Source organism: Passer domesticus, chromosome 7 (genome assembly GCF_036417665.1).
Source record: "Passer domesticus isolate bPasDom1 chromosome 7, bPasDom1.hap1, whole genome shotgun sequence".
NCBI classification, from domain to species: domain Eukaryota; kingdom Metazoa; phylum Chordata; class Aves; order Passeriformes; family Passeridae; genus Passer; species Passer domesticus.
The window spans coordinates 18,993,336-19,113,121 of NC_087480.1; the positions used below are offsets into that span (position 1 = coordinate 18,993,336).

Sequence of the window (119,786 nt, forward strand, 5' to 3'; positions counted from 1 at the left end):
TGTGCGCTCCCCGCGGCGTGGGGCTCGGCAGCCCGGTCCTTGCGGGCAGCCGTGAGAGAAAACCAAAAAGAGCAACGAGGGGCAGCGCAGGTCGTGCCCCGCCGGGGGCTGCACCGGCAGGTCTGGCGGGAGCCGCCGGGGGCCGGGCCGGGCAGGGCCGAGCCGAGCCGAGCCGGGCCGGAGCCGAGCCGGGCTGAGCCGAGCCGAGCCGGGCCGGGCCGGGCCGGGCCGGGCCGGGCCGGGCCGGGCTGAGCCGAGCCGAGCCGAGCCGAGCCGAGCCGAGCCGGGCCGGGCCGAGCCGGGCTGAGCCGAGCCGAGCCGAGCCGAGCCGAGCCGGGCCGGGCCGGGCCGGAGCCGTCCCCAGCCCAACCGGAGCGCTCCCGGCCCCGCCCTCCCTTGTCCGCACCCGGGCGGGGCCAACCACGCGGAGTGACAGCACGTTCTGCCAATGGGCCGGCGAGAAACAGCGGAGAGGGCGGAGTCGCCGCGAAGTGACAGCAGTGGTGGCCAATGGAGTGGCGCGAAGCGGCGCGATGGGAGGAGCTGCCGCGGACTGACAGTGCGCGAACCCAATGGGAAGGCGTAGCGCGGCGGGGCGGGGCGGATGGCGCGGCGGGACCAATGGGCGCGGCGGCCCCGCCCCGTGCGGGCGCGGGGCGTGGCGGCCTCTCCCGGCGCGGTGGGAGCGACCGGCGCGGCCCGAGCGGCACCGGCACCGGGTGAGCGGTGGCGCGGGGCCCCTCCCGTCCCCTTCCCTCCCTTCCCGTCCGCTCCCGTCCCCTCTCCAGCCCTTCCCTTCTGCTGTCTCCCCGTCGGCTCCCGGCAAGCCCGCAGAGCCGGGGCTGCCCTGCCCCGGTGGCCCGGCCCTGCCGCGTCCCCTCCCGGTGCGGAGCCGCCCGGCCGAGGGTGTTCCTGCCCGCGCCCCGCGCCCCCTCCCTGGTGGATTCCCACGGCAACGCCCCTCCCGGGCGCAGGGTTTCCATGGCGACGGCGGCCGCCGCCCCCCGTGCCGGTGCCGCCGCCGCCCTGGCGCTGACAGAGCGCTCTCCCCGTTCCCTCTCCCGCAGCCGCCGGCCCAGCCCAGCCCAGCCCGGCCCCGCGGGGCCCCGATGATGCTGGGCGCGCGGGCGGCGGAGGAGCAGCAGCAGCGCCCGAACGCGCGGCGGCCGCTGCCGCCCCAGTGACGGCCCCGCCATGTCGGTGATGGTGGCGAGGAAGAAGGTGGTTCGGAAATGGGAGAAGCTGCCGGGCAGGAACACCTTCTGCTGCGACGGCCGTATCATGATGGCCCGGCAGAAGGGCATCTTCTACCTGACTCTCTTCCTCATCCTCGGCACCTGCGCCCTCTTCTTCGCCTTCGAGTGAGTTCCCCCGGGACCCCACGGGGGTGGCGTGGGGATGGGCATGGGCCCGTGTGCCCGGGGCCTCCGGGAGAGGGAGGGGAGCCTGGCACGGCGCAGCCTGGCCGAGTGTGGCTCTCCCTGTCCAGATCTGCTGCCTCGCCCTCAGCAGACTGACCCTGGAGGTTTTGAGGGGAATGGGCCCTGCCGGAGCCCTGCCGGGGGGTGACACTGCCCCGGTTCCCCGTGGGTCACCTTCTGTCTGCGACTTGGCAGTCTCTTGTCCCGAGTGTTCCTGGCTCCAGGACAGCCGGAGTGCCAGGGTACTGCTGCTGCAGCCCTGGGGCACAGCCTGTGTCCCTACCCACAGGGGACGTGCAGCCCCCACATCAGCCCCACCAGGAGGATTAATAAGGAGTGAGCTCGGGGGTCCTGCCAGTCTGACCTGCCCCCAGCCCCAGGCTGCGCTGCAGCCAAATACCAGCCATGCTGGTATTTGGGAAGGATCTGACCACCCTTTACATCACCTCAGCAGCCTAAAGACCTTCAGCCAAAACCTTTGATCCTGATGACAAAGAGGGGTCTGTCCTCTCCCCTCAGCTCTCCCTGGGAGCTGGGCTGAGGAGTGGGGTGGCCCTAGACTAATTTTAAAATCAAAAAAGTCAAGCAAAAAGGGAAAAGCTTATGTTTGTCTGGGCTGATGCTGTGGGAGGGGGCAGGACACCCCGGTTGGCTGGCTAGAGGATGAACTTGGATCAGCTATACAACTGAAAAACTTCCCTTCCTCGGTCTCCATGGGCATGTTTGTGTTCTGGGGCAGCAGACAGGCTGAAACAGGGTCGGATAATACAAAAGGTTGCAGAGCCAAGAAGAATGAGTGGAAGGACCTGCTCGCTGGCTAAGCCCTAGCTATTCCTGCAGTTCCAAAAAGCCCTCGGCCCAGATGCTGTCCTTTTCAGCATCATTCCTAAGCCAGGGAACTTGTTTCTGCATTCCCTAGCCCAGCATGTCTCTCCCTAGTTCCCTGCCCAAATTATCCCTGGCTCAGTCTGAATTCTGAGGTACCAAGTGACAACACTCTTGGTTTGATGTTTGGGTTTTTTTCCATCTGAAAAACGGGGCTGAGCCTTCCTGCCTTACAGGAAGAACTAATAAGTGTTGCTGCTCCAGAAACACTCATTGCTGCACCAGAAACACTGATTTGAGGTTTAATTGCTCTGGTTCCCTGTGGATCCTGTCCGTAGCAGGAGAGTGAACCACATCCCGCTCTGCCGTGGTTGCGCTAAGGCAGAGTGAGCCAGGGCTGTTTTCCAGACCTAGGCTGTGGTTAGTCAGGAATGTGACTGGAAATTCCTTGAGAAGCCCCTTTCCATGCTCTGGCAGGCAGAGGCCTGTGGAGGAGTCGCTTGCACCAAGACATTGAGGCCATGCCTAGACCTGGAGGGTGGACTCTGCAGGGAGAATGCTGCTGGGGACAGGATCACCTCTGAATTTTAGTTAAATCATCTGAGGGAGATAAGGAAAAGTTTGGGAAAATCCAAATACACATTTGATTCTTTCAGTGCAGAACACCTCAGTATTTTTTTGTTTGGAAGAGAGTGGGGTTTTTTAAACTTTTGGGGAGATTTTTGAATTTGGGATAGGGATGAAATGTTGCCTGTTGGGGAGCTGGAAACATTCCCCAAGGTCTCTATTTCACTGATCAGGCTGAGATAAGCAGCTTGGCTGCTCAGGAGCCCTGCCTGCCCTGCACGTGTAGGGAGCTCTGGGTGAGGATCTCAGCCTCGATCTTTCACTGTGTTGTCCGTTTGTCTCAGTGTTTGGCAGATTCTTTAGTGTTTGCATGGAAATTCGTGGTTTCCCCCTTAAAGTTGGTGTCTGGATCTGGAGTGCGGTGGGCGGAGGAGCCCTTCCCTCGCTGCCCGCTCACTGCAGGCTGTGCCGTGCTGCCTGCTCCATTCAGCTGAATCACTTGCGCAGTCACACCTTGTCTGAGCACGGCTCGGGGTGCCTGGAGCCAGGATCTGTCTGGCTGCTCGCCCTGCGCCGGGCTGGGCTCGGTCCCGGCGCTCCGGGCTGCGCTGGCTCCGCTCGCAGCTGCGGCCGGTGGGGACCGGCACCCAGGGCAGCAGAAAAGCCACAGCCCTTCCTTCCCAGCCCTGGGCGAGGGCCGCGCTCGCGGGGCTGCTGCTGGTGCTGCTTTTTCCTCAAGTTTCTCCAGTGCTGCCGGCTGCTCCACGGTGTCCACAGGCGAGCGGGCTGAGGCGCCTCAGCCCTGTGGGTGGGAATTTCTGTGTGTTCACCCCCAAACCGCAGCGCTGTGTTCTGGGACTGGAGAAATCTCTCCAGCCTGGAGCAAACAGGAGCCAGAGGCTAACAGAACTCAGTGCTGTACCTGGGATCCGACTCCTCCCTCTTAGATAAGGCAGAGGGACGGAGCTGTGCTGGCTCCGGGAAGGGCTCTGCAGCGAGCACTGGAGTCCTCTGCCCAAGGGCACCTCTCTCACCCGCTGCTTGGGGCTGCTCCCTGCAGAGTCGAACACCTGTGTTTAACTGGGTCTGCTCCATAACATGTCCCATAAAATACAGTTTCACATCCTCTTGGCATTATTTCAGACTTCTAATGGTATGTCAGCCCTGTGGTTGGGCACTTAGCTGCTGTCTGCTTGAGGTGTTCCAGCATGAGGAGACCAGATAAAGCACTTGTAAAAAATCCCTTTAGGAACTGGGATGATGGGATGCAGTGCCTGCTCTCAGGCTGGGAGTTCCCTTTGCAGTTCCTGTCTCTCCTGAAGTGACTTCCACGCTCAGCTGAAGGGAATGGGATTTCTTTTGTCTCTGGCTTTTCAGCACAAAACATGACATCTGTAGATGTTAGAGGCACGATACCACCAGCAACACCAGCTCCTCATGGGAAGGAGCTGCTCTTGGATTTTCCAATGCCCAGGCATGATTGTCACTTTGTTTTTCCTACTTTTTTAGCTTTGTAGAGATGAAAATGTCTTTGTTTTCTGATGAGTTGAAAACACCTACACTGCCCTTTTTTAGTTTTGATTTCCAAAGCCCAGAGACCCAAGACTCACAGAGGGGCCTCTGAGCTGGTATTACCTCTGGTTAGATCTGTGTCAAGCATGGTCAAAACTTACACGTGAGTTAATTCATGCTTTTTAATGATTGAAATATCTCTCAATAGAAGTGAACTTTTTGGTGTCTGAAGTTCAGCTTGTTTTGTTCATGTTTCTGGGGGAGGTGGCCACTCCTGGGGTTTGGATTGATTGTTTTTTCATATGTGGGCTCCTTTTCAGGAGATGACTTTGCCCTCTCTGCAGCCTCCACATCCTCTGTGGCACCCCCATTCCTGGGTGGATCTTGGGGTGATTCGTCTGTGCAGAGATTTGAGATTTTAGCTGGGAAAGGAGCAATGACGTCAGCATAACACACCTGTCTTCTGCTTCATTTGTGTCAGAAACACATGGTGTGTGCTGACAGTTGATGTGTCACTGCGGGCAGGTGGGAAAAGGCCCCAGGGAGAGCTCCAGCCCTGCCTGGTGCTGCTGGGAAGGGCCTGGCCACAGAGTTGTGGTGTGGCCGGGCTTCAGAGCAGCTGCTCCACGCTTACTGCAAAGACAGTGGCTGCTGGACACCATCCTTTCCCTGGTGTGAGCACCCAGCACAGCCAGGCTGAAGTGCCTGCTGAGGGTCAGGCACTGGGGAAAGATACAGCTCTGCTGGCACCCAGACCAGGCACATGATGTGGCTGTGCTGTAGCTGAGGAAGGTGAAACAGGTGATTTGCAGGTGAGATGTGGGTGAGTGATACTACGGAGCTTGTGTTGAGCCCTGGTGGGCCTGCCTGGGAGATGTGCTGTCCTGTGGCTGTGGCTGCAGTCCCTGTGGCTTTCCCCTTCCTCCAGAGCTTTGCTCAATGTGCTGATTACAACAGGCCTTCCCAAGCTGGTGCAGAATAACCAGCCAAGCATCGTAACTCATGGCACCTCCCAGCTGCTTCTCCCCCTGCTCCCCATTCCAATGATCCCTTTGTTCAGCCTTCCTGCCCCAGCCCACCCCGCTGTGACCATGAGTTGTGATAGTGCTGTTATTGTCTGCTTTTTGGTGGCAAAATGCTCCAGAGCACAGAAATGGTGCTGGGAATGGGGGAGCAGCATCCTCACATGCCAACAGAGCATCTCTGTTGGCTTTGAGCTCTCCCAAACAAAAGATCTTTAAATGTCTGTTCCTGAGCAGTGAAATTCTCTTAGAGACAAGGCGTAGACTGAAGATACCCCAGTGCTAGTGAGTACCTGAGTACCAAGTCAGGACCTTGTGTGGCTGCTTTCCCTGCTGTGGACGTGTTCCCTGGAAGTCACCTGAAGAGCGAGGGCCCATCAGCACAGGGAGGGTGGGAGGCACATGGTGGGCTCCACACTGGGCTCCACGCTGGGCCTGGCGATGCAGTTTCACCATGGTGGGAGCTCCTCTGGCTCTTACCTCTGCCCTCACCTGCAAGGGGCCACAGATGCCAGCCCAGCTAAGGGAAGCTAAGCTAAGCCTGTGTGGAAGCAGGAGGGCTGTGGTGCAGCTTTAACACAGCTCGTGGATCCATATTTAAACCCACAATACGTTCATGTTGTCACAGCAGTTCCAAAAGCTGTTGTATCAGCTGGACAAGGGTCAGGCTGCAGCCCTTTGGGGCAGGCAGTGTCCAGCTTTTAAAGGAATAATCACAGAATCGTTTAGGATGGAAAAGACCCCCAAGCCCGTCAAGTCCTGTGACTGGTGACCACCTTGTCAACCAGACCAGAGCACTGAGTGCACTGGAACAACATCCAGTTGTTCCTTGGACACTTCCAGGGATGGGTAGTCCACAACCTCCCTGGGCAGCCCCTTCTGAGGCCTGACAGCCCTTTCCATGGAGAACCTTCTCCTGATGTCCAACCTCAGCCTCCCCTGGCACAGCTTGAGGCTGTGTCCTCTTGTCCTGTCACTGATTGCCTGGGAGAAGAGGCTGACCTGCACCCAAATCCATGTTCCATCTCCCTAACCCCATATTTCTACCCCAGGTGGGCTCCAAGGTTTTTGTTTACTTGCTGACTGACTCGCAGCTGTCCCTGGACTTTGCCCTTGCAAAGGGAATGCAAAGTTATCTTGGGCTTCCTGAAGACGATAAGCTTGGCCCTCTGTGGGCAGGGCTGAGCACAGGGATGTTGTTTTGGGGAACGGCAGAGTGTGCAGTGTCTGAAATTAAGGATGTTGGTTTAAGGCCCAGACCCTTTGTGTTGCTGTGGGCTTCTGGTGTTGCAGCTGTGACTGAAGTGTGCTGTAGCTTCAGTGTGCAGGCCTTCTGTCCCTGTCACACGTGGGGAACAGCGCTGGAGTCAGGCAATGGCCCAGGAAATGTTCCTGCAGTGGGCCTGCGGAGCCTGGTGCTGCCAGCTGGAGCTGGAAACTGCTTTGTGTTTGGGGAATCTGTGGTGGGAATGCCATCCAGAATTAAATAGGGCTGTGAAGGCAATGGAAGTTGCCTTGCTTGGGATGGCAGCCCCCCAGGGAGGACAATCCCTGGCCCCTCACTGCAGTAGCCTGATGCTCCCATGGAGAGTAACAGTGGAACAGCAGGAGTCTGGGTTGGATCCATCCCTCACCAGCTGGGATAAAGGGTGGATCCTAGAAAGCTGAGTGCCTGAAAGCCTGGGTGCCCAGCTGCATCAGGAGGCTGGGAGGGATGTGTGCAAGGAGTGGTGAGACATGACACAAGTGGTGGGATTTAGTGGGGTTTCCCTTAAATGATAGCAAAGCTCCATAGGAACTTCACCCCAACATCAGTAGGGTTCTCTGAAAGAATCAGGGTAGAATACGGGTTTTTTCAGGCCAGAATGTCTCTAAAACATGACTTCTGCCCAGGCCTCCCACACGGCTAGGGCTGCAGCACCTCTGGGAACATGGCTGTGGGTGTCCAGGAGCAACACGGCCATGGTGACATGAGTCCCATGCTCCCTTTGCATCTCGTCTATCAGGGGTATCAGCACCATAAACTCCTCGTTGGGCCTTGCTGTATCTATAGAGCAAACAAACCTTGTTCCCTTTTGAGCTGGGGGAGTCTTGAAGCAGGGCCCTTTCTGATTTATTTGGAGTGTTCTGGTCTGTTGTCTCAGCAAAGCCAAAGGAAGCCAAATGTCTTGTTGCATGGGGATGTTGCACTTCACAGGAATCCATTCCTAAGAAGCACAGGATGTGCTTAATCCCAATAATTTCTGTGGTGCAGGAAGCTCCTGCTCTTTAGGAGTTAGCCAGACATTCCCAGCATCCCCACAGGCTTCCATACCTTCCAGCACTCCAGGTGTGGGGTCCCTGACCAGGTCTTGGGTACTTCTCCCAGTGGTCTGGCCCATCCCTTGACAACAGGAATGTAATGGACAAGGTCTCTCCAGCTGCCTGGTTGTGTTTCTGGCATTGCTTAAAATGGGAGCTGAAAACAGAACAAATGCTGGGAAATATCTGTGTCTAGCTGGTGGAAAACGTGGAGATGCTGTGATGGTGCCTGGTTGTGGGAGCTGCCCTGTAGTGGCGGGGTGTATTGAACAGCTTCTCTGCTCCAGATCTAAGCAGCGCTGTGGAGTGCCTGGGCTCTGGTGCTGTGCCAGGCAATGAGACTCTGGCCCATCGTCTCCTGCCCCGTGTCCACAGGTGCCGGTACCTGGCGGTCCAGCTATCCCCGGCCATCCCCGTGTTTGCAGCAGTTCTCTTCCTCTTTGCCATGGCCACGCTGCTGAGGACGAGCTTCAGCGACCCCGGCGTGATCCCGAGGGCCCTGCCCGACGAGGCGGCCTTCATTGAGATGGAGATTGGTGAGTGTGAAGTGGCCAAGCTGGTGAGGGCTGGAAAAGCCTCCCTATTTATGGCATATTTCTAGGTTACAGTCCCTGCAGAGCTTATCTTCCTGGCTGGACCTCCAAAAGTGAGGATTGTCCCAGTCTGCTGGCTCACTGTACTTGGCCGAGTTTCAAGAAGGCAGCACAATGTACCTGCATCCCTCTCTGGGAGCTGTTTCACCTGCTGCTTTATCTCCCATACCTGTGTACATACAAACTCAGTTTGTGCAGAAAGCTTGGAGTGGTCCTCTTGATCCTTCAGGAAGAGAGGAGGTTTGGTGGATGCAGGTGATAACACCCAGCCCACTCTCAACATGCCCATAAAGCTCTGGCATCCCTTTTCCTGCCTCCAAGCTGCCAGGTTGGCTCTGGCCTGTGTGAGCAGAGCTGCAGCCTCCAGCTCCGGAGCCAGCGGGCTCCAATCCCACTGGTAGGAAACACAGGGAAGTGAGTTGTCGTTTGAGGCCTGTCATGTTGTAGCAGCAGCTCCGATCTGTGCCTGGTTCTCTCTGGCAGAGGCCACCAACGGGACTGTGCCGCAGGGTCAGCGCCCGCCCCCGCGCATCAAGAACTTCCAGATCAACAACCAGATTGTGAAGCTCAAGTACTGCTACACGTGCAAGATCTTCCGGCCGCCCCGCGCCTCGCACTGCAGCATCTGCGACAACTGCGTGGGTGAGTGGTGCTGGGGCCTGGCCTGGCCTGCTCCTCACAGAGAGCCTCGGGACAGGGACAGACCTGTGCCCAGGCTTGTGCTGGGCAGCTCTAGGCTGCTGGAATGTCCAGGCTGCCTCGTCTTGTGCTTGAGGTTTGCTCAGAGCCTGGAGCCAGGTGCTTTCTCTTTGTAAGGACTTTGTCGATAACTGAGTCCAGCTGCTCTGTGTACATGTGCAGCCCATTTTTGAGTCCCACTGGACTCTGGCCTTGTAGGACTGGAGGGTTCCAGTGGAGAGTTGTGTCTCAGGTGACAGCAACTCCTTCACCAGCACAGAGATTGTGTCATTCCCTGGGGTGCCCTGGTTGTTGTCTTCCTTCTGTGTATGTAACTGGCTCATGTTCAGCATCACTGCTCCAGGCAGAAATCCTGTCCTTTTGGACCCCTTTCCTCCTCTTCAGACTCACAGCCTTTGAGTGTTTATGTAGTTTCCTGAACCTTCTCCTGATTATTCCAGGGTAAGAACATGGGGACTCCCAGGCCTTCATCTAACCCATGTGCTGTGGCTGTTGTACCCCAGGGAGAGAAGACACATGAGGGGTCAAGCCCAAATTCTATCTTAATGTGCAAAATGACTAATCACAAAACAATTTTAGACTTTCTGACCTCCTGAAAGGAGGCCAGGATATGGGGTTCTGACTGAGCAGAGGGTTGAACTTGGCAGTTTATGTCAGCCTGGGGGATTTTTGGAGTGGGAGCACAGGGGCAAGGATCTAGAGGTGGGCAGGGCCATGCCAGGGCAGTGCTAATTTTCATCTTGGCTTCCCCAGAGCGCTTTGACCATCACTGTCCCTGGGTGGGCAACTGCGTGGGAAAGAGGAACTACCGCTACTTCTACCTCTTCATCCTCTCGCTCTCCCTCCTCACCATCTACATCTTCACCTTCAACATCGTCTACGTAGCACTGAGTGAGTCTGCCTGGAAAACTGAGAGCTGGGAGGGAGGGAGGGAGGGAGGGAGTGGGGCTACAGATGGTGGTGTGAAACCAGACTTAGGGAGTGGCAAAGGGAGCTGGACTCAGTGGGATGTTCCAGGTGAAAAAAAATCTCGCTTTTTGTATTGCAGAATCTCTGAAGATTGGGTTTCTGAACACATTGAAGGAAACGCCAGGGACATATCCTTCCATGGTCACAAGGGCTTAACTTCTCCACAAATGGGGGTTAGTGGGAGCTGCATTGTGGAGTGGCTGCTTAGGCCACTCTGAGTCTTTCCAAGCATTTTCCCTGGCTGACAATGTGGGGAGCAGTTTCTTGGCTTTTGGGAGGAGAATAAAACAGAAAACAGTGGCTAGGAGAGGAAGATAAGTTGGTGTTTGTGGGGGCCGTAACACGTGGGCTGGGCCTGCTCTTGGGCCGTTCCCAGTCCTTAACTGTTCTCACTGTACTGGAGGTGCTCATCTGTTTCTTCACGCTGTGGTCGGTGGTGGGGTTAACTGGGTTCCACACCTTCCTGGTGGCACTGAATCAGACAACCAACGAAGACGTAAGTAGAGCCTTCCTCTGAGCTGTCGCCGTTTCTCAGTGTGTCAAGGCTGTGCACAACACAGGGGTCTGGGGGCTGGGGCAGGGTGACCTTGGAGTAAACCTGAGCTTATGCCCAACTATTTCAGATTAAGGGGTCCTGGACTGGGAAGAACCGTGTGCAGAATCCCTACAGCCACGGCAACATAGTGAAGAACTGCTGCGAGGTGCTCTGCGGGCCCCTGCCCCCCAGGTGAGCTCTTGAGGGGCAGCCTTGACCTTTGTTTTCTACCAGCACTTCTGCTGGGAAGAGAGGTGGGATCTGGGGAGACTTGGGTCTCTGATGGCATGGCTGTGTTCTTGCAGTGTCCTGGACAGACGGGGCATCCTGCAGCAGGAGGAGAGCACAGCTCAGGAGGGGTTGTGCCCGCGGGGACCCGGCACGCAGGAGCCCCTGGCCACGCAGGGCCCTGGGCAGGCCCAGGAGGGTGGCATGAAGCAGCAGGACGGCAGCATTCCTCCCCCCAGTGCTGTGAGTGATCCCCCTGGGAGCTGGGTGGGCTCTGGGACAGTGGAAGAAAGCTGAGAGTATGACTTAGGAAGGACAAAACTACATGGGGTCCATGTGAGAGGCTGCTGCTGAAAAGCTTGTTTGCTCTGACCCTGGAAACCAGCACCTTGGTTTCCTTGGATTTCCTCAAAGGAGGTCACAGCTGGCTGTGGTTTTGGAGATCAGTCCTGCCATGAGAGCACTCAGGAGCTGTTGCCCATGGAGCTCGGCAGGGCTGGAGAAGGCTGAGAGGTTGCAGACATCTTGTTCTGGTGCTGAGTGTGCGCTGCAGGGCTGTCCCTGGGATCTCCATCTGTGGAGAAAGCTGTTGTGGCCCTGAGCAGCCTGCTGTGTGTTTGAAATTAGTCCTGCATTAAGGACATAGTTTGACAGAAGACCTCCAGAGTGCCCTTCCCACCTAAATTATTCCATTAACGTGGTGGGAAATGGCTTGGCTTGCTCCTGCTTGGGCATGAGCTGCCCTTCTCTGGTGGACACAGTCCAAGACACCTTCTGCTGGAGCAGTCCAGTGCTCCAGCCCTTCCTGAAGCTGCTGTTCTGCCTGTTGGGAGGCCCCTGGTTTTGGTTTCTCCTTTTCCCAAGCCCAGCTGAGACCGCTGCCAGTAGAGCTGGAGGTGATAGCAGAGCGGCGGGCACTGTGTGCTCGGGCTCTGCGCTGGGGGTGTCACTGCAGGTCACTCTGTCCCCTCTCTCCAGGTCCCTGCGCCGTCTGTGAGCGACCCCGAGATGCCAGAGGAGAAGCAGCGAACGCCTGGGGAGCTCCCGGTGCCCTCCCTGGACGCTGGGCGAGCGGAGCACTAGCATCTGCTTGGAAGGGAGAACTTTGTTGTTTTGTCTAATCAAAGCTGGAAGTGGTGGAGGAGAGGAGAAGGGCTGGATGGCAGGCACCTGATTCCCCATGGCCATTTTGCTTTAGTCATTACTCGCCGCGGTGCAGGCAGCGCTGGCCTCGTGCGGTGGTACAGGACAGCGAGCGAGGGTGGCACGCCCTGGTCACCGTGGGGCACTGCCAGCAGACCTGGGCCAGCCTGCGCCCTACTGCTGAGGAATCCCCAAGGAAGGGGAAAGCAATGGTGGCAGCAATGTCCTCTCTCCCCTCCTCCCTCCTTCCTCTAATCTGTTGCGTTGTTTTGTGGTTGGCGTGGCAAGGCTTGTCAGGAAACGTTTTGGTGCCCCAAGGACCCAAACAAGTGGGAAGGAGTTCTGCTGGCAGCAGTTTTTAGGTAGCTGTCTTCCTGTGCTCCTTTCTTGTGTGATGTAACAAGGCAGCAGCTATGAGGGGACCCTCCTTCCCATCCTGCCCTGGTGCTCACACGCTCTGGGCTTCGAGGGAGGGAGAGGGCAGCCAAGGTGGACAGCTGCAGGGAAGGGTCTGCCACTGGCTCCTGGCTGGTGCTGGGGCTGCATTTGTTGCTGGGTGTTTGCACTGAGCCCTCCCCAGCTGTGGCACAGAAGCTCTGCAGAACCTCAGCCCCGATCTGTGTTGTGTCATTGCATTCCCATGTCCCCCCCTTGCCTTGCTCTGCTCTTCTCAGCCATCCTGGACTGGTTTTGGGACCCTTGGATCTTCGCAGGATTGTGCCAGCTGCCCAGGGCTGGGCTTGTGTGTCCTCAACAGAGGAGAGGCTGGGGGGATGGTGGGGGAGCTCTGTGCTGTGGCAGGGCTCCCCCCACTCCACAGTCCCCGTCCTGCACTGGCAGGACCCTCACACCTCTGGGATCCCCGCAGAGGTCGCTGGTGGAGGAGAGGCCATTGGGTGTGTCCCTTGTCACAGTGCTGGGCACTCGCGTTCCTCCCGCAGGTGTGTGATGGCTGCTGGGGGGTGTCCTGCTGGGCCAGTCCCATGCCTGTGCCCGTGATGCTCCTGGCTGGCAGCAAGGGTGTGGTGTGAACGTGGCACCAGCACTGCCCCCTCTCCCGCGGTGAGGGGCCTCTTCTCCCGGGTGAGAGGGCAGAGCTGCCACAGCTGCTCCCAGCTGGAATGTGGCTGGGAAGGAGCCCCGGCTGCCCTGCCATGGCCCTCAGCCAGCCCAGCCGCATCCCGTTCCATCCTCCGGGGGCAGGGCTCCTGTGCCCCACCCCGTGGGAGTTGCCCCAACACGCTACTGACCCAATCTCCAATTCGGTGTGAAAAAGTGTGTATTTTGGCTTTGCTGCTCCCTGTTCCACAGTGTGTGGAGTGCTGCCTGCCAGGACCTGCCTGCACGGGTCAGGGTCTCCAGAAGGAAGGAAGGGGGTTGGGTGAGGATTGGGTGTTCTTTATTTTTTTCTTCTTATTATTTTTTTTTAATTTTAAAACAATGAAGGAAAATTAATTGGTTTGAAAATGGCTGAGCTGTAGCCCCGGCGTTTCTGTGCTGCCCCAAGCCAGCTGCCTCTTTCCCCTTCCCTATGTGTTTCCAGGACTCTCCATCTCACACTTCCAGGGTGTCTTAGCTGTGTTATTTGCATCTTGCTGTCCCCTATAGCAGGTGAGGGGGGGGTCTCTGTGTGTCCATGCAGAGAAGTGACAGTGTCCTGGGCAGGCTTCAGTTGCCTGCAGACAGGGCTTCTGTCCCCAGCTCCCTTCCTGAGCCTGCTGGCAAACCTGAGAAGGGCAGCCAATGCCTGTGGTGTCTTGGCGGGGAGCACAGTGCCCCAGCATGCCCAGAGTCCCTGCCTCGGGGCAGTGGTGCCAGGCAGTGCCATGCAAAATGTCCTGGGGCACCTTGTGCCCACCCTGGCTCTGGGGCAGGGGCTGAGCTGGACTCCAAGGTGCCACCACTGGGGCTCTCCTGTCCCCCACCAGCAGCCATCCCCTCCAATCCAGCCCCCCTATTAGGGCCAGAGTGGAAAGTAGCAGTGCTGGCAGGCTCAGGGAGATTCTGCCATGGAAGGACCCCCCAGCTCAGCCTCCTCCCGGCTGCCATCCAGGGTTTCTGATCCCTCGAAGCAGCCAGAGTCCCGGGGAATGTCCCCTTTGGGCTCTGAGGGCGATGGCAGGGCCTCATTGGTGTCACCATCCTCTGGCTCACTGGCTGCTGGGAGAGGGGCCGTGGCGTTAGTGGTGCTGCTGGGGTACCCAGTCGGGGGTCTCCCGCCCCCTCCCTAGACTCTTACTGTCATAGTCCAGGAGGAGCTCGGCAGCTGTCAGCAGCTTGGCGCGGTGCTGGGGGTCCGTGATGTGCAGTTCGTTCAGGTGGGTCTCCCGGAGCTCTTTGAAATCCTCCAGGGTCTGGTACCCATTCAGCAGGAGGGTGGGGGTGTGTTCCTGGGTGGGGGGCGTGGGTAGGGTGAGCAGGGCTTGGGTGGCTCCCATGGCTCCCCCTGACCCCCAGTGCTGGCCTGTAGCTCCCCCTCAGTGGGTGCATGGGTGGACCCTCTGCATTAGTCAGAAATGCCCCACGTGTCCTCTCTGTGCCCCTGGGTGCTTGGTGGAAGGGCCCATGAGGTGGGGGATAGTGAAGGGGAGAGGGGATGGTTGCACTGCTGGTCCCGTGCTGGGTGCTGCTGTTCCCCCACAGCCCCTGTCCCTCACCTGCAGGTTGATGCGCTCCAGCAGCTCGTGGAGGGTCTTGGGCTTGAGGCGCTTGTTCCGGCTGGAGCTGCGGCTCCTGCGGGCAGGGACCGTCTCCTCAGGGATCACATCCACGTAGATGAACTTGAAGGAGCCCACCCTGTTGTTGAGCAGCCCGGTCCAGGTGCCCACAGGTGGCTTCTCTATGATGGCGATGATATCCCCTTTCTAGGCCAAGGGACATGGGATGGTAGTGGGGACAGCCAGGGAACACCCCCAGCTCAGGGGCTCCCCAGCCACCCTCCCTCCCTCCCCAGGGCCGCAGTGGCCGTGGCTCACCCGCAGCTTCAGGGAGTCCTTGTCATAGGGGCTGGGGGTGAAGTCAGTGTGGACGCGGGCCCGGCCGCAGAAGGGGCCAGTGTAGGCTGGGACAGTCTCCTCCAGCCGCTGGCTGTCCCTGGGATCACCAGGGCTGGGAATGTCGCTGCCTGCAAAGAGGAGGGGGTCAGGATGTGCCCGGCTGGGGACGTGGGGCCAGTGTCCAGCCGGGGCTGGCCTCACCACTGGACATCTGACGTCCGAGGGCTGGGTGCCCGTCCTCCTCCTCCTCCAGCTCCAGGTACGACAAGGGCACCTTGTCATGGCTCTGCTCGTCCACGCTGCTGGCTGGGGACAGGGGGCATGGGGGCCCTTCTGCCTGCACCTCTCCCTGCTGGAGGTACTGGGGTCAGGCCGAGGGAGGGAGAGCTGTCCCCCACTCACCTGTCCATGTCCCCACACCCCCTGCTCACCTTCCCCTCGGCCAGTGCTCTCACAGCCATCCTGCCCATCTTGCGGTTCATGGTGCGGGAGATGACCGCCCGCCACTTCCTGCCCAGCTTCGTCCCGCTGCTCCGTGCAGCCTCCTCAGGACTGGCACTGCTGGGATCATCCTCAGGGATCTGACAGAGGGGTGAAGAGTGAAGGCAGAGCCCTCCATCCTGGGCAGGCCTCAGCAGGGTCACACACTGCTGTGAGATCCCAAATCCCACCAGTGCTGGCACCCTGGGGCTGCTCCATGACACGTGGGCTACTGGTAAGACCAGGATTTTCGGGAAACCAGCCCTGAAAGGGGCTGTTCCCAGGAAAGCAGGATGTGTCAAGGGGTGTTGCTGTCCCGGAGGGGGCTGGGAACTCACATTCTCCTCCAGGTTGAACTCCTCGCTTGACACGGGGGAGCTGACCTTGGACTTGCTGAAGTCCTTGAAGCTGCTGGAACGCTGTAGGGAAAGCTGGGAGCAGGGGCAGAGGTGTGAGGGGGGGAGATGGAAAGGTGGGAGATGAGCTTCTTCCTGCTTTCCCTACCACAGCTCCTCTCTGCCCTTTGGGTTGCTCTGCCCATCCCAAGATGATGCCAGTGCTGGGAAGAGTTTTTTACTCTCTTCCAAGAGCTGCCATGTGTCATCAACCCCCTGGAACTGGGATGTGGAGCTCTTGGTGCCTATGCAGCTGCTTGGCACAGCATTCCCAGAGCAGGGATGCTCTGGTGTGGAGCCTGACACTGCCATGCTGGGAGCAGCCCAGGGCTGTGCCATGATGCCACCCTGGCACATGGGCCAGGACGTGAGGGCACACAGGGCTCTGCATCTCCTCTCAGCACAGGTGGGCAGGCAGTGAATGCATGCTTAGAACCATGTCCCTGCTGCTACCCACAGGGTCAGCTCCAGGACTGAAATCCTGGAGGATTCATCACAAATCCATGTTTTCCACCTGTGAGTGTCACCCCATAGCCCAGAGAGCACACCCCCAGCATCACCAGCTGGCTTGGTGTCACCTCCATGCCTAAGCCATCAAAGCTGGTATTGGATCTAGTCTTGGTACACCTCTCCGTCCCTTACCCCTTTTAGTCTTTCCTGTGCCCCCTGCCTGCCTTCCTCTCCATGGCCTCAGGTGCCTCTCTCACATGGAAGGGTTTCTCCATGCCAGGAACACCCTTGGTGCCAGCACAGCCACCTGGTCCCAGGTGTCCCTCATCCCTGGATGCCAGCACCAGCGTGCTCACACACAGGGGCACAGTGAGCTCGGCTGCCATTGCCAGCATTCGAGCCCCTCAGAGCACACACCACCGTGCTTGCTCTGACACCACCACAACCAGGGATTTCTGTTCTCAAGCAGCTCTGCCAGCTCCTGTTATGGTGGAGGCCTTTCCCAGCCCTGCACAGCCTGGCCCTGTGCTATTCCCTCTTTCTTCTCCTTCTCATCAGCTCCACCAAGCACCCCTGAGCACTTGGTTTGGCCATTGCAGAGGGCTGGCTCACGGTGCCACACCCAGCTGCACACTGACTGTGGCTTCATGCCAGCTCCAGGTGCATCTGTGCAGAGGGAATGCTGCCATTTGCCCTGCTCCCACCCCGGTGCCCGGAATCCACGAGATCCAGGTCCACCGAACCTCCCACGGCTTCACTGCAGAGATAAACCAGCTCTGAGGCAGAAGTGCCCTGGGGCTGGAGGAGCCATGGAGAGCCCGGCAGTGGGATGTGAGTCAGGGGGGCCGGGCTCTCCTGCTGCAGAGCAGGAGGGGGAAGTGAGAGTGGCTGTCGCTGGGCAAGGGCAGGGGATGCCCACTGGGACTGGCCGGGCTCGATGGACCACCCCAGTGCAGGCAGGGGGACTTCACCCAGATTTCCTGTGGGAGCTTGGCAGAACTGCCATGGCAGAATTTGTGCCTGTCATGGGCAGGACCCTGCCACCAGGCACTGCCTCTGCTCCCCGTGGTGACTTGCTGATGTTGATGCCAGCCCAGCAAAGCTTGGCAAGAGCTGAAGTGCCAGCTGGTACGAGACCTGGCAGGGGATGAGGAGCCAGTTTTGGCCTCCACTGGTGACTTCAGCCTCCAGACTTCAGCCACACGGTGGCTGACCATGCCCATGCCACGCAGGGGGCTCTCGAGAGGCCGTGACACTGGCAGCCGGTGCTCCTGCGGCTCGCACCTCGCAGCGGGGCTGCCGGAGGAAGCGGCTGACGCACATGACAGCCCGACCGCAGCACCTTGCTGCGCAAGAGCTGCACGGCCGCCACCGCAGCCATGGCCCCCAGGAAGCGACAGCGGCCGCCCACGCCGGGGAGGCCATGGGGGGTAGGGCACAGCCTCCCCCAGCAGAGCTCCGCGGGTCCCACCGGCACCTGAGCTGGCACCCGTGCCGATCCCGGGGGATGTGCATCCCAGCCACACGTTCCAACAGGATGGAAAGCAGAGTGGGAGGTGGACAAGGCTAGGACCACGCACTGGCGAGGCCACAGTGGCTGGTGGCAGCAGAGACAAGCTGATGGCAGGGCAGCTGCCGCGCTGTCCCAACCCCCGGCACCAGCCCTCCTGCTCAGCATCCCACGGCAGCCCAGGCTCGGACAGCTCGGGATGTGCCGGGACGTGTGAGACGCTGAGGGCACCTGGATGCCGCTAGCACTCACCTTCCTGTGTCCCGGCTCCTTGTCGCCGGCGTTGGAAGGCTTGCGGCGCAGCATGGCGCTGGGGCCGGTGGCGAGGGCTCAGCGTCCGGCGGCGGCGAGCGCGGCCCGTCCGTCCTGTCCCGTCCCGTCCGTTCTGTCCCGTCCCGTCCCGTCCCGTCCCGTCCCGTCCCGTCCCGTCCCGTCCGTCCCGCGGCACCGGCACCGAGCCGGGAGCGCACAGGAAGCCGGCGGTCACATGAGAGGCGCTTGCAGCCGTGCTCGGGGCGGCTGGCGAAGCGCGGGCTGGGGCAGGAGGAAGGAAACCCTCCAGCGAGCTGCCGCCCTGCCCGGGGCCCCTGGGTGGGGACGGTGTCTGCGCCCTGACACTTCTCACAGGGCCGTGCCGCCCCTCGGTGATGCTGCCCGTGCCCTGCCTCCCCTTGGCAGTGCTGCTGCCCCTTGGCCCTCTGCAGATGGGCATCGTGTGTTCCCCCTGGAGAAGGTGACAGTCCCCAACCCCTGTGTCGTGCCCACCCCCGTGCCTGCTCATCCTGCTGGGACATGATAGCCAGGCGCTCTGCGTGACACTTGGTCTGGGGTGTCCCCTGTACCCGCAGGTCCTCCCGGCTCGGCTTCACACCCGCTGGGACGTGCTCATGGTCAACCCGCTGCTAGCACCGGCGGGGACATCCGTGGTTGGGCTGGCTGCCCTGCATCCTCTCACTCCAAATCCTCCATCTTTTGCCCCACAGTTATAATCTGCCCAAATCCATCTCCTCAGTGTCGGCGTTGGCTTGGTCGCCTCAGGGCAGGACAAGGTGGCACAGGCAGGGTCACGGGGGTGGGGCTGGGGGCCGGACTCCAGCCCGAAGTCGCCGGCGAGGCAACGCGCAGCGCATCGGGCACAGCAGGGCGCAGCGGGGCCCGCCTTGCTCGTGTTTAATCACAGACGAGCAAATAGAATACACCAAAAAAATAGGAAGTGAGGGCGGGGGAAGACCCGGCCGTGGTGGGGCCACGGGTGCGGGATCAGGCCCCCAGCCGGCTGAGCAGCACCGAGAGCAGTGGGACGAGGGCCAGCGTGCCCGCGGCGGCGGGGCCGGCGCTGCTCACCGGGAAGGGCTCGGTGCTCTCCTGCAGCCAGGCGTACGCCTCCTCCAGCCGCTGCCGCCGCAGCTCCGGCCCCACGTGTGCCCGGATCCTCTCGTAGTAGGAGTTCAGGTACCGGATCTGCAGCCAGACACCACGGGGAGCTGCCGGGGGGTGACCTGGGTGCCGCCCCTGCCTTTGGCCTTCCCCGTCCAGCTGCCCCACATGCCGACCACTGGCCCCACCTGCAGAGCTCATTTCCCCTCTTCATCCATGCGCCCATCCTTGCTCTGTCCTTATTTACCCACTTCAGCCTCATGCCATGGTCCTGTTTTTTTCCTGCATCCACCCCCCAAGCCCCTGTGCTGACCTCGCATCCCTGCTCTGCTCCCCACCCCAAGCACACGCCCGTACCTGCTCTGGGGACAGGAGGCTGAGGTCGATGAGATTGCGGTCGTAGGGCACCAGGGACACCACCTCAAAGGTCAGAAAAGGCTTCTCCCCACTCTGGTGCTGCCACAGAGAGGTGTCATTGGGTGTCCCCTACCCCCTTGGAGTTGCCCCCACCCCTGACTCGATGCAGGCCCCCATGGTGTGCCACCCCTGTCACCCTGTCCCCATTGCCCTACCTCAGTCTGTGCCTCCACCACGAGGGCGATGTCCTCAATGCGGATCCCGAACTTTCCATCCCGGTAATACCCGGGCTCTGAGGGCCAGGGACAAGGCTGGTGAGCCCCAAGCCCCAGCGGCTCCCCTAGCCCATCCCAGTGGGGCTGGATCTGGCCCCTGAGTGGGGCTGAGAACTGACACCCTGTCCCTGCTTGGGCTCTGTGCCCAGGGTTGTCGCGGAGAGCCGGGATGCCAGCTGGGGTGCTGGGACATACCGATGGAGGTGAACATGCCGGCCTCCAGTGGCACGTTGTTGGACTGGAAACCCACGGGCCCTGCAGGGACATGAGGTAGGTCAGAGCTCTGTGGATGGCATGTGCTGCAGGGACACCCCAGCAAGGACCACAGAGCCACCAGGGCAAGGACTATGGGGCCACCACGGCAAGGACCACTGCAAGGACAAGGATCATCCCAGTAAGGACCTTGAGACCACCTCAGCAAGGATCATGGGGCCACACTGGCAAAGACTGCAAGTAGGGATTTCTCTGCCCCTTATAGAGGCTCTGCTGGGAAGCCCCCAGTGAGCTCCCGTCCTCATCCCTGTCCCTGTCGCTCGGCACACATGCCCAGCACCACTGCTGGTGGCACCTACACTCATGGACTGAGAGGAAGTTGCCAATGCCGTGGCCGGTCCCATGGCCATAGTTGAGTCCAACATCCCAGAGTGCCCGGCGGGCGAAGGACTCCACCGTTCTCCCTGGGGAATGAAGAGGTGAGATGGGGGCCAAGGAGCCCATGGGGCTCCCCCATGCCCTCCCGCTCCCTGTGCCAGGGGTTCTGTGCAGGGCCAATGCTGGGTTTGGCACCCACCTGCTGTGTTGGATGGGAAGACGAGGCGGGAGAGGTCAATGTTGCCCATCAGCACACGGGTGTAGGCTTCCTGTATGGCATGGCAGGGCGTGAGTGTGGTGGTACCAGACACTCACCCCTGCACATCCAGCCCTGGTCAGGACCTGATGCAGGGTGCCATAGGGAGTGCTGGGTGGTGCAGGGGGGTGCTGGGCATCTCAGGGTTGCCCTGGACAGTGCAGGGGAATGTTGGCTGACATGGGAGGGGCTGGTACCTTCTGGAGTGGGGTGGGCTCACCCCAGTGCACTGTGCGAGTGATGTCTGTTGTCCCATCCCTGCAAAGGGGGGTCGTGAATGGGGCTGATGCAGCCACAGCACTGGCTTTGGGGGCCCCTGGATGTGGGGCTGTGGTGGGGGGGGTCTCTGTTCAAAGCTACGCACAGATATTGCCCTCCAGTGTCAAAGAGATACATCTCTCTTGCAGACAGTGTCCTGCTGCTCCCGTTGGAGGGGCTGCGAGGGGAGGTGTGTCAGAGTCCTCTCCCAGCTGGACATTGCCCACCGCCCCCTGCCCACTGCCCACCACTGCCCCAGCCATACCTGTAGTGAGCCAGTGCTGCGTTGAGCCCGCTGGCCGAGATGGACTGGAAGCTGGGCCCACGGCTGTGCTCCTGGGCCCTGGAAGGCAGCAGGGAGAAAGGGAGGTGCTGAGGGTCCCCGGCTGCCCTTCCCTGGGCAGGGCAGGCCAGGGGCAGCACTGACCAGCGAAATGCATCGATGTGCCGAGCCCCTGAAAACTCATCCACCTGCCCCTGCGGGACTGTCTTCTCCAGCCACAGCAGGTACTGGATGACGGCCACCGCATCCCGGACCTGGGGGTACCGGTGACAGCGAGGGGGCATCAGCACCCTGCTTCCCCTGCTCTCCCCCATGTTCTGCAGGGGACTGTGGGGAGGGGGACAGCCCTTACGTGGGCAGCTCGCAGCATCTCCTGCTCATGGGTGTTTTTCACAGCCTTGGCCATCATCACAGGCGAGTAGCTCTCCTCTAGCAGCTTCTCCTGTGAGGACAGGCAGAAAGTGACACAGCTACCTGTCCCCTCAATGCGCCCACAATGCGGTGACATGGGGCCGTCCCCGAGCCTGCAGGACCCGCATGCCCCATGGGCATGTTCGGTGCCCACCTGGGGGATGAGGGAGTAGAGGCCGTAGGTGGTGTACTCGGTGCCCAGCCACACGGTGACGTTGCCCCGGGCGTAGTGGAGCAGGTGGGCGCTCACCTGCCCGTACTCCTGCAGCTCCACGCACAGCGGCCCCGGGCAGCCCGAGCGCAGGGACTCCCGCGCCGCCACCGAGAGCCGGGACTCCTGCACGAACAGGCTGGGGAGGGAGCGGGATGGGGCGGGCACAGACCTGGTGGTCACCTGCTGCCTTTGGTCCCCCCAAGTCCGGCCACAGCAGCAGAAAGGAGGGACCTGGGGGGCTGTGAGGGGATGCTGGGCTGGGAATGGGAGAAACTTGAGCTGTGAGGAAAGGGAGTGTGCCATGCCCTGGAGTGGGCTGGGAGCGGGGGGATGGATTGGGAAAGATGTGTAGCTCAGAAGGGCAGTCAGTGGGGCTGGGCATGGCAGGATGGAGTGGCTTTGGAGATAAGGGGCAACGGGGCTGAGAGGATGGTCCCATGGGGGCTGGCTCAGGAAAGGAAGGCTGGAAAGGGGGTGGGTGGGGGCCCCTCCAAGCCCTGTGCCCACAGGGATGTGCTGCCCACCTTATGGTCGTGTTGGTCAGGAGGGTGTAGGAGTAGAAGACAGGGTTGTAGGGGATGTCATCTCCGCGGAGGTTGAAGAGCCCTGCCAGGAACGAGGCCTCTGCACCCGTGACCGACACTGCCCTCCCACCCCCAGGGTTCAAGCCCACGGCCCCTGCCATGACCCAGCACGGCACCATGGCTGCTTACAGGCTGTCTCCTCCAGCCCCGACAGCAGCACGGCTGTGGGGCGCTGCACATGCTGCTCCATCCGCTGCCGGATCCCAGCCACCTTGTCCTGCCAGCGGCTCCCTGTGAGTCGGGCAAGTGGTCGGCTCAGTGCAGGGACCAGCGCGGCCCCAGGCTGGGGGTGCTGTGGGTGAGCTGCGGGAGGCTGGGGTCAGACCTGTGAACTCTGCTGGGAGGCTGTAGATCTCACTGGAGGAGGGAAGGGGTCTCTGGTCACCCCATGCCTGATCCACAAGGTTGGTCTCGAGGGGGAGCAGGGTCCGGCCGGAGCCGTGCAGAGCCTGGCTGTAGCTGTTCCAGGTGTCTGGGGGGTGAGCAGCCCGCAGGTTTGGGCTCCTGGTAAATTCACACCCAGGGGCTGCCCTCCCGTGGGCAGGGTGACCCACAGTGTCAGCCAGCCCTACCGATGGAGAAGAGGAAGGGGTCCAAACTGACGTTCCCCTCCTCAGGAACCTCCTTCAAGATCCACATCCCAATGGACTCGATCGAGGCTGCAGGAGAGAGCTGGGTGGCACCGCGAGTTTGCGCTGAGCCCAGAGGAGGTTGTGGCAGGGGCTGGGGGGGTCCCTGGGAGCGGGGAGACTCAGAAGCCCCCATCCTGCCCCCACTGACTTGTCCTCTGCAGCTCCCAGTTGCAGTCCAGCTCCCGCTCTGCCTGGGTCCAGTAGCGGCTGTCAGTCCACAGGGCAGCCTTGTCCTGCGTCACCACAGCGGTGCCTGGGGCAGGGGACGGGGCTCAGGGGTCACCTCTTTCTCTCTCCCTGCAGCCGGCAGGGACCCCCAGCGGCTCTCAGGGAGTGGGACCGTGCCGTGCACACGGATCCCCAGGAATGAGGACCAGCAGGCAAGTGCCAGCCCCCAGCAGCGACCCCAGGATTTGGGGGGTGCCCTCACCTGCGGAGCCGGTGAAACCAGTGAGCCAGCCCAGCCGGGCGTCCCGCTCGGAGATGTACTCGCTCTGGAGCCGGGATGGAGCAGTGAGAGGTGGCTGTGGGCACGGAGCGGGTCTCTGGGGTGCGGGGGACTCCCACCTTACCATGTGGGCATCCGTGGAGGGCACGATGTAGGCGTGGGCGCCGTGGGTCTGCATGATGCCCCGCAGCACGGCAAGACGCGCCGTCGTGTTGGTGGCCGTCGGTGGCAGGTACTGGTGGCACAGGGGAACGTGCTGGGACTGGGGGGGACCCTGTGCCGGGGGCCTCAGGAACAGGGAGGGGGAGCAAGGCGGGGCTCACCGGCGGGTCCGCGGAGCAATCCCGGATGTCATTCCTGGTGGAAGGAGCCTGCGGCGCCCACCCTGAAGCACAGCCTGTGGACACGGCAGCGCTCGGGAGCCTCAGGCTGCAGCCTGGGGGGCTTGCTGGACCTCTGCTCCAGCCCGGAACCGCACCAGGCAGCTGTGACCCTGGTCCCCAGCCCCAAACACCAGCCAGCCAAGCTTGGGGCTTTTTGCAAAACCCAGTGTTTTTAGCCCCAGGAATAGTGGATGAAAAACCATGTCATCCCCCGGTTTGAGAGGAGATAAATCTCCCGGTGCCTGTGCTACAGTGGAATCGTCACGGGGAGCAGCTGGTGTCCAGCGCAGAGCATGGAGGAGCTGGCAGGAGCCTGCCTGGAGCATCCCAGCACTGGGGCTGCTGAAGGAACTGGCTGACAGTGGGGCCATGTCCAGCTGGACCTGACCTCTCCCCAGGGCTGCTTGGCACGGGGTCCCACCACCACTCCCTGGGCTCTCCATCACCAGCTGGCACCTGGCCTCTCACTTTGGGCCAAGGGCACACAGCTTGGGATCGGTGGGGTCATCCTCAGCATGAGGGGGCTTGGGTAGCAGGTATCTGCACCCTGGGGGTCTGCTTCTTACCTGTCACCTGCCCCGGGCCCACCCCTGAGGCAGCCGGGCAGGGTGAGCCCCGCGACACAGTCTGGCTCCTACCCTGGTGTGCCCCACCTTTGCTTCACCCAGAGCTGCGGCTGGGGCATCCCTCGTTCTCCACATCTGGCTCCCGGGAGACCCCAGCTGTGCTCCCACCCCAGCGCCCCGCCCTTCTGCCGTACCGCGGAGCAGGAGCGCCCAGGCTGCGATCCAGAGCGGGGGGGACATGGCTGCTGCCTGGCACCAAGTGTGTGACAGGTCCCTCCTCCTGTGCCTTTGCCCCAGGGGCAGAGGGATTCGGAATGGGAGGGAGAGGCCTCAGCAGATACAGGGGGTGGGGAGCAGGGTTTGTTGTCCCGTTGAAAAGTGAATTCCACTGCTAAATAAAAGCAAACAGCAAAATCAGCACAAAGTCCAAAGATCCTGCAGGAGCAGAAGTGGGAGCATGCCAACTGAGCCTGGCACCCCCTAATGGCCAGGGAGAGGTCAGGGAAAGGCTTTGCTCCCTGAAGAACCCCTGTGTTTTGGATCTATGGAGAGCTGACACAGGATCTCTGGGGTGAGGGCCAGATGTTCCCCAAGCCAATCAGCCCCCGAAGCCATCCCTCCTCCTCCACAGGACACGGAGCCATGCAGGTGGGCACCAGCCCCTGTTAAGTGCCCGGGACCAGCAGCCTCTGCTGAGGCTGCACAGAGACCTGTGTTCCACAGGAGGATCCTGCTGGGATGTGCCCTTTGTCCCTCCAGGCCCATCAGCTCCGCACCTCCTTGCATCTGCCTTGCCAAAACCTCATTATCACCATCATAAGGAGCCTTGGCCCCGAGGCCTGTCACTTTGATTGCACGGTAATTCCTCCAGCAGCTTTAATGACTCTGGTTGTGGAGGAAAGGCTGGGAGAAGGGCAGACCTGCTGCCACAGGCATTGGAGGTGTCCATCCCTGGCACGGACACAGATCTCCAGGGATGAATGCACGTCCCCACCCAGGACAGGTCACGGGGTCACAGATTGGTTGAGTCTGGAAAGGACATCAGAGACCCTCTCGTTTTGACCCCCTGCCATGGGCAGAGACAGCTGCCACTATTCCAGGTGCCTCCAAGCCCCTTCCAGCTTGGCCTTGGGCACTTCCAGGGATGGGGCAGTCACAGCTGCTCTGGGCAACCTGTGCTGGGGCCTCCCCACCTTCATAGGGAAGATTTTCCTCCCTCTATCTAATCCACACCAACTCTATTTAATTTAAAAGAGAGTTGTAATCTGTTGTAATGGGCCCTGAAAAAACATTTGTCCCCACAGATTCACATCCCCACCCTCCCAGAGCACTTCCTACAGGATCACTGCTTATCACAGCCCATGAAGATCTTTGGGATGTGATCCCCTGTTCCTGGGCCTGGGATCCCTGCAGCCCGGCTCTCACAGGCTCAGCTCCAGGCCGGACAAAGCTGGATTTGTGTGGGGGCTATGAACCCTCCTGCTGCCTCTTCCCGGTGGCACTTCATGCCCTATTGGGCACACAGGTGTTTAGGCCTCTACCCTTGCAATGACAGTCTGGCTGTGTCAGCACACTGACTGTCCAGCTGTGTCACTGAACTGTCTGGCTGTGTCACTGTTCTGACTGTCCAGCTGTGTCCCCTCAGGGACAGTTCTGCTGTGTCCCCACACTGTCTGGTGTGTCCACGCCTGCCTGTCCAGCAGTGTCACCATTCCACCCACCGTGACACCGCTCCGACTGTCCAGCTGTGGCACTGGGACCCTGCTCACCACGAGGTGGCACCAGGACTGCGCCGTGGAGCCGCAGACCCCTGTCCCGTGTCCCACTGTCCTGTGTCCTGTCCCTGACCAACCTGCAGCTCCGGCAGCAGCAGAGCCGGGGGGAGCCCTGGCCATCCGCTCTGTCCAGCTGAGCCCTGGAACGCTCATGTCATGAATGTCTCGGGCTGCCTGTGCCTGGCATCCCCCGCTGGTCCCCCCTCTGTGAGAGGAGCCCAGGAAGGGGCAGGGCGGGGTCCCCATCAGGGGCAAGACAGAGACAGGCGGGAGAGGGACACCGAAGCTGCTGCGATTGTTATGCAGTTTCCCCGGGACGCGGTGCGGAGCCGTGGGGACACTCAGAGAGCACTTTGCTGCCATCCTGTTCATCAGTGAGACGCCTTAATGGGGCTTCGTCCTCCCAGCCTGGTTCCTGCCGGGCCCGGGGGCTGCACTCCTCACCCCAGGGCTGCACCCAGGGGGTCCCCACGGCGAGGGGGTTCTCACCCCCTTTACTCCTGCCCTTTGAGCTCCACCCGCGGTGCCATCACCCGCAATGGCAGGTCCTGCTGGCCCAGCGCGGGGGTGGCACGGGCCGGGCCCGGGGACCCCAGGGCCGCGTGTCGCCCGAGCCAGCGTCAACAGGACGAAGCTCCTCGGCCGCCGCGCGTCCGGTGGGGCCTGTCCCTCCCGCGGGAGGTTTCCTCGAAGACGAGCCGGAGGAAGGCTTTGGGGGGACATCCTCCCTTTGTGGGCTATTGTTGGCCTTCCGTCACCTGCAGAGGCCGCGGGGTGACTCAGGCCGGGGAGACGCGCCCGGCAAACAGGACGCGGGGAGGGCGTGCGGCCGCAGGAATGCGGAAGCCGGCGGTGGCACCGGGATGCTGCCAGGATCCTGAGGGCGCCCTGGCAGGCGGGGTGTGCCCTGTGATGCCTGCCCAGGGATGGGCTGGGGCCTCCTCCCTGCGCCACAGAGCTGGGCAGCCGGGCTGCGGGGATGAGGCTACAGCTCCTGCTCCCCCTGAAGAGGCACTTTGGGGGTGCACAGCACTGGCAGGGGGTGCTGACCCCACAGTGGGCCAGAGTGGGGCCTGCAGGAGAACCTGGCTGGGGCGAGAGGCCACAGCCAACAGGGCTGGGACAGGTTCAGGGGATGTGCCCCTCTGTGGTACCACAGACATGTGTGGGGCTGTGACATGACACCCACACAACGGGTACAGCCTCTCCTCACATCCCCCCACTCCTCCTGTAGCCCTTCTAGAGTCCCCCCTCACAAACCAATGCAGTCACCAGCCCCTCCTAGAGCTGCCCCATACACCCACCCCCCATACAACTCCTCCTGCAGTCCCCCCAATATGCCCCTCTGTCCCCACACCCTGTCTGGGCCACCCCCTGCCCCCTCACCCTGCTGGTAGGGGCTCTCTCAGGGTGCAGTTTAGTTGTGATCCATCTTTTTGAGGGTTGATGACCTTTGTGGAGGCTCACCCTGGCCAGGTGCCCCCAAAGCTGCTGCATCACTGCCTCCTCAACTGAGCAGGGAGGGAAAATACGAGGAAAAGATTGAGATAAGGACCAGTACATCACCAGATGCAGGCATGGGTGAAACAGACTCAGTTTGGGGAAATTAATGGAATTTCATAAAATCATGGAATAATGGAAGGGTTTGGGTTGGAAGGGGCCTTAAAATCCATCTTGTTCCAAACCCCTGTCATGGGCAGGGACGCCTTCCACTATCCCAGGCTGCTCCAAGCTCTGTCCAGCCTGGCCTTGGACATTTCCAGGGATCCAGGGACAGCCACAGCTGCGCTGGGCAACCTGTGGCAGGGGCTCAACCCCCTCACAGCCATGAATTTCTTCCTAATATCTGATCTAAATCTCCCCTTTTATATATTTATCACCAATCAAATCAGAGCAGGGTAGTGAGAAAAACCTCCAAACCTTAACCCCTTTTCCCACCTCTCCATTCCTCCTGGGCCCAAAGTAATTCCCGATTTCTCTCCCTTCTCCCCTCTGCAATGCGGGCTGAGGGCAATTCACCACACACTGACCCCTGTGCAGACACTGCCTGGCTGGGGGGCTGGAGGGGACAGTGGGCGGGCAGGACCAGCCCCTGCCCCCTGGGTGCCAGGGGAAGGGGGGCACTGGGAGGGGTTGCGTGTGCCAGGTGAAGTGGAGGGTGCCAGAATCTGAGGATCAGGCTGGGATGGGGGTCCCAGGACGAGGGTGGAAGGGGACATGATGGATCCAGGCTGTGCGGGGGTCCCATGCCAAGCTGGATGCAGTGTTAGGGTCTGGGTGTGGGGGTCCCAGCACCACGCGGGGTAGGGAGTCCTGGACCAGGCTGGGCACAGAGGCTGGGCTAGGCTGGGAGCAGGTCCCAGATTCGGGCTGGATGGGAGCCCCTGGACAAGCTGGGGTGGTCTCAGGGCGCTGGAGACGCGATGAGGGGACTGTGGGCGGGGAATCCCCCGGAGGATGTGCCGGGAGGAGATCAGGCAGCAAACCGGGATCGGGGGGAACCCGCTGGGGTGTCCCAGCGGCGGGGCGGGGCAGGGCGGGAGGGGAAACCTCCCCCCATCCCGGGGGCCAGATGACGGGAGGCGGCGGGGCCGGGCCGGGCTCTCACCGCCTACAAATGCGGCTCCCCCGGCGGCCGCCCCCGCCGCCCCCCGCCGCCCCCCGCCATGGCCGCGCCGCGCCGGCTCCTGGCCCCGCTGCTGCTGCTGCTGCTGCTGCTCGGGCTCGTCCTGGCCGCCCCCGGTGAGAGCCGAACGCCCGCGGGGAGCTCCCGCCGGCAGCGGGGGATGAAGGGAGGGAGTGAGGAAAGAGGGGACGGCGGGGACCGCGCCGGGGTGGCCGCGGGTTGGGGGGCGCCGGGATCCGCTGCCGCTGGACTGGGGACAGACAAAGCGCGTTCTTTGGAGCCAAAAAACGCCCGGTCCCCGTGCAGAGCGGGAGCGTCCGGAGCAGCGGTGACAGCCCCGGGCATCGCCGGGTCCCGCAACCGGACCCACGCGGGGCACGGCTCCGGGCCCGGCCCCGGCTGCCGACCGACCCCGCGGGGCGCCGGGACAGGAGCTGGGGCCGAAGCATCCCCGCCAGGCTCCAGGGGAGCAGAGCATCCCGGCTCCAGGGTCCCGGGAGAACGGAACCTCTGCTCGCAGTACCGGCACCAGGCACGACGGGGATGCGAGAACCGGCTCGGGGTGAAGGGCTGAGCGTCTCGGTGGCTCAGAGAAGGGGTGGCTGTGCGGAGGGCTGGGGCTGAAGAAGAAGCTGAGCAGCCGCATGCCCCGCGCTGCGGCCGGCGGCCGTGGCCGCACGCGATGGCCACGGATGGCACAGGTGGCCGGCAGAGGAAGCGCTTGGCAGTGAGGGCTCTTGTTGGGGACAATCCAGGAAACCGGCCGGCCCAGGGCCAGGCAGCCCCACTGCTGTCCCTGTCCTGCGTGGGGGGACGCGTGGCTAACGCTGTTCCTGATCTCCTCAGGGCCGCTGCGGAGGGCGCCGGACGGGAAGGATGCCCAGGGCGGCCTCACCCGAAGGCTGGTGCGGCCGCGGGGGGCACGGCGTGGGACCGGCCCGCGGCCCGGGGGCTGGCGGAGGTCCCGGCGGCCCCGGCCCCGGCTCTCCCACAAGGGGCCCATGCCATTCTGAGCCAGGTGAGATGCAGTGGGGCACGGGAGATGCAGGGAAACTTGTGACGGTGCCGTGAGGGAACTCATATGTACTTGGGCTTGCTCTCGTTGCAGGGGTGCCACCAGCCTTCCACGGACACGGCTTCCATTGCTTGCGCCCCATTCTCGCCCCATCTGCTCATCCTCCGGCCCTGAGCCTGGGGTCCCCCCTGTAAGGCTTCGGCCGGCCCCACCTTCTCCCGGCAGTCGTCCCCGGTGCCATGTCTGGCACTGTGGCCTCTCCTCACTGCCTCGCAGGGCCGGCTGGATGGGGGCTGCCCGCAGAGGGGCCAGGGTTGCCACGATGCCCTGGTGGGCATGAAATAACTGGCTCGGGCATCGGCCCGCTGGGACCACGGGCTTTGTGCAAAGCACTTTGTCAGGCAGAGCAGCTTCTCCTAGGGGTCTGTGAGCTCCCTCGGGGTCCTGCCCCAGCCCTGTCTGTCACCCTCACGCCAGAGGGAGCACACAGCTTGCCCTGGGTCTATTTATTCCCATGGTGCTCACCCCACACCCTGAGTGAGTTGCCTTCCCTTTCCTGCTGGCAGACCCACCTCGTGGTGGAGTGGGGTGCCCACCCCGGACACACTGTGGTGCCCTGGGCCCCTCTGCTTCATGCCATGGGACAGCAGGAATGGGGGGCACTGGGGTCTCTGTCAAGCTCTGCCATGCACCAAAGGAGGGGCCCTGGCTCTGAGCTGGGCCCTGCTGATTGTCTTCTGTGTCTGTAAAGATTTATTCCATGTAAATACATCTTTATAATAAAGAGTTATGATTATTAACGCAGGAAATGCTGATTTCTGGAAGGGCAGGTAGGGGCTGCTCTCCTGCTGGTGCGGAGGGATCTCAGGTCCCTCTGCTCCCTCCTGGGGCTGTCTGTAGGCACTGGGGGTCATGGCTGTGGCCATGGCAGCCCCTTTCCCAGCCCATTGCTGGCAGAGAAGGTGCTCAGCAAAGAGTGAAGCCATGTGCTGAGCCTGTGGAGCTGGCAAGGAGGGTGGGAAAACACAGGTCGGAGGGGATGCTGGAAGGGCACAGGGATGCTGGTCCTCCTGGGCATCCCTGTCCCTTGTGTTCAGTCACTGCTATCCCTGTTTCTGGTGTCCCTGTCCCTGGTATCCCTGGCATTCCTTTCCTACGTGTCCCCACCCCATGGGGCTGGGTGTGAGCAGGACCCATATGGGGGCAGGAGGGTCAAGGCTCAGGGGACTGAGGATCCTTGTAGGATCCTGCAGGTGGGGAGGAGGGGCTGAGCCCTGCAAAGGGATGGGACTCCACGGCACAGGACACCCCCTGCCATAGCTGGGACGCTGGGAGAGGGAGTGCCCATGCGGGGCCTCCAAGCCCCTCACTGTTTGCAGGGGGCTGCCCACGTTCCGGGCGCGGGCTGCGGGCAGGGGTCGGCAGCGCCGGCGGGGAGGGGGTTAAGGAGCTGTGGAGGAGCGGAAGGGCTGCAGCTGCGGGCTGGGGAAGCGCCGGGACCCAGCTGGCCTCCATTAGCTCATCCGCCGGGACCGGGAGGGATGCGCTGCCCGGCCCCGCGCCAGCGCTCCGGCCGCGTCGCCACCGCGCCCGCCGCACGATCCGCGAACCCGCGGGGCCCTGCGAGCCACTGCTGCCCGCTGCCCTGAGACCCTGCCACCCCACCCGGCTTCACGGCCACCCCAGGAGTCACTGTCAGTGTCCCCATGATGGTCTGGGTGGGGGGGCAAGGGTTGCCCACCCACTGCTCAGTCCTGCCCTGGCCCCCGTGCCGTTTTCCAGACCCAGCAGCCTCGTAGAGCTCGAGTGGGGCAGGACGTGGTGCCCCAGCCACAGCCCCCTCCAGCTACCCCCAGCTCCAGCTCTGGGATGTTGGGGGGGGGTTTACTGTTCCTCCACTGCCGCCCAGTGCTGCTGCTACTGGTTTGAACTGGGAGAGCTCTCCCCTTGTGCTTCAAACCGCCTCTCAATGCCCATGGTCTGCCTCCCCAGCTACAGCAGCAGGCCCCTTGCCCAAGGGATCTGGTGAGGTACCTGCTGCAGGACTAGCAGTGGGGGCCCGGCAGACCCCCAGAACAACTGCTGTGGCTGTGGCAGCAAGGCAGTGATGCCCCACGTGCTCCAGGCATCGCCCAGCCCCAAGTGCTTGGGCCGCAGCCAGGGGCTGCACAGCTGAGCCCTGACCCCAGCCCTCCTGCACCAGCCTGAAAGGAGGAGGCCAGGGAGGACCTCCTGGCTGGGCTGTGGCCAGCCTGGAAGGAGGAAAAGGCTTCTGGGCCGGGAGACCTAAGGAATCTCTGGCTCTTCCTGGCCTGGCTGGCTGCCCACTGGCAGGTGGGAGCTGCTGAGCTCGGCCATGCTCCCTGTACCTCGTGTGCCACAGCAGTGCCAGAGCTCTTGTACTGCAACATGAAGTGGGGCAGAGTGAGCAGCAGGGACAGGGCAGTGCTGGGGACATGGACAGAGAGGCACGGGGCAGTCCTGTCCCACTTGCTGTGCAAGCAGGATCTGTCCTGGCAGGGCAAGGATGGGGTCTGCCAGGTCCCAGCTCACTGAGCACAGAAAGAGGGATGCCAGCGGCACAGGGAGAGGGCTGAGCAGATGTGGAGCTCTGCAGTCTTTGGAGACCTTTGGCTGTGGGGTGACAGGGAGAGCTCACTGCCCACCTAGGACTGGCAAGGGATGTTCAGTGTGACTGTGGGACACCGTCAGCTAGCTCCCCCAGCACCACCACCTGGGTACCACCAGCATCCCTCAGTGCCCATTTTCAAGGGGGGCTGATGCATGAATGAGACGCCCAGAGCTGCACCCCAACAGCCTCCAGGGTCCCCCGCAAGGAGCCCTGCGCCCTTCCAAGGAGGAGGATGGGCAGGCCCAGGCTTTGTCCCATCCCCAGGGAGCATCAGAGCTCCCCTCTTGCTCCGGCATTTCCGCCGGCAGTGGCAGGAATGTGGTGGCCGCGGGAACAATGCCGGCACCTAGCAGCGGTCACCTCCGTGACAGCACGGGAGCAGCTGCCCAGGCACAGCTCTGCTCCCAAGGAGCCGGCAGGAAGCAGATGGAGATGACACCAGCCGCCATTTCCTGCGGCAGGACGTGCAGGCTTTCTCCTCCACTGCTCCCCTTGCTGGCCCAGCAGGGCCTTGGGCACCACAGGCATCACTGCTCTGGGCTGCCGCAGGCGTGTGCTGCACGCAGGCACCAGTGCCCTGCTGCACCTGGCCAGAGCCAGTGCCATCTCCATCCCGGTGTGGCACATGCCACCACCCACTGTGGGATGGGCACTGGGCTGCAGTGCCAGCACATCAAGGGTGCACCCAGGAGCTCAACCAGCAGGAACCAGTGGCATGGGACCCTCTGCCACTGTCCCCAGCTGTGCCCAGCATGCTCCTGGAGTGGCCTGGGGGAGAGCCCAGCCCTCAGCTGCCCCAGGAGCGAGCCTGGAGCTCCACGACCGTGCAGAACTGCATGAGGGAGGGCAGGTGTGCCCTGCACAGCCCCCAGGCCTTGCACAACAGAAGTTTATTTGGAACGAATAGTTTCCCAATAAATTATGTAATTTAAAAATTTCAAGGGTAAGAAAAAGGCAGAAGGGAGGGGAGCCTGCAGCAGCTCAGCCAGTGCATGGGGACCACAGGGCCACACGACACTCTGGGCTAAGCCCAGGCACTGGTGGGGGCTCTGTCACCACAACCCCTTCCCCTTGGATTTGGCCTCCCTCACCTGAGGCCATGTGGCCCCACAGGCCTTAGTGTTTCAGTGGGACAGGCCACTCTTGCACCCTCAGCCACCAGCCCCAGGGCTGTCCCCTCAGCCAGCTGTGTGTCTCTCACACTGCAGCTCCCTCACACAGCCCCCGCAGCTGCTCCTCTGTTCTCGGAGGAGCATTTGTGGCTCCTTTCACTCCCCCAAAACCTGTACCCTCTGCTAGCACCCCAGGAAGGAGACAATTGACTCCATCTAGTGGCACCTGGTGACCCAGCCTGTCCTACCCCCACACTGTAGGCTGGGCTAGAGGGACAGTGGTCCCATCCTGCTCAAAACACACACCACAGCCCAGGAGGAGCAGAGGGCAGCTCATGGCTCTGCCTGACCCTGGTCACTGCAAGCCACCCACCATCCTGTGTCCTCGGGGGAAGCTGGGGCAGGGAAGGGACAGGAAAATGAGGGCAGAGTGGGGGGTGCAGGGACAGACTTGTCTGCCGAGACCCCGTGTCTTGGGAGGGAGGGGAGAGGGGAAAGGCCATGCTGAAGGGGAGAGGCCGAATGTCCAAACAACCTTCCTGGGTCAGCACAGTCCATAGCACAGTGATGGCATGGTTGTGTGGCAGAGGGTGGCACATGTCCCACAGCAGTCTGGGGTGGTGTACACACCAGCACATGTACCTGGCACTGGAGGGACGCAGTGTGCCACGGCCTCCAAGAGCACCAGCCATCCCCACCCTTCTCTACAGCAGCTCTTAGGAGATAGGGGTGACACAGAGAGAAGCGTGACCTGGGAACTGGTGATACTGCCATGGGACGATGGGTGCTGGCACAGTGCTCGGGTATTGACAGATCCACCTGGCTCCCACAGGGAAGCCGGAGGCTCCAGAGGTGGATGGCAGTGCAATGAGCGTGCAGGTCCTCTGCAGCGTGGGGGTACGGCGTGGCAAGGAGGGGAACCGTCCCTTCCCACTGTAAACACGGCACTTGGAGAGCTTCGAGCCTTTACCCCTCGGAGCTGTCAGAGGCCCAGCTGGAGCGCGGGCCCGGCTCTGGCACATGGCAGGAGTCATTCTTCATCCCCGGTGAGCAGGAAGCTGTAGAGGAAGTTGATGGCACGCTGGCGGTCCTGCTGGGTCTGCCTGGCCATCAGGTTGGGCGGCGGGCGCAGGAGGAGGCTGGAGAACAGGGCAGCTGTGGAGGCAGGTAAAATCAGTCACTGGTAGGGAGCAAAGACCTTGGGAGGTACAGGAAGAGGCTGGGATGGAGCGAGGGCTGCAGAGGAACAACACTCACTGATCATGGTGGCACTGACGTTGTTGTCCTCCGAGTACCTGAGCAGCTCCCGCAGGAAGGACATTAGGTACCGGAACACGTTGCGGTGGCAGCTCGGCAGCTGAAAGATCACCTGCAAGGAAATGGTGTCAGGAAGCTCTCCCACCTCCCACTGCTGCAGCCTCGGCATGGGTGGCACTCTGGGTTCCACAGCAACTTACCCACAGCTGCAGCCCAGTACTGATGGCACTTGTGGGCTGTGGCTCCTGGTGACACTGCTTCAAGGAAAGCTGTGTCACCAGGAGAAAGTCCCCAGTGCCCTGTGGCAGCTTCCTGCTTGTTTCCAGCCAGATCCCAGCTCCCACTGCCCCAAAACTTCCCCCTCTCCTCAGGGACATGCTTGATCTGGCCTGATGCCCCACCAGCTGTTAAGAGCCACCACGCACAGCTCTCCACAAAGGACAGGAATTGTAGCTCTGAGCAGGTGCTCAAGCTCTCTCTAGGACCAGGGGTAGTTTGGCCCCTCCCTGTTCTCCATGTGCTCAGGGTGAGACATGCCTCACTTGGGGTCTTTCTGGAAGAGCTGCCCACTCTCCCAGAGCCACTGCCAGCCCCCAGGCAGGGAGCAGGGCCAGGCAGGCCCAGAGGCATGGCACAGCCCACAGCAGCAGGAGCTGCCCTGAGCCGGCAGCAGCCCCTCACCTGTCGGCACAGCCGGCTGCTGTGGGACCCCTCCAGACACCGCTGGTACAGCTCATAGCAGATCACAGGCTCTGGAAGAGCCTCCAGGAAGATGAGGAGAGCTTCAGCCACAGAGTGATTACTGCCCGCTGGAGTGCTGGGAATCAAGGGTCATGCTGAGCAGAGAGATCCCCTCCCTCCCCAGATGCTCATCTTGCAGGAGGTCACACAAGATCCCTGCCGGTCTAACTTCTCCTCCTCCTCTTTCTCCTCCACTGTCCCCCATTCATGAAAAACCCTGCACTGCATTTCCCACCCTCTGGCTGCACAGAAGCCCCCTGCTCCACTAGCCTCTTCTCCAGACCATGCTCTTCAGTATCCCAGCTCCTGCACTTGGCACAGCCCTGCAGAAGCTTCCAGAGCCCCTGGCTGCTTTGGCCAGCACAGACTGAACTTTGAGAGAGGTTGTGGGGGGACCAAGGGAAGCCCATCCCTGCCAGGAACCCTGCCAGGTAAAGGTGACAGACAAGCTCTCCCAAGAGTGAACTCTCCTAGCAGAGCTGAGATCCATCACGGAAGGATACGGATTGTCTCGGGAATGCTGGTGTCCAGGCAGTCAATGATCTGCTCCAGCTCTTCCTGCATGCCTGGAGTCTGGAACAGGTCCTCCTGTCAAAAACAGCACAGGGATGGAATAAGTCACCTTCCCCACAAAGGCTGAGGCACATGGTGACTCATGGTGACTCCCAGTGAATGGTGAACCCTGGGAGACCCAGCCAGTGCCTTGAGCACAGGCAAAAGCCTTGCCCTGTAAACACCAAACTGGAGCTGATTTCCAGGTGCGTGTGAGGACCCAGGTCACCAGGAGAGCTCCAGCATGGCAGAGGCCCCCTCCCACACCCTCCCTCTCACCTGGTGGAGGGCATGCTTGAATAGGTGGTCCACCAAGAGCCAGATCTCCTTTGGCACCTGCAGCGGCGCCTCTCTTGCTTCCTCACTGTCCAGGGAGCCCATCTGCAGGATGGATTTCTCCTGGGGAGAAAGCACACAAGGGCTCAGGGAAACCTCAGTTCCTTCTGCCTCAGGCCCTTAGTCCCTGGTAGGGAAAGCTGGGGCAGGGGAAGCAGGACCCCGAGGTGCTCTAGCCCTGACTCACTTCCACAGCACCAGCCATTGCCCCACAGGTGCTGGCTCCTCTCCCTTCTGCTGCCCCATGGAACAACCTGCCTGCTCTCTCCAACAGCCCCAGCTCCCTCAGACCCCCAGGAGGTGGCTCTGGCTGCACACGGTGCCCTGGCCCCATCCCAGCTCCCACCCTGCAGCCAACAGAGGCTGGGACCCAGCAAGTCCTTGTGCTGCGGGAGCTGCCCCACTGGGGAGCCCAGCCCCGTCCCCACTGACCCCACACCTTCCCTGACTCGGGGCTGCTCCCAGGGCTCTGCAACTGTCCTGATTCCTGAAGTTTCTTCCTTGATTTTCCCAAGGAGAGCTCTCACTGAGTACAGGCCACCACTGTCACAATTCCTGCTTACTCCTGTGGAGCAGCTGACAAACTCCATGGCTCAGATGTCTCAATCACACCAAGCTTTAACCGGATCCATGGTCTTGACTTGATTTTACTCTCACTTCACGATCACTCACATTCCTGTGACCTCCAAGGAGGAAGCCATGCCCAGCATCCCCAAAGCACCCAGGAACCAGCACAAGCAGGAACACAACCCCGCCACCAGCAGAGGAGTCCACAAGCCACACAGAAAGCACCTCACTCCAGCTGAGGCAACAACTGCCATGGCTGTCCCTGCAGCACACACAGCCCTTGACAGCAGCCAGGGGCAGCTTCCCTGCTATGCCCAAGACACCAAGCTGACACGAGCCCTGGTGGCATGGGCAGTAGCCCCACTTGCCACACAGCACAGCTCTGCCCTGCACAGCACCCCGCCAGTAGATGAGAAGTCATGGCTGCATGGCTGCCTCGCTCAGCCACATGCAAGGTCAGGAAGCAGCCTGTCAGGCAAGAGCATTACAGAATTCCTCTAAGAGGGAAAGAGGGAGAGCTGCAGACCCTCTCCCAGGGCTGTGGACACTCTTCACGGGCTGAGGCTCTTCTACAGAAACCCCCCGTGCCAGGGCATCACTGGAGCCAAGCATTGGAGGAGCCCTTAGCATGACTGGGGGAGCTGTGGAGATCCCCATCCAGGAGATCCCAGGTATTCAGAGAAGAGGAGAAGGGCCGAGGTGCCTCGAGGCAGACGAGAAGGAGGAGCAGGAGCAGGGGGCGGAGGCGGGTGCGCATCGGCCAGGCCCCGAGCGCCCTCTCCTGCTGCGTGTGAGGAAGGGAGCTATGCCACGTCCTTCCCACGGGAAGATGCTCCCAAACATCAAAATTCCTCCCTTCTCCTCTGCCAGGAGGGAGTCTGTGAGATTCATGTGGTTAGACACCCAAGCTCGATCCCCTCTTGGAGAAGGAACATTCCTTCCCTCTCCTGCTGTACTCTGCCACTGTGCTGACAGCCCAGAGAGGAACAATTCCCTCAGACTGGGAAGCTGGTGCAGAACCAGCTTGAACAAGTTACAAATGTCAGAGCCAGCGCAAGGACAGTATGAACACCCACAGCATCTCCCACCTGCTCTCCCAAGGAAGTTTTCCTTGCTTGGCTCCAGCACTGAGCACGGGTGCCAAGGGAAGCAGCGATCCCGCTCGGGCATCGCGGCCATCAGAGCCAGCAGCCCCAGCTCCACTGCTTGAGGAGGCACAGAAACATCCACCTCCCTCGGCCTCCACAGGGACACAACCAGATGGAAGGAGCAAAAGACCTAAGTTTCCTACTCCAGCCCTCTTCTCACGGGAGGAGAGGATGCTGTGGTGAACCCGTCCTTATGGTCAGAGGTATGTCAAAGGCTGCCAATCTTTTTTGGGAATATCCAGCACTGCTGTCAGGATCAGGAGAGTAATTTTTTTCCCCCCAAAGCAAATTTGGTGAGCTTTAACATTGAAGGTGGACTTGGCTCTGGGTGCTTCTCCATGCTCTCATCCAGCCCACAGCTGTGCTAAGAAGCTTTGCTGACAGCTGTCTCAACTCTGTGCTCCCCTCCCCTTCCCTCTGCCACAGAAAACAAGGGAAAAGCTCTCATTCTTTACAAACACACCACTGAGAAGCAGACTGCCACGCAGCAATTGCTTGTGTTACCTTTTCTAAGAAGCTGTCTTCTTCCTGAGAGCAGCAGGAAAGAGAGGAGAGGAAAAGGTATGGTTAAGAGGGAGAAAGCACTCTTGGATTAACTCTTGTGATTAAGCAGAAGCCTAATTTGCATTACAAGAACCCACTGAACACCAGGTCCTTCACACATTTTGCTGACAGAGTCAAAGTTAAACCTGTGGTGAGAGATTTGCCTGCCAATTAACAGCAATCCTGCTCATATGATGCACAGTCTAGTCAGGATTTCTGGAAAGCCCTCCAAGGGGCTTAGACAGCACTGTTCACTGGCCAACAGCCAGGCCATGGGCAGGTGAGAAGTGTCCACCAGGAAGAAGTTCCCTGGTCAGAATCACTGTCCCTATGTTATTCAGCCATCTTCCCTTGTGACCAGGCCAGAGATAAAATCTTCCCTGGGCTAAATCTGTGTTTCTGAGTGTGTGGCAGCTGTGGAGCTCACAGAGCTCCTAAGCAGCTTTCGGTATGATCAGGGAAACGATGGTTTGTGCTCAAACCCGGCTGCTGCTGCTGCAGCCTAAGAGCATTAGCATAGCATGGAGAGGAGTGTGCCAAGCCCTCCGGCAGCACAGCCAAGCCCTCAGCATCCCCAAACAGCCATCCCTGTACAGCCAGGGCCGGCTGGACACTGCTCATGGGTCTGCAGGAGGAAACCGAAGCAACTCGTCCATGCTGAGTCTTGCAGATCGACCTTTCAGGGTAGGAAGAGCCTCAGCACATTCCCACACTGAGCTGGGAGCAGCTGCAGCTCCCATGGCACAGGGACACCAGGAGGAACGAGCATCTCAGGGTCTTCTGTGGCCTCTGCAGTGCCTGCTTCCTCTGGAGCCTCCCTGAGTTCTAACAGAGCCACAACAGACTGTCCTCTTCCCGAGAACAGCTTGCTTCTAACAGGAGCTGGCACGGGTTTCTCTCCTGAGGCACAGGGGGAGGGACACAGTCACAGGTTTGGGAGGGCAAACAGCCACCTGCACATTTTGTAATGGGTGAGTCATCTCCACCTCACCCCACAACCTGAGCCTGGCTGCTCACCTCTCCACAGAATCACGGAGTGGCTTGGGTTGGGAGGGACCTCAAAGCTCATCTCATTCCACTCTCCTGTCATGGGCAGGGACATCTTCCACTATCCCAGGTTGTTCCAAGCCCCTTCCAACCTGGCCTTGGACACTTCCAGGGATTGGGCAGCTCTGGGCAAACAGTGCCAGGGCTTTCCCACCCTCACAGGGAACAATTTCTCCCTAATGTTGAGCCTTCAGCATGATTTGCTCCACAAGACTCACCTGCTCCTGACAGGGGTTCTTCAAGAGGTTTTTTTAAAACCCAAAGTAGTATCCCAAGAAAAAACAGGATGAGACACTAATACTGAAACCCCAAAAGAGAAGTGCTCAAGTGACAGCAGCCAAGTCACTGTCTGCCTCCTGGGAGAACCAGGAGAGCCATTCCCAGACAAAATCCCACTTACCTCAGCCCCTCAGTGACTGGATCTCCAGACCTCCCTCCACTGAAAATGACAGACAAAGTCTAGCCAGGCTGAGGAATAGTTGGATGCAGTGAAGGATGAAGCCATGCAAGTGCAGAAGGTTCTTAATGCACAGACACTGCCAGCCTCACACAGCCTAAGTAGCACCAAAACTCAGGGAACTGCACCCCAGTGCTCCAGCTTGCAGGGCAGGCAGCACCAGCACCACTGACTCAGGCAGTTAAGTGCTCAGCTTGGTCTGATTCCAAGGATTTCTCAGCTCACAGGTAAAATCAGAACCAAAAAACTTAAAATATCCCCCATGTCCATACGGAGAACTGTGTCCCTGTTGCAGACACTGGAGGAGGTGCTCCTGGCTGACTGTTTTGACTGCTTTATTTCTGGATGTTTCACTGAGTAACAGGAGAAGGAAATCTATAGACGGAAGGAGAAGCCGCCTCAATGGACTCAATGGAATCTAACAGTGCATGTCTGTGAGGGTAGAGCCAAGAGTCTGGGCCCTAATTCCACTCTATCAACCAAGAAGCTGGTGCTGAGCTGAAAAGTGCAGATGGAAAAGCAACCAAGGCCAGTGAAATGTTCCTGACTCCTAGAACAAGACTGACTATAACCAAATCCTCAGAAATCTGAGGAGCCTGAAGCCTGGTTCAGTTGCTTGACCTGAGGAGGCAAACAATGTATCTTGCTACCTGCATCCTGCCTAGCCTGATTAGTGTGTTAAAAAGTCAAAATTCTCATATAAAATGGACTTCTCTGTATATTGGACTTGTGTAGGTAGACACCTACAATAAAAGATGGGAACTGGAAGAGGCAAGGAAAGGCACTGGACAACTCCTGAAGGGATGAGAAAATGTGGAAACAATGGGAGTGGAGGCTGGCAAATCTACAAAGGTGGAAAAGCAGCAGCCTACTGGACAAAAAACCCCTCATGTAAGGCTGAGACTGTGAGATAGGAGAGGAAAGGTATCACATGGCAGAGAGACTCAAAGAATGGGGCTGAGCTTTCAGGTGGACAGAAAGAAAGGACTCTCCTGGCTGAACAAGAACGGGGACACAGGAGCTGCTGCACCTCACTGGAACATGGTGAGGAAAGGCAGAAAGGAGAGATGAATGAAACCAGCCTGGAAATCAGAATTACAGCCCCAAAATGGGACAGCCCCAGAAACAGCTGAGAGTACTCAAAAAACAAGAGTTGACTAGGGCACCACTGCACCCTCTCTAACGCATACAGTGAGCTGTGGGAGGAGGAAAATTGATGCTGGGGGCTGGCATAGGCTGGGGAGAGGAACAGTTTGCTGCACCAGAGAGACCTCTCCCTGATGAGCTATCTCTCACCCAAGGCATTATCTCTCACTGTGGTTGGTGTGGGAGGAAATGGCCAGAGAGGCTGCAACATTGCTCATGTGCTGAGCTGTGTCCTTCAGCACCCCATACCACACACTTTCCTTTGCTCCTCCTGCTTCTGCTTGCTCCTTCTTCTGATCAGTGGGAATGTATACAGAAGGAAAAGGCCCCTGAGGCACTCATCATACCAGAAGAAGCCCATATACCTTGGATGAGAGGACCCTAATCACATCTCTTATGACACCGCAGTGCCACCCAGCTGAGCCTGCCAGCACCAGTAACACCAACATGAGGTGCTGGGATCACTTTTTCATCCCATCAAACAATATTTAGAGCCCACTCAGAAAAAAGGCATAAAGCACAGGCTGTCAAAGCCATCGGCTCTGGTAGACAGGAAGAAGAAAAGAGTGACTCTGTGAAGTCACTCATCTCAGAGCCAGCACAGACAACCCGACCTGCAGGTACTGCTCCTGCTTTTGGGGGCAATCAGAAGGGAATCAGGCTTCTCCGGGTTAGAAGAGCTGCATCAGAACTCACCAGGTCTATGAGCTTGGTGACTGGAACTTCTCGGATGGGTCGCTTCATCCGGCACAAAGCCTCAAGTGAGGTGCCAAAGCAGCTGGGCAGGTAGGTCCCACTGATGGTCAGGAAATAGTCCTTCCCTCGGTCCAGGTGCAGGACAAGAATATCCTCAATTTTATCCTCACCAGAGTTCAGGAGGGTGACTGAGTCCTTGCTGACGTACACGTCCAGGGAGATCTCCGTGCCCTCATCTGCAACACACTGGAGTGCTCAAGAACACACAGACACTCTCCAAAAAGGGTGATGGGGACAAACATACAGTGGCAGGGACAAAGGCCACGACAGAAAAGACAAACAGAGAAGACTGATGGCAAGGAAGCTGGGACACAGGAAAGACAGGAAGGACTGAATGGAGATGGGTTGGCAGGGTCTACAGCACTACACTCACCTGGCTCCAGGTAACCTTCACAAGGCTCAGCCCGAAGCCATGGCTTGCAGTAGTGTCTGTCATTGAGCTTTGGGATGAAGGAGAAGTGACAGGTGACCTGCCCATTATTGGTAATCTGGAACTTCTGTTTCTGCAGCTGACGGAATTTCACGTTCTCAAACTCAAACTGCAGAGCAAAAAGAAATCAAGTGATATTAATAGCCAGGATATGGCCCATAGCCAGCCCCCCACAGACTCTGCAGTGGCCTCCTGAGGCTGAGAGGAGCCCACCTAATGCAGAATTCCTCACAGAAGTCCTGCCAAGGAGCCAAGACAACATGTCCTTGCTAACCCAATTCCTGATCATAAGATACAGTTCAATTTTCTATAATCCAGTTCATGGAAACAAAGTCTTTGAAGGAAGTTCTGGCACTTTGAAGGCTGCTGTGTTTGGGCAGTGACAGTGATCCCAGTTTCATCCTCACCTCTCTCCTGCTCAGCTCCAGTGAAGGAAGAAAGTCATTCTCCATCCTGTCCATTATACGAACAATGTCTTCAAACAGCTTCCGATATTTCTGCTCATCCACAACCTTCACCTGTGGGAGACAAAAAACACTCAATGAAACTTCTGACTGCCTTTCACAGAAACTCTCTTGATCATGAGTGAACTGCAGAAGTGAATTATTCCTCTAAGCACTTGCTTCTGTAGCTGCAAGGCTGAGAGAGTTCACACATGTGTGCAGTCCCAAGCTGTGTCTGCAACTTCATGCAGATTTCACCCCTGCAGGTGTTACCAGGGTCTGTCTGGCCACACAACTGGGAGATCACTGGAGGCAACCTCTGTGAGACAGCACTGGCATGCTGCAGCACTTCTCATGATTCTCCAGAGGGAAAGGAGAAAGACTTCTTTAAATAGTCTCAGCCTATTCCATTCCATGCAGGTGAGGCACATATGAAGTGGCGTGTCTGGTTCTGGGCTCCCCAGTACAGGAGAGACATGGAGCCTCTGGAGTGGGGCCAGCAAAAACTACACAGATGCTGAAGCACCTGGAGCATCTCCCTTACAGGGAAAGGCTGAGGGAGCCTGCGGCTGTTCACCCTCAAGAGGAGGCACAGCTGAGAGGGCTCTGTCTTTTCCTGCCTGCAGGGAGGGCTCAGAGCACGGTCCAGGCTCTGCTCTGTGGAGCACAGCAATGGCACAAGAGGCATGGGCAGGAACTGACCCCAAGAGTTTCACCTGAACATGAGGAAGAACTTCTTCACTGTGTGGGTGACAGAGCACTGAAATGGATTTACCAGAGAGACTGTGAAATCTCCCTCAGTGGAAAGAGTCCAAAACTGCCTGGACACAATCCTCTGCCATGTGCTCTGGGATGGCCCTGCTGGAGCAGGGAGATGGGACCCAACAACCCACTGCAGTCCCTTCCAACCTGACCTATTCTGTGACCTGAGCCACCCAGGGAGCAGGAGGTAGCAAAAATGGACACAGAGTGTCCCCATTTGCTGCACCAAAAAAACTGAATTTGCTGTCACTCTCCACTGAAGACATCCAGGTGTGAACCAGATGACACATCTGACGCAGCACAGGTACAGCCAGGTCCAGGCTGCTGCTGTCTCTGTGTGGAGGAGGGAACAGCAGGACTCACCTATTCCAGTGCTGCCAGATGCAGCACCCCCACAGCAGGCACACCTCAGTTGGGTTCATGTGTCCTCTTGCAACAGCCTTAGCAGAGATGCCCTGACTCTGTCACCGCCTCCCACAGGAATGCCTGGAATGCCTGGCAGTGCTGGGATCCTGCCCCAACAAACACAGAAACCTACCCCGATGCAGAACAGGGCGCTGACAGGCTTGTGGTCACTGGTCTTGAGGTCCATGTGACTGCAGTACCGGAGCTGACTGACGTTCCCTCCTCTCCAAAGGATCCTATCACACCACGCTGGCACACGACACTTCCCACTACAAAGAAAAACAGGTTACCAGGGGAATCCAACAATCCTATCAAGCCATCCAAGCTGTTCCTCTTCGCAACAAGGCAGTTCCCTCCACCCACATCATCACAGCAGTGATGGGATGATCTCCTATCACGTACCCCAACCTGAATTCTGGGTTTTTTGCTGCTCTCTCCCCCTTTCCCAATACAGCAGATAAAACTCCCATCCTTTCCAGCACCAGGAAACAACCCTCAGTCAAGCCCATTTCCACAGCCTGAACCCATGTGTGCTGTGACCCAAGCTGCATGACTTTCTTGTGCTGCCAGACCCTTCTGCCCACAATCCAACCCATCGCTTATTGTTTCCATTATGGAAAGTCTACTCAGTGGTTACTATTGTGTTGTGAAGCCTGAATCCTGGGTTATCCTTTTTCAGATGAACTAACGTGATGATTCATAAACATGGCAAGTCAAGTTCAATCACTACATGGTTTGAAAGTTCTTCTTGGGAGTTTCTCCCTTTGGAGCAGCCCCTGCAAAAGATGCAGCCATGTCTGTGGGAGGCACCAAGCAGGAACCACAGCTGCTATCACAGTGCAGCCACCCTGTGGGTGTGCAAGTCAGGGGACAGGGTGACTCAGACAGCCTGTTTTCTTAGCTCTTCAATTCCTTTTTTATACTGTTTGCCTGTCCCTGGTAATAGAAAAAGCCCCTAGTGCAGGGTCACCTGAGCTCACACTTCACCTGCCTTCATCCAGTGGGATCAGCAGCTACAGAGGTTTAAGGGATGTGCCTGGTCAACGTACACAGGGGCTGCTTATTGCAGAAAGCAGGAAAGAAAGGAAGGCCAAACATAACACTGACAGCTATGCACACTTCTAAGAAGTAGGAAATCAAATTTTGTGAGAAAATGTGTTTCATGTCATAGGTAAATACACCCAGTTGCAGCAATGTACCTGGAGTCCCAGCGATCTGTTTTAGAATCATATTTATACGTGGGGATGAATTTAATATCTCCTTCCATGAAATCTGCGAATGCTTTCTTCTGAGTGCGCTGAATATTCAGCTAAAGCAGAAAAAGAAAGTTTTAAAAAGGAAAAAAAAAACCAACAAACCAAACCCAAGAAACCCTCCCTTGCCACAACAGTGTTAGAGAGCAGATCTACAGGCAGAGCAACCGTGGCCTGTGGCCATACTGTGGGATTCACAGACACCCCCAAACTGCCTCTCAGACCTCACACCTTTAACACACAAGTGGAAAGTTTTCCAAACAGACCAAGTACAAATGGGAATGGTACTGCTCACCAGACCATGCAGGCAGCATCAAGCACAAGTTAAGGAAAATATTAATGGCTTAAGATTGTCATCATTAATTGTTCCCCACCAATCATTTTAGCAAGAGCCTCCAAGATTGCACTTGCCTGACAACCTGACACCACCCTCCTTTGCTCCTTTCCTCTTCTGAAAAACCCCCTGGATGTTTTCCTCACTAAGACCTAAGCTACAGCTGTTTCCTGAACAAAGCTCTGTAGTACAGCAAAAATGAGCTACAGAGGACAACCAACCAAATTTACTGTTAAACTGCCAGAGGTGATATTGCACCACTGCTGTTCATGTTTCCTGGTACAACCCTTCCCTGAAAGGCACCTGCCAACCACCTTCCGTGTGCTGCAGGGAAGTGCCGAGCAGGGAAGGCCACAGCACAGAATTCAGGTCAAACTGGCTGAGCAGATTTGGACTCCAAATCAATACCTCTATCACAACACAGATCACAGCAGCTTTTGTTGCTGTTACGAATGCCTGTGTTCAGCTTGTAGTTTGTATTTAAGAGAGAATTCCTGCACTGAGACACAGACACACTTACACAGTGACTGCCTGAGTTACCCCAGTATGGACAATCTGGTTTTGTTTAGGGGGATGTTGCAACCAGCACACTCAGAGCTCTGTCAGGGTCCAGTGTCTATGAATGTGTCCAGACCCTTATTGCAGCGTGCCATGGAATTATGTAGGTTGGAAAAGCCCTCCAAAACCATTGACTTCAACTGTTCCTCCAGCACTCTCAAGGCCCCAGCTAATCTATGTCCCCACGTGCGACCTCTACATGTCTGTTAAGTCCCTCCAGGAATGGGGACATCACTGCCCTGGGCAGTCTGTGCCATGGCTGGACAGCATTTTCCATTAAAAATTTTTCCCTAATATCCAACCCAAACCTCTCCTGGCACAACTTGAAGCCATTTCCTCTTGTCCTGCCAGTTGTTACCTGTGAGAAGAGACCAGCCCTGACCTGGCTGCACTGTCCTCTCAGGGAATTGTAGAGATCAAGAAGGTCCCCCTGAGCCTTCTTTTCTCCAGGCTGAGCTTCCCTAGCTGCTCCTCATCAGATTTGTGCTCCAGCCCCTTCCCCAGTTTCATATCTGCCAGCTCCTCCCTAGCAGAGGCACGTCCCAAACCAAGATGACCTCCCAGGGATGGGGCGAATGTGAGTGAGTTCACTGACCTGGTCATAAGTCAGCAGTTTCTGAAGTTCGTTCTTGCTGATGAGATTCTTCACTTCACTGGCATCCAGCAGACACAGCCTGTAGTTCAGGTCTCCCAGCCAGATAACAACACTGCAAACAAAGGTACACATACAATCATGGAATGGTCTGGTTTGGAAATGATCTTAAACCTCATCTTGCTCCAGTCCCCTGCCATGGGCAGGGACACCTTCCACTATCCCAGGTTGCTCCAAGCCCTGTCCAACCTGGCCTGTAAGAACTCCAGGAATGGGGCAGGCACAGCTTCTCCGGGCATCCTGTGCCTGGGCCTCACCACCCTCACAGAAAGAATTTTGGGAGCAGATCAGCAGTTAACAGCTCCCCTTTTAAAACCACATTAAAGCTGACACACGTGGAAGACAAAATGGATACATTAAAGACTGAGTCCAACAGCAGAAATTTCTAGTGACAGCAGATCCTACAGCACTAAGTCAATTTCCTTTGGAATTCCCCAAAGATTGAAAACTTGGTTTAGTAGAACATAATGTGTTTGTCTCAGCCTGAAAAATAAGCCAGGGAACAGCACTGACTATCTAAAGAAGCAAGACCAGTGTTCACAAAAAATCCAGCTGGTATTGAGGCTCTTCTCATGTTAAGAAGAGGGCCATGGTGGAGCTCATTAAGCAGAGCCAGCCTGTTAGCCAGCAGGACATGTGAGGCATTTGTATCTGCAGGGTTATCCCTCATGTACACCCTGCTTTTACCTGTTGGTTTTTCACTGCCTTTCCTTCAACCAGAGCAGGCCACTGCTGCACCACCCAGTGAGCCAAGACCCCTCTGCCACACAATTAGCAGGAGCAAATTTAGGTTCCTGGAGGTTACAACCTTTTGGACATTGTTTCCCATCCCTGCCATCAGCCACACCTCACCAGCACACGCTCACACCCTGCTCCTCTCCAGGCTTCCAAGCAGGCTGACAGTCTTCTTGCTATCAGCAGCTAAAGAAGCACTCATGGGACTCACTCTTTACTCTATAAAGGTTTCATTTAAAGATTAAAATTTAAACCCCTTGCTAGTACCAAAGCTCTTCCTGTTTATAGCCAAACATTTCCATTAGTGGATTATCAAGGATAATCAAATATTTGAAGGTTTTTTTCTGTACTAATCCACTCTACATTTTTAGTTTTTAAATGGTTTAAGTATTAATTACAGAAGTACCAACCATTTGTATTCTGTTTAGGCCTGCTGAAAAGCAAGTTATACAGCAATGCAAGGAGAGGGACACTGGGCACAGGTGCATAAGGCAATGCAACAAGGAGGTGACCAGTTTGTCTGCAGGAACTGCAGCACACCACAGCACTTGGGATTTCAAATTACTTTATTAAGCCAGAAAACTTATCTGCATGAAACCTCCTGTTGCTGCAGTTTTGACTTGTACCCACTGCCAAAGGGTACAACTCACTCGTGCTTCATGATGTTGAGCTCGGACAGGCAGTCTGAGCTGGGGATCAGGAAGCTCATCCGGGCACAGATGTCCTTGTAGTCCTGGTTTCGACGCTCAAAGTCCTCCACGTGGGCAGCCAGGTGGGAGTTGACGATACAGAACGTGGTGTTGTGGAACATGAACCTGATGGCCACACCACCCTTGTTGCCCTAGGGACAGGAGGGACCAGTGGGGTTGGGGTGGGTGGCAGGTGAGGGGACTGGGATGGCACAGGTGAACCAAAACAGACTGTGCCACTTCTTGCATGGATACAGGGAAGCAACAAGCTGGCCTTGGTGACTCACCATCTTTCCCATGACTCCTGTGCCCACAGACTCTGTCACAATCTCTCTGATATTGCTCAGATGATCTTTCTTAGCAAATATGAGCAACATCATCCCAACCAGGCGGACCATTTGCACCTGCAAAAATAAACAGGATCCTGAATTCCCAGAGAGGCAGTGGGAATGCAGTTCTGATCTGCTCTGCCTGATGCTCTGCTGCTCTGGCTCTCCCTGTTCCTCATGTTCTCAACTCAATCCGTAATTGCAACAACAGAACCCAAAGGGTCTCTTGTCCTGAACAGCATGGTTCTTAGGGTCCATCTGTCACCCCCAAGGAGCTGTCAGCAGTGCTGAGCCCACTGCATTCCCTACTCTGGTCCCTCCCTACAACAGGGTGGGCAAAGAGAAACAGAATAAATGCCCAGCGAGTTTGTCACTCAGGTCTCAGCCCTTGCTGTGCTCTAACCAGCAGAAGCAGAGAAGCCCCTGAGTGCTCCAGCCAGGCCCAGAGCTGGGGCTGTCCTGAGGCTGCAGATGCAGTGGGAGTCAGAGCCCACCCTGGCTTCCTGCAGACTCCAGCGCAGAGGGGAATGGACAGCGATGCTCCTATTTCCCTAAGGCAGATGTGCCTGATGCACGGGGTAGCAAAAGGCATCTCTGAGCTACACAGACTGACTCATTATCCAGAAATACTTGTTCCCTAAAGCCAAGGGCCTCTCTGGATCTGAGCAGTTATCTGCTCCCACAGAGCTCAGCCCACAGAGGCTAACACCGTGCTCATGTGCCCTGTACCAGTGGGGATCTCTGCTGATCTTTCAGGTGTGCTAAGCCAACACCGCCCAGTTTGTGACCTTCCTGCACCTCCAAAAGAGTGGTATCACCCCTCTGAAACAGTGACATCACCATTCTGAAACAGTGACAAGGCCTCACCTGTGTGAGCACAGTCTGCATGCTCGCCTCTGTTTCGCACAGAAACATTCACGTGTGTTGGGATTAAGTCTATGGAGTGAGGAAAGAAGCTGAGAGCAGAGAATTTGGCTGCAAGGGCCCAGCACCCGGTCTGCTTTGCAGGAGCAGAATTTGCAAGCGAGCACAAGCCTTACCTACAGCTTCAGCTACTTCCACCTCCTGCACTGCCCCAGCCATATCCTGCACTCTCCCGTTCACTAAGGTGGGAGAAATTCTCCCAAAACTAAAGCACAGCAAAGGGAGAGGGAGTAAGAGCTTCTCTGCAGTTCAGGCCCTGACTCCTACCTCCCTTGATAGGTCTCACTTCAGCAAAAGACTCCATTCCCTGTTTCATTTCCTGTAACACCTGCTCGGAAACAGCAGTATGGGGTGTGACAGCAAACACACAGGTTAAGGAAGAAAGGGAAACCCATTCATGTATTCAGGACTGGTCCCTGCAGCAGAATGGTTTGTCACAGCAGAGATAAAACCAATGTCTTGCTTTAAACCAGCCAGAACGAAGTCCTGCTGCCACAGCTGAAACAATTCTGACTCAAGGCAGCAGCATCTGGAAGATTTCACTTCATAAATCATCCCATACCTTCAGAGAAAAGCTATTTGTTTAATTTACCAGCTCAGGACACACCTGGCTTCTATAGTACAGGATGAGAAGGGAATATAGGTAGAGAATTTGAACCTGCTGCTTCTCTTACACCTACCTCCTATATGATAAAGGTACTGTGGTCCCCACCTTTATGCATTTCTACTTCAAAGCACAATATTTCCTACAACTGTGGTGCAGAAGCAGACTCTCCAGATTTAACTTGACACATGCCCAGGCATGCACATGCCCAGTATCACCCTTGGTTTCTCCAAGCCTTGCTCCTTGGACAGGAAGGAAAATGGAAGCCCTTTTCCTTTTTCCTTCCCATCATGCCAGCTCCATGACAAGCCCCCATGCCACTGAGCAGAACTCACTTTCTTGTATTTGGCCTTAGGGTGCAGGGACCTCTCCACAGCAGACAGCCACTCCTGTTCCTTTGTAGAATCAAGGTAGAAAAAAGCCTCCGTGCTGAGGTCCAGCTCCTGGAACCTGGAAACCCAAGAGCTTAGCACCTCCAGCCTTCCTGCACATCCCCCTCTTGCTACGGGAATGTGAAACCTCCAGCAACAGCCCTTGGAGGAACAGCTCCTTTTAGCCACATGCTAAGTAAAGCAGTAGAATTTCCACATAGAGAGAAAGCATAGAATTCCCCCATGCCTTTGAGATCCTACCCCAAGCCCCCAGCAATCCTTTCCCTGAGAAACACCACTTTAGGCAGAGGACAACAAGCAGATACCTCCAGGAAAATCTATTATGTCATGCTAGCTTTGTTCAACCTGGTCCTCTGCCTCGTCTGACGGCCTTCTGCCCTCAAACGGCCCCTGTGTGACACAGCTCAGCTCTGTGCAGCCTCTGAGAGCATGACAGGAACCCAAACCCAACCCAGCCCTCCTGGATCCCCTCCAGCTGCTCACCCAATGCAGTAGAAGTCCGGAGGCTCCATGTCATATACCAGCCACGGGGTCAAGAAGCTGTCAGGAGACTGTCCATTCACATTCCAAGTTCCCACAAAGAACCTACAACACAAAAGCAGCCGAGCTGTTAGGAAACACAATAAAAACCACAGCAGCACAGCAGTGTTCTGGCTGGAAGCATGCACTGTGAGCTGACCCTGCATGGGGCAATGACTGCCGTGGGGGAACTGGAAGTCACAGAATCACTGAAGTTGGAAAAGACCTCCAGGATCATCGAGTCCACACTGTGCCCAATCCCCACCTTGTCACCCAGCCCAGAACACTCAGTGCTGTGTCCAGGCACTCCTTGCACATCTCCAGGGATGGGGACTCCACCACCTCCCTGAGCAGCCCTTTCCAATGCCTGACCACCTTTTCCATGAAGAAATTCCTCCTGGTGTCCAACCTGAACCTTCCTGCTGCAGTTTAAGGCCATCTCCTCTCATATTCTCCTTTGCTCCCTGGGAGCAGAGCCCGACCCCCCTGGCTGCCCCCTCCTGTCAGGGAGGTGGGAGAAGGTCCCCCTGAGCCTCCTCTTCTCAAGGCTGAGGCTTCCCTGCTCCCTCAACCATTCCTCAAAAATTCTCCCAGGCTTGGCTCACTCCCAGTGACACTCCTTTTGGAGTAAGGCATTCCACCAGCAAACATCTGGCTCTTTTAACATCATGTCACGAGGGGCAACACCATAACACTATGGTGGGACATCTGTCTTCACTCTTTCCGCCCACCTGCTCCAGCTCACGAGATGTGACATACACAGAGAGAAGACAAAAGGAGCAGCTGCCCCATGGGCAAGAGACTTTTGGGTGTACCATCCTCACTGGCCACCTGAGCTGCAACCCATCACCAGCTGCCAGGGTCCAATCCTGGGTGACATCCAAGCCCAAAGGAGAGATCCCACAGCTCTGTCCTTCTCTCCCAGGTCTCACCTGAAGTTGTGGAGGTTGATGTAGGCTTTCTCCCTCTTGGCCAGCACATGCTTGATGAGCCCCTCTCTCTGCCCCGACTGTGTGCTGGGCAAAAACATCTTGCGCATTGTGTTGGTCACCTTGGGCTGGTCTCTGGATGTGCCTTCTCTCTCTCGGTGAAATCTAGGAAGGAAGCAAGAGCAGCACTAGAACTAGTTCTGCTGTCTAGGAAGAAAAGTAAAAAAGGGAACAGATCCCTTACGTTACTTACTGCTTATTCTGAGGGACAGGAGGAGGTGGGGGCTCCCGTCGAGATCCTGTCTGATGGTTCTGCATGTTCCTTTTCTCTTCTAGGCTCAGGGTGTTGAAGTCATCCTCAAATCCCAGAGCTCCTGTAGTGAACAATCCAAGAAAAACACCCTGAGAAACAATCTGAAACAGCTCAGATCAAGAAGGAAAAAAATGTAACTCCACAGAAAGCAAAAAACCAAAAGACAGTAGGAATACATCAACTGTGTGACTCTGGAAATGGGAGAAAGGGGCACTAACCACAAGGCAAGGCAGGAAGGAGCTTAACATGCACAAACCAAGGGTGAAAATAGCACTCAGGAAGGAATTAACAGACAACGAAGCACAGCCAGACCCAGCTCCTACCCCGGGCAGCCCAGCACTGCACAGGCCCCAGAGCAATGCCAACTGTACCTGGAGATAGACCTGTGAGGCTCTTCTCCACCTGATGCCAAATGGCTGAGTCCTTAGGTTCAGGAAGAGATGATTTCAGGTGCGCTGGAAAATAACCCATCCCTGTCAGAAACTGCTGGCAGAGGATTTCACACGCACAGGAGCAATTCTGCTCACCTTCCTGTATGCTCTGCACTTCTGACAGGAATCCCAAGCAGCGCTCCTCGTCAGGGATCTCGAAGAGCCGCTCCGGTGCCTCGTCACCCTGAATCCTGACCTTGCAGCCTGCTTCAAACACACTCACTGAGTCAGCCCAGGCTGGCTCAGTCCCCAGGCTTCCCACCCAGCTTCTGGGTGTTGTTTGTGATGGAAACCTGCACCTAAGTTACCCTCCCTGCGCTTCTGAGGTCCCCCCACCCTGCTTGGGGTATCCCCAGCACATTCTCCTGGCTTTAGGAATCCTCCCCACTGCAGTTTTGCAGAGAAAAGCTCTAAAAGCAGGAAGAAAAATTGCAGACATTTTGACCATTTGCATTTCAAACCTCATCTATCATGACAACTGAGTGTCTGACAGAGCCAGATGACAATGTCAGAGGGAAAACCATCCCTGTTTGAGCAGAGGACAAACACAGAGCCTGGGGGGAAGACTGGAAGGCGAAACAAGCAGCAGTGGCTGTTCCCTGACAGGATCTTTAGCTACACCACTGCCCTTATGAAACTTACTGTTTGTAGCTATATCAATCAGCAGAGTTTCTTCTGCCTCTAGAAAAGAGAAAGCCAGGATCAGTAGAGCTGATGCTGGATGCTGCAGTAATTGAGGACTTCTATAATTACACTGCCTGCTACAGCCATGAGAGTCCTGACAGAAACAAAGAGCTCTAATTTACATCTGTACATTCCTAACGGTTCTGGCAGAAAGAGCCTGGACAGTCACCTCCCAACAGGTGTCCCAGGGAGATTCCCACCACACAGTTCTCACACACTTGCACGGTTTTTCCCCATCAGTGCAGCTAGTTTGGGAAAGACGAACTTGACAAGGAACTTCAGGGCTTCTCTACAGAGCAAGACCAGGGGCAGAACATCCCTGAACTTCACACAAGGGAAGGAGCAAATTCAGAAAAAAAGGACTTTTACTCCTCACAAGGACTCGCCCCAGGACCAATTGTTGCTATTTAAGTTCTTCCAAGACAAGGCCTAAAGCCCTTCCTCATCCAACAGGTGGGATGCTGAGAGCTTGCTAGACCTTAGGAAGTTTAGATGCAAACACGCAGGAAAAGGCAACAGCTCCCAACTCTTGGCATGGCAGAGAAGTCTGAGAGACAGACACCAAATGCCAGACTCTGCAACCAGGTTCTGTACGTGTTGGCTCTGTGTGATGCCAAGCCCACCGCACACTGGAGCCAGCCAAGCTCCTCACAAGTGCATGTTGACATGGAATGACAACCTGTTTGGATGAGGAACAAGGGGATGCCATCAAATGGGACTTGCCGTTTCACAGGGAAAAGATTAAATCTGCTGTGGCTCAGGAGACAGGTCAGGAAACACCATTAAATTTAAGGTTTGTGGATGAACAGCAGGAGATTCTCAGCCTTCCCCCCAGCAGTCAGTACCTTGCACACATTTAAAACGGCTATTGATGGGAATATAATCCGGATCAGAGTTTTCTTTCTCCTGGGAGCGAATAACGACCCTGCAGACAGAGGGAAGGCTTGTAAAAACCCAGCCGCAACGCACACAAACGGGAGCTGTGTGTACAGAGACAGTGTTTGATTTTTATCACTAAGCTTCTGGGGCAGGAGGAAAAAGGCAACGAAGGTGAGACCGTGGATACCCCGGCGGAGAAGTAAGAGCTACTGAACCCTCCCTGCCACGGGGCAGGTCCAGCACCGGAGTGGCAGCGGCTCTGGTTGCCGGAGGAGCATCGGGGAGCCGAGAAGGCACCTCCGGAGCGCCGGTCCCGCGGGTCCCGGCCCGCAGGGTGAGGGGAGCCCGCCGTGATCCCGACAGTCACGACGGCTGTGGCAGCTCGGCGAAGAACCGAGCGGTGCCCGGGCACGGCGCGTCCTGCCCCAGTCCCGCCGCGGCGGCACCAACCGAGGCGAGCCGGGCCCCGCCGCGCTCGCACTCACCCGTAGCGGCCGGCCCGCCGCTCCAGGCCGAGCACGCACGGCTCCCGCCGCCCGGCCCGCACCTCCGCGCCGGCAACGCTCTGCGCCGCAGTTAAGAAAACCTCCGGTCACCGGCCTGCCCCGCCCCACCGCCGCCCCCCGCCCGCCCGGCCCCCGCGCGCGGTGGATACGAGCAGGCCGCAGCCCGCGGCGCGCGCCTCCATGGCAGCGCTCGGTCTCCCGGCGACTCCGCGCTGGGCACGGGCACGGGCGCGGAGCAGAGCGGCGCCCGCCGCCGCCGCCGCGCCCTCTGCTGGCGGGAGGCCCCCACCGCCCGTGCCCGTGACGTGCACCGATTGCGCGGCAGGAACTGGGAGCGCACCGGGGGCGGGGGGACTTGTGGATCTGCCGGGTTCCCCCTGGATGTCCCGCACCTCGTTTCCCACCGCGCGGCAGGAAAAGCACCGGCCGGGACCGGCGCTGACCCGGTATTGCTCCAAACCGGGAGGAGGCGTGCCGGGAGGAGGTGCGGGCAGCGCTCCGCTCCACCCATCCCTTTGCTCCCGCCCCCGGCGTTGATTGGCTGTGGGCGCTGCTGATTTACATGTGGCGCAGTGCAGGCCGGGAAGGGCCGGGTTTGAAGCGCAGGGCGGCAGCGCTGGCGCCATGGCCGCCCCTGGGCCGGGAGAGGCGGCGGCGGCGGAGGAACAGGAGCGGTACCGGGGGTAAGCGGGGATGGGGCTGAGCGGCTGGGAGGCTGCGGGGGGCCGCGGGCGGGCCGGGTCGGCGGTGACGGTAGCGGTAGCGGGCCGGCGCTCCTGGGTGTAGCCCGGGCCTGGCCACCCGGTGCTCACGGTGACTCCCACAGGCTCGTGACCAGCGCGAAGGCGGCGGCGGCCGACGGGGACCTGGAAGAGGCGCTGCGGCTGTTCCGGCTGGCGGCTGCCATCCGCCCCAGCGAGAAGCTGAAGGGCCGCATGCAGCGGGTGCAGGAGGCACTGGCGGCGGCCGAGCAGGAGCAGCAGCAGGAGGAGGAGGAGGATGAGGGCTTCGTGGACGTGTGCGGCAGCGGCCTGCTGATCTATGGGGAGATGCACAGGAAGCTGTTCCAGCACCAGCGGGAAGGTGTTGCATTCCTGTACCGCCTGCACCGGGAGGGCAAGCCTGGTGGCGTCCTGGCAGATGACATGGGCCTGGGCAAGACCATCCAGGTGATCGCCTTCCTCTCGGGTATGTTTGATGCCGAGCTCATCCAGCATGTCCTGCTCATCATGCCCACCACCCTGGTCAGCAGCTGGCTGGCTGAGTTCGCTCGCTGGACCCCCGGCCTACGCGTCAAGGAGTTCCATGGCACCAGCAAGACAGAGCGCACCAGGAACCTGGAGAGGGTCCAAAGGAAGAATGGCATCATCATCACGAGCTACCAGATGCTCCTTAACAATTGGAAGCAGCTGGCCAGCCGCCACGAGCAGGAGTTTGTCTGGGACTACATCATTCTCGATGAAGCACATAAGATCAAGTGCCCGTCAAACAAGACAACCAAGTGTGTGTATGCAATCCCAGCCCAGTACCGCATCCTGCTTACAGGCACCCCTGTGCAGAACAATCTGCGGGAAATGTGGTCCTTGTTTGACTTTGCCTGTCAAGGCTCCCTTCTGGGAACTGCCAAAACATTTAAAATGGAATATGAGAATCCCATTACCAGGGCGAGGGAGAAGGATGCGACTCCAGGTGAGAAAGCACTGGGGCTAAAGATATCAGAGAATCTCATGGCAATTATAAAGCCCTATTTCCTTAGAAGGACCAAGGAAGACATCAGAAGCTATCATGCTGATAAAGCTGATGCTCCTCTTCCTGAGGATCCAAGTGAGAACAAGGCTCCTGTCATGCCATCTCTCACTAGGAAAAATGACTTTGTTGTGTGGGTGTACCTGGCACCAGTGCAGGAAGAAATCTACAGGAACTTTCTCTGTCTGGATCATGTGAAGGAAGTACTGATGATGACCCGATCGCCTTTGGCTGAGCTGACAATCCTGAAGAAACTCTGTGACCACCCCAGGCTTCTGTCTGTGAGAGCCAGTATCCAGCTGGGCTTGGAAGAACAAGTGGGCTCCGAGCAGGATTACAGGATGGAAGCAGGTATCTTTTCAGGTATGAAGAAAATAGATCATCTCTCTGATGAGACTATGATCCAGGAGTCTGGGAAGATGCAGTTCCTTGTGGGACTGCTGGAACGGCTGAGAGAAGAAGGACACCGAACCCTGGTGTTCTCACAGTCGAGGAAGATGCTGGACATCATAGAGCTCGTTCTGTCTCGCCGACAATTCCAGATCCTGCGCATTGACGGCACAGTGACCCACCTGACGGAGCGGGAGCGGCGCATCAACGCCTTCCAGAGCAGCACCGACTACTCTGTCTTCCTGCTCACCACACAGGTTGGGGGCGTCGGCATAACCTTGACAGCAGCCAGCCGAGTGGTGATCTTTGATCCCAGCTGGAATCCAGCAACCGATGCTCAGGCTGTGGACAGAGCTTACAGAATTGGGCAAAAAGAGAATGTAGTGATTTACAGACTGATCACCTGCGGCACCGTGGAAGAGAAGATATACAGGCGGCAGGTATTCAAGGACTCGTTAATCAGACAGACCACTGGTGACAAAAAGAACCCGTTCCGTTATTTCTCCAAACAGGAACTAAGGGAGCTGTTCACGTTGGAAGATACTCGGACGTCTGCAACTCAGATCCAGCTGCAGTCCCTGCACGCCATGCAAAGGAAGTCTGACCTGCAGCTGGATGAGCACCTTGCTTACCTGCATTCCCTGGCAATGTTTGGCATTTCTGACCACGACCTGATCTACACAAGGGAGATGGCTCATGAGGAGCAGGTGGAGAGCGAGGAAGCCCATCAGTATATCCAGCGGAGGGTACAGAAAGCCCACGAGCTGGTTCAGTTGGAGTCCCAGCTCAGAGATCAGAGGATGGAGGGGATCAGAAACGCTTGTGAAGAGGAGTGGCAAAGACCATTGGGATCAGTTTCCAGGCCAAAGAAGTTATCTCCAGGGTTGAGTGACAAAAATAACTTTGTTTCACCACCAATAACTGATGTACATGAAAAAGACAAAGTTATTGATCTTACAGAGGATGAAGAGGCCCAGGTGCTTGATGTCAGCTCCAGAATGACAGCTCTGACTGTTGATGACTTGGATAAAGAGCAACTGGCACAAGGTGTGTCCAGTATGGAGACAGAAGTGCTCAATATCAGCAAGGCAGCAGAACAATCTGATATACAAGAATCTGAGCATGATCCTGAATCTAGCATTACACCATCATCCCCTGCGCTCGAGAAAGAGAGTCAGAGCCTCCAAGAGAAACAGCATTTGCAGGTACATTCAGACAGCTCGGCCAAGACAAGGAATGACCAGTCTTGGCATTGTCACAATTCCTCTGAGTCTGCCATGGCTGACGAATCTAGAAGTGAGGCAGAATTGGAAGAGCAGGTGGGCTCTTCAGTTCAGCTACTTGACCCACACACTGCCCTGTGGACAGAGCAGAACAATGTTCCTGAGCCAGCTTCTGCAGTGCTGAGTTTATCAAATGCTATGCCAGAAATCAATGCTGAGCTCTACAAGTCTCATGTGTTGGAAGACAGCTTGGAGGGTACATCTGCTCCTTCCTTCCAGGATCAAGTTGACTTCAATCTGGTTTTGGAAGAGTCTGAAGAGGGATGGGAGGATGCCTCAAATAGAGGAGGATCAGTGGAACACCCCGAGAAGGAGAGCTTACAACTCCAGTCAGAAAGCTTGTGTAAATCTCCAGACAAAGAATCTCCAAACAAAACTTGGCCAAGTGAGACCAGTAGCCATGGCAAACCCTGTCCCACAGCTGAGGAAGAGCCAAGTGCCTCCCTGCAAGGGAGTAAATCATTGGAGGAAAGCAGTGCTCTCTTTACTTTTAGTAGGAAGAAACGCTTAAACAGAATTGCTTCAGACAGTGAGAGTGAAGAGCAGCTTGAGCAAGTGGGCTCCTCTCCCTTGGACAGCACTCGGCGTGGACTTCTGGAAGGAATTAGTGCTTCCACCCCTAAATATGACACAACAAGAGCTAAAGCCATCTTTTCTCCCCAACTAAATAACAGTGGAAACAGGTCTAATGCTTCCAGGAGCTCGTTCATCAGCAGGTTGGTAGATGAGGTGGAGGATATTGGGGAAATCATGGGCACCACTGATGAAGACGATGATGATGATGGTGATGAGGAGCAAGATGGGCTTGTGGAAGACAAAGCCGAGGAATGCACTGGGGAATCTGCTGAGCCTGAAGAAGAACCTAATGGAGAAACACTTGGTACAAGTGAAGAGTCCTCCCACACAGACAGCGTGGAATCTGAGCAGTCTGAGGCAGAGGAGATGGAGTCATCTCAGGAGGAATCCACAGGTGACACTGAGCTCCAGTCAGGTGAGCAGATTGACTACTTCACCCAGGAAAGCACCTCTGAAAAGGGCATTGGGCAGAGTTCCTCTCCTGCTGCAGATTATGACACTTTGGTACACAGTGGGAAGAAACTTCAGAATGATGGAAAACTCCAGGAAGCTTTGGACTGCTTCCTGCAAGCTCTTGACATAAAAAGTGGAGATCCTGAAATTATGCTTCTGTCTCTGAACTTGTACAGACAGCTGGCCCAGAAGTGACATGTGTATGGCTCTGTGAAGACAGTCTGGCTGTTGCTTTTTACCCTATCTCTGCACTACGGCCCTGGGATCCCTGAGCCAGCTCCAGGCTAGTGCCTGCCATATACTTGTGTGACTTCAGCACCTCCTGCTTGAGGAAACAGCCCAAACATCCAGGTGTTGGATGCTGGGGAGGGAACTTCACTGTGGAGTCAACTCACAAAGGTGAAAATGGTTCATGTTCCTGTCCAATTATTCAATAAAAGAATGGTATTGTTGATGTCTAAGCCCAACTCTTTCAGTTTCTCTGGGTCTGGATTGAAGGCACTTGAGACAGTAGTTCATGTTCACACTCAGGTGTTTATTATTTCTTAACAGTGAAACAGCCTCACAACCATGAGTTCTGCAGCCTTTCATTAGCAAGGCACAAAAATGGCTGTCTCTTGTTACAAGGTCTTTTAAGACCAAAATAGCCAATTAAGAAAGGACACCCAGGTTATTTTCCCTTTTAACCCAATCACTAATCTCTCGAAGCCTGCAATGCGGACTTTTGTGCCCAATTACAAAATGCCACCCAAACACATGAAGAAGGAAGAAGGTAAAGAAGAACAACCTGCCTCCACCCTAAAACCCCCATCTTGCTTCATAATTATTTCTATATTCTAAGACCCCAAACTCTTAAGTTTTCCACATTGTGATATTACACACTTCTAACCAACTACACACCCATAATCCCAGTGCTGTTAATCAATTTTGGAAGTCTTCTCCATAGCCTTAGGTCAATTGCAGTGTTTTCTTGTGGGTCTGTGCCTTTAAGCACAGAAAGCTTAAAATTCTCAGCATCTAGGATTCCAACACCTCTCCATGCTGGCAGCCCTGGATTCACCTTTCCACTCTCCAGGTTTTGCTGCTCCTCTCCCCTGAGAAGATGGGTGCAGTACAGTCCCATGGCCACTGTACAGCCCAGCTCTGTGGTGCTGTGGTTCCTCCCTCCTTCAGGTTTTAAATAAGCCAATTTGGGTGCCTTACAGACCTTCCAGTTCCAACCCCTGCCACAAGCAAGGACTTCTTCCACTAGACCAGGTTGCTGGTCCAGGTGACCTGGTCTTGAAACACTTCCATGGATGGGGCAGCCACAGCTTCTCTGGGCAACCTGTGCCAGTGTTTTATCACTCTCACAAGAAAGAATTTCTTCCCGATATCTCTTCTAACCCTGCCTTCTGTCAGCCTGAATCCATTACTCTATCCTGTCATTCCAGTTCTGGATAGAGTCCCTCTCTGGCTCCCTTGTAGACCCTTTCACATACTGAAATGTGCTAGGAGGTGTCCACACAACCTTCCCCAGGCTGAACAGCCTGAAAAGCCCCAATTCTCTAAGCCTTTCTTCACAGGGGAGGTGCCCCAGTCCTCTTACCGACTTCATAGCCTCTTCTGGACTTGCTCCAACACTTCCATGTCCTTATGCCGGGGGCCCCCAGAACTATGTGCAGGACTCTAGGCAGGATCTTGGGAGTGCAGAGTAGTCCCGCTGCCCGTGTTCCTTTGCGTGCAGCCCAGGACATAGGAGGTTTCTGAGCTGGGAATGCTCACTGCTGGCTCATGGTTTTTCATGAGTTTTTTTGTTAACCATCACCCCAAAGCCCTTTTCCCAGGGCTGCTCTCAATCCCTTCTCTGCCCCTTCTGTAGCTGTGCCTGAGGATGTTCTGATCCAGGTGTAGAACCTTGTACTTTTCATGTGTTCCCATCTCTTCAGCCTGTCCAGGTCCCTCTGGATCCATCCTTCCTTTCCAGTGTGTGACCACACCACACAGCTCAGTGTTGTCAGCAGACTGGCTGAGAGTGCCTCAATCCCACAAACCAGCAGTTCAAGAGCTCCTAATTCGGGCTTTGAGTGACTCTGCCCCTCACCAACACAACCTCAGTCTGGTGTGTTCATCACTGGGCTCATCCTGCCAGTCTCACCTGGTAACAGCATAGCAGCAGATACAGATGTTTTCTTGTGCCTTGGCATTGCCTTCTGCAATACCACACTGTAGCACAGGACACCACACCTGCCTGAGCTGTCCAGTTTGGGAGAGGAGCTCTTTGTATTTGGAACCACAGCAAACATGGCAGACTCTGCTGGTGCAGTTATCTCAATGTGTTTTTGTCAAAAGAAAGAACAGGGCTCTGGTAGCTGGAAACAAGTGCTTTATTAACAGAGCACCATTACATGGGGCAGTATCTGCTCTGGGCAGCCTGTCTGCCCTCCATTGCAAGCCATTCATTGGCTTCTCTGAGAGTTCCATACTCAGCAAAACCAACACCCTGAAAAGGGAAGGAAGACCTTTTCTTCTTTGATGTTTCCTCCTCATCTCTGAGGTCTGTGCATGGCACTCACCTGTAAACAAAGCTGCTGCCTGTTGCTGGAGCTGTGGCTGGTTCGGGGGCTCTGTGGGCAGGAAGGGGATCATGGCTCTGGGCTGGATTCATGAGATGGCAGGAATCTTGTTGGGCTGCTTCCCTTGCACACCCCGCAGCACAGGGGAGAGCAGGAAGCAGCACACAAGTGTTTAGTGGTTTTTTTTCTTATCCAAACCTGCGTTATCTAGTTTCTTCCCCCAGCTCTGAGTGGGCAAGATGGAGTGGTAGGAAGAGATGAGTCTGCGCTCAGGAGAGCTCTTCCTCCCCTCCTCCCCTCCCATCCCCAGCTCTCTTCCCTGCCTGGCCTGACCCAGCTCCACTGTTACCCACCCTCCACTGAAAGGACTGTTCTGCAGCTCTGGAGCACAAACTGCACCACGTGAGCTGTCTGCATCCTCCTGGGGAGGATGGAGATGGAGACTAAGCCCTGGGGACCCCTCTGTCCCTTTCTGTATCATTTCTGTTCCCAGATAAAAACCTGGGCACCTGATTCTGCTGACAGACCATTATCCCCACAGATGTGGAGAAGCAAGAGGCTGGCCTGCCAGGCAACAAAGACTTCAACATCTATAAAAGGCTCTTGTTTCACCCTTCCCAGGGACACTTTACCTCTCCAGGCAGGGTCCTGCTCTGCTAGCACAGTGGCAGGGACAGCCAGCTGCCTCCAGGCATGTTGCTGGTTATGCCCAACTTACTCCAAGGCCAAGGTGTCTGGGACTCGGGATTCAAGCAGTCAACAAGGTCATCGTGGTCATTCACATTTTATTTTCTGCCTTCCACCATGATAATGTGGTATCCGAACTTGGTCTTGACAGGAGGGTCTGTGTACACGGGCTTGTCCATGCTGCTCACAGGCAGGGCAAATGCTGCCTCCTGGAATGGTCCCACCATGGAGCCTCTGGTCATCCAGCCCAGGTCTCCCTGAAGCAAGGGACCGTCAGGGTTAAGCTCTGAGACTCAGAGCAGGGAGGGGGGGTGATGTGGGACAGGTCCTGCTGGTGAGGAGCAGGACCCAGGCTCCTGCAGCCACTGCCCTGCCCCGGGTGCAGCACTCACTCACCCCTTGCCTGGCCTTGTCTTCGCTGTACTGTGCTGCCACCTCGCTAAAGCGCTGTCCGGACTTCAGCTTCTCCATGGCCTCCATGGCCCGGCCGTGCTTCTCGCACAGGATGTGCCGAACCTGGAGGGGCGGACAGCGGGGCTGTGGCGAGCGGGGCCGGCGGGCGGGACGAGCCTGCAGGAGCTGGGGCGAGCCCGCACCCTGCCTGGTCCCCGCCGCCCCCCGCGCTCACCTTGACGGCGCTGCCGCCTCCCTTCGGGCCCTGTGCTTTGCCCTCGCTGCTGCTGCTGCCGCTGTCGCCGCCTGCGAACCGAGCATCCTGACACCGGCCCGCTCCGCACCGACCCTGCCGGGCTCTGAGACCGGCTTGGCCCCCACCGCCCCCGGGCCCCCGCCCGGCCGGTCCCGGTCCCGTCCACGAGCCCCCGCCCGGCCGGTCCCGGTGCCGCCCCAGAATCCCCGCCCGGCCGGTCCCGGTGCCGTCCCCGAGCCCCCGCCCGGCCGGTCCCGGTGCCGCCCCAGAATCCCCGCCCGGCCGGTCCCGGTGCCGTCCCCGAGCGCCCGCCCGGCCGGTCCCGGTACCGTCCCCGAGCCCCCGTCCGGCCGGTCCCGGTGCCGCTTAGCCCCGCTCACCCTTCCCGGCTTTGCCGCCGCCTTTCCCTTTGGGCGCCATCTTGCCGCCGTGAGGCCCCGCGCTGCTCGCTCCACGCCGGGCGGGACCGCTCCTGCCCCGCCCCGAGGCCCCGGGCTGCCCGCCCCGTGTCGACAGGGAGCGGCCGGCCGGGGCCGAGCCCGGCGGGGGCCGCGGGGTTGTGCCCGCCCGGACGGGGCTGTACCCAGTGCCCGCCCAGGGCTGTCCCCAGCACTGAGGGCTGTCGCCCTCGTCCATCCCACCGGCCCCAGGATTCCAAGCCCAGTCCCAGTCCATCCCTCCCCACTTCCAGTCCTACCCCCGGCCTGTAGCCAGGGCCCAGGGCTGTCCCCAGCTCCTCCCCAGCACGAGGGCTGACCCCAGCAGTCTTCCCGGGCTGTTCTGCCCCTCTCATCCATCCCACCTGCCCCCGGGACGCCAGTCCGCCTGCAGCCCCTCACAGCGTCCCCGGACCCCGCTCCGGCCTGTCCCCAGTGCCCGGTCTGGGCCGGCCCTGACACCTCACGGTGTCCCTGTGCCCCCCGCCCCAGAGCCACTGGGGACACAGGAGTGCGCGGCAGACGCTGTGAAAAGGTAATGGGGCCAGTTCCCCTCGAGTCACCCAGGGCTGTCAGGGGGTGCCCACCTCCCTAGCCCCGGTCCCTCGGCAGCCCAAAGAAGCACAGGCACAGGCAGGCAGCAGGGAACACTTTACCAAGCTGGCGAGATAAGAAGTACAACATTCCACAGCTGGCACCTTGGCGGCCCCCACCCCGGGACAGGGCTGTCCTGCCAGCCGGACTCTTCCCGGGAACCCACTGCCTTCCCAGCGGAACAGCCGCAGCCAGAGGGAGCAGGGAGCAAGCGGCCAGAGACAAGCACTCAGCCAGGAAGAGCTCCAGGAAGAGCACATTCCTCTGGCCAGGGAAATTAGGATCTCCATCCCATGGCCAATCTCTGTCCCACAGCTGCTCTCTGGCCCACTTGGGTATTTCACCCCAGCAGCAATGGCTACTCCAGCTACCTACTCCAGCTGCCAGTGGTGCTGGGGTTGTTGCAGGGGGGTCCCTGCCCTGTGCTTGCCCCCAGCCCCCTTTGCCGGCTCTGTCCCTGGTTTCCTGAGCAGTCATGTGCAAAATGTACCTGTCCCCAGAGCTTCCCAAGCTGTGCCCTGGTCCCATCCCGCACCAGCACCCTGCCACTGGCTGTGGCCACGGGATGGTGGTGAAATGTGGACATTCATTAGAGCTTTTTTGTGATTTTTTTTCCTGAGTTTCTCAGCCTGGCTCTTAATTACAGGCTTAAATCTGCAGCCCTGGGAGAGGAAAGAGAGAGATGGGCGTGTACCAGGAGGGAGGAGAGGGGAACCCATGGGAGCCTCAGTGGGATCAGATCCAGGATGGCGGCAATGATGGGGAAGTGTTTGCCCAGGCTGTGCTCCCCAGGGATGCAGAGCTCCTGGTGGGGCAAAGACCCCCCCCCAGAGCAGCCCAGGAGCCCAGGCCCCTCAGAGGGACAGCTGAAGCACTGCTGTGGTGCCCTGCTGCTGCCTGGACCCACTGCACCGCTCCCCCTGCCGCACAGGAGGGTTGGAGTGTGTGGAAATACATCAAGAAATCAAGCAGAAATTTCCCTAAACACCCTGTTTTCTTGTCAGCTGTGGCTGGCCCTTCCTGTTTCTCTGGGTGTGCGGCTGTGCTCCTGCTCAGAGCTCATGTTTCCTCCCTGCCCCACCCTGAGCCCCACCACAGCCTCTGTTACTGGCTGCTGGGCCCCCATGCTGGAGCCAGGCCAGGAAGAGGCAGCTGGGAGTGAGGGGGACACATCCCACCCAGGGATGTGCACACCCTCTTCCATGGCCCCGTGCACATGCCCTGATGGCATATGTCCCACTTGGCCTTGCTCAGCTCCCTGGTGGCCAGTGGGCACAGGTGAGTGGTGGGCAACCCTGGGGGGACCCCGGCGTCACCAGGGAGGTAGCTCAGGTGATGTCCATCTGGATTCCAGCCACCATCTTGATAGCATCTCAGGACCTCTGGTGGCCAGGGCAGTAGAAGTTGTCACAGGGTCTGTCGTGGAGATGCAGCAGGCAGAGCTGGGAACGAGCTTCCTTTGCATGGCACAGCACCCTCATTGGCCCAGTTGGCAGCTGGGTGCAGGACCCCCGGCATGGGGGCTGGCAGGGAGTGGGGTGGCTGCCAGACCCCCTGTGCACTGAGGCCAGGGGGACTGGCAGTGGAGGTGACCCCAGGGTTTGTTTTTGGACTGAGAGCTGAGGAGCTCCAAAATGCAGCATTTTGGGGGCTTTCAAGGGGTGGGGGTTTGGCTTGAGGTGGTGGCGCTGGCTACGGACGCCAGGTGCCAGTTCCCTGTGTGACAGGGAGGATGCTCAGGGCAATGACAGGGAACCTCCTGTGAATCTTCAAAAGCAGCTGCAGATCCAGCCGAACCCCTGGCATCTTCCCAAAGTGCATCTGTGTGTCCAGCTGAATTCAACCAGGGGATCTCTGCATGGGAAACTCAAGGTACAATGTCAAAGGGTAGAGAATCAAACATCACCATTGTGCATTAGAAAATCTGTTTAAAGTACCACATGCCAAAGGGACCAAAGAGTCTCAAGTTGCTTTCCTGCGGGCATGGGGCAACTCCAGGGGCTGTGATCCTGTTCTGCTTCCTGGGCAGATGCCTTCAATCCCAGGAGCTGGCTCAGCTAGGGCCAGTTCCAGCCACTTCCCTTGTGGGAAGGGCCCAGATTTATGACAGCTTGGGGTCCAGCCACTGTCTCTCTGCCAGCAGCTCTCCAAGTAAGAAACAAAAGCAGAAGAACCCCCCAGCAGGATACAGGGGCTCCCCAGCATCCAGGACAGCCCTTTGCAGCAGCACTCCCTCTGCAGCCATCGCCACCCCTCCAGCTGGAGGGGCCCCTGTGTGGTCAGGGCTGGCTTTTGGGGCTGTTTGCACCGTCCAGCTCAGGGGCAAACTCTGTGATAACCCTCCGGGCCAGCGGGTTCGTGGTCTTGAGCAGTTCGGCAGCAGATGGCCGAGTACCAGGGCTTGTTTTACTGCTTTTCTTCTGGAGCAGGGCTTTAAAATCCTCATTCCTGCTGGAAGACTTCCCACTGCTGCTCGCTGCTGCCAGAGACTCACCAGCTGGGGAGCCTGAAGTCTTTACAGGTGAGTGGGAGGTGGGTCGGCTGCTGAAGGTGTCACCAGGCTCTTTCCGCCCCAAGACCTTCCTCTTTGACCTAGGCACCAAAGGGACACGGGTGAGAGCAGTCTGGGGCTGGGGTGAGGTCCCAGAGAGAGGGGCATGGTAGTGCCCAGCCTGCTCTGCTGGGGCAAGGTGACAACATGAGCACGGCAGGTGGTGCTCCTGGCAGGTAGGACTAATCTGGACCCTCCCTGCTGGTTGCACTCTGCTCAAAGTAGCAGCAACTGGGCTGTCCCCAAGGATGAACATTGGCCCCAGTATGGAAAATGGAGCTGTCATGGTGGAGGGACACTATCCTACACTGAGAGCTGTGACCGTGGATGCAGGGGCTGTCGTCTCCAGTGCATGCACCAGCCTTACCTGTGGATGACTGTGAAGAGATCCTCCGTAGTGCGGGATGTTGTGAACACCTCATCGTCCTCCTCCACGATGGACTCAGCTGTCTTGTCGCTGGCAAAGCTCTTCTCTTCTGTGCCGGCTTCTGCTGAGCTGCCTGTGGGCAGGGAGAAGACAGCAGTGATTGCCCTGTGCAGCATGGGGAATGCTTATGCCTCAGGTGATCCCACCACAGGGGTGGAGAGAGCCTCACCTTGCTCTGAGTCAGGCTTGCTGGCAGGCATAGTACCCACAGCCTTGGGGGATGGTGGATCCTCAGCGTCAGGGTCACAGCAGGTGGGGTCAGTGTCCAGGGTGATGATGGGGCTGGGGGTGGGTGGCAGGTCCCCCACAGCAGCTCCCAGCTGTGCTGGGGCTGGGATAAGCGGCAGGTACAGCACGCTGGGCTTTTTGGGCACTGGGGGGGGCACCTTGGCCTTCCTGCGCTCCCCCTCAGCACCACTCCGCTCTGGCCGCAGCTCGTCCAGGCTGCCCTGTGAGAGCCGCCGGGGCCCTGCTGGGGTCAGGGACAAGTGGGGCTCCCCCAGACCCCTCCTCAGCTCCCCTCTCCGCAGCACCACGAAGGCATCATGTGCCAGCTCCTTCTCCTTGGCGGTAGTGCCTGGTGGGGATTTGGGGGACAGAGGACCCTCCTCCTGCAGAACTGGGGGCTTAGGCAGGATGCACGGGGGGCGCCTGGCCAGTGGTGGCTTCTCTGCCACGGGTGGCTTCACTTTTCTCTCTGGCCCTGGGCACGGGATGTGTGCTGGCTCCTCTGTGTGCTCTGGGCCATCAGCGTTGTCCTCTGGCTCTGAGCGGCTGATGGAGCGGAGGCGGACAGAACGCAGGTCAGACTGTGTCACCACGGGCATGATGGGTGTGATGGGACTGGTCTTCTGGGCCAGCTTGCTGCCAAAGGTGGAGTCAGAGTGGTGCCGGCTGACCTTAGTCTTCCCCTTCAGGGAGATCTTCAGCCCTGAGAGGTCAAGGTGGGCAGGTGGAGTCAGTGGGAGGTCGAAGGATAGCCTGCCCTTGGGGCTCCTCTCCATGGGGGACGTAGGGGGCAGAGAGGATTTCCTCTCGGGGACCAGTGGCCTCACACGCACTTGGTGTGGGGAGTGCCCGAGGATGGTGGAGGTGGGTACGGTGGGGGTTGGGGTCTCTGACTGACTGGAGTACCCGCTGGATGGGGACATTAGCCCTGTGGGCCTGCCTGGTGAGGACGTCTTGAGGTCTGCCTCGGCAGAGAGCTGGGAGGGTGTCGTGGCCCTGGACACTGAAGGGGACACAAGGGACTCAGAGCTGCCCCGTGTCTTGGCACACTCAACAGCTGTGGTCCCTGTGGTTGTGCTTGAGCCAGAGAGGGACTGGTAGGGATCACTGCCAGCCCTCCAGTCTGTGAGGTGCCACTGGTGTGGGGCAGCTGTGCTGTTGGGCTCTCTGCCTGCACTCCCCTGGGGGTCGGTGTGCACCAGCCGATGACCCTGGAGCTCTGGTGGGATGCACAGGCTCTTGGGCCGCTGGTCCTTAGGCAGTGCCGCACTGAGCCCCACATCCCCGTCCTGCCCCTCTTTGATCAGCGAGACGCTGCGTGTGGGTGGCGAGGGCTTCTTCTTGGCCTTCTTCAGGGAGATGCTCTTGGAGCGCCGCCGCCGCTGCCCTTCAGGCTCCAGCCCCAGGGAGATGTTGTCAGTACTGGTGCTGCCCTCAGAGCTGGCACTGGGGTAGCCCAGGGCATAGTTGGCGCTGCCCCGCCGGGTCTCAGCATATGCAATGTCCACAGAGCAGAGGGACCCAGAGTCAGTGGGCACTGACAGCGACCGCTCACGGAACCGGCACCCTGCCCGCTCCACCTCCAGCTGTGCTGGGCCTGCCGCTGGCTCCAGCTCCTCTCCGCTTCCCGGCAAGAAATTCCCCTTGGCTCCCTGGATGCACACGGAGCTGGGGGGGGAAGCAGGCACTGGGCCAGAGAAAAAGCTGGGCCCATTGCTGCCCATGCACTCTTCTGTGGCATTGAAGAAGGAGGTGGAGGCGGCAGGTGAACCTGGGCTGGGTGATGGGATGAAGCCGCCTGGCGAGGTGCAGGTGGGCCCCTTGCCTGGGCCAGTGGTGAGGTTGGGGGGGCTCCCATAACCCAGGGGGGTCGAGGGTGGAGAAAAAGGGGTGCTCTGTGTCCCATTGCAGGCACTGGCACAGGGGTTGGCTGCCCCATCCATGGCAGCAGGTGGCTGGCAGCAGCGGGCCCCAAGGTCACTGAAGGTCTTCCTCAGTGGGGCTGAGAGGGGTGGACGAGGGCTGATCTCCTGAGGCGTCGTTCCCCTGCTTGTGGTCTCAGGCACAAAGCTGCAGGACAGGGACTCACCAATGGGTGTGTGTGTGCTCGATGTGGGGCCGTTGGCGCTGCCTGCAGGGAGAGACACAGCCTGGTGAGCACTATCCTGGCTCCCTCATAGGAATGTAGCCCTGCTCTGCATGCTGTCGCAGCCTGTCTTGAGGCTGCATCTCTGCCCAGGCATAAAATGTGGATCTGTTGGCTGGAATGTGCCATGGATAAATTAGCAGCCATGGCAGGAGGCTCTACCCATGGGGACATGAGTCCCATGGCAACCAAAGTGTTGCCCTGGTGCTGCTCCATGGTGGGGACACAGATGCGGTTCAGGAGGAACCAGGTCAGGAATTGCCAGCTGGGACAGGGAGGGACATGGTGGCTCACAGTGCCACCCCATCACAGGAGCCAGCAACCCTGCTCTGAACACCCCCAGCAGACAGGGATGCTCAAGGCTGTGGTGGGCTGAGGACTGACTGACGCCAAGGAGGAGCTGTGACCATCCTGTTGACAGTCTGACCACTGTCATGGGAAGAAACCTTCCTCCTACCCCGTGAAAACTGCCTTGGAGCAGCTGCTGCCATGGCTTCTCCCCCTGTCTCTACCTGCTCCAGAGAGAGGCTGGCTCTGATTTCTCTACACCTTCCAAAGGGCACAACAGGACAAAGCCCCTGAGCCACAGTGGCTGCTGCTCCCAAGGGTCCAATGCCAGCCTGGAAGCACTCCAGGCACTCTCACATGCACTCCAGGCACTCTCACATGGCATGGCCAGCTCGCCAGCCCCATCAAAGACCTGGCCAGGTGTGTGCCCCACAGCCATGGCACCCAGACAGGGTCTGCTCATGGGGAAGGTGGTCACAGGGAGCTATTGGAGCTGAGGCTGGGTGACTCCCACCTCAGAATCCTGACTCAGGATGAAGGGGCTGTCCCTGATGCCATGCCAGCTGCAGGCCAGCCCAGTGTCACCAGTGAGCCCAGCACCTCAGGGCCTTGGGAGGGCACAGAGTTAGTGTGATGCCTGCACCTCCCTGTGGTCTGGGTGTCCCCAGGAGCCTGTCTGTGCCTGGACTGGCTGCCAGCCCCAGGATGGCTGTGCCACCATCAGGGCAGTTCTAGGGGTTGCCAGCCCTGCCCGGGTGCTGCCTGCGCGGTTCTTGCCATCACCTTGGTCTCGCAGGGACAGGTTAGGGAATCCAATAATGGTCCGTCTACGCCGCAGGGTGGACTTTGGGTTCATCGCGGTCTCTGTGTTAAACAGGGAGTGACGAGCACTCGCGTGCCTAGCAAAGTGCTGCCCTGTAGCCAAAACAAACAGCGGTACGCCGCGGTGCCGGGAGCCGCTGCTGGGCCGGGAGCTCAGCCCCCTCCATCACCCTGTTCTCTGTGTGTCCCCAGCCTGGGATGGTGACACAGGTGGGAGTGTGGGATGCAGGATGTGGGATGGTGTGAGCCATGTGGGGTGAGCACCAGGGAAATGGAGGCATGGTGGGAATGCTGCAGATGGAGGTGGGATTGATGGAAAGCCACAGAGACCAGCCCTGCACTGCGTCTGTGTTAGTGTGGCTGGGCCCCACACCACGGTGTTGAGCTAGACTGGGGATTGTTACATGAGGCATGGAGAGGGAAAAGGGACCAATGTGGCCCTGGCACAGCTCTCCATGATGGAAGGAAAGCGCAGAGAGACACCTCTGCCCTTCAGAAGGGGCACCTCACCCAGCCACCAGCCCCCAACTCTGATCTGGGCCAGAGCATGGCACCTGCATCTGCAAGGACTGGGCAGGACCGTGCTGCTGGGAGCTGCAGCCCTGAGAGGATGAGCAGATGGACAGACGGGAGACAGGTGAGATGGTGCACAGTGTGTGGTAAGAGCCCGGGTGACAACAGACCTGGCTGGCTGGGCATTACATCAGGGATGTGAGACCTGCCAGCAGCATGGCCAGCAGACCAGATGCATAAAGCTGCAGACAGCACGAGAGATGGCTGGGAGTGATGGATGCCAGCATGGCCCTGCTGTCCCCTCTCTGCCCTGGTGCCCACCTAACCCACAGGAACACAGCCTGCAGCCACAGCTCCCTCCCACCACCCGTCCCCTGCCCCAGATGGCTGCGGGGGCGCATCTCTGCCTGCACCCTGTGTCCCCCCGCCTCGCCACGGGGTGCTGCCCTACCGGAGACATTGATGGGGACAATGTTGGTCTGGATGGAGCTGGGCTGGTGCCACTGCTTCTCCTCCACGGGGGGCAAGGGAAAGGCCCTGGGCCAGGGGGGCTGCTTGTCCGGGCTGGTGGGGAGGCTCAGGGAGGTGTCAGGAGGCCGAGCACTGAGCACAGTGCTGCTGGTGGTCTCCTCTTCGGCCGTTCGCTGGCTCGGGGGCTACGGGGAGAAGGCATGTCAGCCACTAAAGGACAAGGGTGGAACAAACAGGGACTTGCTGCCCGCCCTACCACCTCAGAACTCACCATAAGCACGAACTCAAGGCGCTTGGCAGGTGGGGGTCGAGGGGATGGTTCAGGGGAGGTGTCGGGGGGCAGGTGACCAGCAGCGCGGAAGGTCTGCCCGGTGACCCTGCTCTCGGTGTACTGCTCCTCATACTCCTCTGCAAGAAAAACGGCACCTGGGACCCTGCTCCTGCTGCCAGATCCCAGAGCAGGGGGGCATGTGAAGGGATGGTGACTGTCCCCTCTGGCTAGCTGGCCATCCCTGCTCAGGACAGACAGCTCAGAAGGTGAGGAAGGGAGACCCCCAGGAGGGGAACTGAAGAAGTGCAAAGACGCCAGCAGCTTGCCCCACTCCTCCCGGGGTGCAGTCAGGTGATGTGGTGGGTCTCACTGGGAAACAGCCCCACTGGGGACAGCCAGGAACTCAGTGTGTCCCCATCCTGTAATTGTTGAGCTAATTAATGCTGGTGGCTGTGGACTGGCGGAAAGCAGGGCTGCTCAGGCTGACTTAATGAGATTACAAGCTGGGGGATGGCTGGGCTGCTGATCTCATCTTGATGCTTGAGGAGCATCTGAGCCAGGGCCATGTGACAGCCTGGGCCAGAGACTGGAAGGAAACAAAATCACTGGCCACGTTGATCAAGTTAGGCAGATTAGTGGTAGGTCCCTTAGGCTCTCATGAGAACTGTGCTGTGTAGGGGCTCGTGGGTGCCCTGGTGGCCCCACTGGCATCAGTGGCACCAGCAGGCAATCCTGGTACCAGTTGCTTTGGCACTTGCAGCCGTGACTTGGGAGCAGAGATCAGTGAGGGACTCCTGGAGGCTGGGACCCCCAGGACCCAACTCCTGTGGCCTGGTGAGGTCCAAGGAGTGGCTCAGACATACGTGTGGGAGATGAGCTCACTTTCATGGTGGTCACCTAGCCCGGGCAGCACCCACCCACCACCCTCACCCAGCCCTCTCCAGCCCCTCTCCTTGCTACCTTGCAGCAAGCTCTGGAGGTTGAGCTGGGCCTCCTGGTGCAGCTGCTCCATGCCCGGTGGGCGCCCAGCTGCCAGGAAGACGTTCACAGGCTGCTGCCATGGCAGCTTGGCAGGGGCGGCTTTCTTGCTCTCGAGGTCCAGGTTAGAGGTGGCTGCAGGCAGGGGAGAGTGGGGTCAGAGGCAGATGGGGGGCAGCTTCCCTGCGGGTGCTGCCGTGAAACAGTACGGTGGCAGCACAATGCTCATCCCACCCCAGCTCTCCAGGAATGCCGGGGTGTGCTGCATCCCACCCTGGCAGGCTGCTGGGACCAGCCCTCAGTGCCGCCGCCACTCTGGGGGCTGGACGCTGTCCCTGAGGGCTGCCAAGAAGGGAGCTGGCTGAAATTGGGGAAGGAAGCCAGCACTGCCACCCGTGCCTAACCGCGCCCGGGCGCAGGAAACGCTGCACACTCTGGTGGAGCAACATCCTGGCTGTGGAGGAGCAGAAGTTGCAACTGAAAGGCAGGAGCCAGGGACCTGCTGCTTCCATTGCACTGCAGCTCAGGGCTCACATGCCCTTCCCCAGCATGGACACCCCCAAAGCTCTCCAGGGAAGGAAACCTCTTTGAGGATTGCTCAGACCCTCTGAAACACCCCGATGGGTGGAAAAGTCCCTGGGAGCAGGATCTGGGCTCAGCAGTGAATTGGCCCTGTGGGGAGCTGAGTGCTGCTCCCACAAACATACTTTGCCATGGGAACACTGCAGCCCTGCCTACACTGCTCTGAGTGGAAGTGGGTTTGTACCCAGCATGGATTCAAGGGAGTGCCACCATTGGCACACTGCCTCCAAGGGCACCCATGCCCTGTCAGGCACAGAGTGGGTCTCCATGAGCTTTACACAGTGATATGGATGACCAGGATCTCATCCCTGGATATGTAGGGCTCATCCTCCACTCCATGGTCTTGTCCCCATCCCCATCATTTGAGATGCTCTGATTACCAGTGTGTGTGACAAACACTTCCCCTCTGCCACCTGCAGTGCAGTGCCTGGCCCCAGGAACACACCACTGCCCTGCTGCCAAAGCCTGCTCCATGCCAGGTCCCAGGTGAGGCAGCAGAAGCAATCCCACATACCTGGGAAGGGGAATGGCCCCAAAACAGCTGTGGGACGCCCAGCACAAGCCACATTTCCCTCTGCCTCCATTGGTCAGGAAGCTGTGGTCCAGCTCATCTGCACTTCACTGTGAGCATCCCCCCTGCTGCTCATGGTGCCATTCTGCCCCCATGTGCCTTCCTGCCCGCAGATGCCCTCCTGCCTACAACACTCCTGTGCCCCTGGGTGCCCTCATGCCCACCCTTCCCCTGGCTAATGGAGCCCGCACAATGCCCAGCACCCCAAAGCAAGGTGCCATGTCCCCACCCTAGTTACTTTTACAATTTGTTTCCATAACAACGGGCCTTAACACTGGGGTTTTTTTTTTTCCCTTTTTTTTCCCCATTCCTCCTCCTCTAAATAATTTGACTTGTTTCCATACCAACCAAGAGGTGTTGGGGTGTATATGTGCATGTGTGTGCCATGCACAGGGCAAGGTTGGGCATCTGCCCAAAAACCTGACCCCCAGTGCCAGGGGCAGAGACCACACCTTCCCCTCCGCAGACTCCAGACCCCACAATCTGTTGTTTTTGGCGAGGTGGGGGATCCAGTGCTACCCGTCATTTCTGAGAACAGCCCAGTGGTGCACCCCAAATCCTGGCTTGCTGCACCCCCTGCCTGGCTCACTCAGCCCCAGCCTTTGGTCTCAGCACAGCTGATGATCCTCACCTTTTGCCCATATATCCCCCTGCAGCCACCCTCCACCAAGGGCTCAGGGACATCCTGAGCAGCCCCTGCTGCCCCTGCAGCTCTCCAAGCCCCTACTGCCGTGCCCGGAATACGGGAGCTCACCTCTGCTCCTCGGCCCTGCTGCCGAGTCACCCCAGCCACCCACGTCGGGTGCCGACCACGTGGGCAAACCACAGCAGCGAGGCCGGGGCCGCCCTGGGCGCGGCGGAAGCGTGGCAGCACCCACGCCCAGCACCCTGCCCCGCCGCGGGGCAGCTCTGGCCACAAGGGAACACACAGTGCTGGGGTCCTCCTCCGTGGAGCTTCCCCCCCTTTGCTGACACATGCTCATTTGGGACTGTGAGTGACACTGCAGTCCTGAGCCAGTGTGGGCTGTGGTGCAGGCACTGCTGGGCTGCTGACATTGCCGAGGTGCTGGAATCACCAAGGCACAGGCACCGTGGGCTCCATCTTCCCAGCAGGGGAGAAGGGGCGGGGGCAAGAACCGATGAGATGAGCACTCTCCTGGCGCCCAGATGCCCCAAACATGCACTGCAAGGACAGTGCTGTGCCAGAGTGAGCAGCACCCTGAGGCTTTGGCTCCCTGGGAGCAGCCACTCTGAGGGTGTTTCGCAAGCAGTGGCTCTGAGGGTGTTTTGGGAGTAGCACGCCAAGCCCAGCACCGCATGGCAGCTCGGCAATGGGGTGTAAGGAGCCAGCAGTCCTGGTTCAGTGTCACTGCCACAGTGCTCCTGAGAGACAGGCAGTGTTTGGGAGCAGCCTGATGCAGGCTCAGTACAAGGGCAGGTTGTAAGTGTCCAAGGAAGCCCAGCTGCCACCTCCATCTGTGGGCATGGGATGCCCCAGCCAAGCGGGAGTGTCCAGCAAGAGGAGACACTGGCTGGCCAGGATAGCAGAGCTGAGCTGAGCCAATGCCCTTGGCAGTGACCCTCCTACCACTCTTATCAGCAACAGGATCAGAGCACAAAACACCTCTGAGGGGTTCTCACCCCATAGCAAACGACTGCACGACATGAAGGCATCCTGGGACAGCAGAGCCAGAGGGACAGCTCCATCCCACCAACCCCAGCAATCTAGACCTAAACCTGGCCAGCCTTTCTGCTGAGGAAAACTGAGGCATGGCTGGTGGGGGTTCACCATACTCCTTGATGGCACCAGGCACCCTCCTGGCCCCAGGGTGTGCAGAGAGGAGCAGGCAGCATCCCCTGCCCTGCCTGCCAATGGATATCTGCCTGGAATGTTCCCAGAGTCAGCACCATCAGCTGCAGCAGATGCAGCAGCCTCGGAGTCCTGCTGAGCATGAACCAGTGTCCAGGCTCAGGGTGTTGTGGCCGTGGCAGGTACACAACGACTGAGGCTGGATTCCAGGGAAGTTCACTTGAAGGGGAGCTGAGCTCTACTCTCTCCTGCAGGAACAGCATCCCTGCATGACCCCCAGCCCCTCAGTATCTCCTGAGTCACCCCTGCTCCATGCCAGCATCCCTACTCACCCACAGCCCAGGCATCCCGAATCCACAAGGAGATATTTGACAGAGCCATCAGAGCTGTTTCAATCCAGGCTGAAGCTCCTGTGAAACGATCCTCTCACTTGAATTCACTGCCAAACTTCTCTCTCTTAGGCTTGCTCCCCACGTGCAGGAGGTGCCGGGGGCACGTCTGGAGCCGCTCGGACCCTCTGCCAGCGTGGAGCACTGTCAGGAATGATGTAACGGCAGCAGCAGGCGATGCGCCATCAGCAGAGCAGCCATGGCAACGGGCACGGGCACAGCGGCAGCGGCCGCCGCCGGTCCGGAGCACCGAGCACGCCGGAGGGTGAGGGCAGTGAACCGGGGGGCCGAGCCGATCCTGAGAGCAGCCCGAGCCCGCCGGCCGGAGCGGGTGCCGCAGTGCCGGCACCGAGCGCCACCAGCTTCAAGCGAGAGCCGCGGCCTGCCCTCGATCCCGGACTGCTCGCTGCCGGCGCGTGCGGCTTGGGGACATTCCCGTGGAATGAGCCAGGCGCATGCTGCTCCACGGCGAGCGGAGAGGAAGTGAAAAGAGCACACAGAGGGAGCTGGCAGCAGCCGCAGAAACACCTCCTGTCCTAAGCTCACCCCCTGCCGAACCGGACCTGCCGGACCAGCTCCCTGCGGGATGTGGAGCTGCGTCCACATGCACGACAGCCTCAGGGCCGGATGCCCACCCAGCTCTGAATGAAATCCTGAAGCGACCCCCTGCTGACACCCCCAGACCCAGTGCCACAAGGCATTGGTGCTCACTGAGCAGACCTGCCCCGTGTGCCACTTGCACATGCAGTGCCTGGGATGAGCCCTCACTGGGGAAGCCAAGAGACTGTGCTTTCTCCAAATCTGACCCTCTCCAGGACACCTCCCGCTCTCACATGTCTGGTGGCACAGCTTCAATCCCCCAGCGAGGCAGGGCCACCTGCACAGGTGTCTGACCTGCTGGTGGTTGAGGCCAGAGGGGCAGAAAGCCTTTCAGAGGCGCCATGCCCAGACCCCAGCTTGGCCATGCCAGGACCCTGGTACAGCACGTCCCCGTGCTCCCACACAGATGCCCAGCAGGACCAGAGGCACTGAGAAACAACACTGTCTTGACACACCGGATCTGCCGGAGGTTTTCGGCTCTTCTGCTCTCCCAAGCTCCCTGTCTAACAAGGAATCAGCTGCTTTTTGTAGTGATGGGAGATAAAGGCACTGCAGAAGTTGCTGGTGGCAGGGCAGATTTGGCAGCTGTAAGGGTCCCTCAGCTCATGGGGAGAAAGCTGGATTATGTGAGGTTTCTATGAAAACCACTAGCAGCAAACCAGTCCATAAGGTCCCTGTCCATCTGCAGGACTCAGAGCTGCAGTGTGCAAGGACACTCAGTCCCAGCAGCAGTGCCATGGGCCCTGGTCAGGGAGTTTTGGCAGGCCGGGAGGTGTGTGTGCTGCAGGATTTGGCCGGCAAGCCTGGCCCAGGAGGAACCCACTGTGCCATTTGCCCGTGCTGTGGGGATGGGAACCGCCCACAGCTGTGCTGGCAGCAGGGCTTGGCCCAGGACCATGCTAGCCAAGGTGGACTCAGGCTGCTCCCTGACAGGGGCTGAGATCCATTGCTCCCAGGGCCAGAGCAGCAGCACTAGGGCAGGCACCAGAGCCCCAGAGCCTGGCTGGACCCAAATTCCTGCACCAAGCCCTCTACCATGGGCAGTAGGACCAGCGCCCAGAGCCCTCTCCCAGCCCTGCTGTGGCTCCTTGGGAGCCTCGTGCCCTCCTCATACTGCAGCCCTCACTCTTCCATGCTTCCCAGCAAAACTCCAGCCACAAATCTTTCCTGAGAGCCTCAGGAAGCCTGGCATGGCAACCTGTCAGATCCAGCCGGTCCTGGCAGCCCAATATCACTGCGCCATGGCCAAAGGAACCACTGGGCACAGAGTGGCCATAGCTGGTTGCCCACCAGCCTTCCCACGGTGATGTCCTCAGCCTGGCTGGGACTGTTTGGTGGCACATGGAAGCCCAGACAGTGCTCACCACTCTGCCCAGGGTGGGCTGCCTGTGCCAGAGGCTGCTTCCAGAGGCTGCTTCCAGGAAAGCATGGCTTCCCGAACTGTGCCCAGCTGGTTTTACACTCCGCGGGGCCAGGACAATGTGAGGAAGTCGCCTGAGAGGGAAATGTGGCCAGAGGCCCTGGGACAAAGGGGCCTGAGACCTGAAATCAGCTACAGGAGGACTGAGAGCAGTGACAACAGCGAGGGTCCTGGGTGTCTGTGATGTTTGTGTCGACCCTGTGTCCACGGTCCCATGGTCCTCCCTCCTGCTGTCAGCACCACGTGGAAGCTGCCAGGAGGGCACAGAACCACCGGGACAGGCAAAACCTGTCTCCGCAGGACTGATGAGTGGTCAGTGGGACACGTGGGCTGGGAATCTCTGTCTTTCTCTTGCTTTGTCAGAGAAAGGACACCCGACTAGGCTGGGGTATGGCAGAAGGATTTAAAAGGGACAGGGACACTCCATAGCTCAAGTCAGTCTGGGGAAGGTGGCACAAAACTGGTACTGCTGGGCAGCACTGACCCTAGGGGCTATTGCATGGCCTCCAGAGGGTCTGTGCCCAAGAGCTGCCCCCACACCAGAGTCCTGCCCTGCAGAGTGAGCAGTGCCTGCAGATCCCACCGCCCCCACCGCCCGCCTCAGCCCTGCCCTACTGCCTGCCTTACCTGCCCGGTGCCAGGGTGCCAGGAGCCACTCCACCTTGGCCATGGCTGTGAGTGCCGGGGGAGGCTGCTCGCTGCGGCCACCCAGGAGCTCCTGCCTCAAACCAGGCCGAGAGCACTGAGCTTCTCCCCGTCCTCGCTGCCTCCAGCTCCAGCGGGGAGAGGAAGCGACCAGGAACTGACTGTTTGAGTCAGCGCCACAGCCCATTGTCCTGGCCCCGGCCCCTCTTCCTTCCCCGGGGAAGGACGGTGGAGGGACCGTGACTCTGCACAGCCCATCCCACATCCACCCGCCCTGACAGTGGGTCACCCAGGAATGCACATCCCTCTAGGTACATCCCTGCTGCAGCACCTGGAGAGGATACTATAGCCAGGACAGACTGGACTCCCTGAGCTGGACAGGGTCATGGAACCAAAATATCCCCCAGCTGTGGCTGCAGCACCATCTGAGAGTGGTGGGTGACCTGGGGGGACACAGCACGTGGGGCCCTGTCCTCTCAGCAGAGCATAGCTGTTCCTACATGGAGCAATCACAAGACTCCTTGTGGGGAAACCAGCACCTGGAGCCTGTGGCTGCCCCTGGCCCAGCTGAACCGCTGCCCGCCAGCTCCCACAGTCCTTACAGCTAACAAAACCAGGGGCCCTCCTGAACCCCCTGGCTCTAACCTGGGAGCTGCCAGAGCTCCCAGAGCTTCATCTCACTTCAGCTCCTTCCAAAGACTGCAGCAAGGGCTCCTCAGGGACCACTTTCCCGGTGCCCCAGGGCTTTGTAAAGTTGAGCTGGCTCCTCCCAGAGGATGGAGGCTCCTGGGAGCCAGGGCTTCGGGAGAGCCAAGAATGCTGCCCCAAGCACAGGCTTCATTCAGGAACATTCCCCACTAGCAGCGACCCACACCCACCACAGGGCTGTTCCTTATGGAGCCTCAGCTCCCTCCCCTTAGCAGATAAGCTCCAGCCTGGATCTGCTGCCACCTCTCTGCATGGAAGCTTGTGTGCAACTGCTCAGGGATGCCCCAGGCACTGAGGTCCCAGCAGCCCTATGAGTGCCCAAGTATTTGTTCAAGCTTTACATCCAAGACAAGTTTTGAGCCATGCAGTGCCAAATCCCACCCTTCCCTGACCCCAGCAGCCAGATGCAGCTCTCTCCAGGGAGACCAGGCACCTGAGGGAGATCTGCTGGAGATCCCCAGGCTGGAGGGCAACTGTGACCTGAGGACAGAGATGAACCAGCCACGGCCTGGCCCACAATCCTCCTTGGGCCCTCCCCACAGCTCCAAGAATTCCTTTGACAATCCAGAACTGTGATTAGTTCTCCGTCTGAGTGACACCAGGTGGGAGAGGCAGGCAGGGGGCAGAGGAGTGGCTGATGCCCTGGGCACTGCTCATCTTCTATGCCTGCAAATGGGAGCCAAGGGCACTGTGCTGGGTGGTGAATGGCACAGCATCCCTCATCCCCCACAACCCGTGGTCCAGGCACTGCTTCCCGGTAGGGAATAGGCCAGCATCCCATGATCCCTCTGAGTCCCACAGCTCCAAATCACTGCCTGCTTCCCATGGCCCCAAGAGGAGAGCCAAGGATGATGTGATGGACACCGACCAGCGCCATACCTCTCACCCCCTCCGACCTGCAGCTCAGCCTCTCTCCTGGTCGCCTCCTGTGCAACCCCAAGTTCTTGTGCCCCATTTCGGTGCTTTGCACCCACCATTACAACAGCAGTTGCAAAATTAGACGACGTCAGGTTGTGCTGCCACCCTCTCTGCCCACTTATTATTAAGCTGTGACAGTCATTTCGGCTGTGACAAGCAGTTCCCATTCTCCTGCAGTTTCTAAGCAATCTTCCCGAGGTTTCTCCCAGGGCTGTCAGTTCCCTGCTGCTGCCCACACTGCTGTGTCCTGCTCCCAGCCAGCAGGCAGGGAAAGGGCAGCAGGAGCTGGGGCCAGCAGAGCCCAGCAGGCTGCACTCTGTTACTCCAGGACTCTGACGGGCCTGGTGCCAGGACTTGTGGCAGACCCCAACTCCTGGCTCTTCTGGCATTCCCAGGAGCTGCGCGGAAGAAGAGTTGGAGCACTGGGGAGGATTGCTGAACTGCCTGGACCAGCTACATGGGGACAAAGGAGTGACCAGACAGGTCCTGTTCTCTGACCCTGCTTCCTCAGAGGGCACCTGCCCTCACTGCCCACTCCCAGCTCCAAGTGAGTCCTCTGCTCCCTCTGCTCCCCCTCAAAAAGCTCCCTGCAGAGTTGCAGGGCTGCCTGCCTCCCCGAGATTGTTTGTGGTACAGGAACCCCCAGACACCCACCACCACTGCGATGTGTGGGAGAAGGGAGCTGGGCTGCGGGGGCTGCACAGGCACCGGGCTCCCTGCCTGGGGGGGCCCAGCTCCAGGGACAGCAACTACAGGGGCTGGCGACCCACACCTTGGGGCCGCATCCCTGTCCCCAGGGCTAGCTCCCCACTGCCGGGGCTGCAGCCCCAGGCCCAGGACTGGCTTCCCACACCTTGGGGCTGGATCCCCATGCCCGGGGCTGGATCCCCATGCCCAGGGCTGGTTTCCCAGTCCATGGGGCTGGCTCCCTGTAACCCGGGGCTGCATCCCCGTAGCTCGGACAGCCAGCACCTGTCCCACACGCGGGGGGACCGCGGTGGCCCCACCGCCAGCCCCATCCGTCAGGAGGGCAAGCCGTCCCCGTCAGGAGGCCAAGCCTCGGCCGGGTGACCTCTGCCCGTGTCCTCCAAGCGACCCACCGGCACCGGGCAGCGAGGAGTGCCGAGCCGCAGCCCGAGCAAGCCCGAGCCGCCCCCCGTGCGCCGCCGCAGCCGGGGGTCGCGGGGGTGGCGGTGCTCCCGGGGGCGGCGGGGGCGCGGGTTCGGTGCCGCCCCGCCCGCGCCGGTACCTGTTGCCGAGCGCATCCTGCCCCGCCGCTGGCTGCGCGGCCCCTTCCGCTGCGCGTTGCCCATCCTCCGCCGCCGCCCGGCCCGGGCTCCGCGCGCCGCCGCCCCCGGGCCGCCCCCCGGCCGCCCCCCGCCGGGCCCGCCGCGCCGCGCGGGGAGGAGCCGCGGGGCCGGGCCGGGCCGGGCCGGGCCGCATCGCTCCGCTCCGCGCCGCGCCGCGCCGCTCCGAGCCCAGGCGAGCAGAGCCGAGCCGCGTCAGGCGGCACCGGCACCGGCCCCCGCCCCGCCGCCCCCTCGGAGCCGAACGGGCGCCCAATGGCGGCGGCTGCGGGGGCCGGGCGGGGGCGGCGCGGGACTCGGGAATACCGGGGTGATGGGGAGGGGGTGGGGGGATTGGGGCTGGGGAGTACTGAGGTGATGGGGATGGCAGTACCGGAGCTGGACACCCCCCGGGGCGATAGGGATTGCGGGGTATCAGGGTGATTGCGGGGCGGTGCCGGGGCCGGGCACCCCGAGACCACTCGTGTGGGGATACCAGGGCTGGACAGCCCCCAGGGCGATACGATCGGGTCGGGGGCCCTCGGGCTGGGTAGCCCCTGGGGAGTTGTTTGGTTTAGGGATGAGTGGAGGGAGTCCTAGGGCTGGACAGCCCCCGGCGTGGTGGGGATGAGGTGGTGCCAGCGCTGGGCACCCCTGAGGCAATGAAGGTGTGAGGTCCTGGGGCTGGGCACACCAGGGGTGTTGGGGCTGGGTGGGGACCCCAATGGCCTGTGGGGTGGGTGGCTGATCAGGGGATGGATGGAGGCAAGGGGTCAGGGACTGACAGGAGGCAGAGGTCAGCTCCAAGAGCAGCTGGAGCCATGCACAGAGGGAAACAGGAGATGTGGGAAGGGCTTTGGGCTGGGTTTGGTCAGGAAACCTGTGTGAGAGCTGCGAGACATTGCAAGAACCAGGCCTGGGGGTGATGCCATCTCAGGTAGGAGAAAACAGGGTCGTCTCTGTCTGCCAGTGCCTCCAAGGTCCCCATTCCTGGTATTGAGAGTCCCGGGCAGTGCCATGACTGCACAAAGCTCAGCTGCATGCAGGGACCCTCAGGAGCATTGGATCAGCTACTGCCCTTGGGCTTCTTCCCCTGGCTCAAACCTCATCATATCCTTCTCATGGGGAAAAAAGCCCTTCCAGAGTGCGGAAACCTGTCCAGCATGCCAAGCCTCCCACGTGCAGAGCGCTTCACCCCTGGGAGCCAAGAGGCATTGGGATGGCTCAGCCCAGTCGCTGTGTCCCAGGACCCAGCATCCCTGACACACTGGATCTTGGCATTCATATAGCAACAGAAAGGACCAGAAAGCGCTGGGAGGTTGTTATGGAAACAGCCACAAATTGGATCAGTACTTGGTGCAAGGAGCAGTTTATGTGACTGATGTGGGAGCAGGTGGGTGTGACAGCCGCAGCGGTGCGGGGGCCCTGCGGTGGCACCCCGCTGCCCATGCTGTGTCCCTGTTCTGGGGCTGGGCTGTGGCAGTGCCTCACCTCTCAGGGACCCGGGCATGGGGCTGGCTGTAGGTACCTCACCCAGCCTCTGCACTCCCCAGGGAGGTGAATGACTGGGGCGAGTTGTGGGTGGTTCGCAGAAATTCCAAAAAGAAAATACTTTCTGCCGCTTCCCCAAGCCCCAGCTGAGCCCAGCACACGGTGTCAGGCAGGGGGGCAGCGGCCCCTGCACAAACAGCCCCACCGTGAGTCATGGTGCTGCGATCCGACAGCGTGGCCATTGTTCTGCTCCCTGCCCTGGGGAGCCCCGCCGGGTGCCCATCACTCCGAGCCACTCGTCACCTTGTGCGGGGCAGCCCCAGACCCTGCATCCTCCTCGAGCCCCGTGGGCACACACGGCTGCCTGCACTGTCCTGGCCACAGGGCGCCTGGGAGCCAGAGAGATCGGGTGGCTCATCCAGGACACCGGGCTCACCGTGCCGGGGCCCAGGGCAGGAGGGTGCAGGTGTCTGAGCGGGGAGGTGCCCGTGCCACGGCTCAGTCTGGCCTGAGTGCGAGTGGCTCTGCTCTGCCTTCCCGGAGCAGACCCTCTCCTGGCAGAGAACGCAGCTATGAAGAAGCCATAAACATTTGCTAAGTGGCCGAGCCGGTTATTTTTGGGCCAAGAGGCCATATTAAAGCTCACAATCAGCGAGGCAGATGAGCTCATTGGAGAACAACGGCTTGGGGCCGGGCCAGAGCTGAGGAGCAGGGCCAGGGCTCCCAGCCCCGTATCGGCACCATGGCGAGTCACTCCCAGGGCTGTACTGGACCCTGAGAGGTGCCCCGTCCCAGCAGAGCCACCGGCAGGGTCCCCGCCAAGCTGGAGGGCAGAGCTGGGACACTGAGCCCCACAACAAACACCTTATGGTGCTGAAGGTGACCCCCAAGCTGCCCCCCGAGGCCTGGCAAGGGATCTGCGTGCAAGGCTGGAGGTGCCGTGACACCTTCGTGCCACCTCGAGTCCCCTCCAGGCTCTGCATTCCTGGGATTCCTTCAGTGCACCAAACATACTTCGTTGCTCTGTGTCCTGGTAACTGCACTGGGGGCCTGACTGTCCTGCCCAGGACTGGCACTGTCAGGGCTGCCCTCCCTGCTCCCGCTGTGCCAGGGCTGCAGGATGCAGTCACCTGGCTCTGCTACACCCTTGGCAGTGTGAGAGCTTGGCATCAAGCGGTGTGTGGGGTCAGGTAGAGTGGACAGGGGTGCCCCAGCCCCCATCACCCCACAACCTGCTCCCACACCCCCAGAGCTTCCTCTGAATGCCCCCCAAAACAGCTGTGCCAGAGAGCAGCGCGGAGCCAGGCTGCCACCACGTGCCATGGCACCATCACTAGTACCTGTAATTTATGAGCCTCTTACGGCAGACGTGGGGTGCGAGGAGTGGCATTGGCACCTCCCCCGCACTGCCACTGGATCCCCCAGCCCTCTGCAGGGGCACGCCGTGCACCTTCCTCCTGGCAGGGTCTCTGGGGAGGCTTCCTGTCCCAGCCCGAGTGGGTGAGGAGGAAGAGGGACACATCCAGTCCTTGGGCTGGGCACAGGCACTGCCAGGGAGCAGAGGGCACTGCACCCTCCCGGGGCTCTGCCCGCTGCCACCATCGATTTCTCCTGCCTGCGAGCCTCCCCGTGATGGGCACTGGGTGCCCAGCTGGCCCCATCCCACCATCCCCATCCCCATCCTGCTCCAGAGAGGCAGGAGCGAGGAGCCGGGCAGGCGGCTGTGCCAGCCCTGGGGCTGCTGCTACCTGCACCCACCTGCAGTGACAGCCACCATGTCGCGCACTCACGACACCCTGCCTTTGTCCTGCGGTGCTGCTAGGCCATCCCGGGGCAGGGCAGGGAGTCCCACAGGCAGGAAAGGACAAAACTCTTACTTACCCAACTCTGCCTCCTCCTCTTCCTCTCCCCAGCGGGCCCCAGGCCAGGGGTACAGCAGCAGCCGCACGCTCAGGGGATGCCCCGAGCCCCCATGGCCGGGATGGACCGGCGGCTGCCCTGGCCGGGAGCGGGAGACGGCCACAGCGCCAGCTCTGGCAGTCGCCTGCTCGCACTAAATCGAACCAGGTTTCTGGAGAAAGGCTGGATGGAAACGCTTCTCCCACCCCAGCCCAGGCCCTTCTTAAAGACATAGCTACACAACCCTGCTGCGGGTGCTGGAGCCGTGGAGAGTGAGCGAGGATGGAGCATCCTGCCTGCCGCCGTCTTTCCTGTGGGTCTGAGAACCACAGCAAGGGATGAGATTGGTGGGGAGGAGATAACATCCCACACCTCTGCTGTCAGCTGTGCCAGCCTGCGTGGGTGCTGTGGGCAGTGCCAGCTGACCCTCCTCTAATTAGCAGGGGTCAGGCAGCCAGGTGAAGGTTTCCTGCAGCTGGCAGCACCCTATGGCTGTTAGGGAGGTGGCTGTCCATTCCCCCCTGCCCTTGGCTGGGGTCCCAGTGCAGCAGGAAGCGAGCTGGTCCCACACAGGCAGTGCCTTGCAGGTGGCCTCAGCAGCCCACGCTCTGCCTGACAGCCAGGACCACCCGGGAGGCTGCTCCTGCAGCTGTGGGGAGGGGAACACCCAGGGGTGGTCACCCCATGCTGGGTATGCAATGGGGGATCTGCTCTCCCTGCTCACAGGACACAGCTATGTGAGAGGCCCTGGGGATGGCTATGACGGGATGGTGATGGACCTCTCCCTGTCCAGTGGAGAGGTGTGGGCACTAGGCAGCCATGGCCACAGCAGCCAGCTGGGAGGGAAGGGAAAGCACTGGTTCAAAATCCTAACACGGGGAGGTGATCTCAGGGCTGACCCGAGTCCCGCCATTTCCGCAGAGCACAGACCAAGCACAAGACAACTTGGGAGTGTCCTTCCAGAAGAACAGCACAGATCCTGGCACCCTCAGCACACCAGGAGCCCCCATCTCTGCAACAGACACACGTGTGCACACTCAGACATGTACAGAGTCACAGACACACGCGTGCACACTCAGACATGTACAGAATCACAGACACACATGTGTGCACAGACATGTGCACATGCCAGCGGGGTTTGCTTTGCACTGGGGATGTGCAGTGTCCTGCTGTCCCCTTCCTCCTGCCTGGCTATGGGGACACTGAGTCAGGATCCAAGCTCACAGTGGGGCCATGCTGCTCCACATGGATGCAGCCAGCCACTCAGGATGCCAGGAAGGGAGGAAATGGCCTCTCACAGCCACTTTGTGGGTAACAAGTGAAATTACCTTTTTCCCTCTCTGCTTCCATCTGCTGCCATTAATTAAGTCAAGGAGTAATGATCCTCCTCTGATCCCTGCACTGCCCACCATGCTCAGTCTCCCCATGCCACGCAGCTCCATGCTGGCTTGTGGAGCTGTCCCCAGCTGCCAGACACTGTGCTGGGGTCAGGCTCCAGTGGACACACAGGGGACGGTCACCCCCCGTGTTGATGGGCACTGCTGCAGAGCCGCACGCCTGCTGCTGCCCGAGGTGCCAGCCTGATTCCCTGCCAGGCATCCCGGTGCCAAGGTGAGCAGCCGGCGGGAGAGCAGGAGGAGGATGGCAGAGTCCGCTGGCACGGCTAGGAGAAGATTCTCTTTGCCAGCATCCTTGGTGTGTTTGGCACTGCGCCAGCTCCTGCTCAATCCAGACTTTGTGCTGGCAGCCAGTGGCTCCCGGGCACGCGCAGGGACTGGAGTGTGGCCAGCCCTGTGCCAGCACCTGCAGGGCAATGGGCATGGCCAGCGCGCATGGCGCTGGGCACTGGGGGAGTGCAGCCCAGGCTGGGAGCTGGAAACACATCCTCAAGGGACTGCTGGGCTCCTAAGCAGCCAGGAGGGTCCCTGGTGGGTTCCTGTGTCCCTCCCCAAGGGTCACCTGCTCTCTAAAGCACAGCCCTGCAGCCACTGGTGCCTCGCTGCCTGGATAACTTGCACAGGTGCCATGGGGAGCCATCCTGCACTCCCACCTCTGCCTCCACGGAGCACCACGGAGCTCCCTACAGCTGGAGAGCTGCTGCCAAGGCACGCTCCAGCGCTTGCTTCCACACGGAGGTGAACACATCCCACATGCTGACTTAGGATGATGCAGATTCCAAGGAGACACATAGTTGAAGCTAATCCATGTTCCTGGTCTGTAAGTGCTGCCATATTCCCAGCCAAAGTGAGGCTGGAAGTGCTTCCTAAGAAGAACCAGGAGCAGGGGTGCTCATGGAATTCCTTCTAAGCTTGCTCTGCAGAGACGGGCCCTGGCAGGAGGAACCAGAAACACCAGGGGTGTCTGAGGCTGTGAGGGAACAGCAGTGGCTGTACTCCCTTGTGCTTTCATGCAGTTCTTACTGGGTGATGGGGGTCCCTCACCCCTGCTCTCCCCAGGGGACCTACTGCCCCTGAGGGCCACAGCCCAGCTCCTGAGCAAGAGCCACCAGCTCAGCTCTCACAGGACTCCTTCCAAAACACCAAGGGGTTCATTTTTTTGGAATGAGTGTTTAGATCCATCCAAGCAGGAATCTCAGCCCTGAAGAAAACCCAGCAGGGTGGAAGAGAGGCTGCAGCAATGAGCTGGAGATGCTATCCTCAACATCAGCTCTAACGATGTCCCCCGTGTTCCCCCCAGCGTGGCCAGGCTCTGCAGGAACCCCTCACCCATGGGCAGGGGAGCCAGGGGAAACGGTGGAGGTTGGAAAAGCCCAGACAGGGCTGCCCTTTCCTTGCAGGAACATCAGCAGGGTATCCCGCCCCTCACGCTGCCTGCAGCACACATTTTCAGGGAGTGGCCACCAGCCCACTGCCGAAGACGGCTTTCATCCGGCGCAGGGCTGATGGGAGCCGTGTGTTATCCATCCAACCACCTCTCGCTGAGCCGTCAGACGGTTCCTGTTAAGAGGAGGGTGTGGCTCCTCTCCCCCTCCTCTGGCAGCCAAGCCAACTATCCAGCCTTGGTCCGCATCCCACTTCCCTCCCATAGCAGCAGCCTGGGGAGATGTGCTCGCCCCTCTGACACTGCAATCACCACTGGCTCGGGGAAATGTAGGCAGAGAAAATGTCTTGGAGGTCTGGAAGGGTTTTTGGAGCTGCTCTTCCCTGCAGAGGAGGCTGCAGTGGGTTGTGGCTGGGATGAGCAGTGCTGAGCTCCTGAGGGGGAGGCCTCCACAAGCCTCTTCAGCACTACTGTGTAAGGCTTTGGCACTTCTGTGGGGTGGGCAACCCTCACCCCACACTGGCCACAGCCTGTCCTGGTGGCTAAGAAGGCTCCAAGAGCCATTTCACAGTGGTGGTTGTGGCCATGGCAGGCCAGGACTGCTTGGGAAGAGAGCATCAGTGTGAACTGAGACCATGTCTCACTCTAAACTGACACCTCTTGTCTGAATTTGGGACATCTCCTTCCCATGGTCCTGCAGTCAGAGCTCTGCACCTTTGTTCTAACCTGACGGGCACTGACCCCATGGACAGGTGCTGACAAGGGCAGCTGTGTGGTCAAAAGAGTGGAGCTCAGGTAGGTTCATGTGGGTGAGCCTTGGGACTGCAGTTACAGCTTCAGCCCCTGTCCCCTGTCCCAGGGACTGAAGGAGAGACAGCCACTTCAGTCTGGCAGGACACTCCAGCATGTCAGAAGGGGTTTGTTTTTTTTCTTTCTTTCATTCCTTTTTAAAAAATCCAGTCTCAGAATATGGGGGAAAACATCTGTGCTAGCTCAGCCAGGGAAGAGCTGAGCAGAGGGTGTGGGGGGCAGCAGCTCTGGCTGGCTGACAGCTCTATCTCGATGGCTGGTTTCAGAGAAGGCTGGGAGGTCAGAGGATGGGAATGCTGCACATTGCAGCAGGAACAGTAAACAGCTGCTCCTGCCAGCACAGCCTGGGGTTCCTTCCAGAGAAGCGTCCTGCAGCTCTTCAGGGACTGCACCTTGAACAGCTTTCGGCGCTGGCCTCATCCTCTGCTTTGCTGAGATTTATTTCTGGAGCTGCAGGGTCCTGAAGAGGAGATTGAGCGATACCGGCATGTGTCACCCTCCAGGACGTGGCTGTGTCAGTGTGTCAGGGACAGGGGCCTGGTCCCTGCTCTGCTCTGGCCGCAGTGGGACCTTGCACCCAGCCGTGGCAGGCTGCACTGAGGGATGAGGGATGCTCCCAGCTCCTGGTGACAGGCGTGAGCCCTCCCTGCTCCCACCACGGCCAGTGAATCAGAGCAGAGGAATCCAACAGCCCTTGGCTGCCGTCTCCTGCTGGAAACAGCCACACGGCCTCGTCGGACAAGTGTTTCCCCAGCCCTTGCTGTGTGATTTCTTCATCTGGAAGGAACACTGCTCCTAGCATCTCCCCTTCCTCAGGAGGATAAGACAGCTTCCTCAGCTCACAGCCTCTGGAAACACCAATGGACATGTCCTGCACAGTGGTGACCTGAACCCCTGAGCCATGGGGTGAGGAGGCCCATGGCTTTTGAATCTTTCTAACCTGTCTGGTAGGAATCAAAACCAGGCAAAGGCTTGTGACCCAGCTGAGGAGGCCCAAATCTGGAAGCTGGCCCAAGGACCATGCTTGGGCAGGGGAAACCACCAGAGGCCCATGGGAGCTGGAGTCAGGTGATCTGTGAGGGCTGGACAGCCACCCCCATGTCCTGCCTGCACTGCAGCTGGGCTTTGGTCATGCCTGGAGCATCTCTACATCCTGAGAGCTGTCTGGTCCCCATCTTGTGTGCTCAGAGGAGCTAAAGGATGGAACTACTCCAGCCCAGGGTGATGTTGGGTCTGCAGCAAGGACGTGCTGTGGCTGGTGTTGTCTGTCTCCAGCCCTGCCTGCGAGACACCTGCTGGATCTCCAGCCTGATCTCTCCCTGTCCTTACAAGCTGGCCAGACAGGCTGTGACATGTCACCTGGACCCACACTGCCTAAGTAGAGGCTGCACCAGGGCATGACTGGTCCTGGATGATCTCCCCTGGAGCATCTTCCATGGGCTTCCATACAATTTTAAGAGGGGAATCGTGATTTTTGCCATTGGATCCTCTTGAAGAAATGAAAACAGAGGAGAAAATAAGCCCCAAACCCAGTGTGGAGCATTGTTAAATGTTTGCTCCTCACTCCTGGGTCCCTGCTGTGCTGCAGCTCAGTGGGAAGTGTCCTCTCAAGGCCTGGGCAGCCATCACTCTCCCGCAGTTCTGGTGCCTCACAAGGAGCTCCCTTCCCCCCAAGACATGATTTGATCCCCCACCACGGACTGATGCTGGAGCACTTAGCAAAGCAAACTGCCACTGAAGTACCAGTCAAAATTTTGCTCTTTACCCAAGTGAGTCCAGTCACACCGGAAGCTCTGGCATCCTGCTGGCTGGTAGTGGATGGATGTGGAGCAGGTGAGGGGGTGCATGGGCTGTGTTCCCTTAGGATGCAGGGAGAAATGAACCTCCTAAGCCTCCTGAGCAGCAGGAGTGCCACTGAGCAGCAATTGAAGGTGAGCTTGGCTCTCTTCATACTGCTCCATCCCTTCCCACAAGATAAATCATAGCATTTTTATCATTATGTTCCTCTGACCCCAGCTCTGAGCCAGCCCAGCACATCTACTCACATGCATGTTCATGGCTCTGATGAGGAGCTGTAGCACAGGAGGACAATTTGCTGCTGCCTCACACACATACCTGCAGCTACCAGTGGTGTTGCTCGCCAGGTGCTTGGAATTAGCTGAACACAAGGGGGGCCTACACACTCCACCTGCCCACAGCAGCACCAGCAGGCATCCCCTGACAATCCCCCCCACACCATCACTCTGCCATCCCCTACACCATCTCCTCCATGGTGTCCTGCACTGTCCCCCCACACTAATGCCCTGCCACCACGGTGGCACACACACAGTGCTCCTGTGGCCACCTGGAGCAGTCCTGGCCTGCTGGCCAGACACAGGCAGTGAGGGACCATCTGGCTACGGGCACAATCAGCTCCTCCTCCAGCAGACCCTGGTCCAGCACGCACAGTGATGCTGCTGCCAGGTTTGACACATGCTGGTGCAGTGCACGGGTCAGCTGGGGTGATAGTGAAACCTCACTGTCCCCTCATTCATCCTGGGCATGCACAGGACAGTGGGAGCCCCTTCCCAGTCTAATGGATCCAGCGCTGTCAGGAGCAGTGCAGCTCCCACACTGAGCCTGGGTGCTCCACTGCTCCCAGCATCCGGGACGCTAGCTGTGAGGATCTGGCAGTCATTTCCCATGGCTCCAGGCAGATGGAGCACCAAGGGAGCTCTTGCGAGGGGATTTGCCGGCAGCAGAGGCACACGCTCTGCCAAGGGCCTGGGAAATGCGCGGTGCTTGAGGGGAACGTGCCGGAGAAGCATGGCCCTCCCTGCCCCGCAAAGCCTTTAAAATAAACTTCTATAAACAACTCCAAAATGAGCTTATTTTAAGATCCTCCGAAATGGCGCTGACTGTTCCTGACCCAGCACAGCAGCCTATGCCAGACCGAAATGCTTGGAATGGGAAGTGGAAGCAGTCCAAGGCAACCCAGACCCTGTGCCTGTCAGGAGAGGGGACAAGCTGACACAATGCCTAGATGTCAGCCCAGCATTTTCCCCAGATACACAACACCCCGAGTGAAAACTGCCCCACACTGGGCCTGACAGCCCCCTTGGTCCCCTGCCCCAGGATGAGGTGAAGCAACTGAGGCAGGGACAGTGTGGGGGTGGCAAGGGCCAGCCCTGACAGCCCGGTGTCCCGTTTTCTCAAAACAGCTCCCAGTAATTGCTGACACAGCATGAGGTGTGATTGGCTGGCAGCCTGGAAAATGCCCACTGTGAGCAGGGAAATAAAGTGCGGGCACAGGGAAAGGGTGCAGGCTTGTCCTGGCCTCACCCCAGTGCCCCGGCCACCGGCATGCCAATGACACCCCAGCGCCACGGTTCCCTGGCCACTGGCACCATGGGCCTTGGCGAGGTATTGCCACCCCTACCCTGCTCCCTCAGCCCTCCCTGTTGATGGAGCAGGGATGATGGACCCCAAAAGCAGGAGCTGGCATGGGTCACCCGCCCGGGGAGGGCACACGGGGTGACAACGTCGGAGGGGCAGCAACGTAGCCCTGCGGCACTGGGGCAGGGAGCGGAGCCCTCGGAGCGGGAGGCGGCCCCAGCAGTGGAGACGGGGCCCGCAGGACGCCCCGTCCCACGGCCGGTGTCCCTTACCTGTGGCGGCGGCGCGGAGCGGGCGGCCCCGCAGCAGCGACTGCAGGCGGGCGGCGCGGCGGTGCAGGCGGGCGGCGCGACGGGCCAGCGCCCGCAGGTGGCCCTCGATGTCCCCCAGGAGAGCGACCGAGTGGCCGCAGAGCTCGGCCAGCTGCCGCAGCAGGGCGAGGGCCGCCAGGCTGCAGGTGTCCCGCAGATCGGTCAGCGGCCCCGCCGGCCGGACCCGCACTGCCACGCTCCGTCGGTAGAACGGCATGGGGCGGATCGGCTCGCGGCGGATCGGCTCCGTTTCCCCCGCTCCTGTTGCCCCCCGGCCCGGTTCGGTTCAGCCCAGGCAGGCACTGTTCCCCCCGTCGAGCCCCGCGGCTGCGAGGGCTGTGGTCCGGCCGCAGAGCCGGGGCTCGGAGCCGGTCTGTGGGAGGAGGAGGAGGAGGAGGAAGGGGAGGGAGGGGCGGCCCCGCTTAGGGATGCTCGGGCCGGCGGCGGGGCACGGCGGCAGGGGCTGCGGGGACGCTGCGGGCTGGCTGCCGGCCGGAGCCCCGGAGCTGGCGCGGCTCGGGCTGGGGTACGGGCGCCCGTGCCAGTGCCGGCTGCTCCCTCCAGGTGCCTTGCCCGGGGGCACGGGCACCCTTCGGTATCGGCAAGTCCCCGCTGCGGGCCCTCCAGAGCTGTTTCCAGCTGCAGCCATCCCTCCCTTGCGGAGCCCCCCCGAACCCTGCCCGGCCTCCCCGGGCTCCGGGGCTTCAGTGACCCCCGAGGCGGGCAGCGCCCAGCAGCCGCCGCAGGACAGAACGTCAATCCCGCATTTCCCCGAATCTCCTGGGTGTTCCTGCTCCAGCAGCTGCTCCCTGCCCGTCTCCCTGCTCCAGCTCCCGCTAAAGACAGTATTTGGGTAGTCCCGGGGTGGCACCAGGGTGCAGTGGGAATGTCCTGGCTGTCCAATCCCAGGCTGGATGGCTCCTGGCAGCAGGGAGGGCAGCAGCAAAAGCTGAGAGAAGAGGGACTGTGGTGGATGTAACCTCCAGTCCAGACTGCCCAGCACCCCATCCCCAGCAGCTCCAGTTGCCTGGGACAGAGCAGGACTAGAATTCCTACTGGGAATTTTCTGTGATACCATTTCTCCATGCATGGTGGACCTTGCTGGACTCCTGAACTTATCCTTGCTCTGCTTGGGTTTGTGTAAATGTTTGTGCATCCAAACCCACCTCCATGGGGTTGCTACCACTGAGAACTATCCTTTCCCTTTCCCTTTCCCTTTCCCTTTCCCTTTCCCTTTCCCTTTCCCTTTCCCTTTCCCTTTCCCTTTCCCCTTTCCCCTTTCAGCTTTGTGGTGTGCCCTGAGCTCCTCTCTGTGCAGAGAGCTGAACAACAACACCTCATGCAGGAGTCTTGGAGCTCTCCCGTGTTGTCATTCCCTGCACTGATGGACCTGTAGTGGTTGCCACTACCTGGATGGAATGGAGGCAGAAGGAGCTGAGGACTGCTGGTGCCTTGGCTCTGTTCCCAGCACAGACAGAGAAACTGAGGCACAGTGCCACACCCTGCTAGGATGTGGGGAGGGTGAAGTCAGCCCGATTCTCTTGGCTTGGGCAGCCTCAATCATGAATCATCATCCGGGTGAGGAGAGCATCTGGAGCCCATCAGGCTCTGCTCACTCCCCATTCCCAGCCCAGCTGCCCTTCCCAGTGCTGACCTCTCCTCCTGCCAGCCGAGAAGGAACACATGGACAGTGTGCCTTTTTCTGTGGTTTTTTCAACACAGATCTGTGTGTGTTGAGATTCAAGCACGAGGCATAAACTGTCCTCCCCAGCAACCTCAACACCCACTTGGGCAATGTCGTGCTGGTCAGGGCAAGGGCAAACAACCCTACTGAAATGGGAATTTATTGAACATTTTGTCCGGTGTTCAGGTGGTTTTCCTCTTGTTCTGCCTCATGATTCAGGTTTGTTGTGGCAGCAGTGCCCAGGTCTCGAGGCTAGCTTAGCGAAGAGGATTTTAAGTCAGGTAAGTGCCAAGGGATTTTCCTTTCACTTTCTGTGTGCCTTTGCCTTGTTTCCAAACCTTTTTGTGTAGCTGGAAAGGTGTGAACACCTTGCCATTGAGTGCCAGCGGAGATCCAGACTCTGGGAGCCAAGGGATTCATAAAACCATTGTGTAGTGCAACAACCTCAATAAATGAAAAAAATCTGGTCACTTAGCAACTTAAACTGTGTTTTTTTTTTTTTTTTTTTTTTCCCCTAAATGGATTGTGTTTTCTTGAAGTCTTCTGTCAAATATTTAGCGTGAGAAAATTACAAGGGCCCTTTCCATGTGAAGTAAACTGCACCATGAAGTCACCACATTATTCTGATGATCAGGAGTGAGACTGGCCTGGGTGGGAGGGCTGGAAATGAGGAGCCACAGCCCCGCGATGGCTCTGGAGGTGCGGACAGGCCCAGGGAGAAATCCCGGGAGAAGCAGTGCCAGAGCACTGTTTTGGTTCTCGGCGGGACGGGCTCCCTGGGCGGGCAGAGCAGGGTCTGGGCCGCTCCGGGCTGCGGCTGCTGTGTGAAACCCTGGCGCGGGAGCGACGGGCTCGGCATCCCGTGGGAAACAGCTCCGTGGCCAGCGGCTGGGCAGGAGCGAGGCCAGTTCTGCAAATACTGATTGCAACCAGATGTCACAGGGATCGCCTTCCCTGCTCTGGCTCCGCTCAGCCCGACGGAGAGCATCCCCTCCGAGGAAGGGGAGGCGTGCCAGGGGGGACACCTCGGGCGGGCCTTGTGGGGCTTTGGCTGAGTCTCACTGGGTGGAGAGGATCAGGGATGGTGCTGTCCAGACCCTGGAGGGGGTCAACAGGCGGTCTTGAGCTTCTCCCCAGTTTGTCCTGAGGACTTCCACTGCCTCTGCCTTGTGTCTTCTCACTAAACATCTGGTGATTGAGTGAGGATCATCGGCTCTCCACACGACTGCGTGTCCCATGTTGCATCTCTGGATGCTGCTAATTCCAGAGCAGTGTCACTGGTTGGGCCAACCCCAAGACGTTCAGTGTCCAGCAGCCAAAGTCTCTGCTTTTGCAGAATTGCTTCTTACTGCTCCAAGACCTCTGGCGCCAGAGCAACACTCAGCTGGAGCCCACAGCCGTGCAGGTGAGCCAAGCGTGGCTCCTCGTGGACAGCTGTCTCACCACCCCTCACCAGGGGCTCATTCCTGCTGCACGGATGCTGGAACCCGCCCCGTGCCCAGCGCGGGGACCCTACTGGCATCCCAGTGCCCACTGGAGGGTGCTCTCTGCCAAGATTTGCACCGTGGATGCTTCAGAACAGCTCTTGACGAGAAAAAAAATAAGGGACGGGTTGGAGTGGTTTTGGTGGGATCTATGAGACAGCACTGGACCCTACTGGGCACCACGCAGGATCCTCACTGCGGCCTCGTGCCCCAGGACCGGGTCCTGCCCCCGTTTGCTCCCCCCGTTTGATTTGTGCTCCCAGGCTCTGCTGTGGGCAGCGGTTCTGTGCCCGAGCCTGGTGAGCACCTCCAGCCCACGCTGCTGGGCCGTGCTCCTCTCCACGGCCTCAGAGCTCCGTGCCTGGGAGCCCGTGTGCCTGTGCCTGCCAGGCCACCCTTGGGGGTGCCTCTGGGATGTCCCTTTCCTGCCCCAGAGCCCAATAGTTCCTGCAGCCCCCCTGCTCTCCCTGTGTCTCCTCACCCCGTGCAATGGTGCCAAGGAGATCCAGCGTGGACACACAGGCTGCCGGGACCATGGGTCTGCTTTGATATGATCCCGTGGCCCAGAACAATGAGGCAGGGAACAGCACCTGGGATCAAGATTTTCTCCCATGCAATTCACTTTATTTCCCAAGCTACACACGGGTTTTTTGGAACTTCATCTGAGGAGCATGAAATATCCCCAACCAGGCCCATGGATCCAGCTCCCACCACCTCCCAGTCCCTGTCTTCCTGCTAAAAATTAATTGGTACAGCCAATACCCCAAGGGTGTCCTACAACCAGGTCTGGTCACTGATGCCATTTGCTACCAAAATGTCTTACAGCATCCCCTGTTCTTGGCTCACACATGGTCCTAATCATTATAGCAGCTCCTTTTCCCACCGAATTCGTTCCCTTCCACCCTAGCAGTCCCCACCGTGCACTCCAGGGCTGGGCTTTGTGCTCCTGAATAACTTGTGTAGGTGCTGAACAACTTGTTCATTGAAGAGAATGTTCAACTACAAACTTGTCCTCCCCCTCCCTGGCTTGGCTGTTTGGATGTGCAATGGACTTTCTGGGTTCAATTAACTTCCCTCTGTGTCATCTGTGGACTGGGCTGCCCTGCCCAGCCCTTCGTCCTTTCCATATTGCTGTGGAAAACATTAGCGTGCACAGCAGTGAGATCCATGGTGAAAAATTGAATATCCAGTCCCTCAGTTTTCTGTTCAAGTAATTTTTTCCATACAGGCACTGTTCCTTCCCCTGGCTCTTACCTGTCTGTAGTCCTGCAAGTCTCTGGCTACCCCAACCATCTGCACTTCCTGCTGGGAGCAGGGGGAGGACCAGGGATGTTTTGGAGGCGCTGACACGTTTTCCATCACAGAATCCATGTCATCCCATCTGTGCTCCATTAGCCTATTTTTAATCACAATTCAAAGCCATTTTCCAGGAACAAACACAGACTCACTGTCCTGTAACTCCTTCAACCCTGGTGATGTTTTGGTTCCAGGTATATGAATTGCTGCCAGGTAGAGCAGAGGCTGCACTACAGGATGAATGTTCATAGCATCATGGAACAGTTTGGGTTGGAAGGAACATTAAAGGCCATCTCATTCCATCCCCTGGCTTCATATAAATATTTATAGGGCCCGGAGTGGGGGGGTGGTGGTGTCAGTACATGAAAATAAATAGTTTCACTTTTTGGTACCACAGCATATATTTCTAGAACAGAAATTAGTTATTTCACGTGTACATATCCAGCACCAACGCAGACCACGGAAGGGAGCATTTGACTCTGTGCTCACCCCTGGGTGGCTCTGAAGAGCTCCTCTGTGAGGATGTCCCTGTCCTCTCCTTCGGGGTGTCCCTGTCAGCTCCATCCCGGCACTGGCACGGTGGCTGGGTGTGATGGGGACAGCCTGGGGGCATCTCCTGTGGGTGTCACTGTGCAATCACTCTAGAGCTGCCAAGCAAGGCTATCTGGGAGGGGATTTGGCCCAGCAGAGGGAAGGAAAATATTCCTCATGGCCTGACATGCTGCCAGTGTTGCTGACGGCCAAGAGCTCTGGATTTGGGTGCTGGTCCCCCTTGGCCTGTCCTTTTCCAGTTGCTCTCTCCCTCCTGCTAAAATCCTGGACCTCACTCTTGGTCTCTCCTCCTGCCTCTGGCTCAGGCTCCCACTCCTCCTGGGCAGCTGGTGGGGCTCTGAGGGGCTGTGGTAACTCCTGAAAGTCCAGAGCCGGTGGGAAGCAGACATGGATGATAGGACCTGCCATGGGTACGGGTTTATTTTTGACTCCCTTTCATCTCTGCTCTGATGCATTCAGCTGTTTTGAGCCTCCCACACCTTCAAAAGCCACTTGTTCCAGTTTCTCTTCAGGTAAAATCTCACTTATGGGTTGAAAAGCTCTTTTTGGAGGAAGAACTCGATCCACCTTAAACTTCTCTCTGCTCAGGACCCTTCTTCCCACCTTGAGACACAGCCACCAGAAGCCGAAATGCTGGGTGCAGCCTGTGCCCACTCAGTGCCCAGGCAGCCCCAGGGCCCTCCCGCGGCGAGGGGAGCAGGGGCAGAAGATGCTCCCGTCGAGCCACAGCTGTGCAGCAGCTCCGGAGGGAATGGAGCAGCCAAGGCTGGAGAGGGAGGAAAGCGATGGCAGGGAATGGGCGGAGCTGTGATTTGTGGTCGGGAAATCAATGAATCAGCGGGTCTGGCACTTCTCTGGCATCTCATCCCACTCAGACATCCAGGCGGGAAGCAGCGCAGGGAGCCGGGGTCTCTGCCGTGCAACTGAAGTCGGAATCCAGTAAATACCTAAAAATAGCAACCAGCTGATCCCTGACCCCATTAGTCATCTCGCTCCCAGAAGTACAGACGAGCCCAGCCTGCAGTCCAGCTGAAGCCCTGCTCCTTCCCCGAGGGAGCTTTACTGAGGAGTCTTGTGTCCGCAGCAGCCCAGGGTCATTCCATCACTGGTGGTGAAGGTGGGGTGGGAGCAGGGGTGGGATGTGGGGTGGAAACGCCTGTATTTCCCCTTATAAGCAAATCCACCCAAGACAAAAGTTGATGGTTTTGATTTCTCCTTTTATCTCGCTGCAATTATGTCATTTACATCCCAGCACTGTTGGCCATTTCAAACTCAGCATTCCTGGTGAAATCAACCAGAGGCACTTGATGGTTTAACTTGTGACAGTTTAATTCCCTGTCCCCTGTTAGCATCAGCTGGTCTCGGTTGCAGAATTAGCAATGGTAATTGATACCTGAGCACGGGATAACTGCTCCTGGGCTGTGCTCCAGTCAGCCCCAGTGACAGCTCTGTCAGTCACCAGGTGATTTATGCAGGCTCGGGGCCTCATAGGGATGGGTTTTGGTGCTCCTGATGCAAACTGCTTTTATTTTTTTCCTCATTGCCTCTCATGCTCACTCACAAGTTGATGCTATCGTTATCATGGTTTATTTGTCTGAGCATGGGTGAGCACTGCATTTGTTAGACAGACTCAGGGGTGGGTGCACCCTGGACCTGCGAGTCCACATCCCAAGGCTCCTGTGCGTGCCAGGAGCAGCTCTGTGACTGCCAGCTGCGGGGCTGGAGCCCCCGGGCACCTCTGGGGGTGGTAGGCAGCACCTTGCAGAGCCCAGCCGCTATTCCCTGCAGGGCTGGGCAGAGGGGCTCAGCATCCTGCCCAGGCGTTCTCGATTAGGTGGAACATGCTTGGATGGGGGGCTGGGGAGCACCTCGGCACAGGGACAGTGCCCCATCTCCCACAAGGAACGGAGTTGTGGTCCGGGGCTTGTCTGGCATCGCTGCAGGATCCTCAGAAGCCAGCCCGGGGTGTCTGGCACTGCCTGCGGGTGCCTGATGCTGCCAGCAGAGCTCCTTGCCCGGTCCCTGTGGGCTGGAATGAGGCGCTATCTGCTGGGGAGGGTGGGGAGCTGTAAAGCTTTGCCTGGACGGGTGTGGTGCTGCCTGAGGGATGGGGTGTGGGAGCAGCTGCTCCCCACGGGGAAGACTCCTGTCCCAAGCACAGCCTGTGCTGGAGTCACCTTGCTGCCTGAGGCCAGGCATCTGTGGCCGCAGCGCATCCCAGCTCCGTCTGGCACACGCGGAGGCAAACGCTGCCCCGGGAGCCGGGGACGGCTCGGCAAGCAGCCGGGAGGCACAGGGAAAGCACTCACCAGTGTTAGCACACAGCCAAAAACTAAATAAAGGGCCCTTTGTCCTCCTTCTCATTAGTCTGTGTCTCCCCATGCAGGGGAAGTAATTATCCATTTCTTCACGCTGTTGTGTGTTCTTCGTGCTGCCTCGGGTGCGTGCCCAAACACCTTGTCTGCAGAGTGAATTGATGCTTCTCGCTCCCCCATTCCCTGAAAGGGCTCTGTGTTCCCTGTGTTCCATGTGGCTGGGCTTTGTCTGCCTTTGTTTTGCCTTTTTTTTCCTCCCTGGTGCCCACTTAATTAACCAAATAGGGGCAATTTTGCCTTTAGGGCGGGATTATTTCCCACATGGGAGAAGCAGCTCCAGCTCTCCAGGCTGTGCCTGTGCTCCCTTGCAGGGATACTGACCAGAGCTGAACCAGTGTGGGAGCTCAGGGCTCTGGACCCCCTGCTCCAGGATACCTCTCTACCCATGGGATATGGCCACCTTTTAAGGAAAAATAGATTCAAGGTTATGAAAGTAAAATCTCCGTTCTTTTCCACCAGATGTTACCCAAAGGAGTCTGAATTGCTGTGGCCCAAAGAGCAGGAGGTGATTTTTTGGGACAGCATCTCATGGTGGCTGAGGAAGGAATTACTCTGGCTGTGCCAGGTTTTAGTTCAGGTGGCAAATTGTGTGCTCAGCTCCTGGGCAGTGTGTGAGCCTATGTGCCCCACACGGGGTGTCCCCGGGTGGGATGGAATGTCCTGAGAGAGATGGGATTCCTGTATGTTCCTTTGACAGCCCTGATGGTTTCCCATTTTAGCCTTGAGCACTTAAAACCTACCTCTTGTCTCCTGGTAATGATTAGCTGGGAAGATGTTGTTGAATTAAGACTATTGATGTCCCCTTCTGAAGGTCGGGCTGGTAATGAAGTCATATGATAGTGTTTATGCTCATACTAAATTAATTACCTGCCATTTTCATGCCTGTTAATGATTTGTTTGTGATGTTCTTCGTTGTTGTAATGGGGGACCAGTGACTGATGGACCTCTGTTCTTTATGAGTGTAATTTAAAAGGCAGCAATTAGGACATTTATGCAGAAATAACAGCTGGGATCCAAACCTCGGGTAGGGTGTGTGATCCATACTGTCTGTTAAATGCCACAGTCACAGTTTATGGGCTCCTGCCTGGATTTACATCAAGTTGCTACAGTGGGATGGGATCTTTGATAAATCCGTGAGTGTAGAACAGAGATCACAGCCTTGTGACAAGGCTGTTCCCATTGGAGCTGGGAACACGCAGGGTTGCATCCCTGCTTTGCTGGTTCAGGATCTCTGTAAAGCCAGGTGTGGAGCTACTGCAGCCCAGCTGTCCCCCAGAACTGCCAAGGCCACCACTAACCCATGTCCCCAAGTGCCACATCCACACATCTTAAATTCCACGTGTTTGGAGCTGTCCCTCTTGGCTCTGTCCAATGCCCTGTGGGGCCAGCTGACAGCAGGGTGTGTGGGGCTGCTCTGAACTTCCTGTTCTCGTGGAGCATCCCCAGAGCTCCCTGTTGTCACACACAACTCTGTCTGTCTTGCAGGAAACAAAAGATCAGAACAGGCTTCAGAAGAACGGCTTCTCGGCAGATTGGCTCTGAAAATGGAAACGGGTCCTGACAGAACTGAAGTTTCTGACTCTGTTATTACCACTTCTCAATATTCTATAAATATTTAAGGCATTTTCTGAACATACACTGGGGAGTTACTTTGGGTCTCTGTCATTGAGACCAGCATGGATCTGTGACTTCTTTTTGGGACAAGCTTGTCACCTATCTCTAGTTCCAGCAGAATATGTAACCCATCCCCTCACAACCCTACTGTGAAGAGTAAAACCAGGAAGAACCAGCACTTGTCACACGACCTTCACAGCACAGGACTGTCACTCCTGTCACTTCACCTGTTTTTCTGCCATTGGCAACCTAAATTGTGTCTAATTTAGAGGTGCCCTGGCACTGCAGTCAGGGCCAGGACAGAGAGGGAGCTAGGTGCCCTTCACCCTCCCAGAGACAACGTGCTATTGGAGCAGATGGACAGGGGGCAGAGGACATGCTGTGGGGGTCACATACTTCCCTACATTTTCAGCCAACACTTAGGCAGGGAGGGAACAATATTCCCTGTGTCTGATGAATATTAAATATTCCCCTAGCCATGAGGTCCCGGTGTGCATCAGCATATGGCAGAGCTGCCTCAGCGCTGGCCACTGAGAGGGGCATTCATTAGTAAGACATTTTTATGCATGAAAAGAAAAACATTCTGATCCCTGTGGCTGGCAGCAGGCTGGTGTTTTACAGTTCTGGGAGGAAAAGAGGGATCTGCTTGTTGGCACACTGCCCTGAAATGTTTATCAGCAAACATTTGTCCTTGTTTTCTTAAATAAAAAATTGCATATTGCATGTTGGAGTAACAGTCTGCTGGAAACAGGCCCTTTGGAAGGGAATGGGCAGTGGAATCTCTGGCTGCAGAGATGCACTTCTCTTCCTTTAATCAGAAATATACACATGGTTTGGGGGAAAGTTCAGCTGGGAAGAGGAGCGGGGGGATGGAGGAGATTAGTTGCAGAGCCATTAGGAGCACTGGGAAGCAGAAATGGAGATGCAGGGGCATGGAAGCACCAGGAGCAGCTGGGCATGGGGAATTAGATGGAACAGTGGACATTAGATGGAACAGTGCTCCATCTAATGTCAGGCTTGGTCTGAACCCAGAGGCCAGTGTTACTCAGACACATCACACACTTGATCAGAAGGAGCCTTTGCTCCAGTAATGGGGAGATGGCACCAAGGGACAGCATCACACAGGATTTCTCTTCCAGAGGGCAAATGGTGCATGAAGATGCCCAAAACCAAAGGGCAAAACACTGTGGGCAGTGATGGCATCTGGGCACTGAGTTAGCAAACATGGTCCCCAGACAGAAAAACCCCCAGTAAATGAATTTCAGAATTTTATTCTGAAATATGTGTAAGAGTTGCTGCCCTGGGCTGTGGTTACGGCAGCAAATGCTGCCCCAGGATGGGGACCCTGAGATCACCTGCACAAGACCCTCCTGCAGTTCCCAGGCATTCCCAGGGCCAGCTCCTTTGGTGGCACCACTCCCAAGTCCTTGCACTACTGGCTGCGGGGAGAAAATTGTGTCAGACTGGAGGCAGGTTCAGCTCACCTTGGCCTCTTCATGGGCTTGGGGTGCAGCACAGAAAACTTTCTTTTGATCCTTTCCTGAATCACTCTATCTCCTTTAAAGTGATTCAGTCACATTGTGGGCTAGGAAAAAAGGAGTGATTCATGTCAGCACAGACTCGCACGGTAATGGAGCAGGTCAGCTGCAGATACTCCCCACAGAAACCTCCCCAGCAGAGGGCCCAAGGCAGATGCACTTTAGCCATGGCCTTATAGGAAGATCAGAACTTGAGCCCAGCTTTGGAGGAATTCTGGAGAGACCACCAGCTTTTGTCCCCAGCTTGTGGCCACTGGGCAAACTCTGCCTGTGCTGATGCCACTGCAGACAGACACTTCCCCTCCCTCTGCAGCCTGGAATGTATTGGCTCTCAAGGTTCACCTGCAAGGATTTATCTTCTCTTGCTTCTCCTTTGTTGAATCAGTGGAGGCAAATTAGGGCATGTGGAGCTAAATTGAGCATTAACTGTACTCCCTTCAGAACTGCATCTGTAGCCTCTCTGGGGAAATCAAAATAATTTCAAAATGTGACTGGGATCAGATCCTTCCCTTTTCAGTGCTGGAGAACTCTGAGCTTTTCAGAGGGGGCTCTGAGAGAAAGCTCCTCATGAAGAGCAAGGCTTTGTGGAGGCATGAGGATGCAGATTAGCTGGGAAGGGGCTGGAGTGTCCCACCTGCCCTGGCAGCTCCCCCTCCTCAGCTCTGCTCCCACATCTCATGGTGCTGCTGTGCCTTTCCCTGGTTTCTGCCATGCTCCTTGTGCAGCTCGGGGTGGTGGGATCAGTCCCTGCAGTATCTCTCACAACACACTCAAACTCTCCCACTGAAGCTACAGGACCTGGGAAAGCTGCTGAGAGTCTGCAATGAGAGCTCCAGAGACTGTCCACCCCTGTGGAAATTTGTGTGGATTTGACCTATACTGGAGCCCCCATTCCTGCCCACTGCACTGCCCACCACTCAGCTTCCTCCTGCAGGAATCCCTGGCATCAAGGGCAGCATGGCTTCCCTGAGTCCTGGGGAACCAGACCCTCCTTTTGGGCACTCCTGTCCTACAGGAAATCTGTGGCTGGTGCTGCTCTCCATTACCCTGTGACCAGGAGCTGTTTTCTATTACTGCCTTCATGTATTTCTTCCAGATTACAAGCTTCAAAGGCAGTGTGATGGTGAACCACCACTAGCATGTGGAGTAGTGAGGGACATTCCTCCTCACTCTGAGGCACCTGGACTAGGGCTAGTGCAGCTCCTGCCTCTCGGGGAGGAGCCCAGACCACTTGGCTAGGCCTGAGAACTCTGGGATCAGTATTTCCTAGGCATAATTTGGCCAGTGATGGTGGATAGGTGCAGGAAACTCGTACTTGGCACCTCATGGTTTCTGTGGCACAAGGTGAGAAGTCCTGGTGCCTGCAGGAATAACAGGGTGAAAGCTGAGTGCAGGAATGGCTCCAGTAGTAAGGCTGGACTGGGTGGGAGGGAGCCTCTGGCTGCACATACCAGAGTCACTCTGGGGCTCTTTCCTCCTTCCCACTCTTCCCAAGCTGCCCTCTCCAAAAAAGCTTGTCCTCAGAGGCTGGTTCCATGGATAAATTCCAGGTAAGTTAATGAGACACGAGAGAGGCTCACGGCTGCATCAGCATCAGTGGAATGGTGCTCTCGAGTGCATGAGGTGATGAAGAACTCAGCAGGAGCACCAGAGCCTGGGGTGGGCTGTCCATCCGTCCTGCTCCCAGTGCCAGCACCGGGAAGGGGGGGATGGCAGCAGGATGAACTCAGCAGCTTTGATGTGCAGGGTGAAAGCTGCACTTGGGCCTGCTGAGGGTGCCAGAGCAGAAGGCTGGATCCACAGAAGCTGCTGCCAGAGGAAAGCAGTGTGTGGCTGGCTGAGCTTCCCTCGGGAAGCATTCACCTGATGGAGGCTTTACTTGCTGCCTGAGGTGAGGAGCTAAGCCAGGCGGTGTATCTCAGGAAAGTCCGTGTCCTCAGGGGCTGCAGGAGCTTGACCAGCCCCTTGGGAACTCTGAGTGACTCCTGGAAAATCCTTACATCTATGGAAAACCCTCCTGCACTCACCAGCTATTCACCAGCAAACCTCTGCCAGCCAAAACCAGAGAACTGTCTCAGGGTTTCCTCCTCTGTGCAGCACTCAAGCTGCACAGAGGAGGAGAAAACCCTGAGAGAGGGGTCTGGTACCTCAAGAAACAGCAGATACCCTTTGGAAATAGATTGTGTCTCTTTCTGTTGCCCCTGACCCTCCCCTCCCTCCCTGCCCTCTGAGTGCCAGTCTCAGGCACTGTCCGGCTCCGGGAGCAGCAGCTCCCAGGTGCTCCTCTTGCTCATTTGATGGGAATTGAGAAGGAGTTGCAAGTGGCCTGATAAGGTTTGGAGGGAGCATTAAAGACCATCTAGTTCCAACCCCCCTGCCATGGGTGGGGGTGCTGAGATGCCGGAGGGATTTTCCTGGGATGCCCAGGAGCCTGTTGTAAATACCCTGGGGGTATTGCAGAGCACACGTGGCCTTTGGAAAAACACCCACATTCCCTAAAACAGATTCCCAGCCAAAGCTGAGATGTTATTTAATGAGCCTTGAGTTTGGATAAGGCTGGTTTAAGCAGATCCTTGGGTTTTCTCAGCTATACAGGGCTCTGAATGAGCAAAAATCCAAGTTTCTGCCAGGAACAAATGTGTGTTTGCACAGATGGGAGGGTTACCTGGTTCTCTCCATCTGAGATGGGTTATTTACCATAAACATGTTTGCACTGGAGCTGTGAAATGAAGGCATGCTGATTGAAAACCTTGGAGCAGCTGTTGTCTCGGCATCCCCCAGGAAACTGTCACCGCCAGCTTTTCTTCCCATGCAAGTGACACTGCAGATCAGCCTAGGGAATGAGTGTTGTGTTGAGGAGGGGTTTCTGTCGTGCTGCCCGGGGAATAGCAAATTCCTGTTTGATGCATTAAGCAGCATGTAAAAATTTAATCAAAACCACATTTATTATACATGATAGTGGGGAAAACAAACCTGGTAAGGGCTTCTACTCTTCATTAACTGCCTTTAAATGACTCAAGAGGAGAGAAAAAGTGCTTCAGCTTAGCAGAAAAGCTTGAAAATAAGTCTTGCCATTAGTATTGTTGAGGTGACCCAAAAAGTGTTTGGATAAACCCCCCCTGGATAAAGTGCAGTGCCTGAGCCAGCGGTTCGGAGCAACCCAAGGGGTTGTGGTGTACTGGGGTCTTCATCCCCTGGGGTCCCTCCTTTCTGGCTGGTCCCTCCTGTGTGGCACCGACTGGGGCTGGCACTGTCTCTGGAACTGGCTTTTTCCATGCTGGGTGCAGGGGCAGGGGCACAGCCTGTGGGTGTGACTCCATGCATGACTTCTGCTTCTCCTCCAGGAAAGGCAGAGGGGAACCCAAGGTGCATCAGGTGTGGGCAGGGTTCAGGGTGATCTCAGGTGGATGATGGGGGCTTCTACTGCTGCTCACAATCCCCTGGATGCTTCCTCAGCAGACAAAAGCTCTCGTCCCCCTCGGCTGGCGGTGGGTGGACTTGGCTGCTCCTCTGCTCTGTTTAAGCAGAGGTTTGGTGAGCTCGGTAACTGGGCAAACAACATAAGCTTAGGAAGGGAAATAACTGTTATTTCCAAGGTTGCAGCTGAGTGGAGGCACTACAGCATCCTTCATTGGTGGAAGGGAAAACCAACAAGGAAGAGGCTCTTGGACTAACTCAGAGCAGAACGAAAGGAAGGAGGCAGAGCCTGGTGAGGATGAGGGAATGGAAATCTGGGAGGTCTCCTCGGGGGCATCCCTTGGGCTCAGTTTGTCCCATTCTCCTTTTCTCTCTGGAGCTCAGGGCACCAAGCACAGTGCTGTGGAGCCCACTGGAGGGGAGGGCTCATGCCCAGCCCCATCCAGGCACTGCCTCACTCGGGGTGAGGAGCAGAACCTCGTGGGAAGCCATTCCTGGGAAAAGCCTCCTGGACTAGTCTCCATCTTGCTGGGACAGCAGGAACATGTCTCCAGCTTCCTGTAGGAATTTAGGCAGGGACAGGAGAGTGTGGAGCACGGGAACTCACTTCTGGCAACTGCTGTTATGAGACTGTGAGGGGCTGAGAAAATATTGCCAGGTTTTCATGGAAAGGGTGGAAGCCTCAAGGGCAGATTGGAATTCTTATGGAGCACCTCCATAAGCCTCTCTCCTCGGGGTATGCAGCAGCATTGCCAAGGCTGAGAGTTGAGCTGTGCTTGTCTGAGCATGGCTTAAACAGCTGGAAGGGTCTGGAAGGCTCAGCCTGCAGGAGGGGTCAGGGCAGCTGTGCTGCTCCTGCCCTGCATCCCAGCAACCAGTGTCAGATCCCCTTCATGGGGTGGGAAAGTATCCCCTCCTCTTAAATAACCCCCTTTGCATTCCCTTCTCTGCCTCCTGTCTGCGCCTGCAGCCCTGGGGCATCAGGAGAAAGGCTGGGGTTGGCACTGCTGAGAAAACAGATAAATCAGGAAAAGAAAACCTTTATTTTTTTTCCAGCAGTTAAATTAAAAAAAAAAAAAAAGAAAAAAAAAGAAATAAATGAAAGGAGAAAATCTGGTGAGAGGAAAATTAATCTGGAAATCAGGTCTCTAGGAGTCAGGGGAAATTGTTTACAGAGAGAAAATTATTGCAAAATACTGCATGAATAGGATTTTACCCTGTCAGACAAAAAATGCAGCTGAGGGAAGGCTGGGCTGGTGGCAGTGGTAATTGGTTCTGACTGTAATTTAAACAAGGCAGAAGCTGCTGGAGCAGGGCCTGCCAAAGACAGAATTCTCCTGCTTGTGAGAGGAACTGGGTGGCCTATTGCTGGAAAACAACTTTGTTGAAATGTTTAATTTTGTGATTTTTTCAAAGGAAAACAAGCCTATTTCACTTTCCAAATTGATGATCTTAAATGCAATATGGGGTTTTTTTCAGATTAAAATGAAACAAACCTCATCCCAATAAAATGGTTCAATAAGAAAATGGTAATACTTCTATTTTGGAGAAATCCAGAGTGGTTTGATTTGTTTTCTTGCTTTAATACTGGGGTGAATAAGAAATACTCTGCTTTGATCTGTTGTGTATTTGTGGGACTGGAGGGGTTAGTTGTGCCAGCTGCAGAGTCTGGGAGCCCTTTTTGTACTGAGGGGAGAAAATGTTGAAATGTAGAAGACACATGTCAAGAACATGATGAGAGGTTAGGTGGTTATTTGGCTCTGGCTGTATTGTGGGTTTTCATTGGAAAATCAATAATAATCTTGTCCCCATGTGTCAGCAGCAGCCACTCAGACTCTTGCAGATCCATGGGGATCAGCTGGTCAGTCAAGTCATCTAGATCTAAACCCTTGGAATGTATGTGGAAAAGGGAAGACTCCTTTAATGCCAACATGATGTTAAAATGTGGGGTATTTTTCTGCCAAGACTCCCAGCCAAGGGACCCCTGTTCCCACCACATCCCTTTCACTCCATCCCTGACCCCCCTTGCCTGGAGCTCCCAGCCGTGCTGGGCAGACATGGGAGCTCAGGAGAGCTGTGCCCAAGCACAGGCCCCTGACCAGCCACAAACCTCTACTGCAGCCCAGCAGCCCCAGAGGGCTCCCATTTCAGTCCAGTTTTACACACAGGACACTCCCAGGGGTTTGTAAATCCATGGATGTGTCCATGCCTGTGGAGGCGGCTGGGGCTGTCACCAGCCAGGGAATACAAGAGAGAAAATTTTTATTTAATAGCAACTGTTGCCATAAAAGAGGGAAATGTGGAGTGAATGTCCCAGAACTTCATTGCTATCCATGGATTTAACTGAGAAAAGTTACTGCCACGGCTCATATGAAAAATTGTCTCCTGATGACTCCTGGGCAGAAGCAGTGCTTCCCAATTTGTGCTTTTTTGGTTTAATCTGATGTCCTAGCACAATGCCATCAGAAGGAGCCAGAGCTGTTAAATCCATCCAAGCCATGCTTCCCAAAACAGCTCCTGAATTTCCTTTCTCTCTCTGTGCTATTTATATTCCTTGTGCTTATGGCGAGAACTCAGCTCCAACGCTGCCTTTTCTGCAAGTAAATAAACCCTCTTTTCTACTCTTGTATTCCTTTTTTTTCCCAGTAGAGCTGACATAAACACTCAAGCAGCAGCAGCGGGGTGCTGGGGGCTGTGAGCTGGGGCTGAAGGGGTGAACTCCCTCTCCATCCAAAGGGATTGGGTGAGAGCTGTGTCACAGCCAGGCGTGCTGGGGACCCCAGGGCTGGCTCACCAGGACTGGCAAGGATGCTGGAGAAGGGAAGCCCATAGCCCCACTGGAGCTCACCCCAACCCGGCCCCTCTCCACATCTCAGCCACCTCTTTCATGGGCAGACCCCCTGGCAGCCCTGGATTAAGCTTTGCCTCCTTTTTTTAATTTAAAATCCGGCTGCCTGCAGATGCGTGTGGAGCTTCAGTGACTCCTCGGTCCAAAAAGCTGCTGAGTGGATAAATGGTTTGAAATGGTTGATGCAGAAACTGGGTCTGGGCATATCCAGGAGGAGGAGCTCCCATGTCTTTTCATTTTACAAAGTGCTTGGAAATGAGTTAAAAGATCAGCTGAAATGGAATGGAAATTTTTTGAAGTTCTCTAAATATGTGTATATGGGTACACACAGAGGGGAAAAAAGGGAGAAAGGGGGAATTCTGGTTTCATCTATTTTCTTTTCACCTTAGGTATATTAATTTTAATTTGGCTTTTCATCAGGTTTTGTAAAAAACTCTTGCTTTTTATTTTTAATTTTCTTGAAGTTGTTTCTGGGATCAGGATACAGCATCAGCAGCCTGTGGAATAGGGAAGGAGACTGGCACAAAACCTTGATACGTCCTAAGGTAGGCGGTGATGGAAAGTACCTGTGCTAGGAGTTAGGGAAGAAAGGAAAACCTTTGTGCAATGAGTACATCTGTACTAAAGGGTTACACAGCATCCAGACTAAAGGGTTATGTGGCAGAGGTGTGATTATGTGGCTCATGCAATTATCACCATCAGAGAGGTGTTTTCCAGCACAGGGCTGAGGAATTCCACTGCTGATGAAATTTCCTTCCTCTCTAATTCCTGAAGCCATTAATCTGAACAGACTTTTATCATCCCCTTGCTGCCTTCCTGTGCATGCAGGATGATAAATGATCCATGGGCCACTCTGGGTCGTTGTGCTGTGATTTACTGCACAGCGTTGGCTCTGGGGCTGGGCTGGGCTCTCCCTCCCTGCTGTCCCCTGCCACCGGGCTGGGCTGGGCTGGCAGAGCCTTGCAGGGCAAGGACCCAAGACTGTGTTTGGGGACTGGAGGGGGACTTGATATTTTTGTCCAGATAGCTGTTTCTGCTTAATTTTCAAGACCTGGGTCAATAAAAGCATCTTTGGAAGTAACATAACAACATCCTGCAGTGGTGGCAGATCCGGAGCCAGAGGCACTAAGCTTGGGACGTTGTGCAGGGAAAAAGGCAGCTGCTCCTGCTCATCCTCTCCATGGCTCCTCTGTGTCACCAACACTTTGTTTTTTGAGCTGTGTTGTGCACAGCTCATGCCTCCCTGTGCTGGGGGATGCTGTGGGAATGGCACGGGGATGCCTCCTCTCCCTGTCACCATTGCTCCCATGTCACACCATTACTTGCTTAGGTCAAGCACCTTTGGTGATGGAGGGGATTTAAGCACCACATTTGATGCTGAGCTAAAGGTGGAAATGTGCTCTACTTTTTCCCCCCAAAAAAATGCCACTGTGGTGGTTTGTCTCTGTTTAAATCACATTTCTTCCCTGGGAGCCAGCACGGCATGCTGCAACCTCATAGAGGGTTGGGAAATGGGCAAGGATAACAACACAAAGAGGACATGTCCCTAGCTCCTGGAATTGTGTGGTCCTGTTCTAGTTACCAGCTCAACACTGTGCTGAGCTATTTTACCATCATCCATTTTCTTCCACAAAATTTCATTTGAATTCCCAGCCCTGATGTTGTGGATGTATTGGACATCCATCAAGCTCTTGCTGCCTCTGAGAGCCCTCCTGTCCCTCACTCCTGTGCTCATCCTCCCTGCTTCGAGGGAAATAATGCCTTGTTCCTCTTCTGGACTAATTTTCCAGAACAGGAATGTTCCCTCTTCAGCATGGATGCTGCATACCAAACATGCTGCAGAGCTGCTGACGTGTTCAGTTCAAGGTCTTTTCTCTAATAGCCTCAGGTTTATCTTCTCAAAATCATTCCAAAGATCTTGCTGATGACTTGGGAGGAACTAGGCATGTGCTTGGTGGTGTCATTGTGGGTGTGAATCTTAATGGCAACCTGCAAGGTGGGTCTGACTGAGGGAGAGGTAACACCCCCCCTTTGTGCCACCACGTACCATTAGTCCTGCGTGCACTTGGGGATTAAAGAGACCAGTCTAATTAAAACAATATAAATCCGGATTTCCTGAAGTTGGACTGGTTAATGTTGTGTCATGCTGCAGCAACCTGGAGCTGGGAATTAGCCTGGTCGTGCCTGGCCCCGGCGAGCTGCATGGCCAGGGCTGCCAGCACCGGGCTTTGAATCACATCTGCTCGAGGTCTCCAGCAGACTAGAAAGGCTTAATTCCATGGCTTCAATAAATAATGTGTCTGTTTTAAACACAGACAGTAATTCATGGCCTCTGTGTAACAGTAGCTCAAAGATCTTAATTTAAAAGGTCTTAATAAGGATGATGCTCTCATGTGCTGGGGATAGTTATGGAGTCTCTCATTTTCAAATTACGGGGTAAAACTGAGCCCTGCTTTAATCTGGCCATTAATTAGAGGGAGTAATTGTTGCCCAGTGTCTCTCCAGTCGCTCTAATGGGAACAGGAGCAGTCATTTAGTGTGGTGCTGGTGGACGGAAGCCTGCGGCACTCAGCTCTAATTGGGTCCCAGCCCTGGAGAGGATGGGACCGAGCAGAGCCGGAGGCTCCAGACTGCCTCGTTCATGCCTTTGGTTGTGATGAATTCGCTGTCTGACTCCCGTGACCCGGAGTCTGACGGGCGGGGACGATGCAATCCGCGCTAATGAGAGCCGGGCTTTGCCTGGCGTCAATTAGTGCTGCCGGCCCGGAGCAGGAGCGGGCTGGGGCCGGGTCCTGTCCCCTGGGACTGCGCTCTGCACAGCCCCTGTGCCTGCAGTGAGCTGCGAAATTGGCACACACGTGCCCAGGCAGTGGCTGACCCGTGCCTCCGGGTTGTCCTGGGTTTGGGACATGGCCAGGGGCACTCGGCAAGGGGCAGGGCTGCCAGGGAAGGGGAATGGAGAGGCAGGCGGAGCCGAGGGGCAACTCCCGGGTAAAGGATGCTCGAGCCACGGGGAGCAAGGAGAGGACCAGGAACAGGGAGTGAGTGAGGGTTTGAGAGCTGCTGGGGGGACTGCGAGGGACAGGGACAGAGAGAGCAACCGAGACCAGGGAGAGGGACAGGGAGCAGAGACTGAGCGAGGGTACAAGAGGGGGTGGAAAGGAGAGAGAAGAACTGGGATCAGGGAAAAGGACTGGGAGCAGGAAGCAAGGGAGGATATGAGAGGTGATGGAGAGGGGAGAGAGAGGAATTGGGAGGAGGAAGTGGGGAGGATAAGAGAAGCAATGGACAAAAGTCCATCCCATGGAGCAATAGGAACAAGGATGGTCTGAAACCTGAACCACCATTTGCCTTTCCTTGCCCTCTGTCCTGGAGATGATTTGTCAGAGCAGGGGCTCCCTGGGTCCAGAGCCTGGTGCCCAAGCCCAGTTAGGGTTCCTCCAAAGAAAACCTCCGAGATGAGGAAGCCAAATCCACATTGTGTGTTCCCATCTCCCTCTCCACTGCTGTTTTGTCTGATTCCTCTGCCTCACTCCATCCTGGAGGGCTGCAGTGAGCTCCATTGAGCTCCATAGATCAAACTCCCAGGATCTACTTGGGGGGAGGAGATGAGCAAAAAAGGCAACTTTGGGAGGTATTTTTCTTCTGCAGCCAAGGTTTCAGAGCTGTGGCTCTCGGACCCACATTGTCCCAGCACGGAGAGGGGGCAGTGGGAGAGAAGGAAGGCCTTTGTTGTGGGAAATGGCTGTGGTGGGGCAGATATTTATTGAACCCATTTTCACCAGTGGATATAAAAATTGTTTCCATCCTGATCAGACTGCAGTTTCCTTCCTCTCCTGTCACATGCTCCTGCTGCATCTCACCCAGTGAAGCGCTGCAGCTCAGAGAGGTGGTTCCTTGGACCACCCAAATTTCCATGGGTACCTTTGGTAGAGATGGATGGGGGTTGATGAGGGCAATTCTGAGATTTGGGGCTGCAGCTGCTGAATGGAACAGTTTGGGCAGGTACCAGCATCACTGTCAGCACTTGCACCCCAAAGTGTCTTAAAGTGAAACGGGGTCATTTCCCAGCAGAGGGGAGAGGCAGTGCCTGGGGATGGATCCTGTAGATATGGCCCTTGAGGACATGGATAGTGGTGGGCTTGACAGTGCTGGGGGCATGGTTTGGATTGATGGTCTCAGAGCACTTTTTCAATCTAAATGATTCCATGTTCCTGTGTGCTGCAGGCTTGCAGGGAGAGAAGCAGCCTTGGAATTAAAGATAATCTCCACATGCTGAAAAACCAGCCCAAAATCAAAGATTGAAAATTCAATAATAACAAGTGCAAAGCACTGCACTTATGCAGCAGAAAAAAAAAATAGAAGCATGCAAGAAGATGAAAGGAGGAATAATTGGCTCTGCAGTGGACTTGCTGTTTTTTTATTTATTTACTTCCCAGTTTTTATAAAAGCAACTTCCCAGACCTGGGACAGCAGGGCCAGAGACAGATTTGCACACTTCTGGGGAGTCCAGAGAGTGGGCAGAGGGGCTGGGATATTCTCTGGGTGTCCCTTCCTCCTAGCACCTTGACCCAATGCCAGGTTCTGCTCTCCCTCACATGAATTACTTCACAACCTGACTGTGACTACAGGCAGCCCCCACCCTTCAGAGAAAGCTCGAATGTTTGGGCTAAAATGAGGTCCAGGCTGAGAGGTACCCTGGCATCATCCCAAATGGGCCCATGGCAGGACAGAGCCAGCCTGGAACTGCAGCCCCACATCATCCCTCAGGACTGGAGTGGCTCCAGGACTGGGAGCTCCAGGCTGCAGAGGCAGAAGCACTGGAGTTAATGGATGGGGAGCAGGATTCAATGTGCTTTAGTGTCTGTTTGAAGAGTCATGGAACACTTGGGGCTATTTAATTGAAAGTAACTGTGCAAAACCCAGGATTAATTCTTATTAAACATTCACAGTGACATTTTCTTAAGTGGAAATTAAACAGGGATTAAGGTGAAGCCTCCTAAGACTCTCCCTGTTGTGACCAGGAATATTTTAAGGCACTGGAGTATGTTAAATTTGAAGAAATGAGCTGATCTGGATGCACTTGTGTTTTCCCCTCTCTCTGTGTGGCTGCTCAAGCAAGCAGGGGGAGCTGGAAGTAGAACCATAGCAAATGGAATCATGGAATAGTTTGGGTTGGAAGGGACCTTAAAAAATATCTGGTTCCAACCCTTGGCCATGGACAGGGACAACTTCCATTATCCCAGGTTTCTCCAAGCCCCAGCCAACCTGGCCTTGGACACTTCCAGGGACAGCTTCCCTGTTCTAATGGGAAACCCCATGGGAGCTGTGGGTGCGTTTGAGGAAGGAAAAAGTACAGACAAGGAGAAGGCTGGGAACAAGGGAGGGCTGGGAAGAGTGGCCAGGAGGGATGGAGTGTCAGGGAAAGGGGCACCTTGAAGGCCCTATCCCTCTCTGGGGCAGAGCCTTGGTCACTGGAGCAGCAGCCATGTGGCTCACACTGTTCCACTGATGAGAAGCATGACTGGCTGAGAAGATAAAAATTTGGCTGGACGTCAGGGCAGGAGAGCTCCTGTGTTTTTTATATTATTAGGTTCCCAACAGAGGCTGTGTGACACCGTGCCCAGAGCTAGAAGGAGAAGGCTGCCCACCAGTTCTGTACAGCACAAGGCTCCCAGCTTCCAGGTCCAGCCCTCTCCTCATCCAATGTGCTATTCAATTAATTAAATATTCTCTCTTCCAGATTGCTGGCTGAGGGTGACACACGCTTAATGAACAGCTGCAGGTCCCTAATCACATTGGCAATTAGGAATGTAATTAGAGCACTTGCAAATGGTTTTCATGCTGATAAAACATGACAGAATGGAGCATTTTCACTCACTGTCAGCTGCCAGACAATCTGTTACCCATCTAATGGCAATTTAATTACAAATTCCTCCACTAGCCTGGTTTCCGGTCACTCGGGTCCATGGATAATTGGGCATCTCTTGGGTTCTGCTGAGGCGTCACCTGGCAGCACTGGCCTGGAGCTGGGCATGGAGCACAGGGATTTCTGGAGAGGAGGTCCGGGAAGTGCTTCCCTCCCACCTGCCTCCTGCTGAGCTTGTCTCCACCTGAGGGAATGGTTCCAGCTGTGCCAGGGCAGGTTTAGGCTGGATCTCAGGAAAGGCTCTTCCCCCAGAGGGTGCTGGCACTGCCCAGGCTCCCCAGGGAATGGGCACTGCCCTGAGGCTGCCAGAGCTCCAGGAGATTTTGGACAGCGCTGCCAGGGATGCCCAGGGTGGGGTTGTTGGGGGGTCTGGGCAGCGCCAGGAATTGGACTTGATCCTGATGGGTTCTTTCCAACTCAGGAGATTCTCTGATTCTAAGAGGATTGAGGGGAAATCCAGGTTAAATACAGTGCAGGGGCAGGCCCAGACACGCGAGAAGGGCTGTGCAGAGGGCATAGGGGGTAGATCCCAGCTCTCATGGAACCATGCATGGTAGGATTGATTACCTTGATCCAGGGGAAAATCCCACTTGGCTAAGGAGCCTTGAGAACACAGGTGTTCTGCACACAATGTCTGATGTACGTATTCCATCAGGGATAAAGGGCTCCCATGCCATTAACCAGCCCCAAACTGTTCCAGTGCTGCCTGTCCTGGGCAGGTGAGGGTTGCAGTGACACAGAGGGAGCATCCCCACTTGGCCACTTCCCCCCCTTCCCACCTTCCCAGGCCATCTGGGGCTTTGGCCATCTCCGTTCTGGCCACCTTGGGCCCCTGTGGTTGCCTGGGTTGGGAAGTGCTGAGGCTGTATCTGGGGCAGTGTGTGCAGGGGACAGGGCTTAGGCTACACTGTGGCACAAGGATGAAGGTGCTCAATGGGCCCAGAGGATGTTGCTGTGTATTTGTGCAGTGAGTGAAATAACACTGTTAATTTTGTCAGCAGCAGCACTTCTCTCCATCCTCCAGGTGCTGTGTGAATGTTAAGAGACGGTTTAATTCATTATCAGGTGGAGCAGGATTAAAAAGCCCATTTTACAAATGAAGACACCACTCAAGAGAAGTTATTCACATCAGGGAGACACACTGGGAACAGAACAGATGGACTTTAGTGAAAAATGAAGGGCAAAGGTCTACCAAATGATGGACATATATTTTGGTACATGAAAGCTCGGAGCCCAGGCATCAATTAAATCATCAAACCAGCTGAAGGTTGTGATGGTGCCTCGTGACCATCAGTAACAGGTAATTTTCTCATTGTTCTGGTGTTCAGCTTCCTTGAATCATGGAATGGTTTGGGTTGGAAGGGACCTTAAAAATTACCCAGTTCCATCCCTCAGTTCCATCCTTCAGTCCCATTCAGTTCTTCGTGCTCTGCGCTGCAGCCCCCTCATTTCCCGCATCGCTGCTGACCTGACAGCTCAGCACTGGCCCCGTCACTCAGGTAATCAATGACAGGCTGTGGTGGCAGAGGCAGCTGGGCACTGGCAGGGGCACGGTGGAGTCTCTGCCAGGCGGCTGCTGAGTGCAGAGCAAAGGCAGCGGCTGCACCACACAGAGCCAGGCTCCACGCGAGCATCTGGCTGATCAAAGGCAGCGAGCCCAGCACAGCTCCTGTCAGCGAGGAGCTGTAATGAGGATTTTCACACAGACAGCCTCTGCACAGACAATCCCAGTGATGGATGTCAGCCTGCTTGCCTGTGTAAATAAACAGGGGCAAATTAGAGCCAGGGAGGCAGGAGAGCAAGGGCCATGTGGAGAGAAGGCACTTGGCTCAAAGTGGTGGGGAATAGGGGGCAGGGAGGTTGTGGCTGAGGGAATTTTTGAGGCTCAATGCTCACTGTAGCTGTGGAGGGCTGTGTGTGCCTCGGGGACCAGGCAGCCCCTGCTCTGTGCAGCCCTGGACCCGCTGTGTCGTGCAGAAGTACCCATGGGAACCTTCCTGTGCCCCCCTCCCTGGGTAGGACTGGGACCCCACTGCTCTGTGACACGTGGTGATGGGGGCTCTACTTCAGCTCTAGGAGTCCCAGGGTCCCCTTGTCCCCCCCAGCTCCTTGTGCCTTAATTTCTGCTGCTGTTTACTTTTAAAACTCCTGGGAGTGCTTGGCTCCTCGCATCCTGCACTGACCCAGTTCTTGCTCGTTGCCATGGAGAACTGGACTCAATTCCATTAACAGTCCCTGTGTTGCTCCTGCCTGGCTCCGAAGCTTGGAGGATGCAGTGGTGAGCCTGGATGGGATTTTCTCAGGAGATGGGCCAGGACAGTTCCTGCAACTCAGGACAGGCTCCTGGAGCTCAGGACAGTTCCTACAACTCAAGATGGGTTCCTGCAGCTCAGGAGAATTCCTGAGGCTCCCCCTGCAGCCATTTTTAGTCTGAGACACAAGCACTGATGTCCTCACCACCTCTCTCCCTCCCTTTCACATGTCTTAGACCCCAGAATTATTCAATAAAGGCTTCTGGTCTCATTCCAGGTGTTGTCCATCACTCCATAGCCAGACCAAGAATATTAAGGGATGCTCAGTCTAATAATCAGGAACACTCAGTTTTAGGGGGTGGTTATTCAGATGAGGATTTAAAATCTCAAGTTCCATTAAGGATTAATTTGGGCCAGCCCAGACTCTAACTCATTCACCCCATGCAGTCTGTGAGCAGACCAGGGTGTCATTTTCTTTTCTGTCCATTTATTTAACTATTGGGATTTTTTTCCCAGCCTGGAGTGAAATCACCAGGTAAAGGGATTTTCATTCCTGGATGGGAGAGCTGTAACATGTGTTCCCAGTGAGGATTATCCCACCCCAGTGCAAGCCATTGCTATTGCAGACAGGACAGATGAGATATCTTGATGTCACTCACTATATAAACCCAGTGATTGCTCTTATCTCTTCACTTTTGCACCTTCTCAGAGCAGGGGGGAAGCCCCAGGGCTCCCAGGCAGTGTGTTTTTAAGCTTTCTCAGGGGAGGGATTTTTAAAAATTTCCTATTTAATGAACTACAGAAGAAATGAAAAATAAAAGGCCAACACCAACCTTCCACTCAGTCCCCCAAAACCTGCCATTAGCCTTCCCAAGCTCATGCCACACTCTGTTTTTTCTCCTCCTAGTTGACTTGTAGAATGCATTTCTGGTTTGATTTTCAGTATTTGTGATGCTGAAACCTCTTGTGTCTAAAGTACATTCCTGGAAAGCAGCAGCAAAGCTCATTCCATCATCTCACAGCAGCCTTTTCCTTTCTGTGAAACAACCTGCCATGTGAGTGATGGTTTTAAATTGGCTTTCACAACGAGGGATGCCGTTTCCTAGAAACCTGAGGCTGACAGGGAAAGGCATCAGATAAAGCAGGAAGAGAAAGGGAAGAGCTCCTTCCTGGGCTCATGCTGACACTGGCTGTTTTGGGCAAAGAGGTGACCAGGGATGACATCCTTTCACCAGCTTCCCCTGGTCTCCAGGAGCTGTGACAGAGAGCCCTGGACCATCTCCAGCGCTCGTGAGGGCTGGAGCAGTGTTTGGCATTGGCTGGAGGGAGCATGGGAGCTCCCACGGTGGGGATGGCTCTCAGGGAGTTGTGGCCACAGCCAGAGGACACAGAGGTGACACTGCCACATTTCTTCCCTGGCACCATCTCAGAACAGGCCAATCCATTGCCCAGCACCCCCCAGTCATGCCCATTCCTCGGGCTGGCACCAAGTGGGCTCTGAGCCAAGCCAGCCTGAGCAGCCCCAGCAGGGACAAGCTCCCAGCTCTGCTGTCCCAGTTCTCCTCATCCCTTCGGGCCTTGCCTTGGGCTGTGGTTTGTCCTGGAGATGGGTTTCTGGTTAATGAAACTCATGGATTTCAGGGATAATGAAGTGCTCTTTTGGAAAGCCTCAAGGAAAATGCCTCCTCCCCTCCCAGGACTCATTTCCCACCTAACATGGTGGTTCCATGGACAATGAAGCAATCTCCAGAGTTTCCTCTCACTCCATCGGGGTGAGTGTGAGTCCTGGCACCCCCGGGACCCTGCTTTGCCAAGGTGTGCCCTTCCCAGCACCTCCCATTCCGCCAGCTCTCCAGGCACCAGGCTAGCATCCATCCTGGTGATCCACAGCAACACCCACAGCCAGCCTGGGCCACCAAGGCAGGAATCCTGTCAGCAGCACGGGGGAGCAGTGTCAGACACATCCACGCAGAGAATTCCCGCCTTTCTGGAAGCTCTGGATGCACTGAGCAGACGGTCCAGGCTGTTGAGCTGCTGTGACAGCCAGGCTAAGCCCCCAGATGGACCCCCGCAGGGTCCAGAGGCTCACTGGGACTGATGGGCTGCACGGGGGTGCTCTCACAGCAGTTTTGGGGTGGGCTGACAGCGGAGCCGAGCAGTGTCTCACCTCTCCGCACTGAGACTCTGCTGTTCAAGTGCCATTGGTGGCCATTCAGGGAATGTTTCTCCTTTGAAAGGTTTTATTTTTCAGTTTAAAAGAAAAGAAGGTTCCCACACTGTGTCAACCCCATGGAGAGGGGAGCAGTCCTCTCCCAGGGATGACTGTTCCACGGTAAAAGGAGACGATCTGTGTCCTTTTATATATGGGAAGAAC

At 57.6% G+C, this 119,786-nt stretch overlaps 8 protein-coding genes across 23 annotated transcripts; 3 read left to right on the top strand and 5 right to left on the bottom strand.

Annotated features, from left to right (window-relative positions):
• The first annotated feature begins 614 nt into the window (after positions 1–614).
• On the top strand, positions 615–13,286 carry ZDHHC9 (zinc finger DHHC-type palmitoyltransferase 9). The gene is made up of 10 exons (XM_064427338.1): positions 615–719; positions 1,068–1,361; positions 8,024–8,184; positions 8,725–8,883; positions 9,694–9,831; positions 9,989–10,037; positions 10,303–10,405; positions 10,533–10,636; positions 10,750–10,915; positions 11,651–13,286. Exons 2-10 carry the CDS (start codon positions 1,195–1,197, stop codon positions 11,753–11,755), a joined length of 1,152 nt encoding a protein of 383 aa, XP_064283408.1. The 5' UTR covers positions 615–719; positions 1,068–1,194; the 3' UTR covers positions 11,756–13,286.
• SASH3 (SAM and SH3 domain containing 3) lies at positions 13,198–18,068 on the bottom strand. Of its 5 annotated transcripts, none has more exons than XM_064427329.1 (8): positions 17,899–18,068; positions 15,630–15,722; positions 15,243–15,392; positions 15,013–15,160; positions 14,791–14,939; positions 14,473–14,679; positions 14,055–14,205; positions 13,198–13,975 (listed from the first exon to the last, which is right to left on the bottom strand). In XM_064427329.1, the coding sequence occupies exons 1-8, from the start codon at positions 17,950–17,952 to the stop codon at positions 13,809–13,811; spliced, it is 1,119 nt and encodes a 372-aa protein (XP_064283399.1). In that variant the 5' UTR covers positions 17,953–18,068; the 3' UTR covers positions 13,198–13,808. The 5 variants fall into 5 exon arrangements, with proteins under 5 accessions (XP_064283399.1, XP_064283398.1, XP_064283397.1 ...); XM_064427328.1 differs by having other exon boundaries at positions 15,013–15,163; XM_064427327.1 differs by having other exon boundaries at positions 15,243–15,722.
• Positions 18,069–18,777: 709 nt separating this feature from the next.
• On the bottom strand, positions 18,778–24,816 carry XPNPEP2 (X-prolyl aminopeptidase 2). The gene is made up of 21 exons (XM_064427337.1): positions 24,476–24,816; positions 23,656–23,729; positions 23,457–23,567; positions 23,315–23,378; positions 23,033–23,137; positions 22,825–22,911; positions 22,578–22,724; positions 22,382–22,483; positions 22,193–22,274; positions 21,609–21,804; positions 21,396–21,485; positions 21,188–21,297; positions 21,026–21,103; positions 20,867–20,938; positions 20,700–20,760; positions 20,446–20,515; positions 20,228–20,332; positions 19,851–19,910; positions 19,596–19,672; positions 19,381–19,479; positions 18,778–19,107 (listed from the first exon to the last, which is right to left on the bottom strand). The coding sequence occupies exons 1-21, from the start codon at positions 24,519–24,521 to the stop codon at positions 18,907–18,909; spliced, it is 2,037 nt and encodes a 678-aa protein (XP_064283407.1). The 5' UTR covers positions 24,522–24,816; the 3' UTR covers positions 18,778–18,906.
• A 3,823-nt stretch (positions 24,817–28,639) lies between these two features.
• Positions 28,640–30,497, top strand: APLN (apelin). The gene is made up of 3 exons (XM_064427356.1): positions 28,640–28,798; positions 29,529–29,700; positions 29,791–30,497. The coding sequence occupies exons 1-2, from the start codon at positions 28,723–28,725 to the stop codon at positions 29,693–29,695; spliced, it is 243 nt and encodes an 80-aa protein (XP_064283426.1). The 5' UTR covers positions 28,640–28,722; the 3' UTR covers positions 29,696–29,700; positions 29,791–30,497.
• Positions 30,498–33,204: 2,707 nt separating this feature from the next.
• Positions 33,205–55,288, bottom strand: OCRL (OCRL inositol polyphosphate-5-phosphatase). 8 transcript variants are annotated; one of them, XM_064427350.1, is made up of 24 exons: positions 54,912–55,096; positions 54,742–54,821; positions 54,223–54,302; positions 53,336–53,374; positions 52,790–52,897; positions 52,634–52,717; positions 52,203–52,323; positions 51,953–52,114; positions 50,985–51,086; positions 50,445–50,559; positions 48,540–48,656; positions 48,214–48,404; positions 46,772–46,883; positions 45,231–45,340; positions 44,165–44,300; positions 42,829–42,939; positions 42,365–42,530; positions 41,932–42,167; positions 38,547–38,570; positions 36,271–36,390; positions 35,943–36,027; positions 35,380–35,507; positions 34,699–34,810; positions 33,205–34,621 (listed from the first exon to the last, which is right to left on the bottom strand). In XM_064427350.1, the coding sequence occupies exons 1-24, from the start codon at positions 54,942–54,944 to the stop codon at positions 34,479–34,481; spliced, it is 2,715 nt and encodes a 904-aa protein (XP_064283420.1). In that variant the 5' UTR covers positions 54,945–55,096; the 3' UTR covers positions 33,205–34,478. The 8 variants fall into 8 exon arrangements, with proteins under 8 accessions (XP_064283420.1, XP_064283419.1, XP_064283418.1 ...); XM_064427349.1 differs by having other exon boundaries at positions 52,790–52,900; XM_064427348.1 differs by lacking the exons at positions 54,742–54,821; positions 54,912–55,096 and adding an exon at positions 55,155–55,288.
• Positions 55,289–55,304: 16 nt separating this feature from the next.
• ERCC6L (ERCC excision repair 6 like, spindle assembly checkpoint helicase) lies at positions 55,305–59,671 on the top strand. Its single transcript, XM_064427340.1, has 2 exons — positions 55,305–55,445; positions 55,589–59,671. Exons 1-2 carry the CDS (start codon positions 55,387–55,389, stop codon positions 59,403–59,405), a joined length of 3,876 nt encoding a protein of 1,291 aa, XP_064283410.1. The 5' UTR covers positions 55,305–55,386; the 3' UTR covers positions 59,406–59,671.
• A 2,862-nt stretch (positions 59,672–62,533) lies between these two features.
• On the bottom strand, positions 62,534–63,688 carry PIN4 (peptidylprolyl cis/trans isomerase, NIMA-interacting 4). The gene is made up of 4 exons (XM_064427355.1): positions 63,482–63,688; positions 63,081–63,151; positions 62,849–62,968; positions 62,534–62,709 (listed from the first exon to the last, which is right to left on the bottom strand). The coding sequence occupies exons 1-4, from the start codon at positions 63,519–63,521 to the stop codon at positions 62,551–62,553; spliced, it is 390 nt and encodes a 129-aa protein (XP_064283425.1). The 5' UTR covers positions 63,522–63,688; the 3' UTR covers positions 62,534–62,550.
• A 486-nt stretch (positions 63,689–64,174) lies between these two features.
• Positions 64,175–81,897, bottom strand: NHSL2 (NHS like 2). 5 transcript variants are annotated; one of them, XM_064427343.1, is made up of 8 exons: positions 81,720–81,897; positions 72,810–72,962; positions 71,850–71,986; positions 71,559–71,763; positions 70,556–70,636; positions 67,280–69,469; positions 67,051–67,183; positions 64,175–66,724 (listed from the first exon to the last, which is right to left on the bottom strand). In XM_064427343.1, the coding sequence occupies exons 1-8, from the start codon at positions 81,781–81,783 to the stop codon at positions 66,412–66,414; spliced, it is 3,276 nt and encodes a 1,091-aa protein (XP_064283413.1). In that variant the 5' UTR covers positions 81,784–81,897; the 3' UTR covers positions 64,175–66,411. The 5 variants fall into 5 exon arrangements, with proteins under 5 accessions (XP_064283413.1, XP_064283411.1, XP_064283414.1 ...); XM_064427341.1 differs by having other exon boundaries at positions 70,556–70,687; positions 81,720–81,895; XM_064427344.1 differs by lacking the exon at positions 81,720–81,897 and adding an exon at positions 76,123–78,574.
• Between the last annotated feature and the right edge of the window lie 37,889 nt (positions 81,898–119,786).

What these genes read in the sequence shown, in the direction of transcription:
- ERCC6L (XM_064427340.1), top strand. Translation starts at nt 55,387, where the DNA reads ATGGCCGCCCCTGGGCCGGGAGAGGCGGCGGCGGCGGAGGAACAGGAG. An exon ending in GAACAGGAGCGGTACCGGGG is followed by an intron (nt 55,446 to 55,588) that starts GTAAGCGGGGAT and finishes TGACTCCCACAG; the next exon opens with GCTCGTGACCAGCGCGAAGG.
- NHSL2 (XM_064427341.1), bottom strand. Translation starts at nt 81,783, where the DNA reads ATGGGCAACGCGCAGCGGAAGGGGCCGCGCAGCCAGCGGCGGGGCAGG. An exon ending in GCCTTGAGTTCGTGCTTATG is followed by an intron (nt 71,764 to 71,849) that starts GTGAGTTCTGAG and finishes TTCTCCCCGTAG; the next exon opens with CCCCCGAGCCAGCGAACGGC. An exon ending in CCTGTCCCTGCGAGACCAAG is followed by an intron (nt 69,470 to 70,555) that starts GTGATGGCAAGA and finishes CTCTCCCTGCAG; the next exon opens with GCAGCGCCAACGGCCCCACA.
- PIN4 (XM_064427355.1), bottom strand. Translation starts at nt 63,521, where the DNA reads ATGGCGCCCAAAGGGAAAGGCGGCGGCAAAGCCGGGAAGG. An exon ending in GAGGCGGCAGCGCCGTCAAG is followed by an intron (nt 62,969 to 63,080) that starts GTGAGCGCGGGG and finishes CCGCCCCTCCAG; the next exon opens with GTTCGGCACATCCTGTGCGA. An exon ending in AAGACAAGGCCAGGCAAGGG is followed by an intron (nt 62,710 to 62,848) that starts GTGAGTGAGTGC and finishes CCCTTGCTTCAG; the next exon opens with GGAGACCTGGGCTGGATGAC.
- XPNPEP2 (XM_064427337.1), bottom strand. Translation starts at nt 24,521, where the DNA reads ATGTCCCCCCCGCTCTGGATCGCAGCCTGGGCGCTCCTGCTCCGCG. An exon ending in CTGGGAGCTGCAGAGGACAA is followed by an intron (nt 22,912 to 23,032) that starts GTCAGTGGGGGC and finishes TCTCTCCTGCAG; the next exon opens with CCTCGATCGAGTCCATTGGG. An exon ending in GCCTCCTGTCCCCAGAGCAG is followed by an intron (nt 19,108 to 19,380) that starts GTACGGGCGTGT and finishes GTCTGGCTGCAG; the next exon opens with ATCCGGTACCTGAACTCCTA.
- OCRL (XM_064427346.1), bottom strand. Translation starts at nt 55,273, where the DNA reads ATGGGTGGAGCGGAGCGCTGCCCGCACCTCCTCCCGGCACGCCTCCTC. An exon ending in CCTCACAGGTCTATCTCCAG is followed by an intron (nt 52,324 to 52,633) that starts GTACAGTTGGCA and finishes TGTTCACTACAG; the next exon opens with GAGCTCTGGGATTTGAGGAT. An exon ending in GCAGCCGGCTGTGCCGACAG is followed by an intron (nt 34,811 to 35,379) that starts GTGAGGGGCTGC and finishes ATTTCCTTGCAG; the next exon opens with GTGATCTTTCAGCTGCCGAG.
- ZDHHC9 (XM_064427338.1), top strand. Translation starts at nt 1,195, where the DNA reads ATGTCGGTGATGGTGGCGAGGAAGAAGGTGGTTCGGAAATGGGAGAAG. An exon ending in CATCGTCTACGTAGCACTGA is followed by an intron (nt 9,832 to 9,988) that starts GTGAGTCTGCCT and finishes TTTGTATTGCAG; the next exon opens with AATCTCTGAAGATTGGGTTT. An exon ending in TTGAAGGAAACGCCAGGGAC is followed by an intron (nt 10,038 to 10,302) that starts ATATCCTTCCAT and finishes AACTGTTCTCAC; the next exon opens with TGTACTGGAGGTGCTCATCT.
- APLN (XM_064427356.1), top strand. Translation starts at nt 28,723, where the DNA reads ATGGCCGCGCCGCGCCGGCTCCTGGCCCCGCTGCTGCTGCTGCTGCTG. An exon ending in GCTCGTCCTGGCCGCCCCCG is followed by an intron (nt 28,799 to 29,528) that starts GTGAGAGCCGAA and finishes TGATCTCCTCAG; the next exon opens with GGCCGCTGCGGAGGGCGCCG.
- SASH3 (XM_064427325.1), bottom strand. Translation starts at nt 17,952, where the DNA reads ATGCTGCGCCGCAAGCCTTCCAACGCCGGCGACAAGGAGCCGGGACAC. An exon ending in AGGAGCCGGGACACAGGAAG is followed by an intron (nt 15,723 to 17,898) that starts GTGAGTGCTAGC and finishes CCCTGCTCCCAG; the next exon opens with CTTTCCCTACAGCGTTCCAG. An exon ending in TGGAGCGCATCAACCTGCAG is followed by an intron (nt 14,206 to 14,472) that starts GTGAGGGACAGG and finishes CCCCCCACCCAG; the next exon opens with GAACACACCCCCACCCTCCT.